At 41.7% G+C, this 135,969-nt stretch overlaps 10 protein-coding genes across 19 annotated transcripts; 5 read left to right on the top strand and 5 right to left on the bottom strand.

Moving 5' to 3' along the window:
* The first annotated feature begins 9,191 nt into the window (after nt 1-9,191).
* On the top strand, nt 9,192-15,556 carry naglu (N-acetylglucosaminidase, alpha). Its single transcript, XM_010901226.4, has 6 exons — nt 9,192-9,677; nt 11,953-12,100; nt 12,303-12,449; nt 12,539-12,624; nt 12,753-13,009; nt 13,275-15,556. The coding sequence occupies exons 1-6, from the start codon at nt 9,268-9,270 to the stop codon at nt 14,492-14,494; spliced, it is 2,268 nt and encodes a 755-aa protein (XP_010899528.2). The 5' UTR covers nt 9,192-9,267; the 3' UTR covers nt 14,495-15,556.
* Nucleotides 15,557-22,096: 6,540 nt separating this feature from the next.
* On the bottom strand, nt 22,097-25,001 carry LOC105028462. Its single transcript, XM_010901225.4, has 3 exons — nt 24,980-25,001; nt 23,941-24,713; nt 22,097-23,514 (listed from the first exon to the last, which is right to left on the bottom strand). The coding sequence occupies exons 2-3, from the start codon at nt 24,657-24,659 to the stop codon at nt 23,166-23,168; spliced, it is 1,068 nt and encodes a 355-aa protein (XP_010899527.3). The 5' UTR covers nt 24,660-24,713; nt 24,980-25,001; the 3' UTR covers nt 22,097-23,165.
* A 13,754-nt stretch (nt 25,002-38,755) lies between these two features.
* On the top strand, nt 38,756-47,302 carry coasy (CoA synthase). Of its 3 annotated transcripts, XM_010901222.3 has the most exons (11): nt 38,756-38,799; nt 40,556-40,627; nt 41,178-41,917; nt 42,317-42,531; nt 42,947-43,078; nt 44,210-44,399; nt 44,492-44,556; nt 44,959-45,043; nt 45,156-45,253; nt 45,729-45,875; nt 46,489-47,302. In XM_010901222.3, exons 3-11 carry the CDS (start codon nt 41,224-41,226, stop codon nt 46,558-46,560), a joined length of 1,698 nt encoding a protein of 565 aa, XP_010899524.1. In that variant the 5' UTR covers nt 38,756-38,799; nt 40,556-40,627; nt 41,178-41,223; the 3' UTR covers nt 46,561-47,302. The 3 variants fall into 3 exon arrangements, with proteins under 3 accessions (XP_010899524.1, XP_034147998.1, XP_010899525.1); XM_034292107.1 differs by lacking the exon at nt 38,756-38,799 and having other exon boundaries at nt 40,336-40,627; XM_010901223.3 differs by lacking the exons at nt 38,756-38,799; nt 40,556-40,627 and adding an exon at nt 40,642-40,754.
* A 4,652-nt stretch (nt 47,303-51,954) lies between these two features.
* On the bottom strand, nt 51,955-66,318 carry LOC105028459 (myosin light chain kinase, smooth muscle). Of its 3 annotated transcripts, none has more exons than XM_020046300.3 (18): nt 66,140-66,318; nt 63,197-63,244; nt 62,660-62,835; nt 61,534-61,680; nt 60,821-60,934; nt 60,251-60,381; nt 59,880-59,984; nt 59,676-59,760; nt 59,193-59,504; nt 56,944-57,040; nt 56,600-56,803; nt 56,082-56,299; nt 54,385-54,508; nt 53,826-53,978; nt 53,485-53,611; nt 53,101-53,179; nt 52,818-52,958; nt 51,955-52,447 (listed from the first exon to the last, which is right to left on the bottom strand). In XM_020046300.3, the coding sequence occupies exons 1-18, from the start codon at nt 66,310-66,312 to the stop codon at nt 52,242-52,244; spliced, it is 2,640 nt and encodes an 879-aa protein (XP_019901859.1). In that variant the 5' UTR covers nt 66,313-66,318; the 3' UTR covers nt 51,955-52,241. The 3 variants fall into 3 exon arrangements, with proteins under 3 accessions (XP_019901859.1, XP_019901860.1, XP_010899520.1); XM_020046301.3 differs by having other exon boundaries at nt 63,197-63,249; nt 66,140-66,279; XM_010901218.5 differs by lacking the exon at nt 59,676-59,760 and having other exon boundaries at nt 59,828-59,984.
* Nucleotides 66,319-68,296: 1,978 nt separating this feature from the next.
* On the bottom strand, nt 68,297-75,121 carry LOC105028470 (EF-hand calcium-binding domain-containing protein 3). Of its 3 annotated transcripts, XM_010901242.3 has the most exons (10): nt 75,037-75,121; nt 74,693-74,778; nt 74,287-74,357; nt 73,249-73,392; nt 72,174-72,248; nt 71,862-71,982; nt 71,530-71,678; nt 69,946-70,097; nt 68,873-68,998; nt 68,297-68,557 (listed from the first exon to the last, which is right to left on the bottom strand). In XM_010901242.3, the coding sequence occupies exons 2-10, from the start codon at nt 74,740-74,742 to the stop codon at nt 68,321-68,323; spliced, it is 1,125 nt and encodes a 374-aa protein (XP_010899544.3). In that variant the 5' UTR covers nt 74,743-74,778; nt 75,037-75,121; the 3' UTR covers nt 68,297-68,320. The 3 variants fall into 3 exon arrangements, with proteins under 3 accessions (XP_010899544.3, XP_034148046.1, XP_034148048.1); XM_034292155.1 differs by lacking the exon at nt 71,862-71,982 and having other exon boundaries at nt 71,530-71,637; XM_034292157.1 differs by lacking the exons at nt 71,862-71,982; nt 72,174-72,248 and having other exon boundaries at nt 71,530-71,637.
* Nucleotides 75,122-75,928: 807 nt separating this feature from the next.
* pus3 (pseudouridylate synthase 3) lies at nt 75,929-84,083 on the top strand. 2 transcript variants are annotated; one of them, XM_020046193.3, is made up of 7 exons: nt 75,929-75,950; nt 80,104-80,582; nt 80,853-81,130; nt 81,355-81,541; nt 81,721-81,830; nt 82,148-82,320; nt 83,676-84,083. In XM_020046193.3, the coding sequence occupies exons 2-7, from the start codon at nt 80,178-80,180 to the stop codon at nt 83,918-83,920; spliced, it is 1,398 nt and encodes a 465-aa protein (XP_019901752.2). In that variant the 5' UTR covers nt 75,929-75,950; nt 80,104-80,177; the 3' UTR covers nt 83,921-84,083. The 2 variants fall into 2 exon arrangements, with proteins under 2 accessions (XP_019901752.2, XP_010899519.2); XM_010901217.5 differs by lacking the exon at nt 75,929-75,950 and adding an exon at nt 79,678-79,829.
* A 237-nt stretch (nt 84,084-84,320) lies between these two features.
* dcakd (dephospho-CoA kinase domain containing) lies at nt 84,321-90,258 on the top strand. The gene is made up of 5 exons (XM_010901215.5): nt 84,321-84,613; nt 86,013-86,125; nt 86,590-86,793; nt 87,727-87,814; nt 88,930-90,258. The coding sequence occupies exons 2-5, from the start codon at nt 86,014-86,016 to the stop codon at nt 89,213-89,215; spliced, it is 690 nt and encodes a 229-aa protein (XP_010899517.1). The 5' UTR covers nt 84,321-84,613; nt 86,013; the 3' UTR covers nt 89,216-90,258.
* A 7,700-nt stretch (nt 90,259-97,958) lies between these two features.
* On the bottom strand, nt 97,959-105,786 carry LOC105028455 (C1q-related factor-like). The gene is made up of 2 exons (XM_029119665.2): nt 105,016-105,786; nt 97,959-98,822 (listed from the first exon to the last, which is right to left on the bottom strand). Exons 1-2 carry the CDS (start codon nt 105,634-105,636, stop codon nt 98,643-98,645), a joined length of 801 nt encoding a protein of 266 aa, XP_028975498.1. The 5' UTR covers nt 105,637-105,786; the 3' UTR covers nt 97,959-98,642.
* A 14,849-nt stretch (nt 105,787-120,635) lies between these two features.
* Nucleotides 120,636-125,298, bottom strand: LOC105028454 (endonuclease domain-containing 1 protein). The gene is made up of 2 exons (XM_010901213.5): nt 124,776-125,298; nt 120,636-121,916 (listed from the first exon to the last, which is right to left on the bottom strand). Exons 1-2 carry the CDS (start codon nt 125,055-125,057, stop codon nt 121,290-121,292), a joined length of 909 nt encoding a protein of 302 aa, XP_010899515.1. The 5' UTR covers nt 125,058-125,298; the 3' UTR covers nt 120,636-121,289.
* Nucleotides 123,785-135,682, top strand: LOC105028452 (UDP-glucuronosyltransferase 2A1-like). 3 transcript variants are annotated; one of them, XM_034292142.1, is made up of 3 exons: nt 130,055-130,846; nt 130,976-133,240; nt 133,818-135,682. In XM_034292142.1, exon 3 carries the CDS (start codon nt 133,828-133,830, stop codon nt 135,439-135,441), a length of 1,614 nt encoding a protein of 537 aa, XP_034148033.1. In that variant the 5' UTR covers nt 130,055-130,846; nt 130,976-133,240; nt 133,818-133,827; the 3' UTR covers nt 135,442-135,682. The 3 variants fall into 3 exon arrangements, with proteins under 3 accessions (XP_034148035.1, XP_034148033.1, XP_034148034.1); XM_034292144.1 differs by lacking the exons at nt 130,055-130,846; nt 130,976-133,240 and adding an exon at nt 123,785-124,068; XM_034292143.1 differs by lacking the exon at nt 130,976-133,240.
* The last annotated feature ends 287 nt before the right edge of the window (nt 135,683-135,969 follow it).

Here is a 135,969-nt window from a genome sequence, read left to right as displayed (position 1 = left end):
TTTTTACTTTCAAACTTTTTTTCTGTAGAAAACTAGACATTCAATCCACTTGTTTTATTTATTTTTATTTAGACTTTTTTGTTGATTTTGTTGACTTTTTGGTTGATTTTAACAACCAAAACTTCTCTTCTGGTCCGGGTCAAATTTACCCTTTCAATTCAAACCACACACAATCATTAGTTTAAAACTACATTTCATTTTTTAAACAGGAAATCTGAAAAAGTAAGACAATTGCGTCTGTGTTTCTATGAAGCACATGAGTGTCAGGATGCCACTACATGTTTTGTACAAATGAACAGTTTTGCCTGTGATGCTAGTCTTGCTGTCAGACTTGGCACCTCTTCCTATTTTGCCCTCAGCATTAACCTAGAAAGATGACAATGATGATTACTTGGTTTGAACAGTACAGACGTTTACGCGCATCTTGATCCGCTGACTCACACACATGCACGCACACACACAACCTCGGGCACTAGTGGGGAAGGTGCGTCCCCCTCCTGAAGGCTCCTCACCATGGCTACAGTGGCTGGGGTTCTTGGCATGTACTGGCTTCGCTCAATGTGGGCTGTCACAAGTGTCAGAAATTGCGGAAAGATGTGTAGTTGGGGTCCAGGAACAAATTCTCTCTGTCAGTCTGGGGGAGGGGGGGGTGTTTGTGGTTTGGGGGGGATTAGGCATTATTTGTGTAACATTATGTGTGTAATATAAACATGGGGGGGGGGGGGGTTGTTCATTAAGCCCAGCAGAAAAAGTGAAAAAAATGATTTAAGATATTTTTCCTGTTTATTTTTTTACTTTGTATCAGGTCAATTTGACCTGCAACAAAACAGGAGGGTTAATGTAGGGAAGGGCTTCATCTTTAGAGGGGCTTTGTCCCCACCTTTCATTGACATTACAGCTTATACCTTTTATTAGCATTGTGAAACTAATTTCCTTTATATTTTCATTTGAAATTCAAAGCAACATGAAAGAGCCAATTCAAACAAAAAGAAACAGTGAGCAAATGTGATCTTGGTGATACAGCTAGTCCTCAATGTCTAGACCTAATGCCCACTGAGATATTTTGGCAGGAATAGAATTATAAAAAGTTTTGAGAAATATGGTTGGATCTGGGTGGATTTCTGTACGCTTCAAAACTCATCCTACTGCTGTCGTCAGCAGTTACAACAGCAATAGAGAGCCAGCTCCAATAGAACCAATGTTATATTAGGGTCATGAAATGTAATTAAAGTAAGCTTAATAATGCATAAGAGTACTAACTGAAACCTACAAAGGCTAAATAGAGACAATGACAAAGACTAGCTTATCTTTAAATTAGGCGGTTACACAGAGGAGGCAATCTGATACCAATCATGTTATTGGACACAGTGGAAACCTCTCAGTGGGGTGTGAGGACGTTCTGTGGTCAGGGTCTAAGGACATCTGGCAGGCATGACCAATCTCTTAAGTGCTTCCCCTGGATTCTAGCACAGAAGTTTGTATTCAACTATGTTCTCACTGAGAACACTAACAACTAAGGAAATTAACATCTTTAATGCTAATACTTCCTCCCCTGATTTTTGGGTTATGATTTTGTTTACAAATCAAAGTGGATAATATGTAACAAATACATTCCCAAAACATAACACCAATGCCACATTATTTTACAGATACATTGGTATGCCAGTTCATTTTTTTCTCTCTACACTTTCCACTTGGATACGTACTGTCTTCAGGGGATGAACCCCCCCCCCCCCCCCCCCCCCCCCCCCCCTTACTTTGTGGTCAAACATGCCTTTATAGTGCTGAGCTTCAATCAGGACCTAAAATTTACTTCACCAGCTGCAGTTGGAGGTAGATTAAAGAGCCAGGTGGGGTCAAACTGTGGCTATGAGAAATCTGCCTACAACACTATTTCATCTAAATCAGTGAATCAACAGTTATTATTCAGCATTCTTGAATATTTTATGTTCTACTTGCAGCTGTGCAACTGTGCCTAAAAAATAAAAACAAGCAACAAAATTCTACTTCGGATTCGTAGAACCAGGAGCCGGAAGACCGTCAAAAAACACGAGAGATACAATCGCTTGATTTAAAGGAACACTTAAATCACACACCGGGTCTCGATGAATGCTCGTGATGAGTCGGCGTATTGTCTCCATCCAGACCTGGATCAGGGCATCTGTGAGCTTCTGGACAGTCTGTGGCGCTACTTGGCGGCGTTGGATGCACCAATACAGAATGTCTCAGAGGTTCTCAATTTAATTCAGGTCTGGGGAACGTGAGGGCCATTCAATGGCATCAATGCCTTCGTCATCCAGGAACTGCCTACACACTCTGGCCACATGAGGCCAGGCATTGTCCTAGATAAGGAGAGAAATTGTCTGTGGCCACCAGCTGCAAAACCATTCCCTTTTTTCGGGTTGTCTTGCTGTTGCCTCTCCAGTGTACCAGTTGACACTTATTTGCACCAAAACAGGTGACACTGATTCATAATCGCTCATGCTTCCTAACAGGACAGATTGAAATCACTGAAGTTTAATTGACTTGGTGTTATATTGTGATGATTACGTGTTCCCTTTTTTGAGCAGTGTATTTTGCACAAGATCCAAATGTTGTAAAAGCAGCCAGGGTAACCTATATTTTAGGTAACGTGTGTGTTATATGTTAGAAATGACTGAGCTAATGTCTCATGATATCTATGACATTACATTATATGCAAGGACAGCTACATGCCACAGAAGTAAAATGTTTTGTGTCAAGATATTACACCTGGATTAACTTGCTTTGATTATACCTGACATGTAAAACATTTACTTTGACAACCACAAAACAGTTTTTGAGGTAAAAATAAATAAATACACTTTTCCCAAGTGCCTTTCTTCCTCACTGCAAGTTGGACATTATGGATTCTCCCTGAATATATGATCACTAGAGATCTGTGTGGGGGAGGGTGTCGATAGGCTACAGTGTAGTATCGCAATATTATTTTGGATGATTCTAAAAATAATTTATTTTTGGTTTGAATTTTCAAGCAGTTAAAAACGCTATATTAGTTTTAATTGGGGTAAAATAAATCAAATCAAATATAGGACCCGGTTGTAGGTTCCTGGATTATCAATTTGTAGCAGAAGGTGCAGGCCCATGTTTACTTCATCCTTCCCCAATGACAACACGTGAATCTATTTCATGACACGGCTAAAATGTGGGAGATCGCCAATATGGCACAGAGTTATAAAGTCATGGTAATTACACAAAACATATGTCTACGGGCTATTCTAGACTTGGCCCATAAATAGCTCCTCTTCAAGCCCCCTCTCTCACTCACCACAGTCACTTCTACCCATGTGCTGGCTAAGCTAGGCTTGCCAATATATATATTTTTTCTTCTTGTTTCTTCTTCATTGGTGTTTTAGGGAGGTTGGCATCCAATGTTAATCGTGCATTACTGCCACCTACCGTACTGGAGTGTGGTTCAGAGACAGGACACACCTATATCCAACCAAGCAACCCAATAGCCCTCAAGTAAATAAACAATATGCTAAAACTAACATCTACCGCTATACCCCTAAGCAAGTTGTTCACACTATTCTCCTGAATCCCATTCTCTCTTTAACTGTCCCTCATACTCATAGTGTCCGCAATTCACCAACACGTTTCACAGTCTCCTCAACGTCACAATAGTCACACCGCCCTGTTGGATGTTTCCCTATCCTGTACAATGAACCATTTCATCTACAGTGCCCTATTCTACGCCTAGAGAACATCCGACCCCCAACACACAGAGTTTGATTAACCATCCCTCCTTCAACATCATGTCATACAGCTTTTCCACATCAAAAACGACAGCTACCACTGCTTCCTTATTCGCCTGAGCCTCTCACCTCTGACTCTAGACAACCACTGGGTCCATCGCACCCCCTACCCTTTCTAAACCCACTCTGATGAGGTGACATCAACCCCATACATTACAATAAATACATAAGCCTGTCTACAATCGTACATTCCATAACCTTACAAATATGCAACATTAAAGCCACAGACCTATAGCTGGTCAGTTTGGATGGATCTTGCCCTGGTTTTGGGATCAGTATTACCACTCCTTCTTTCCAAGTACGTGGCGGCTTCCCCTCCTCCCAAACTCTGTTATACAGAGCCAGAACTCTCTCAAGAGCATTATACGTCAAATGCCTCAACATTACATAAGACACGTCATTCTGACCAGGTGACATCATTCCAGCCTTATTTATCACCTTCCTCATTTCCCCAGGTAAAGGGTGTGCACATTGTATCATTAACATCTTCCCTTCTATCTTGCATCCAGTGGTGCTGCTCTATCTTCTATCGGCACTGCTTTCCTCCTCCTTCTCCCCATGCATGCAGGAATAGTCTTTATAACAGCCCCAACTAAGGCAGTCCTCACTAATGTATTCAGATGATCCACATCCCTACTCACCTCTTACCCCCCGGTCAACACCTGCTCACTCACCAACTGGATAACGCCCCCAGTCCGCCTTACTGAAAACCCACCTACCGATCCCCTCCACGGACCCCTCCATCTCCCCCTGGCCCACTACACACACTAAAGGGTAATGATCACCACCCAATGTTGTGTGAACCCTTACCTCCCACTCCGCTCCGCTAACTACCTGGACAGCAAAGTCAAGTCTAACACAGATTCCCTGCACGTATATCTATTATTGACCCCTCCCATCGCTCAGACACACCCACTGTCTCCCATCCATGAGATCCTCAACCATTAGTACATTTCTATCCGCCCGCTCCCCTCCCCAAAGAGTGCTATGCGCAAAATCATCCCCACACTACATTTCCTTATCTCCTCCATGATCTTCTACCTTCTCCATCGCCTCTATAATCAACCTTTCACAAATGTTATAATTTAAGAACATGACCCCCGTCACCCAGAGCCCTACCACAACATATTCTAGACCGGGCCCCTGCCAAGAGCCCTGTACGGTATAAAGGTGGCACATCCACCCCAATACCTCCATCTCAATCCTTTCGTACTCCAACTTAACCCTGTATAACCTACTCCAAGGATGGCTTGAGCCACAACAATGACCATAACTAAGATCCAGAAGGACATGGCTCTGGCCTCGGCTGATTAAGAACCTGTTGGATCCCTTCCCGTGTCAGCCCTGTCACACCAAGATGTCTTCCAGCCAATTTAACCACAACCTGAATTCTTACAGTTTATTTAACACCTCTGTTATAAACATCACCAACTTCCTTTTGCCAACATGAATTTTATCACCATATACCTTCTCTATCACCTTCTCTGCTTTGCTGCTGCACAGCTAGGGTGACCAGACGTCCTGTTTGTCCCGGGACAGTCCCGTATTTTCGTCCATTTTCAGGTGTCTCGACTTACACTGATCAGCCATTATGACCACTGACAGGTGAAGTGAATAACACTGATACACCGATCAGCCATAACATTATGACCACTGACAGGTGAAGTGAATAACACTGATACACCGATCAGCCATTACATTATGACCACTGACAGGTGAAGTGAATAACACTGATACACCAGTCAGCCATTACATTATTACCACTGACAGGTGAAGTGAATAACACTGATACACCGATCAGCCTTAACATTATGACCACTGACAGGTGAAGTGAATAACACTGATACACAGATCAGCCATAACATTATGACCACTGATAGGTGAAGTGAATAACACTGATACACCGATCAGCCATAACATTATGACCACTGACAGGTGAAGTGAATAACACTGATACACCGATCAGCCATAACATTATGACCACTGACAGGTCAAGTGAATAACACTGACACACCGATCAGCCATAACATTATGACCACTGACAGGTCAAGTGAATAACACTGATAATCTCGTTATCATGGGACCTGTCAGTGGGGTGTTCCCGGTCTGCAGTGGTCAGTACCTATCAAAAGGGGCCTAAGGAAGAAAAAGCGGTGAACCTGTGACAGGGTCATGGACGGCCAAGGCTCATTGATGCACGTGGGGAGCGAAGGCTGGCCTGTGTGGTCCGATCCAACAGACAAGCTGCTGTAGCTCAAATAGGTGAAAAAGTAAATACTTGTACTGATAGAAAGGTGTCAGAACACACAGTGCATCGCAGTTTGTTGCGTATGGGGATGCGTAGCCACAGACCAGTCAGGTCTTCTTCCCATAGTGCATCCTGGTGCCATGTATTCTCCTGGTAAGCAACGCACACATGCCCGGCCATCCACGTGATGGAAGAAGGTGGCCTGGTCTGATGAATCATGTTTCCTTTTACATCACGTGGATGGCCAGGTATGTGTGCGTTGCTTACCAGGAGAACACATGGCACCAGGATGCACTATGGGAAGAAAGCAAGCTGGCGATGCTTTGGGCAATGTTCTGCTGGGAAACTTTGGGTCCTGCCATTCATGTGGATGTTACTTTGACACGTACCACCTACCTAAGCATTGTTGCAGACCATGTACACCCTTTCATGGCAAAAGTATTCCCTGATGGCATTGGCCTCTTTCAGCAGAATAATGTGCCCTGCCACAAAGCAAAAAAGGTTCAGGAATGGTTTGAGGAACACAACGAGTTCATAGTGTTGACTTGGCCTCCAAATTCCCCAGATCTCGATCCAATCGAGCACGTGTGGGATGTGCTAGACAAACATGTCCGATCCATGGAGGCTCCACCTCGCAACTTACAGGACTTCAAGGAACTGTTGCTAACATCTTGGTGCCAGATACCACAGCACACCTTCAGAGGTCTAGTGGAGTCCATGCCTCGACGGGTCAGGGCTGTTTTGGCGGCAAAGGGGGGCCTACACAATATTGGGAAGGTGGTCATAATGTTATGGCTGATCTGTGTATTTAAAAAAATCATGTTTGTCCCGTATTTTCACTTGGTCCTGTCTATCGATTGGTCTGACCAGCTGCCCATTTGAATGTGACAGGTTTTCATGATTTGCCACACCTGTCAGTCTTAAAGTTCCTTATTTTATAGTCTAACTATGATCCAATCACATTTTAGTCCTCACAAGCTGCAAAGCCCAAGCACCTGTAGGCACTAAATCCCAACTCACTGTAACAACCATGAAGCCAATGTTAGGCTATTTTTTCAAGTAACTTTTGGATTAAAGTGCACAGTTTTCTAGGACAAACTTGTCAAAGACAAGCAGACTCTGAGAAAGATTGCCTCATGCGAAAAATACAACAGGTCAGCGGATTCCACACCCCACAAATCAAATTAGCAAAAGTTAGTAGGTATAATTCTGTGACGTTATTACAGCTGTCGCTGTGTACACCTAAAACACAGGCTTTGTTCATTTTTCAGAGCGTAATGTGTTCATGTTATCCTGAGTCCAAACAGTATTTTGTTGTTGTTTCAATACAATTAATTTGTCACATTTGCAATACTTTTTTTTACAGTATCGCTTCTACAGTGGAAACTGTTCAACTTTGCCTTCTTCAGAGAAACGCATAGTGTTGTTCTGGGTGAAACGCTCTTTTGTTGCTTCAGTCTAAATCATTGTCTAGATATTGTATCCAATGACTGTACACTCACACACTATTGTATTTATGCATTTGATAATAAAATGTTATGTACAGTAAAAGTTGGCCCTACTCTGTTATTCGTTGTGTGTAGGTGTGTGTACATTTCTGTGTGTGGGGCAGGGGTCATGGTCTGACTGTTCCACATTTCACCCTATTGAATCTGGTCACCCTAACACAACCATAACAGCCTCTGCATGACACCCCTCTCCCCACTCACTTCCTGCACCTTCACAGCCTCTCGTGACCTCACATCCACCAAATGCCACACTTTGAGCACCCACACAACTAAAGCACTTTGGCGGCACACCCTCCCCACATTTTCCATACTCACTGTCCCCTCCACACCTGGCACACCTCCTCTTTCAACTGCATGTCCCTGCCACATGCCCAAACCTCTGACATATGCCCAAACCTGGCCTGGGCCAAGCACCAGAGTGGTTTGGCCCAGGCCAGGTGCCACAGTGGTGCAAAAGGGGGCACTGCCATCCTTCGATGTCTGCAGCCTTATTGCATTCACTAGCGCCCCCGTAATATTATCTATCATTTCCTTAACCGTCACACCCTTTTCTCCCACTGTTCCCCAACCACTGTTCCGACTCCACTCTAAACGTCCCCATCTGCTTCACTCGAAGTGCCTTTTCCCTCTGGAACCTATCCCTATGAACACCCATTCTCAGAACACTTTAGCAATGCCCACTTCACCAATCACCTCTTTAATCAAAACTGTCAATCTAATCAGATTCATGCTCCCTACTCCTCCGTCTTCCTCACCATTAACAAACTTCAGCACAACTTTAAATTCTTCCCCGGCTCGAACCCCATCTACCCGCGGCATACCTCTCCTCTCCCCACCACTATCAGCCTCGAGCAGCTGCTACTACCCCCATGTTTTACCACCTCTGTGCTCCATGCTATCTTCGCTAACCCCACCACTGTCCTCTTCCATTTCTGCCCCAGTCACAGCACAGCCATGCCGAAAGCTTAAACTTCTTCCAATTATATTCCAGCAACGTCAAACAGCAAGATATTTATCGTATTCTCTCGCAATTTGCTGTTTGTTTTCTCGCTTGATTTCGTTTTTCGCTCGCAAAACCACCCAACTCTCCTATGATTCGAATCTTCCCGCTGTGTACCCAGAAACCCCAATCAACCGGCGTCGTGAAGAAGATCCGTCACGCCGGCCGCTATCTTATTTTCTTTCTTGTTTTCTTTCTTTGACTAAAAATCACGCTATAATTGACCACTAGCACAAATTGATTACGTCCTGCAAGTAGACCAAACCAGAGATACCTTTGAGGAGATGGAAACCCCATTGTATCAGGATTAACTCCCATTTGTTATGTGATCCGTATTTTGCGCCGAGTGGTGTGTTGTGGGTAATTCCATTAATAGAAGTGCTAGGTGTAAACTGTGTTTTAGGATGAAAAATACATTAGCATGAATTAAAATAGTTTTTATTATAGAATTACTTTCTTCTGAAGAAAATGTGGCTACTTGACTAAAATCCAGATTTTTAATCAAGGCTTTCGTAACGATTAACCTAGCAACAGGGCAACACAGCATGACAACGTGAACGCAATTGGTCGATTGTACGCTGGGCGGGAGCCTAATACGTTCCTCTACTTATTGTCCAATGAGATTTATGTTTCCTCTTTTGTATAATATCTCTGACCAAACTCGTATTTTATTACACGGAAGCTTGCAATATTTTCAGATTGAGTTGACTGGTCAAAATGAGATTTACATGCATTTATAGTCTTACTTTGCTCGTTGTAGTCTTTAATGTATTAGTACATTGCGAGTTTCAGACTCTGGCGCATTTAAAACCGCAAGCCAACGACAAGACTCAGGGAAGAGCTGTAGTGGAACTTTTGAAGCGTCTACTTGGAAATAGGTCTCGTGAGTTCATTGTGTCAGTCAACAGAACTTTATCCAATGACAGTTTGGAAGCATGTGAGCTACGGTCGGCGAAAAACAATAAAATCATAGCTACAGGCAGTACCGGGGTAGCTGTCGCCTCTGGGATTTATAATTACTTAAAATACTTCTGCAATTGTCATATATCGTGGTCAGGCAATCAACTCAACATTCCACGTCCTTTGCCACAACTGACAGGCGTCCTCCGCATCAGCACCCAACACAGGTAGGTTTTTGCAAGGATGCGTTAAGGATGTACTGTACCTCAGTTTCTAGACCCAGAACTTCACCGTACTGGCATAATGGAATCACGGTCTTTTTTTAAATATATATATAAGTATTTAACCATAGTCCATGTAACGACACATTCTTTTTATTTAGTAGTCATATGTGAAAAATCGATAGCTACACATTGACATTTCGGTTCACCATATCTATTCAAGTCGGTTTTAAATTTAGCACAATAATCTTGCACTACAACTATAACTGTAGTATTTTTTTCTTCAAGGTTGTCTAGCTTCTGTTTCTAAATTAATCCTTTAAATTGGTACAATACATATTGATATGACATCATGAGGTCCCTGGCAAGTCTCTGCTCTATTTTACAAGCACCTTGGCGGTGGTGGATCGTTTACTAAATACGTAGGCGTTCAGGTGACATGTGCATCGTTTTGCCCAGCGGATTTGTTTTACCACCTCCAAATAAGCTTTTTTATGTTGTATCAAAACCTGTTTCACGTTTGTGTAGGTAATTAGCAATGGTAAAGCACGCTTCTACGGACTGGAAATAGAGCGGAATGTAGTTGCAAACCTTTTTTTTTTTTTTTTGATTTGGTGATTTTCTTTGGCACCATCAGCACTGTCTACCGATTAAGGACAGAGTATACACGGGTTAATCTTGCAAGGATATTGAGCCAATGTTATTATTGGAGCATCAAGACAATTTGCAAACACTCCGGCCAACCTGGCTTGGGGACCCAGAAGGATCACTGCATTGTAGTCATTTGCCACACCTGGGATATGGCTCCTACCTGGCAGTCAGAGAGGTGTAGACATTTATGGCACTTGGTGTAGTAAAGCGTGAGATGCTCTTCTGGAAAGGTTAGGAGAATGTAAATGACCCCCCCCCCCCCCCCACACATTGGCTCATTGTGGTCTACGTTCATTCATTTGATCAAGAGACAACAGGGGTGAATGTGTTGATGAGGGAGAAAAGTTGACATTCCGTTTGGCCCTGTGAAGTATACCCACCCCCTCTCTTCTCTGTGTCAGCGTTAGCGTATGATGGCTACTTTTTCAGGTTTGTCTTCAACTGTTTTACAGCGCAAAAATAAATAAATCAGATGGGCAGAAAGAACTGGACCATTCTTACCGTCAAGTTTTTTTGTTTATTGCCAACCGTGGACACTTGTGCTATGGTCGGGCCCTTTAAAGCGGGCCCTTCAATTATCCATAGGGCATTAGCCACGCCTGAGCTAACCTCAGCTATGCCAGCACATGCTGGATGGTAAAGTGCATGGGGTGTTTTTTCCCATGACTCAATATCGTCAGTGAAGTAAGTACTATGTAGGTTAATTATGATATGGTTGAGATCAATATTTCTCTTTTCTGTACCATGCAATAAGGCTGCAAGCTATGTGCAAAAAAATCAAAGTGCCATATTGTAAAAAAATTGTGATATAGATTGAAATGAATGGGTGTACTGTTGGAAGCCTAGTAATGGAATGGTTATTGAAAAGCAAAGTAGCATTGTTCTTTTTTGGAAGATTGATGTATTTGGCCTAAAGGAACAGCATACAAACGTATAGCCTAGTGACTCTAAAAACTGCATTGCAACGGGGACTGGTGACGCCTGGTGAGCGGGAAGCAACCGCCAGATAAAAAAAAACGCAATGTGAACTATAGATGAATATAGATAAACAGATAATACATGCAGCTGACATTTTAACATATTGCATATTTTTATAGTATGAATATTACTTGTCAATATTGGTGTTTCAATGTGAATAAAAAGAATGTGGGCAGCCCTACCATGCATGCCCTGCTATTGTGTGTGATGTTGTTGGAAGGGTAGTAGTATATGAAAGAACATCACAGAGGTGGGTGGATGGCGCTAGGAGTTATGTTTTTGTCATATTTTGAATGAGAGGTTTGACAATTGCTTTCTGGCAGTGTTTCTCAATGTGTTTTTATCTTACGTCTGCCTCAGCCCTCATTATGATTAAACTGGTAAGGACTTTTTTTATGTGTTTAGCTATTTGCCTAAACAGCTCCAGTAGCTAACACTTGCTTTTTTCTCCTTATTTAATTTTAGGCAGTTGGAAACATAAATTCCTCTTTGAACTTGGCATCGGCAATATGAATGGAAAGTAACTTATTGAGTGATTTGTGGTTAACAAGGTTGGCCAATTTCGGCCGGGTCATTGGCTGCTTTCTGTTTAAGAATTTAACATGCGGCTTACACCCAAGAACATTGGCTAATGTTTTTGTCCTGGTTACAGATTTAGGTACTACCAGAACGTATGCACTCAAAGTTACTCAACAGTGTGGTGGGACTGGCCACGATGGCAGAGAGAGATCGACTGGATGGCTCTGAATGGCATCAACCTGCCTTTGGCGTTTACTGGACAAGAAGCATTATGGCAAGAGGTGAGGTGATCCCATGTCATGGACTGTGTTTGTGTATTTTGTTTGTATGTGTTCAGATCCAGCCCTGCCCACTTAATATTGCTGGTAAAATGATCGATTCTTTTAAATTGATCATTCTCACCATCTAAAATAGTTTTGCTTTATAGAGCAGACTTGTTTAAATAAAATTGAAAACTTACATCCAACTATTTTGATGGATTAGGTGTACCTCTCACTGGGACTGAACCAGACTGAAATCGACCAGTTCTTCACTGGCCCTGCATTTCTGGCCTGGAACCGTATGGGCAACCTGTTCCAGTGGGGGGGCCCTCTACCACAGTCCTGGCACGTGAAGCAGCTCTACCTCCAAGTACTACCATCTTAATTCATTGCAAAAAAGCTTTATCATCTACACTTAGAATAATAATAATTGATGTTGTATTTTCCTTTGCCCTCCAGTTCAAGATTTTGGACCAAATGAGATCCTTCGGCATGCTGCCTGTTCTTCCAGCTTTCTCTGGGATTGTGCCTCAGGGCATTGCCAGGTATGACTCCTGATTCAAACAGTTTCATCACTACTTAGCTATTGGTTTTTAACATTGCCATTTTTGTGTGTTTGAGTCAGTTATTTCATGATTGTTCAGTCCATTTTTTAAATGTTAAATATTTCCAGGCTCTTTCCAAAAGCCAACATGACCAAACTTGCGCCATGGAGCCATTTCAACTGCAGCTACTCCTGTGCCTACACACTAGACCCCCGTGAACCCCTCTTCCATCGGATCGGGTCACTGTTCTTATCCCAGCTGGTTAAGCAGTTTGGCACGGACCATGTCTACAACACAGACACCTTCAATGAGATGACGCCGACCTACTCAGACCCCGCCTACTTGTCCGCGGTCAGCCGTGCAGTCTTTGACACCATGACAGCAGGTGAGAAAAGCACGCCTAAAAATGGCGGTGTCTGTTAATTAGCTGGCTAATGTGTTTAGTAGTTTTTCTTCCTGGAATGCTGGCTACAACAGTGAGCAGGGCTGTTAAATGTCAGTTATAATTACTGTAATTGTCTCTGGGCTGACCTGCCGTACTGCCACCCGTAGGAATTGTACGCAACCCCTTGACCCTTGCCCAAACCTCCAGACATATCAAGAGCTCTGGCTTTCTTCTCCTTCACCCCAAATACTTTTTTTGTCTCCAGTGGATCCCCAGGCCATTTGGCTGATGCAGGGCTGGCTCTTTGTGCATGACACTGCATTCTGGAAGCCTGCCCAGATTCAGGCCCTTCTGCATGGTGTGCCCATTGGCCGGATGATCGTGTTGGACCTGTTTGCAGAATCTACGCCGGCTTTCTCCTTCACCAAGTCCTTCTACGGCCAGCCGTTTATATGGTGTATGCTCCACAACTTTGGCGGCAACACTGGCCTCTTTGGCACAGTGGAGAGCATAAACTCTGGGCCATTTGAGGCTCTCACCTTCCCCAACTCCACTCTGGTTGGACTCGGGCTGGCGCCGGAGGGAATCGAACAGAACCCTGTGGTGTACGAGCTGATGGGTGAGTTGGCATGGCGCAAAGAGCCAGTCAATCTGGCCAAGTGGGTGTCTCTGTATGCGGTTCGCCGCTACGGCAGCACCCATGAAAACCTGGCGGCCGCCTGGAGGCTGCTTTTTCGCAGTGTCTACAACTGCACTGTGCCGAACTACAAGAACCACAACCACAGTCCTTTGGTCCACCGACCCTCGCTACGCATGAATACCGAAGTGTGGTACCAGAAGGTGGACCTGTACGAGGCCTGGAGGCTGTTGTACGAGGTGGCCCAACCGCATATGGTCCGGGAGACATTCCGCTACGACCTGGTGGACATCACTCGGCAGGCCATGCAGCTTATCACCACAGACTACTACTGCGAGATCCGGGATGCCTTCCAGGCCCAGACGCTTCCAGAGCTCCTGACGTCAGGTGGCGTGTTGGTATACGATCTCCTCCCCGAGCTGGAGCGCCTGCTGTCCAGCGACGGCCACTTCCTGCTGGGGACGTGGCTTGAGCGAGCGCGGTCCCTGGCTCTGGATGAGGCGGAGGCGCGACTGTACGACATGAATGCCCGGAACCAGATCACCCTGTGGGGGCCCGATGGCAACATTCTGGACTATGCTAACAAGGAGTGGGGCGGTCTAATGGAAGACTATTACTCCCAGCGCTGGAGTCTGTTCATCAACACGTTGGTCGAGTGCCTGGACAGGGGCAGACCCTTCAGGCAAGACACCTTTAACCAGGCTGTCTTTCAGGTGGAGAAGGGCTTTGTTTTTAACAACTGGAAGTACCCCTCCAAACCGCAGGGGGACACTTATGACATTGTCAGCCGAATCTTCCTCAAATATTATCCACAGGCTGTGAAGAGACTAAAGTCATCCACACGGTAATCTCCTGAAAGACTTACACATACAGTACATTAAACCTTTTTAAGGTGTATGGAATGATTACAGTAACCTAGGATGGGATTAATAAGAGAGGCTGGTTCAGCAAAATCACATTATTGTCAAAGGACAAGGAGTGAAAGGTTATGTTTGATTTCCAGAGCAAAAACTATCTACATGTCATTTAGCATGTTTTAAATTAAATTCCCAAATGACCTCTTGAATACCCTATGCAGTATTTGTAAATATCAGTGTTAAATTTTCACTGTATTTCTAATAAATCACTGTTTAAGTTAACAGTAAATATACATTTTAATTACGTGTTTCTCTTAGTTATGAAAATCACGAACAACACTGGCCTTTACGTAGATTGTGCAGCTCAATTATTTGTAATATCATTTTTTTTAGAATATCTGTGGGTGAAATTAGACAGTTTTAAGGTAAGGCTGTAATCAAGTCTTTTTCACAACAAAATTAGTAAATGGCTTCATTATTTCACAAAAAATTCTAAAATAAAGAAATTCCATTATTACACAATTTCTCAGGCAAGCATTTTACTAGGACTGTTGTGAATGAAGCAGCAAAGCGCACAAGAGCAGTCCATTTATTTAATTAGTCTCAGCAAAATCATGATGTTTTTTTCTGCTCGCTACCTTCATATCAATCTGATTCTAAATTAATGTTTAACAATCCTCACTGTTTCCTCAGTGAGAAATGTATTTGAACCTAGCACTGAACTCTAACATAAGAGGTCAAATTATCAATTACATTCCGGATACGGATATATTTCAAACAATATATCAGAACTGGAACCAAGCTTCTCTGACTAGTATTTGCTAAAAGTCCCCCCTATGCTGAAAGATTCTAACACAATTAGAAATTGTAATATCTCCAAAGCACCAACAGTAATGCTGTTTGTTGTTTCAAGCATCATGTAGTTTCATGACGATCCACAAAAGATTAGTGGGAAATGTCCGGTCTGTAATTACTGTGTAGTTTTTAACAAGCATTTACAGTGGGGAGAACAAGTATTTGATAAACTGCCGATTTTGTAGGTTTTCCTACTTACAAAGCATGTAGAGATCTGTAAAACAAAAATCCAGAAAATCGCTTTGTATGATTTTTAAATAATTAATTTGCTTTTTATTGCATGACATAAGTATTTGATCACCTACCAACCAGTAAGAATTCCATCTCTCACAGACCTGTTAGTTTTTCTTTAAGAAGCCCTCCTGTTCTCCACTCATTACCCATATTGACTGCACCTGTTTGAACTCGTTACCTGTATAAAAGACACCTGTCCACAAAATCGAACAGACTCCAACCTCTCCACAATGGCCAAGACCAGAGAGCTGTGTAAGGACATCAGGGATAGAATTGTAGACCTGCACAAGGCTGTGATATAGGCAACAGGAGAATAGGCAAGCAGCTTGGTGAGAAGGCAACAACTGTTGGCGCAATTATTAGAAAATGGAAGAAGTTCAAGATGATGGTCAATCTCCCTCGGTCTGGGGCTCCATGCAAGATCTCACCTCGTGGGGCATCAATTATCATGAGGAAGGTGAGGGATCAGCCCAGAACTACACATGTGGCCCTGGTCAATGACCTGAAGAGAGCTAGGACCACAGTCTAAAAAAAAAAAACATTAGTAACACACTATGCCGTCATGGATTAAAATCCTGCAGCGCACGCAAGGTCCCCCTGCTCAAGCCAGCGCATGTCCAGGCCTGTTTGAAGTTAGCCAATGACCATCTGGAAGATCAAGAGGAGGAATGGTAGAAGGTCATGTGGTCTGATGAGACAAAAATAGAGCTTTTTGATCTTGCCGTGTTTGGAGGAAGAAGGATGAGTACAACCCCAAGAACACCATCCCAACCGTGAAGCATGAAGGTGGAAACATAGTTCTTTGGGGATGCTTTTCTGCAAAGGGGACAGGACAACTGCACCGTATTGAGGGGAGGATGGATGGGGCCATGTATCGCGAGATCTTGGCCAAACACACAGCCAGGGCAACTAAGGAGAGGCTCCGTAAGAAGCATCTCAAGGTCCTGGAGTGGCCTAGCCAGTCTCCAGACCTGAACCCGATAGAAATCTTTGGAGGGAGCTGAAAGTCTGTATGGCCCAGCGAAACCCCCGAAACCTGAAGAAGCAAATTCATTTCTTAAAAATCATAAAATGTGATTTTCTGGATTTTTGTTTTAGATTATGTCACTCACAGTTGAAGAGTACCTATGATAAAATTACAGACTTCTACATGTTTTGTAAGTGGGAAAACCTGCAAAATCGGCAGTGTATCAAATACTTGTTCTCCCCACTTTACATGAGGCTTATATACACTATTGTAGACTTTATTTTTGTTTGTGTTTCTATCTGTGAACAAAAATATAAATACAACTGTCAAATATTTTGCTGCCTAGTAAAGTTGATTAATTTATGAAGAGCCATGAATGGTGAGCATTTGCCCACTGAAGTCAGTTATGCCGAACTGCAATCAGGTCAAGATCCTGCTAAGGAAGACAAGCATGCAGATCAATAGTCCTCAGACATTTTGGGAAGGTTTGGGCCACAATTCTTCAGTAGTGCAAACTCACATTTCGATCATCTCTCCAGGTAGCTGGTTTCAGATATGAAGAAACCGGATGATGTCCTGGGCTTGAGTGATCACACCTGGTCTGCTGGTGTGAGGCAGCTTTGACAAAAAAATTTAATACTGGATCTGGTGTTCAAAATATGTGAGACAAAGACGCTGGAACACTGCCAAATCCTCTAAATGGATGATGGAGACTGCTCACAAAAAGCAATGAACATTATATCCTCTGGCAACAGCTCTGATGGACATTTTCTGCAGTAAGCATTCAAAATACATTCCCTAAAAATACTTCAGAAGTCAGTAGCAGTGTTGTGATGTAATGACATGTTTGAGTGGCCTTTTATTGTCCCTAGCACAAGATGCCCCTGTGTAATGATTGTGGTTTAATACATTTTTTGAGAAACCAGATCTGCAGGATGGATTATCTTGGTAAAGGACAAATGCTCACTAACAGGGATGTAAACCAATTTGTGCATAAAGTTTAGAAAAAAATAAGCTTGTGTGTCAGTTTCTGGGATCTTTAATTTTAGATCCTGAAACCTGGGACCAACACTGTACATGTGGTGTTTTATTGTGGTTTAGTGTACCATAACTCCTTACCTTCTAACTGTTCTTGTGAGCATCATAAAGCTGAACTGATGCATGTAGGCTGGGTCTTTTTAACAAAAGCGTGTGTCCTAGGTTTTCCAGTGGCCTTTGCTGCTGCCTCTGATACACTGCTGTGGCATGGATTTGAAACTTGCCCACTGCTATAGTAGATAAAATAAATGCCTTTCTTGAAAAAATCGACAGAGTCAGAATTGTTCCGAATAAGTGTTGCTTCATGAAGCTTTAAAGCCACATGAATAGTTGCAGAATACGAAATAATATATTAATATTCTGTTTTACCCAACTAATACAAATGATGTCTTTAGAGTTTTTTAAGGTAATGTTCTAATGTGAACTAATGTTCATTTAGGCCTTTGGTTTTATTCCAAGTGTTGTTATACTTATATACACTGCTGTCACGCATTGTGGATGAGATGCACATACGTCACTCTACAGTCACATCATGCATTGACATGGTAGTTTTGTGCCAAAACCCTATGTTCCTAGACTGTAAATTTGGGTTAGGACATTGGAGACGAATCAACTGCTTCTCTTGAGTTCTTTTATTATTGTTTACTCTTTGCAATTTAAAATCACTTAACTTAATAAATATGTAGTATTTTTGTTCTTATTGAATGAGCACATGTAGCAAATGTAATTTTAGTGTGTTAAAGGGGAAGAAACATACTGTATATAACATTTAAATGACAAATGCTATTTTTGTATTTTGATAAATAAAACCATTCTTGTAATATTGAAGTCAGTCTGTCAAAAGGTCTAATTTTTTATAAAGATTACTTTGACATAAGCTGCATCTATAACCCTGTTGGGATGCTGTGTAAAATGTAAATAAAATGCAACAATGTGCAAATAATTTCAACCCTATATTCAATAGAAAATATTACAAAGACAACATATGAAATGTGGAAACTGAGACCTATGTTATTTGAAAAATACACTGCTCAAAAAAGCTACAACAACACGTAATCATCAAAATATAACACCAAGATATTTAAACTTTAGGGATATCAATCTGTCTAGTTAGGAAGCATAAGCAATTGTGAATCAATGGCACCAGAGGGGTATATGTCATGGAGAATACTTCAGATCTCAAGCCCAAAAAGATGCAAAAACTCAGGAACTTGTGAATCCCGAATAGACTTTAACAAAGATTCCAATAAGCCAAGTGGGTCTGCAGAACTACTGCCTTCCCAACGTCGGATGCCAACTTCGGATGCCATCCCATTATGCTAATCCCTTGGGCGGATCTTCTTTGATCCGCCACCATTATTTCTTATCTTTCTGGAATTTACCATCACCATAAAATATTGGAGGGGCAGGTCTTGGAAACCCCATAAAATAACAGGGCCATCAAGCCCTTGAGTTTGATGCATTCAATGGTACTTTGATTACTTCCAAGTTAGGACACACATTGTATATTGGCAAAAGGTGCTGGCACTATTGACAATGAAGCATGAATAGGACCAGTGCGACAGACACCGTTCCGCTCTGAGGTAATCCGGTTGAAAATATAGGGAGCGATAATTGTTTCCACAACACTGGCTTGCAATACTCATTATGTTTGGAAAGGGTGTAGCAAATAGATAGTTACCCCAAACAAAGTCTTTCTGTACCGAGGCCTTTTGGGTGTTGATAGGACTCAAGCATTCAGTGTGAAAATTCCAGTTTGACTTTAAGAAAGTAGTGATTTCTGAACATGCAATAGTGCTAACGAGCACTGGTAAATTATATTGTGTTTTTGCATGGTGGGTCTTTTCAGCTAGAAAGTAATTTCAGATAGATAATGTAACCAGAGTACATCTTTTAAAATGACTAATACTACAATGATGTTGGGAACATCTCAGTCAGGCATGTTAGTCCAGCTTTAAGTTTTTCAATCTGCTACTATACACAGCCTTGAATTAATACTTAGAAAAAAAATATATATACTATATTTTCTGTTGGTTTGTGGCCTCTCTCCCATGCTCTGCCTACCTTTCTGACCAGTGTTATTGTAATGACAGCCTATCTTCTGCGTATAGTAAACACTTACAGTACAATCCTAAATTCAGCTGCTGTCCTTTTATCAGAGATCCTATTCAATGACTGATTGATTTACATGATTACAGATCAACAGTCTATCTTGATGTAGCAATCTTGATGTAGTCTCTCTTGATCTTATCAATGATTTACCTATTGGTTTGTGCCTGTTTGTTCTGTCAGTCAATGTCTATCACTTCCCTGTCATGATCATACATAGCATAAACCAAATTCTTTAAATATTGAACACACTTTAGCTATACCTAGATGATTCAAAACATCTAAACTGAAGAAAAAAAATTGCCATCTGTTGGGTGGAGATTGTTACCAAGAACCTTTGCTACTTACACTCCATTCTTGACTCAGTGTTATCTAGCAAGGAAGCTAATAGTACTGTAACGTTTGTTTGATTAAACTTGAAAATAAAAATAGCTAGCAAACTATATCTTTTTTTTTAAATGCCTGAACAAAAGCTTATATTTTATCACGTTGGTTCGTTCTATTGCTATAAACTGACGTTATATACATTGTACCTACTATGAAAATCAAATGTACAGTTACAGTAATCCACTTAGCTTGCCTTCACATGAAAGAATGAATGAGAATGTTGGATTCGGTCACGTTCCAAAGCGTATTTTTTTTTATAAATAAAAGTATTACTCAGAACAACATTATTGGGAGGGACACTTTAACCCGTTTCTAATATTGAGCGGGACATGTCTCCCCCGGCTCCTACGCCCTTGCCTGTTCCCAAGATACATTTAGTGTAGAAGTGTTCCTGGTTTGACGGGTGAGCTACATCAAAAATACAACGCATACACAGAGACCTGCAACTACTTTGGCTTTCTTACTGGGCTCAAAAACATATCCACGGAGATCCGCAGGGCCTGTTGTAATCTCGTGTACAAATACAGCGAATACAAGATTACTTTGAACATGAAATTTGTCAGCTTTTGTCATGTTTTGTAGCTCCTTAACTAATGACCTGACACCTGAATCTAATATTAAGCTGAGAGAAGGACAGCTACAGTACGAAGTGCTTTCCCCAACGTTGACATTGCACTCGGGCTCTCTCTTTCCCTCCCTGTCCCAAATATAACTGAACATAAATCATTTTCGAAGTTGGGACTAATCAACTAAACTGAAATGAATGAAAACAGACTGAACTGTTTGACTGTTATGTCAGTTAAATACGATCTCATGCGCAAGGTTGAATTCAACGACCTCGTGCATGACTTCGTCTTAAAAAAAATCAGAAAAAGGGCCTTTTGAACATGACTGTGAGTAACATTAAGATAACATTTAAATCTCATCTCGACTGCTGTGTCTGTAAACGGATTACACTCCACATTTAATCGTTGTCTTTCCGTATGCGTGCGCCATCACGCATTTGTAGGCCTACGTATTATGCTATTTCTTTGTAATTATTAATATCTGATCATTATTTGAACAGCTTTAACATGTTGGTTACAGGCAAGTCCATAAAGTGCTTAATGTGCGTTTTATTAGGCTACCCGCGTAATGGCTCGTCTGGTTAACAGGGCAAAGGGTGGAGCATATGTCACCGGAATGTGCGTTAGCCCCGGGCCCCGGGGAGGCTTAACTCGACCCTCGGAACAAAAAGATATTTCAAAGCTAATGGATATGTCGATAAGGGTTCTACAAGGGCTGCTTGGAAAAGAACCAGCAGCCTAAACGTCACAAAGTAACATTGCCTGCACGCCTATAAAATACTGTTTTGGTATTATAGAAACAGTTTCGATACTTCCCAATAATGTATTTTACTAATACTGTTGGGAATTTAGCTAAAAGCATAAAAGGCTCCTGGTGCGCAATCATTACGACCTATTTGAAAGTTGTGAAGTGCGATCGCGGTATAATTTAACATCTGTTTGTTTATAATTTTACGAGGTGAGCGGTTTTATAATAAAATTAGTTACAGTTGACTGGCCATCCGCGATCTTGTAGCTCCTTAACTAATGACCTGTCACCTGGGAATATACTATTAAGCTGAGAGAATAACAGCTACAGTACATTAAAGTGTATAATCCAATTTGCAGTTGACTGGCCATCCGCGACCTTATAATGCATAATAATGCAAGCAATTTAGGCCTAGATGTTAATCCTCCTCGGGTAAAATATGTTAAATTCGAACAAATAGGTGCATTTCGTTCCACAGACTGTGATAAGCCTAAATCATAATAAAACCACGTAATTATGATCGTCTGATATCCATGCATTTATATGTTAAATGTTTAATATATTAACGATTGAGAAATCCCATAAACGATGCACAAATCAAACCGTTTTACTTTAGCATGTTCTAATGAGCTCCATAGCTCCATAACATAATTGACGTGCAAGTACAAATGTTTTAAGACATCCAGTGGCCTAAGCAGATAAAACATCAACATGACCTAATCAATAAGTTAATGGACAAACTTTGCAAGTTTTATTATGAAATTATTTAGACAACTCAATGACTGTTTAGTCATTTAGTCACAAGCTGAGCAGCACACAAGTATCCAACAAATGCATGCACGACCACGTGATCAGAGTGTTACAGTACTCAGAACAGTACTCCCACCGACATCACTCTGCCTATACAATGGTGTGGCTAGCTAGTTCATTCAAGTAGCTAGCCTATGCAGCAGCTAGTCACAGTAATTTCAACCACAATTCCTACTACTTGAACTTTTAGTTCAAGGCATTTAGTTTGTGAGTTATGAATCTTTCTTCAGGTATGCAGCATTATACTTTGTTTATGAACCTCACACATGATGAATAGTGACTTAAGTGTGTCTGTAAAGGCAAATATTTAAATAGTTACATAGCATTCAACAGGTTAATGTTTCTTTGATGCACTGATACTTACAATAATTAGTTATTGATACAGCATAGTCAGGTTGTATTAATGATTAATTCATTAATTCGACTAGACATGAAAAGGTGCCCATAATGCTATGAGGGCCAGACTGTAAGTTTAGCCAGGATACATGGCTATCTAAAGCATTAAAACATCTAAAGCATTTAGAATTCTCAGATTTTTGTAGTTGAAGCAGAATATTAAATGTTAAATAAAAACAAAAGATAGACAGTAAATAGTGATGAATAAGTGTATTTTGAATGATGCAATTCAATGGGGTCCTCATTGTGTGTGTGTGTGTGTGTGTGTGTTTGTCTGTATGTACTTGTTCCATATGTGGGATCAGTTCCTTTCCAATTCAGTCAATTCAACTGAACTTTATTTAAAACTGATGATCCCCAAGGCCTCCATTGAGATTATTTTGTCAGTAAATTTAAATTTCAGTTAACATCCTGAATTGCTAGAAATGAAATAGACTTCACCCCAAATATGAGTGATGAGGATTATTACATGAATGTCAGGAAATATCAGCAGTGTTTCCTCTGTTCTGGATTAGAGTCTCCTGAGGAAGCATTTGGGAGACTTGAGTCTCATCACCAGTTCTCATTGTTCTGGAGCCATTTGCTGTCCATCAGTATATGGCCTTGCTGGGTGGAGAACTGCCAGTGGGCTTTGTAGCGCTGGTCTCCTGCATCCTCCCCTAAGTCCCAGAGCTGCAATGACAGCTTCTCATCCGGCATGTTTAGGAACTTCATAAGGTCAGATGTTAACCCCATTCGCTGGATGTCAATGGCCCTTGGTGTGATGGTGGAGGCTAGGTACTTAGCCAAAGGGGCACTGAGGCGTCTGGCTGGTGAAGTTGTCTGAGGTTGACATTGCCGAGAGTGGCCCCAAACGCTAATTCTGTTCTTCATAGCCTCCAGAGGACGAGATGCTCCAGCTCTGTCAGTCAGGATACACACACAGACACACACGCATGTAAAACCTTGTTCATCACCTGGTCCATACCGTAATGTGCTGAGACAAACTCATGTATCATGACACAATATGGGAACACACTCCCTTTTTGCTACTGTACAAAATTACATCTTAAATCACGCAGAAAATCATTTCCACACAAAATGTGAATTTTCAATATAAGTCGCCATCACCATTTGAACACATAAAAAAACTGCCTATCATGAGAAACAATTTATTTGTAAATTGTATAAATAAAATTAATAGAATACTAATTAAATGTAGTAATTTGATATTACACAATATAGTAATTTGATATTACAATACTCCATATAAAATGTAATAATTTATAGGTAACATATACAAAATCATACAAGTGCTATACTACAGTATAGTTGCAATAATCTTTACCTATTGTTTGTATTTGTCGTATTTCCAGTGGATGGATCAGTCTTCAGCAGGGTCACATCAGAGATGTTCTTTTCCTTGGCTCTTTTGCATTTACTGACCCCAGATGCCTCATCCAGCTCCCCTGTGGGACTCTTTCTTTTACCCTGCTGCTTCTGTGGGATTAACCTGGGGTCATTGGAAGCCCAGATCCTGGAAACCGCTTTGGATGTCTTGGGCTGATTCACCTTCTCTGCAAGAAAACGGTCCTTCAGCTGCAGCCAGGGAAGATAGGACACCTGACCACCTTTTGCACTGTCCTCTACATGAAGAACAGCACTCTGGGACAGTTGAGTCAGGTTTGGACTCCTCACAGCCTTCTGAACTGAGCTCTGACCATTACTGAACTCATTGCTGCCAGACGTATTCACTGACATCCCAGCTAGCCTCTTTCTCTCTAAATGCTGTTTATAGGTCTTGGTTTGTCTCACCATCTGTTCGGCTGGAAAACGTATCTTCAGCAGCCGCCATGGGAGATAGGATGTGACCTGACCAGCATTTGCACTGTCCTCTCCATGCTGAACAGCATTCTGGGACAGTTGAGTCGGGTTTGGACTCCTCACAGCCTTCTGAACAGAGCTCTGACCATTACTGAACTCATTGCTGCCAGACATCTTTTCTGACATCCCAGCCAGGTTCTTTCTCTCTAAATGCTGTTTGTAGGTCTTGGTTTGTCTCACCATCTGTTCGGCTGGAAAACATATCTTCAACAGCCGCCAAGGGAGATAGGATGTGACCTGAAATGTGTGGAGAGTCCGTTGATTTAAGGACTCAATGCTTAATGGCAAAGCTGACATTTATGTTTAGGTCTTATGTTACCAAATATACCATGTTTAAACCATGTTTTGCAGTGTTTGCTTACATTTACACCTTAAAATAAAACTAAACATTCTTGTAATGAATGGGCCATGCAGATTAACTACATTCATGAGACAAGTTGTATTATTTCCAGAATGAAAATCTATTTGAAGAACTTCAAAAGAAGAGGAATACAATTACTCACATTCTCATATTTTTGCGTCTCTTCGTCAAAATTTGGATTCATATTTCGGTTTGCGGTTGAATGGAGGTTAGCAGTTTAATATGGTGTACTGAAGTTTAAAGATTCTATCAATGTGTTTTCATTGTAGGGTATTGTGACGTCATTCTGGAATTACACATCATAATCAGGTCCGTCATAATCACATCCATCAACCAATAAAAACATGGTTGAATAAATGGTTTAACTTTTACACGACAGATTTTATGTTGCTTTAACGCGGATTGTATAATAATAAACAATGTATAATAATAAACACTTAGTGTGAATTACCTAAAACATATTTTTCAACATAAAGACATAAATCTATAAACCAATGTTGACTGACAGGGTTTTAGACATATCGACTGCTAAAACGCGCTGCATCTGCGCAGATTTGAATTGGAGAAGTATTATACAATTTGTGATATTAGATTTGATGACACACCAGATATCATGTAATATCAGATTGATCAGTCTTTTTTTTACTTTACCGGAAAACAAGAAAGGTAGCTAAAACTTTCTAGTGGACACTTCAGAGAAGACTATGATATTTCATTTGCAACACAAATAAAAACATAAATATAATGTAACAGAACCAAATAGTTAAGGTGGCCGAGTGGGGACGTGGCCGATTATAGATGGTCGTATTTTTTGCTATTAAGAAACTAGCTGAAAATATTAATATATTCACACATTTCTAAAATTATAATTAATGACACCTACAGTAGCTACCATTTTACGCAGCTAATAATCACAAAACATTGAAGAAGAAATTATTACTCGGTACAAGCAGGGCCGTGCTAACCCAAAGGCTACAAGTGCTGCAGCCCCTGGCAAGACCACTAGAGCAATGAGAGTGAGCGGCTAAATCGAAATGTTCAGTGGGATTTTAAGTAGCTAGCTATGGCTATCACATCTCGCAGGATTTGTGTCAGTTCACTCTATGTCAATTCAAATGAAAAAACTTGATACATGTCTCATGATGCCCTAATAAATATGATAGTGGAACGAATAAGAAAAAACAACAGCAACTGAAAAGGTCTAGAAATTAACAAGTGCTTAGAAAAATACCAAATCTTACCACTTTCTTCAAAAATTATTCCAAACACTCCAAAGAAGCTGGTAGAAATGCTGCTAGCATAGCAACAAACTCTCAGACGAAGGTAATAGTACCGCAAGGTTCCCGGAGGCTAGCGCGTCTACCTCAGCCACAGTTGAAACCTCCGGCCTTTACCAGCGCCAGAAAAACTTTTGCCATTATAATCGCCATCGAATCAAGTGTTTCAACGGTCACAGGTGAATCTTTACCTGTGGAAGAGGAATAATTTGTCAATGTATCCACTGACGTAGCCTGTTGCGGTCCTATCTCTGAGGAACCCCGTTGTTACTGGGTTCAGAGTAAGACTGAACGCCACTGTTGTGTCTAAGTAGAGATGCGCTAATATTAGCATTAGAGCGAGTCTACAAAAAACAGATGAGAACATTTAGCAAAACCTTTTTGACGCGTTCAAAACGTAATGGAGAGAAAGTTCCAAGGGGGTGGCTTGTTTACTCTCCTTTCACTGGAAATTTCCCAGGATCCCCTAGAAGATGGAAAGCTATGTATGGACTTAAGCCAAACAACAGCACTGAAAGATATTGGAAGGACTGTCGGACACACTACGGGCAGCTCACTAATACTAAAGCCATTAGCACAAATAATTACCAAACGATACAAGATGTCTTGTTTAATCCGTCAGTAGATGATTGAGCCAGAATGCTACCACCCGTGATGATGCACAACCTCTTGTCAATAAAATCATCAACCAAATTGAGACTGCATTCCTATGCATATTTTGGAACAAGATCCCGCAGAGCTTAAAGAGCACAAGCTCTATCCTTCAGAGAACATATTTGGATCTGGTGACAGCTGTAGAAATGCTTCAGTCACTCTCAGGTTTTGTGGAAGATTGACGTGGCCAGTTTGAGGAGTTGGATATAACAGCGAAACAAATCTCGACTACACAAGATTACCGATCTGCCACCACTTGGGAAGTATAGAAAACCAAGAGCCATGATACTTGATCCAATTTTGGGAGTTTCAATACCTGGATTTACTGTCTTGATATTCTTCCAATATACAACAAACTTTCAAAAGTTCTAATTTACAGTGCTCAATATAGGAGCTATAGAAAACGGTATGTTATTCTTAGAGGCATAGGCGCCGATTTATGTTTTCCTCCGTGGGTGCTCATAGGCGCACGCCATTTATATATATATATATATATATATATATATATATATATATATATATATATATATATATATATATATATACACACACCTATATATACCTATATATACATATATAAACGCACTACGCACACCTATTCATTTACTTATTATTAAAGTAAAGTAAAGTAGATCTTTCAAAATTTACCACTTATCACAAATACAGGATTGGAGATGAAAAGTTTATCTGACACGTAGGCCTAACCTCGATCAGTTCGTGGGAAATTAATGTTTTGCACTATTATCTAAATATCGATTAAAAAAAACGACACATAGTTTCTGGGAGTTTCTCCCTAATTTCTGCTACGAGTTTTTGATAGTGGCATTTTTTCATCTGAGAAACGCTGTGATTGGTGGATAGGGAGCACCCGGAGCAGGCGACTGGTTATGTCGCTGTCACTAATATCGACATAACCAATCACAGTGTGACAGACGCTTTACATATCACCAACGGCAAGTTTAATTTTAAATGAATGTAGCCTACTGGCGGTCTGGCACACGTGAGTGCTCGTGCTCGCTATTTTCCGTGGGTGCTCGCTATTTTCCGTGGGTGCTCGCTATTTTCCGTGGGTGCTCTCTATTTTCCCCGGAGCACTCACGGTATCGGCGCCTATGCTTAGAGGAATTACAGAATTTGAATGTTTATGTAGCCCAACCTTCAATCTGTGTAGATAACAAGTGCAGTATGCAATGAAAAACCAAAAGTTGTAATCTACTAAAGCCAAAGAAATTCACTCACGGCGACGGAAAGCATAAGTGATTCACTCACGGCGACGTACAGCATAAGACATTCACTCACGGCGACGTTTAATGGGAGCAAGTTGACGGTAGGTCGCTAATCTAGATCTCCCCCCAAAATGGAGCGGTATTGCTCCCATTATACCGATATTACTCTGCCTATACGATGGTGCGGCTAGCAAGTTCATTCAAGTAGCTATAGCCTATGCCGCAGCTAGTCACAGTAATTTCAACCACTATTCCTACTACTTGAACTTGTTCTCAAAAGCATTTCGTTTGTGAGTTATGAATCTTTCTTCAGGTATGCAGCATTATACTTTTGAACCTTACACATGATGAATAGTAACTTAAGTATGTCCGTAAAGGCAAATATTTAAATTGTTACATAGCATGCAACAGGTTAATGTTTCTTTGATGCACTGATACTTACATTAATTAGTTTTTGATACAGCACGTGTTTTACAGATGATGTGGTATGCTTCGGAACATGAGCCGTTCCAAGCCTTCTCCATATTTTTTTCTTCCCATCATTCTGGTACAGGTTGATCTTAGTTTCATCTATCCAAAGAATGCTGTTCCAGAACTGGGCTGGCTTTTTTAGATGTTTTTTTAGTCTAATCTGGCCTTTCTGTTGATGAGGCTTATAAATGGTTTGCACCTTGTGGTGAATCCTCTGTGTTTGCTCTCATTAAATCTTCTCTTCATGCTAGACTTGGATAATGATATGCCTACCTCCTGGAGAGTGTTCTTCACTTGGCTGGATGTTGTCAAGGGGTTTTTCTTTACCATGGAAAGGATCCCTCCTTGAACCGCCACCTTAACGTGGTGGAGGGGTTTGAGTACCCAAGTGACCCTAGGAGCTATGTTGTCTGGGGCTATATGCCCCTGGTAGGGTCTCCCAAGGCAAACAGGTCCTAGGCGACGGGTCAGACTAAGAGCTGTTCAAAACACCCCTTAATGATGAAATTTTTTTTGAGTTCCGTGACGTCGACCGGTATGGCGCAGCCGGGGCCCCACCCTGGAGCCAGGCCCGGGGTTGGGGCTCGTACGCGAGCGCCTGGTGGCCGGGCTTTTCCCCATGGGGCCCGGCCGGGCTTAGCCCGAACGAGCGACGTGGGGCCGCCTTCCCGTGGGGTCACCACCCACAGGAAGGACCATAAGGGGTCGGTGCAGAGAGGATCGGGCATTAGTCGAAGGTGGGGGCCTAGACAACCCGATCCCTGGACACGGAAACTAGCTCTAGGGACGTGGAACGTCACCTCGCTGGCGGGGAAGGAGCCTGAGATCGTGCGTGAGGTTGAGAGGTTCCGACTAGAGGTAGTCGGGATCACCTCTACGCACGGCTTGGGCTCTGGAACCACACTCCTTGAGAGAGGATGGACTCTTCACCATTCTGGAGTTGCCCATGGTGAGAGGCGGCGGGCTGGTGTGGGTTTGCTTATAGCTCCCCAGCTCTGCCGCCATGTGTTGGAGTTTACCCCGGTGAACGAGAGGGTCGTTTCCCTGCGCCTACGGGTCGGGGATAGGTCTCTCACTGTTGTTTGTGCCTACGGGCCAAACGGCAGTGCAGAGTACCCAACCTTCTTGGAGTCTCTGGGAGGGGTGCTGGAAAGTGCTCCGACTGGGGACTCTACCGTTCTACAGGGGGACTTCAACGCCCACGTGGGCAACAACAGTGACACCTGGAGGGGCGTGATTGGGAGGAACGGCCCCCCTGATCTGAACCTGAGCGGTGTTCTGTTAGTGGACTTCTGTGCTAGTCACAGTTTGTCCATAACAAACACCATGTTCAAGTATAAGGGTGTCTATCAGTGCACATGGTACCAGGACACCCTAGGCCGCAGGTTGATGATCGACTTTGTTGTCATTTCATCTGACCTGCAGCCGTATGTCTTAGACACTCGGGTGAAGAGAGGGGCGGAGCTGTCAACTGATCACCACCTGGTGGTGAGTTGGATCCAATGGAGAGGGAGGAAGCTGGACAGACTCGGCAGGCCCAAGCGTACTGTAAGGGTCTGCTGGGAACGTCTAGCCGAGTCTCCTGTCAGAGAGATCTTTAACTCCCACCTCCTGCAGAGCTTCGACTGGATCCCGAGGGAGGCTGGAGATATTGAGTCCGAGTGGACCATGTTCTCCACCGCCATTGTCGAAGCGGCCGCTCAGAGCTGTGGCTGTAAGGTCTCCGGTGCCTGTCGAGGCGGCAATCCCTGAACCCGGTGGTGGACACCGGAAGTAAGGGATGCCGTCAAGCTGAAGAAGGAGTCCTATCAGGCCTGGTTGGCTTGTGGGACTCCTGAGGCGGCTGACGGGTACCGACAGGCTAAGCGGACTGCAGCCCGGGTGGTTGTGGAGGCAAAAACTCGGGCCTTTGAGGAGTTCGGTGAGGCCATGGAGAAGGACTATCGGCAGGCCTCGAAGAGATTCTGGCAAACCTTCCGGCGCCTCATGAGAGGGAAACCGTGCCCTACCAACGCTGTTTACAGTAGAGGTGGGCAGCTGTTGACCTCAACTTTGGATGTCGTCGGGCGGTGGAAGGAGTCCTTCGAGGATCCCCTCAATCCCGCTGTCACGTCTTCCATTGAGGAAGCAAAGGATGAGGGCTCAGAGGTGGACTCGTCCATCACCCGGGCTGAAGTCACTGAGGTGGTCAAGAAACTCCTCGGTGGCAAGGCACCGGGGGTGGATGAGATTTGCCCTGAGTACCTCAAGTCTCTGGATGTTGTGGGGCTGTCTTGGTTGACACGCCTGTGCAACATTGCGTGGCGGTCGGGGACAGTGCCTTTGGGATGGCAGACCGGGGTGGTGGTCCCTCTTTTTAAGAAGGGGGACTGGAGGGTGTGTTCCAACTATAGGGGGATCACACTTCTCAGCCTCCCCGGGAAAGTCTATGCCAGGGTTCTGGAGAGGAGAATACGGCCGATAGTAGAACCTCGGATTCAGGAGGAACAGTGTGGTTTTCGTCCGGGCCGTGGAACACTGGACCAGCTCTATACCCTCTACAGGGTGTTGGAGGGTTCATGGGAGTTTGCCCAACCAATCCACATGTGTTTTGTGGATTTGGAGAAGGCATTCGACTGTGTCCCTCGCGGCATCCTCTGGAGGGTGCTTGGGGAATATGGGGTCCTGGGTCCTTTGCTAAGGGCTGTCAGGTCTCTGTACGACCGAAGCAGGAGCTTGGTCCGCATTGCTGGCAGTAAGTCAGACTGGTTCCCAGTGCATGTTGGACTCCGGCAGGGCTGCCCTTTGTCGCCGGTTCTGTTCATAATTTTTATGGACAGAATTTCTAGGCGCAGCCAGGGGCCGGAGGGTGTCCGGTTTGGGGACCACACGATTTCGATGTTGTCGTGTTGGCCCCTTTAAACCAGGACCTTCAGCATGCGTTGGGACGGTTTGCAGCCGAGTGTGAAGCGGTGGGGATGAGAATCAGTACCTCCAAATCCGAGGCCATGGTCCTCAGTCGGAAAAGGGTGGCTTGCCCACTTCAGGTTGGTGGAGAGTGCCTGCCTCAAGTAGAGGAGTTTAAGTATCTAGGGGTCTTGTTCACGAGTGAGGGAAGGATGGAACGGGAGATTGACAGACGGATAGGTGCAGCTTCTGCAGTAATGCGGTCGATGTATCGTTCTGTCGTGGTGAAGAAAGAGCTGAGCCGCAAGGCGAAGTTCTCGATCTACGTTCCTACTCTCACCTATGGTCATGAGCTTTGGGTCATGACCGAAAGGACAAGATCCTGGATACAGGCGGCCGAAATGAGCTTTCTCCGCAGGGTGGCTGGGCGATCCCTTAGAGATAGGGTGAGAAGCTCGGTCACGCGGGAGGAGCTCAGAGTAGAGCCGCTGCTCCTCCACATCGAGAGGGGTCAGCTGAGGTGGCTTGGTTCATCTGTTTCGGATGCCTCCGGAAAGCCTTCCTGGGAAGGTATTCCGGTCCCGTCCCACCGGGAGGAGATCCCGGGGAAGACCTAGGACACGCTGGAGGGACTATGTCTCCCGGCTGACCTGGGAACGCCTCGGTGTCCCCCCAGAAGAGCTGGAGGAAGTGTCTGGGGAGATGGAAGTCTGGGCATCTCTGTTTAGACTGCTGCCCCCGCGACCCGGCCCCGGATGAAGCGGAAGAAGATGGATGGATGGATGGATGGAAAGGATCCTACGATCATTACCACTTTTTGTGTTGCAGAGCTCAGCAGTTTGGTCCTTTTTTTCCAGAATGTACCAAACAGTTTATTGGGCCAGTCTTAATGTTCCTGCAATCTCTCTGATGGATTTTTTATTTTGCAGCCTAAGGATGGCCTGTTTCACTTGCATTGAGAGCTCCTTTGACCATGTGTTGTGGGTTCACAGCAATAGCTTCCAAATGTGAATGCCAAACCTGGAATCACCTCCAGACCTTTTACCTGTTTAATTGATGAAGAAATAACAAAGGAATAGCCCACACCTTTATAATTTTAAAATATATTTAAAATGACAAAATAGCCAAAATAACAAAACTTGTGGCAGTGTCCAATTATTTCTGGACCTGACTGTATATTGTTGCTTTATTTTATTTGTATTTTTTTGTCTGGCTATATTTTTGCTTACATATTCTTCTTAACTCTCACTACGTAGTTGTCGATGCCGTGTCACAATAATTTAATTGTGCAGGATGTCACTGTGTTATTTGACAAATTTACCTTGAAACTTGAGAATCAAGTGATTTGCAGCCCATGGAATTGTGGTTAACCGCCGAAGACTGGGCCACAATAACATACTCAACCTTATGTCATTATAATTTGGGTTGAATTGTTAACAAACCATCTTGCAACACTGCATTAGAACTACAAGCTGATCTGAAAAACGGTTTAAGCATGCACTATCTACTGAAGACAACAAAGAAATTTGAAATAGTATGAATCCAAGTTATTGCTGAAAGAGAGACAAGAAAAAGCCTGATTGAATTTCCAAAAACACAATGTAAACAAGCCTGCAGAATATCCTTATGGGAAAATGTCCTGTGCACCAAAGGTTCGGTTATCTTAACGTTACAACATTAGCTGTACTGTTAAGATAAATAGGTTGGACAAAAACAGCTCAGATGCAGTACTGTGGATATTCCTCTCCCAATTTAGTTGCCCTCAAAGCAAAGTCGGTGCTAAGTGAAAAATAGAACAATAAAAATTGCAAGCATTGCTTTTAAAAAAGCAGTACTGGGGGTTGGTGGGGAGGGCTGTAGATCATTTTATTCTATAGAAGTTAAGGTTTCAAATGTTTTTGGAAAATGGGCTATGCTGTCCTGAGATCATGGAGAAGCTGGTCCCATCATTAGGATGGGAGAGAGAATCGTTAACTGGGCATCCCACTCCTCGTATACCTCCACATTCTATGTCTCATAATTTCCCTCCTATTTTTCTTTATTTCCTGTATTTCCTCTAAGCCTAACGCAGAATGAAATAACATCTCCCCCAAGTGAAAATGTCAAATATCTAACTGTTTAACAATATTAAAACTGTAATTGCAAAATTACAGATTTCAGGAATTTCTACTTAATCCTAAGTAGAATTTTTATTGAAAACAAAGATTGTTAAAGTATGGCAGGAATTTATAGAATACATTCAGACGTTGTTTGATGTGTATATATAAATCAATGAATATGTCATTGATTTTCAAAGCTGTAAATGGCTATTGTCGAATGTCTGTTGAATGTTTCATTGATTTTCATTGATTTTCAAAGCTGTAAATGGCTATTGGCGAATGTTTGTTGAAGGTTGAATGTGCAAATATAGAACCAATTTTACCTCTGTATTTTTTTCCTAAGACAAAACTGGAAAAAAAAATTATATAGAAAGTAAACATTCAAACCTCTATTGTATAAATGGCGATCACATCTGGGTAACCTAGAAGTATTAAAAAATCACATCTTCTGAATATTTCTAGTCTAGCGTTTGATTACAAGGATTGGCACGGCTAAATCATATTTTATTAAAAAGTGGAGATTGATAAAAATGGTGCCCCACTTATAGAAATTTCAAAATACACATTTTGAGATTTTCACCTGAATAGACCAGCATGTCTCTCCATTGGAAACCAATAGGCAAAGCTTAGAGTTCCAAGGGTAAATGTTTTTTTTGTCAGCTGGATTACAGTGAATGGCACAGCCCAAACATATTAAGTTATGAGATTTTCCTGATTTAAATGGTATGTGATATATATATATATACACACACACACAGTGGGGAGAACAAGTATTTGATAACCTGCCGATTTTGCAGGTTTTCCTATTTACAAAGCATGTAGAGGTCTGTAATTTTATCATAGGTACACTTCAACTGTGAGAGACGGAATCTAAAACAAAAATCCAGAAAATCACATTGTATGATTTGTAAGTAATTTGCATTTTATTGCATGACATAAGTATTTGATACATCAGAAAAGCAAACTTAATATTTGATACAGAAACCTTTGTTTGCAATTACAGAGATCATACGTTTCCTGTAGTTCTTGACCAGGTTTGCATACACTGCAGCAGGGATTTTGGCCTACTCCTCCATACAGACCTCAAGATCCTTCAGGTTTCGGGGCTGTCGCTGGGCAATACAGACTTTCAGCTCCCTCCAAAGATGTTCTATTGGGTTCAGGTCTGGAGACTGGCTAGGCCACTCCAGGACCTTGAGATGCTTCTTATGGAGCCACTCCTTGGTTGCCCTGGCTGTGTGTTTCGGGTCGTTGTCATGCTGGAAGACCCAGCCATGACCCATCTTCAATGCTCTTACTGAGGGAAGGAGGTTGTTGCCCAAGATCTTGCGATACATGGCCCCATCCATCCTCTCCTCAATACGGAGCAATCGTCCTGTCCCCTTTGCAGAAAAGCATCCCCAAAGAATGATGTTTCCACCTCCATGCTTCACGGTTGGGATGGTGTTCTTGGTGTTGTACTCATCCTACTTCCTCCAAACACAGCGAGTGGAGTTTAGACCAAAAAGCTCTATTTTTGTCTCATCAGACCACATGACCTTCTACCATTCCTCCTCTGGATCATCCAGATGGTCATTGGGAAACTTCAGACAGGGCTAGACATGCACTGGCTTGAGCAGGGGGACCTTGGTGCGCTGCAGGATTTTAATCCATGATGCCGTAGTGTGTTACTAATGGTTTTCTTTGAGACTGTGGTCCCAGCTCTCTTCAGGTCATTGACCAGGTCCTGCCGTGTAGTTCTGGGCTGATCCCTCACCTTCCTCATGATCATTGATGCCCCAGGAGGTGAGATCTTGCATGGAGCCCCAGACCGAGGAAGATTGAACTAATTCCATTTTCTAATAATTGTGCCAACAGTTGTTGCCCTCTCATCAAGCTGCTTGCCTATTCTCCTGTAGCCCGTCCCAGGTCTACAATTTTATCCCCGATGTCCTTACACAGCTCTCTGGTCTTGGCCGTTGTGGAGAGGTTGGAGTCTGTTTGAGTGAATGTGTGGACAGGTGTCTTTTATACAGGTAACGAGTTCAAACAGGTGCAGTTAATACAGGTAATGAGTGGAGAACAGGAGGGCTTCTTAAAAAGAAACAGGTCTGTGAGAGCCGGTATTCTTACTGGTTGGTAGGTGATCAAATACTTATGTCATGCAATAAAATGCAAATTATTATTTAAAAATCATACAATGTGGTTCAAAGGTCCTTCACACCAAACAGCATGCAAATCCGTTCAGCAGTTTCCGAGGAGATGTCGTTAATGGGTTTTCACAAAAGTAAAATGAAAAATCACCCAGAAGAACTGTTGCAAAATTTTTCATCTGTCCAGCCAGCAGTTAAAAAAATTAATTCTATTAAAGGTTAATTTCCCACACCTGTGTCTTTTTAAATTGCAATTAGTGTCGGTATATGAATAATCAATGATTTTGTTAGCTCTCACGTGGATGTACTGAGCTATGGGAAGCAGAATAAAACTGTCAAAAAACCTGCGTAACAGGGTCATGGAACTTTATAAAGATGGAAAAGGATATAAAAAGATATCCAAAGCCTTGCAAATGCTTTTCAGTACTGTTCAATCACATATTAAGAACTGGAAAATTCAGGTCTCTCTTGGTACCATGCCAAGGTCAGGTTGAACAAGAAAGATTTCAGCCAAAACTGCCAGAAGAATTGTTCAGGATACAAAGAAAAACCCACAAGAAACCTCAGGACATGACAACACCTTGACACACTTCACAGCTTCTGGCACACTATAATATGGAGTGATGAGACCAAAATAGTGCTTTAGGGTCACAACCTTAAGTGCTACGTTTGGAGAGGGTCAACAAGGCCTATAGTGAACAGAATACCATCCCCACTGTGAGGCATGATGGTGGCTCACTGATGTTTTGGGGGTGTGTGAGCTCTGAAGGCATTGAAAATCTTTTGAAAATTGATGGCAAGATGAATGCAGCATTCATTATGGCAGACAATTTGCATTCTTCTGCACGAAAACTGCGCATGGGATGCTCTTGGACTTTCCAGCATGACAATGACTCTAAGCACAAGGCCAAGTTGACCCTCCAGTGGTTACAGCAGAAAAATTTGAAGGTTCTAGAGTGGCCATCACAGTGTTCTGACCGTAATATCTTTGAGCCACTCTGGGGAGATCACAAATGTGCGGCTCATGCAAGACGACCAAAGACTTAGCATGACCTGGAGGCATTTTGCCAAGACGAATGGGCAGTTATACCACCTGCAAGAATTTGGGGCCTCATAGACAACTATTACAAAAGACTGCACGCTGTCATTGATGCTATAGGGGTCAATTCACAGTATTAAGAACTAAGGGTATGTAGACTATTGAACAGGGGTCAGTTCATTTTTTGTTTTATGATTGTGCCATTCTGTTATGACCTAGAGTTGAATATGAATCCCATAAGAAATAAAAGACATGTGTTTTGCCTGCTCACTCATGTTTTCTTTACAAATGGTACATATATTACCATACCAAGGGTAAGCATAGGATAAAAAGCATTAAGAAACCGGTGCACACTAACTGTTGATCACCCTGTAGCTGGTCTACAGGCACTGTTGGAGGTGCGACAGGCAATAATGTCCAGCAGAGCAGGGAGTGATTACATTAATACTAGTGAGAATGATAAGCATGGCATACTGACATTCTGTCTACAGAAGTTCTCTGTATCCCATTGCTGGCCTGTCTCTCGAGCTTAGCAGGGTAAGTCCCTATTTGGGAGATCTGACGTTGCTCTAAGTGTCCTGAACACTGTGCTGACTTTTGAATGGGATGTTAAATGGGGTTCCTGACTGGTCAATACAGATCCCATGGCACTGATGGTATGAGTATGGGCAATAGACCATGTCATGGCAAAATATCAACATTGGTCCCTAATCATCCCCAGTCTCCAATTGGCTCATTCATTTCCTCTCCTCCCATTGTGACTATTCTCCCAGGTTATTGTTGTAAATGAGAATGTTCTCAGTCACCTTACCTGGTAAAATAACAGGTTAAATAACAATCTACTTGGCTAATGAGAAAATATTTTATTCATGTGTATTAATTAGTATCTCTCTACTGTTCCTGTCCATCCCGTCAGTGGCCATATCTGTCATATATGTTTATTCTGAGATCAGATGCTGCAGACTATGTATATTTACAGACACACACACACACTGATGACTGAAAGTTGCATAATTTAAAATACACTTTTTCATCAGTACATGCTGGCTGTCTCGTGTATATACTTATTAACTATTTTAAATTCTGCTTTAACTACAGATTTTGATAATTATATAATGATGGGATGTAAAACAAGCTACATTTCCAGTATGGTTCTCAGCATCATTGCCACATGATCATGTCTAGTTTTCAATTAGCTAATTTAAGTATATGATATGTTCTGGAAAGTGACAACTGAATTACTAAAATGTGTTAGTATTAACTGATATGTAATGTTAGTTAACCAGTTTCTGTGGTTTTATTAAATCTGGTCACACACCATGAGCTTCTTGGTTAGAATAGTTTTGTTGCCCTTTGAAACCAGTAACTGACAGTAAAACATTATATTTCTCAGGACAAAAGTAAATGTTTTTATTAATTGCTGAGATAAATGTATCTATGCTAATTATTCTACATTTTACTATGTGGTCATGTCTAAGTTTGACATTCATTTAGAATTTATTATAGATGCTAGATTTAATTTAGGGTTTCAGTTAATTCAGACGATGGTTTATTTTCCTGTGCTTGCATACGCCTGTCTATCTAATCTAATGGGAATGTTTTGGAGGGAATTTAAGATCTGTAGCAAGGGGAAATTTCGTAAATGGATTCATGGTGTGTATATTTGAAAGCTGGAAATTGGCTTGGAAATTATTTAGTTTTGATCAGTGGAACCTTACACCGCTTGAAGAAACCTCAGTAAGTGTGTAATTTCTTCCTTGATTACAAATTTGAGATTTCTGGTTCCAACTGCCATGTATTATTGAGTCGCACAGTGGGTTAACGGAGGATCTCCATATGTGTGGTTCTCAACGCAAAGCATGGAAGAGGAGGTGTGATGGTGTGGGGGTGTTTTGCTGGTGACAGTCTGTGATTTATTTAGAATTCAGTGCACACTCAACCAGCATGGCTACCACAGCATTATGCAGCATTAACACATCCTGTCTGGTTTACGCTTAGTGGGACAATCATTTCTTTTTCAACAGGACAATGACGCAAAACACACCTCCAGGGCTATTTGACCAAGAAGGAAAGTGATGGTGCTGCATCAGATGGCCTGGCCTCCACAATCACCCGCCAACCCAATTGAGATGGTTTTGGATGAGTCGGAATGCAGAGTGAAGGAAAAGTAACCAACAGGTACTTAGCATATGTGTGGGAATGCCTTCAAGACAGTTGAAAAAGCATTCCAGGTGACTACCTCATGAAGTTGGCTTAGAGAATGCAAAGACTGTGCAAAGCTCTAATCAAGGCAATGGGTGTCTACTTTGAACAATTTAAAATATCAATATATATGGGTGTGTTTAATACTTTTTTGGTTACTACATGATTACATGATATACCCACTTCTTTGCACTCTTCACTGGCTTCCAGTTGAAGCTCAAATCCACCTCTTGCCTTTGGGGCAACACAAGGAGCTTCTCCTCCCTACCTTCAGGCAATGCGCAAACCCTCCATTCAGCCACTTCTAGGTGCTTCGCTGTGCCTCCGTTTTGGGGCAGTTCCCGATTCACACAGTAAAAGGACTTCTCTGTTCTCGAACCTCAATGGTGGGACCAGCTTCTCTTGGTGGCTATGGTAGCAGATTCTCTGCCTATCTACAAAAAACACCTGAAAACACATCTTTTCACAGAGTACTTAAAATAGGTCACTGCCACCACCCCTGTTTTACTAAATGCAGTTTCACAGTTACAATAATAACTGGTATGGCAACCAGGGAGGGTCTTCTTTTCCAACTTTTACAGCATTGCTCAGGGGCTTTTTTGCATGTTCAGGGGCTTTCATGCATGCACTGCCTGCTTCAAGTCCCTCCTGAGCATGATATCTGGGCTTTTACTCTGCCATTACATTTCCCTCTATTTCTTATTTTTGAGAAATTATTTTGTAGCTTAGCTTTGTGTGTTTTAGATAATTGTCCTGTTGCAAGATCCGGATCAGCTTCAGCTTTTTGACAGTGGCCTAAAATTCTCAAGAATTCTCTGGCACAATAAAGAATTCCGGGTTGACTAAATTATAACAAGTTGGCTAGGTATTGAGGTATCAAAGCAGCCCCAAACCATAATGCCACAGTCTCCATGCTTTATGATTGGTATGAGGTTATTTTGTTCAAAGGCATTGTTTCAATTTCCATCTGGCATTGCAGCCAAACAATTCTACCTTTGACTCATCTGTCCAGAGCGTTTTGGGATATATTCCGACTGCAAATAGTTTTTACATACAAAGTATGAAAATGTAGGCCCTCAATATTATATATAATTCTATAAGATAAAAACATATTGACAGTAAATGTAGTGCTGATTTAGGATCATGTGATGAATTAATAAGGAATAATTGATCCTAGATCTCACATTTCAACATTTGAATGCTTTGTGCACAAATGTATGCATGCATCAATTTGAAGTTACCATCTCCCTGAGACACCCTCAGAAAGGTCAGAGCTAGTGGAGTTTATAAACAACCTGGGGATAATTTTGGCAAACCTATGGTTAAAACAAAAACTGGCATAATTTAAGTTATAAATATGAATTAAAGGTTTACATAATAACTGAAATGGAAATGTAGTCCTCCCACTTTTTATATTTCCCAAATTTCAGCAACTAATGAATACAGCGACCTCTGTTGGCTCAATGAGGGATACTGAATTTACTACCATACTACATTACCCAGGTGTCCCAAAAATCAAAGTACCAACCTAGCCATACTCATTTGCAAAACGTTCTCTCCAGATAGAATAGAAATTCCATGAATAGAGAGACTCCTTGTTAGGAACCTCTGAGATACGTTTCTGAACAGTATATTTATCTGAACCTTCCAAAAATGTTGCGTACGCGATCTGTCAGTTGTTGAAAGTTGTCGTTGGCCATATGTAATATAATGTTAATAATGTCATGTACAGTATTGAACAGGGAAACTGAAAGACGAGATTTCCACTTCAACTTACGTTGCCTCGCGGCTGTACTTGAATAAGGTAATGTCACTTCATGGTTGTTGTTGTTGTTAGCAAGCTATTCTATGCACAAGCGTTAGTGTGTTTCGGCGCTAGGTACTGTAACTGGCTAATTTCTAGAATGCAGTCCAGCTAGTTAGCTACATTGGTTAGTGGTCGTTTTTATCTCAATAGCTGTGCTTTTGTAGCTTTACAGGAATTATTGTAATCATTTCAATATGTAAGCTGTTGACAATAATCCTGGTTGTTGCAAATGTCATCACATACTGTAGCTAGTTTGCAGACGTTAGCTAGCTTGGTAGTTGCTATCCAGCTAGTAGAGTGCTGTTGTTAGCTGCAATTAGCTAAGTTCGCTAACTAACCGTTGCTAGAAACTTAATACGGTACATTTAATTGTCTTGAGTTATTTTTTCTAATGAATGTTTCGAACTAAATTATATAGTCAATGTGAAACCAAACTGCGTCTTCTTTTTAGTTGTTATTGATTCACCTTAACATTAGTTATAGTCAAAATAGTTATAAGGTAATTTGTGTTTTTAATTATGTAACCCTGCATTTCCCTGTCACCCAGACACTGCCACACGCGTGTCTCTGCTCCTGTGACAAATCTGGTCAACATGTCCATGTTCAGCACGGGCATTCTGGTTCTCACATCTCCCCTCCACACCCTCCCCCTGCGCATTGCCCCGGTGCTCAGCTCAGCAGCCCAGGTGGTGGAGCGCACCCTCTACGTCCATTTCCACCCAGGTCTGAACTTAGGCACCAGCGTGGGTCAGCCCAGGCCTGTCTTCATCCCGCCAGTGGTGGACCTATCCAGCCTTATCACTGGGCTCTACAGCAATGCTGCTAATGTGTGCGCCCACCTGGATGTACGGGTGCTCCTCACCAACGTACGCGCCCAGCCCAACAACACCACAAGTCCAGGGACAGGTGTGTCCGGGGGAGCGGGTAACCCCTTCCCCTCTCCACAGCCCCTCTCCCACTCCCCTGAGGTTGTTCTGACAGACTTCGCCCTGCAAGACCCGGGGCAGTCTCCGCTGGTAGCCCAGTGTCTGCAGAAATATGCTGGCAAATGTTATGTCTGCAAGCCTGGCTTGGTCTCCGTGCTGCTACACCCACAGCTGGAGAAGGTGGACAAGGTGGAGGAAGTCAGGGGCAGTGAATTAGAGCCCATGAAGACTTATAGTGAGGTGGTGGTAGGGGGAACGTTTGACCGTCTCCACGGAGCACACAAGACGCTGCTAAATATATCTTGCCTCTTGGCGAACAAGCGGTTCCTTATCGGTGTGTGTGACCAAGACCTGCTGAAAAGTAAGTGACATTCCTAGTAATAACAGTGGGTACGTGTCTTTGGGCATTATTTCAGTATACATCTACATATTTGGCATTCAGCAGACACTCCAAAGAGACTTACAGTTGTATCCAGTCTAATCAGGAATAAGTGCCTCGCTTAAGTGCAAAAGAATAGTGCAGAGACTCCTTGTTAGTGCAGAGATTTGACTTTCAGGTTACTCACTCAACTCTATAAGAACTAGGTTGCCCAATACACATAAATGGCCCTATGGATACACAACAAGTTATTCTTTACCTCATTTCGGCATCATCTTTATTATCAGATATTATTTTAGATGACTCTACTGTAACTCAAAGTATAATGTAACAGATTTTCACAAACCTTTACTTGGCCTTCTTCCCCCCGCCTGTCTCCAGAGAAGGTGCTGAAGGAGCTGATCGAGCCCTATGCCCTACGGGTGCAGCACCTCAGAGAGTTCCTGCAGGACGTCAAGCCTTCGCTGCAGTATGAGATTGTGCCCCTGTCGGACCCCTTTGGACCCTCCATCATCGACGCTCAGCTGGAGTGCATTGTGGTCAGTGAGGAGACCCGCAAAGGGGGCGAGGCTGTGAACAAGAAGCGCCTAGAAAACGTAAGTGCGCCTTTGGTCTTACCAGCTTTACTCTTTGCTGAGTCTGGGTATGTCGTTGTTTTATATCTGGCTGCCTGTTTGTGTTTACACTTGATTATGCATTGTTCACGTCCGGTTTTGTATAGTTTATGTTGACACCTGGTTACGAATTGTTTGTGTCTGGCTGTTTGTTTTTTGTGTTTGCACCTGATTACGCATTGTTTACATCTGGCTTTGTGTTGTTTGTGTTGACACTTGGTTACGAATTGTTTACAGCTGGCTATTTGTTGTTTACGTCTGGCTATTTGTTGTTTGTGTTTACACCTGGTTATTCATTGTTTATATCTGGCTGTGAATTGTGTTGTCAGGCCAAATGGCCCATGTTCCCTTTATGTCTGGCTTGGTGTCTAATGTCTTCAACTGTCTATGCTATTAGGGTCTGCCAGGGCTGGTGCTACATGAAATCCAGTTACTGAAGGATGCCCACCACACTGAGATAGAGGAGGAGAAGATCAGCTCCTCCAGCCTCCGCTCGCGCCTCCTTGGCACCCTCCTCGCAGAACCAAAAGTACATCCCCTTCTAGCCTCTTCTGGGGAGTCATGCACACATTTCTATTTGGTATTTCTAGGTGGAGATCTTTTTTTTTTTTTGTCACTGACCGTAGTTTTGTGTGCCCTCACTGAGCCTCTGAGGGAATTCTCAACAATGCACAAATGTAAAACACTGATTTTGTATGTTTTTCTGCGTTTCTCTGGGACTTGAGTTGTGTGAAAATGTACAGATTTAGACCTGTTTACTTTGAAACTTCATTTATGTGAAAACTGCATTGCATTCTATGACACAGGCAAAACATAAGGCTACTTTTAGCAATTTCAAAGGTGGGGTCTGTGTCCAGGTTGGCACCAGTACTCCCTGTAAAGTGCACTACATTTGACTGGGCACCTTGTCCAAAGTAGTCCAGCGTACAGGGGATAAGGATCCATTCAGGATGCGACCCGGGCTATTGGAGTAGAACTATTTGTTACCACTGCGAGGTTACTAGGGTAGAGAACAAACATGCTGAATCTATCCAGCTGAATTCAGCAGGATAGATAACCATTCACTTTAATTGGCAGGACATTGTTGGAATGCATTATTTATCACAAGGTATTTTTGCTGGACCTTGTAAGCAGAGCTGGCCAAGAAGAATGAATGTCTCTTACTGAGTGAGTGAGTGAGTGAGTGAGTGAGTGAGTGAGTGAGTGAGTGACTGACTACCCATTGTTAAATAGTGTAGTGGTTAGAGACCCGGACTGCCACATAGGCGACCGTGTTCGATCCTCGTCACAGACAAAACAAATTACGCTGGCTACAAGCTTTAGTGGCTACATTATAGTAAGCCTAAAGTAAAACTGTTCATGGTTATTTTGCGATAGATGAACTGCACCAACAATGAACATATTGCTACAGATTTCAATTTACATAGCATAGTTCACATAGCATAGTGAACGGTCATTGTTTTCATTATAGGTACTGTATAGCTATTAACTAGCCATCTACAGTAATCTTTTTCAAATTTAACATGTTGAATGTAGTGTAGTGACTATGTTATACCTGTTGTTGGTTTGAATGTCAGCTAATAATGTAAGGAACTAGATTTGCTTGTTTATTCCCTGCCCCTTCACCCCTGCTGCCTATCCCCTGTCTCCTCTGATGCAGGACATGCCCCATCTCCCCCTGGTACCCTATATAATTGGCCTGACTGGAGGGAGTGGCAGCGGGAAGAGCTCCATTGCCCGGCAGCTGGAGGCTCTAGGCGCAGCCCGCATCGACAGCGACCAGCTGGGACATGAGACGTACCGGCCAGGGGAGGTAGTCTACAACAGGGTGTTGGAGGAGTTCGGACAAGGTGTGGGTGGCCCCATTCTGTATGAGAGAGAATGGATTCTACGGTTAAACAGTCATGTTTTGACCCAAAGCATCTCTTAACTCCTCCTCCAGATCTCATAAATGAGGACACAACTATCAACAGACGTGCACTGGGCCTGAAAGTCTTTGGAAACAAGGTGTTTGTGTATGGCATGTCTGTCAAACAGTACTCATATTACTACATTAATACTAACATGTCTGTCAAACAGTACTCATATTACTACATTAATACTAACATGTGTGTCAAACAGTACTCATATTACTACATTAATACTAACATGTCTGTCAAACAGTACTCATATTACTACATTAATACTAATATTTTATGCAGAGATGCTCTATGACTTAAAAATAATTATTGAAAGTTAATGTATATGTATTTAGCATTTTAATTTCTACTGTCAATAACATGGACAATGTTGGTACATATATTTGTGATCAGTGTGTTTTTGTTTTTCAAATTTACTCTGTAATGTGAGATCATGGCATCAAATCTGTAAATAATTTAGTTTACTGATATTCTATTGCTGTTGTTGCAGGAGCGGTTAAAAGCCCTCACCGACATTGTGTGGCCGGAGATAGCTTTACGGCTCAAGCAGAGGATCCAACAGGCACGAGAGGAAGGTATGTTGCTGTGTGTGTGTGGCACACATCAGCCTTTGTATGTTTGCGTAAGTCTATGCGCAGTTCCTCCCAGGGTTAAGGGTCAAGACAGTCTGAACTTTGACCCCACCAGGTAAACAGGTGTGTGTAGTGGACGCGGCTGTGCTACTGGAGGCCGGCTGGACGGACATCGTGCACGAGGTGTGGGTCGCTGTCATTCCAGAGGAAGAGGTGAGCAATCCATTCCTGAACTGTGAACATCCAAGTAAAATCCATGCCCGTCAAAGTAACAGACATTTTAGATTTTTTCTGTACTCTCTACCTCATTTTTGGAACCGTGGGACACCTTGATGAGGAAACAAATTCTGCCGCACACCTGTGATCTATTTTTATTTATTTAGATCAAATAAACCCAAGTTGATGTAAATAAATGAAAAATATTTTTATAGTGTACATTACTCCTTTTGGTGATGTGTTTGTGTGTACCACTATAGAGATATTTCCAGTTCTGGGCTCTTAACAAATACGCACCTGGAACTTAATTGAGCATTTGACAAATTACAAGACTTAAGTTCTCGGTTAATCATAATAATTTATTAAGCAGATGTGCTTCTCAGTCAAAAAGTTCAACCAAGTTTACAGGATTAGGGGTGCCCCGGTATCACAGTCCCTCTAACTATGCATTTGTTTTGGTACGCACCCCCAGGCAGTGTCTCGGATTATGGCAAGGGACGGCATTAGCCAGGAGGACGCTGTGCGGCGGCTGCAGAGCCAGTGGTGCAACGCACGGCAAGTGGAGCAGGCCAACGTGGTGCTCTGCACTCTGTGGGAGCCAGAGATCACCCAGAGACAAGTGAGAAGTCAGAGGAACCGTAATCAACACACCTCAATTTCTCCAATTATTATTATTATAATGCCTGGATCGTCACACCCCTATATTCCAACATGGAAAGTGGGAACATGGGAAGTGCACTCTTTGGGAAAATATTCGGCAGCCATCTCACACACTGTTTCACAGCCAAGTATTTCCATCAAAAGGCTTTCAGAGAGGATTATATATCAGCTAGTTTTTACTCAACTTTTTTCCGCTTTTTTCCCTGTTTTGACCTTTGCTAAATAAGCATCAGTTGATGATAAAATTGACTGGCACCAGCATTAGCATTGAGCCATTTAAAATTGCTTAATGTAATTGTCAGAGGAGCATTTTGTTACAAGAACATCACATGCTCTGCATATTACATGGTCATTTGGCAATTGTAGTTTGTATCTTTTTCTTTTTTTTCTTTTCTTTTTTTTTTCTTGAAAAAAGAAACATTGTTAAAGGACCACTCTGCATAAATAAGATCAAGAATTCACTGGACATTTCACAAATCTGTCGTTTTCATTAGAAATGTCACAATGTTAGAATTGTTTTTACATTATATAAATCAACCCTCACAAAGTCTTCTTTTATATTTCAATTCAAGGTATGGAAGGCATGGGAACTCCTTCAGAAAAGGATCCAACAGAGACTGGAAAGAGCCAAGCCCTCATCCTGAGCCAGAACTGGACACATACACTACCACCCATTTGTGGTTTCACACCACCTGAACAGTACAGACAGACTATAACCCCAAGGGACAAGGGTAGCTCTGAAATGCCCAGTGAAGTAGTCATGTAAAGGACTTCTGCGATAACAAACGTGATGTCATCATTGATTTTTCACACACTTGTTTTTAATAACCGTTCATTCACAATGCTGTTGACGAGTGGGCATTTAGCAAGAGATGAAACAAGGCCAGACAATGACAGCTGGATTGTATCCTGACCGCAAAATTGCTGTGGTAATTTCCAATTAAGTTCATTCCTTCCGATCATTCTGAGAGGAAATGCTGTATTCTTCGTATTCTCTTAAAAAACGGATTTAATCGAGTCCTTAATGTTAAAACATAGCGATTAAGTGCTCTGTCAGTTAAAGATTTGGTGTTTAGATTTTAACTTTTGGTTTTTAATTAATGACGTGTTAAAGCTTAAATCAGACCATCCTTGTTGTCTAATTGAATGATGTAGTATAAATTCAAAGCTGTACTGTAAATGCTCATATTTCAGACAATTGCTTAGATGGGTCTGTATTTCTTTTCAAAGGCTTTGGGGCCATCAAGTATTTGTTAATATAGCTTTAAGTGTTGGGAGAAGAATGTATAGAAAAATAATATTTTGGATGTTTATAAGGAATTGTGGGATAACATTTTGTCATTTCTAGAATGAAAGCAAAATAAAACTTACTATCAGAAGATTTAACAAAATGACTATTGCCAATGACTGAGAAGGATGCTGTTCAAACAGATGTAGGAGCCGTTTGGGAGTTGGGCAAAGCTTTTTGGTGTTACGTGTGATGGTAATTCCATGTATCGACACTCGGAGTAAGGAACACAGAGACAAAGTGCTCTTGGCACATTATTTAATTAATTATTATGCACAGAGACTATTATGAGAGACGCGTCAACCGCTTACACACACATAATCATCCGAGGAGTCTCTTACTCAATATAGCTCATTCAACCGTATATATCACATAGGAAAAAGGGGTGTGGTAAGATGCTGCCATCTGTCTCATGTCAATCAAACACCTTTCCCTTTGTTCTATCACACAAGTCAAATGCTATCTTCCCCCACCTTATCCTTCCTGCCATAATGTTTACTGTAGTGTTTACCCAAAGGGGCCAACTGGCCTTACTGCCCCCTGTTGTATCTTCTCCTAAGAATACATTGTATAAAGAAATTTCCACAACATACGCTACCCAAGCCAAAGACTGAAGACAGTGAGATGTGCCACTCCATTTCAGGGTGGGTGCTCTGTTTTGCTTATTAGCCAGCCTGAGGTCAGGATATCCCATAGGCATTGGGCACATTCCTCTGGATGCATGGATTGTTATAGGAAACTGTCAGTCTTTGGCATAGTCTGATGTGACATGAAAACTTTTAGGCAGGGGAACATGACAAAGACAGACATCTCATGAGAAACACAACAGCCACTTATACAAGAACCAAGTTTGATAGTAAATAGCCTGCATGAAAGCTTGTTTTCTTAAGTCTTTATATAGAAAAGGTTAGAGGATGCATTCCTAAAGATGACCTGTTATGGTGTTATTGAACAAATGCATCATCAAGAAGGATTAGTCCATGTCCCGTTTAGTTGACTAGGTAATCCACGTGACTGCATTAAAAATGTGAATGCCTTCAATGCTAAAATGACTTATTGGCCACTAAAGCCCTCTAACCTGCCCTATGTCTCTGTAAAATAGGGCCTTGCTAGAGTAATATTGATCTGTATTTTGTGAGCTGTATATACAGGTGCTGGTCATAAAATTAGAATATCATCAAAAAGTTGATTTATTTCAGTAATTCCATTCAAAAGGTGAAACTTGTATAATGTATACATTCATTCCACACAGACTGATATATTTCGAGTGTTTATTTCTTTTAATTGTGATGATTATAACTGACAACTAATGAAAATCCCAAATTCAGTATCTCCGAAAATTTGAATATTACTTAAGACCAATACAAAAAAAAAATTTTTTGAAATATTGTCCAACTGAAAAATATGAACATGAAAAGTATGAGCATGTACAGCACTCAATACTTAGTTGGGCTGAATTACTGCAGCAATGCGGCGTGGCATGGAGTCGATCAGTCTGTGGCACTGCTCAGGTGTTATGAGAGCCCAGGTTGCTCTTATAGTGGCCTTCAGGTCTTCTGCATTGTTGGGTCTGGGATATCGCATCTTCCTCTTCACAATACCCCATAGCTTTTCTATATGGTTAAGGTCAGGCGTGTTTGCTGGCCAATTAAGAACAGGGATACCATGGTCCTTAAACCAGGTATTGGTAGCTTTGGCACTGTGTGCATGTGCCAAGTCCTGTTGGAAAATGAAATCTGCATCTCCATAAAGTTGGTCAGCAGCAGGAAGCATGAAGTGCTCTAAAACTTCCTGGTAGACGGCTGCGTTGACCTTGGACCTCAGAAAACACAGTGGGCCAACACCAGCAGATGACATGGCACCTCAAACTATCACTGACTATGGAAACTTTACACTGGATTTCAAGCAACATGGATTCTGTGCCTCTCCTCTCTTCCTCCAGACTCTGGGACCTTGATTTCCAAAGGAAATGCAAAATGTATTTTCATCAGAGAACATAACTCAGCAGCAGTCCAGTCCTTTTTGTCTTTAGCCCAGATGAGACGCTTTTTTCTACCACATCTTTTCCTTCCCTTCGCCTATCTATTAATGTGCTTGGACACAGAGCTCTATGAACAGCCAGCTTCTTTAGCAATGACCTTTTGTGTCTTGCCCTCCTTGTGCAAGGTGTCAATGGTCGTCTTTTGGACAGCTGTCAAGTCAGCAGTCTTCCCCATGATTGTGTAGCCTACAGAACTAGACTGAGAGACCATTTAAAGGCCTTTGCAGGTGTTTTGAGTTAATTAGCTCATTAGAGTGTGGCACCAGGTGTCTTCAAGAATTTTCTGAGATACTGAATTTGGGGTTTTCATTAGTTGTCAGTTATAATCATCAAAATGAAAAGAAATAAACACTTGAAATATATCAGTCTATGTGAAATGAATATATACATTATACAAATTTCACTTTTTGAATGGAATAACGTAAATAAATTAACTTTTTGATGATATTCAAATTTTATGACCAGCACCTGGAAATGAATGTAAAAAGACTGAAGACGGTGAGAGTTGAGTTTCATGATGGGGTATTCCAATGACTACTTCACACTGAAATGTTTGATTACATGGAACAAGGTGGAAAGTACTAAGCACTTTTTTCTATAGACATAAGGGTATACAATTAAGAAATAATCAAAAAACAATTAACTTCATTGGCTGAATCCCAAAGCTAACCGGGTCATCAGGAGATCAGACAACTGCACCAAAACATAGCTGAAACAAGCTGAGATTGCAGAGAAGACCTCTTACAATCTCTATGAGCGGAAAAAATAGGCCACCACAGAGAACAATAACATCAAACTAGCCAAATTATCCCATAGCTGCTTGCATCCAGATGGGAACAATGCAGAGGGTGAACATTCAGATAAACATTGTATAGTGAAAAGATTATACATCACATTTATAAACAAGATCAAATTTATCTTATCAGCAAGCATGTCTCCGGTAGTATAAAATGTAATTCGTGTTGTATTTCTATCACATTATTGTATTGAAAGAGACCCAAAAAGACCCTGCACTTACAATAGGTTTGGAATGTGGCTGCCCCCCTATCAAATGACAAGACCCTAGCTCACGCTCGCACATGCGCACACAGCCTTATGGTGCTTGATCATGAAAGAATGTTATAATGGACTTACCTGGTCAAATAAAGCTAGCAAGCGCCACTTCCCACTCCTGTTGAGCTCCAGAATAAAAATACAAAATGTTGGACCTGTGTAATCCAACGTTTGGATTAAAAGGCAGTTGCCTTACCCACTGCCCCACACTAGATATGGAGATTTAGGATGAGTAACAGCTATAGCAAGGTCGCTAGAATATGTTATAAAAGCATCTTATAGTCAACATTATGTTGACGTTAGGGATCAAAGCAATGGGGTTAGGGTTAACCCTCTGCTCCACAGGTTCCTCAGTGGAGCAGTGGGTAGCACGCCTGTGTAAGATGCAGAAGTTCATTTGTTCAAGCCACGGTTACTGCTTTTTCTTTCATTCCGACATTATTTTACTGCACGTAATATATCTTACAAAATCCCCTGCCTAAAATGTACGTAAAATAGTCTACGTCATCATTCTGAGACCAGGTTGCAACCACTGTACTCCTGAACTAGACCTTAAGATGGACCGTCGTGTTCTTTAAGCAGAGGTCTCGGATTTGAGTAAAGTATGCGCCGAATTGGACGCAATACACGCCAAGCAAGTCTGACACCCATTACACATGATCCTCATTGTCTTTGTGATCGCCAAAAAAAAAACATAATATTAAAATCAAATGGAAGAGAAAAACAGAACCAGCTTCTCAGCATGTGCCAAAATGTGAATAGACCACAAATATTCATCAGACAGGAGCAATACTATTGGAACACCGTTGCAATAAAATCATAGTGTTGAATCGTAATCTATACTGAGCATTTAGAATTGCAATACATATTGTAATGGCACATGTGTTGTGATCAGGCATTGAGGTCCCTGGGAATTCGATCCTAGCCCAAATAACTGAAATTAAAGGCAGGTGTATGGGGTTGCAAGTTAAGTGTTATTGAATATAAAAATAAACCAAAATCCCAGACATAGGGATGCAGTCTTTATTTTGCAATTTAAATAGATACTTACTGTAAATGTAATTTCCTAAAATCACTTGCAATACATTTTCATAGTCTAAAAATGTGCATAAAAAACACTTTCAGAATAGGATAAAAAGCTAACAGTATTCACAGCCATTAAATGTACCAAGTTTGCCAGGGTTAGGAATTGATTTGAGGCTTACCACTGGAGCAGACATTGGTGGCATTAAAACAAAAATCTAAAATGTTTTTTTTAATAAAAAATGCAAATTCAACATTCTTCCCAACAGCTCTGTCCCAACAACTCAGTCTGAAAATAGTGCATTAGGACTGTGTTTTTACCAAAGAAAAGTGAACATTGACTAAAAAACAAAACATTTAAGTGCATAGACACATTGCTGGTGGTAATCATGTAATCAAATTTTGTAAATCAGTGGTTTGAACTTGCTAAATCCGCCTATCTGCAAGCTCCTCTTTGTGCTTCCTGCCATGAGAAACACCAGTGAGTAACAGTTTATAATATAAAAAAAACAAAAAAAACATAAGATCATGCCATAGTGAATATACCCATTGCTGTGTGCTTACCCTTGATTGCATTTGTTTATTTTATCCACTGTTTAATCCATTTAAGTCTCCCACAAAATCCATTGACAGTTTAACATTTAAATTAAGTTTAATTAAGAAGCTCTCACCTTTCCTACATCATACGCCAATCCAAAAACGTAAAGGTGAAAGCAACATGACAGACAGTGGACACAGTTAAAAGACTTTAAAAAAAATTCTGTTGCAAAGGCTCTGAGGGGTGTTCGAAAGAACACTACAATACTCTAGAAACAGACTTGACCAGTCCAGTTGTTCCAATTGATAACACTAAAAACTTTCATAGACATGGCCTGCGTTGTAGTCTGCATCAAGAGTCTCATTATGGAAATTCCTGGAGTTCAAAGTCCTACATTAAGTTTGGCAGAGCACATGGCCTCACCCAGGCTGTTGGTGGCTCTGCACTTGTAAATGCCAGAGTCGGAGGGTCCCAGGTCATTCAGGACCAGTGTGCACATGCCGTCATCCTCGTATTCGATGGTGACCTTCAACGATTCCTTAACAGGCTCCTCATCCAGAAGCCACAACACCTTAGCCTCCGGGTAAGCTGTTACAGGGAAAATGCCAAGTGAAAGAGGCACAGAAGGGATAAAGTGACAAGGAACAGGGAAACTAAAATGAAAACAGCAAGGGACAATGATACCAGAGTACCTCTGAGCAAGCTGTTGTGAAGACTACTTAGAAGTCAACACAGAGTATAGTCATTGGTTGTGCTGGTACCAAATAGGTTTGAGCTGCATTTAAGTCAAATTGAAGTCACTCAGTTCAGGGACTCATTTAAATTAAATGGAAATAACTAAATACATCCCCCCCCCCCATACATTGAGGGAAACCACTGGAAATATTCAATGTCAGTGCATTTCCTGAATAATGGCCCCTAAACTGCTGATCTTGACAGGGTTTACAACCAACCGTACCCTGGACATGGCAGGTCAGGCGGGCAGATGATCCCCGGGGAAGTCTAGTGTCGCTCAAGACTTGCTTGAAGCTGGGTTCCCCCCGTAGCTCCTTCTCCAGGGATTTGATAGCCCGCTCCGCCTCGGGTTTCCAGTTAGCTTCTGGGTTGGGGGTGAAATAACATGGTCAACATCCAACAAAGATGCATCTTAAGAGGTATGAACCGGAATCCATGGCGGAAAGCGTGCGTCCATTTTCAAACCATTGTTTTGGAAAGTTGACGTATGCATGCGCAAGTCTTACCATCTCCAGAGCTGCCAGGACAAAGTCTGTTGGTGAGGTTCGCAATTCTCTGTAACGCCAGGATAGCCTGGCCTGTTTTCTATGGTTAGAAAAATTGGAACATCAAATCCGAGAATGAGGCATTAATTTGAATCAATAATGCGAAACCATCTCCCTGGATGGTCCATTCACAGATGAATATCAACAACATACAACGTTTGAAAACTTGGCTTTAAGGCACTGCCGTATTGGCCAGGGACCTAGTATGAAATGTTTTAAATAAATTGCAACAGATTTCTTTTTTAAATGAGTTTCTAACACTTGGTGCCAAATGAACGTGGCCAAGGCTAATAGAATCGGATCTGTGAGTCATTGTAGGATAATTGCAATGTAACATGGACATACCATCCATTTGTGCTTGGCCAAGTAGCGCCTCATCTTGTCCTTCTTGAGGGACTTGGCCTGGTGGACTAAACTGGTAAAGGAGACCATCCATGGGTGGGCAAGGGCTCCATCACACAACAGCCTGCACCTGAAGGGAAAACAGCACAGTTATACCCTTTCATTGGAGGAAGAGACACTCACTAAGCAGGGTGACATCCATTCCAAATGCTGTAACTCTAAGCAACGTCCAATAACTTAAGGCACACAGACCCATTTGTAATCCTGTCCCAAGAGCATCAGCCAACACCAACACCAGCTCGGTGTCCTCCATGCAATCAACATCCTGACACCATGAGACAAACCTCATGTCCTTCTTGAGCAGGGCGCTGATGAAGTCTTTGGCCAGATCCGAGATGTCCTCAAAGCTCTCCTCGTCAAACTTGTAGCTTGCGGCCGTCACCGAGCCCAGGGTTTCAGCGACAGTGTTCCCTTGGAAAGGCGATTCGCCACTCAGCCTTGAAGGCAGCGGAGAAACATGGTCACACACAGTGGATAACACTGCTACGCACGTTCTCTGAACCACTCCACACTTTCTATGGGCCACCATTTGCAACATCCTATATATAGTTACGCCATAATACTAAACCTACAGTCTCCACCTTATTGAACATTTAGACCAAGGCTACAAGTCTCAATTGTTAACATGAACATATGCCTTTAGATGGCAGCAAAGGGCAGATTCAAATAGCATTGACATTGAAACACATGGGGGGGGGGGGGGTTAATATTCATTGTCCATCCACAATGTTCAGCATGTTGCGCGGCCCTGAACTAAAACGGCATCGGTTTTTAGTATGGCCTACAGACAACAGATTGCTGTACTTGAATGGTAGCAAGCTGCTGGTTCTTTTCACAACTTACAAGATGAAGCAGATTACTCCGACGCTCCACATATCCGTGGCAAGCCCTACCGGCTCATAGCTAATCACCTCCGGGGAAACAAACTCAGGCGTCCCATGCATCACTCTGTGTGTAACACCTGGCTCTGTGTTGGATGAGAAAACATGTTGGTCAAGAACATTGCATTGACACCAGGTCAGTTCCAGGTTCTCTTTATTGTAGCCTCAGGAGACTGCAATCATGTTTGTCTGAGATATTTAAGTGTTATGAGACAATTCCTTCTATTCACTCATTCTGGATCGGAGTAGCTGCAAAATTTGTAGAATGATTTCAACTTTATAACTGGCCACAAAAACTGATGGGTTCAGGCTTGATTGGTCCCAGTTGCCAATGGTTTTGGGCAGAGCCAGACCACATTAACACTACAGTTCAAAAGTTTGAAATCACTTAGAAATGTCCTTTTTTTTAAAAGCAGATTTGTAGACAAAAATAACATCACATTCATCAAAATACACTGTAGACATTGTTAATGTTGTAAATGACAATTGTATCTGAAAACTGCAGATTGTTAACAGATTATCTACATAGGCGTACAGCGGCCCATTATTAGCAACCATAAATCCTGTGTTCAAATGACACGTTGTGTCTGCTAATCCAAGTTTAGCATTTTAAAAGGCTTGCTCATCATTAGAAAACCCTGTTGCAATTATGTTAGTGCCACTGAACTGTTGTGCTGATAAAAGCAGCAATAAAACTGTCTTTTAGACTAGTTCAGTATCTTCAGCATCAGCATTTCTGCGTTAGATTACTAGCTCAAAATGGCCAGAAACAAAGAACTTTATTCAGTCTATTCTTGTTCTGAGAAATGAAATCTATACCAATCTAGAAATGTCCAAGAAACTGAAGATCTCATAGAATGATTTGTAGTACTCTCTTCACATAACAGCACAAACCTGCTACAATAGAATAGAAGGACAGAGGCCCCAGTACACAATTGAGCAATAGGACAAATACTTTAGTGTCTAGTTTGAGAAACGGGGGCTTCACAGGTCCTCAACTGGCAACTTCATTAAACAGTACCCGCAAAACACCAGTCTCAACGTCAAGTGAAAAGGCGACTCCCTGATGCTGGCCTTCTAGGCGGAGTTCTTCCTCTGTCCAGGGTCTGTGTTCATTTGCCCATCCCTGGAGAAGGCCAGCATCCCAGAGTCACCTCTTTACTGTTCACATTGAGATTGTTGTTTTGCAGGTACTATTTAATGAAGCTGCCAGTAGTCAGACGTTGAGGGAAGCCGTGTAAATGCCATGTCGACTCAGCACAGACATTGCCAACAGAACATTAGGTTTGAGTAGATTTAGGCTACCCTGGTCTCTTCATGTAAAGCTGCCGCTGGGATTACATGGGTACAAAACCCTCAACCTGTCCCAATTAATATTAAAAAGAATGTTTTAATATGTTCACCTTGTTTCTTCACTTGATTTCTATTCAATGCATTTTAATGTAATCGATAGTATGCGGTCTTAAAACTTTTCTATTAACCCAGGTCTTTGAAGGGCAATGCTCTCACCCAATGAGCTACACGTGTCCCTTATGCCCTAAGGACACCATAAAGAGCTGAGCCAAGTCCTACAGTGCAAAATAAATATCCGAGCCAACAAAGTAGTGACGAACAAACATGATTGCAGGTTGCTACAGTGGTATGAAAATGGCTACTCACCCAGTTTGGCTGCCAGGCCGAAGTCAATGATCTTTATGCGGGTGCCAATGCTGTCCACACAAACAATATTCTCTGGCTTGAGGTCTAGATGGACGATGTTCTGCTGATGTACGAATTGCAAGCCTTCCAGGAGCTGCTGGATGTAGCGTGCGCTGTTTGGCTCCGTGTGCTCGAAGTTGTCGTCCACAATGCGGGTGAACAGTTCCCCGCCAGCGATGCTACAAATATACAGGAAGTATTAGCCACATTTGCCTGTGCCTACACAGCAGCTGTTCTACCTCAGCTCTGATCAAATTTTAAAAGATACAGCACATTATTTTGTATTGGTCAGGTATCAATCTATGACAGCAATTAAAACATGACACACCACAATGTGTTTTATTAGATGGGTAACTCAATCGAACAGGAGTTGTGTCAGGGTTTGGTCGGTTGCATGATCTACCCTACAGATTGGTTTCAACGATGCATGTTTGATTAACCTAGGTTACAGGCCAAAGTATTTTTGTTGCTGCACTCACTACTCCATCAGCATAACGATCTCGGAACGGTTGTCATAGGCACCCAGGCACTCCACCAGCTTGGGGTGTCGGAGGCATTTCATCAGCTTGATCTCCTGGCGTGCCACAGCCTTCTCCCCGGAGCTGCGGGCGCGGTAGAATTTACCGGCACACACCTGGCCGCTCTCCTTGTGACTCAGCCTGAACACACTGCCGAACTTTCCCCTGTTGTGGATCCATAAGTGAAATGACAGAGGGTTGTCATCATTCAGTTCAAAGCAGCTGAACACAAATGCTTTACCATTTTTTTAAATTATTTTTTTACACAGGAGCAGTGATGAATATCGTGTGAACATAAAACTTACACTCCCAGCTTCTCATGCACATTGTAATGGTCCTTGATTTGGTTTGTGGTGTTAATGGTGACAGGTAAATACAATTTGGGCTCCTCTTCTGGCTCTCCTTCAAAGGCACACAGTAAAGAATAATCAGTCTGCAATAACTACTGTTGAATCCAACAGAATGTAGACAATTTTACAACACCTGTTTGTAGAAATGTTCTTTCCTCCCACTGTTGACCCCACTAATAAATAAATATATATCACACACACACACACACGTTTGGACACCTTCTCATTCAATGCATTTCCTTTATTTTCATGACTATTTACATTGTAGATTCTCACTGAAGGCATCAAAACTATGAATGAACACATGGAATTATGTACTTAACAAAAATGTGTGAAATAACTGAAAACATGTTTTATATTCTAGTTTCTTCAAAGTAGCCACCCTTTGCTCTGATTACTGCTTTGCACACTCTTGGCATTCTCTTGATGAGCTTCAAGAGGTAGTCACCTGAAATGGTTTTCCAACAGTCTTGAAGAAGTTCCCAGAGATGCTTAGCACTTGTTGGCCCTTTTGCCTTCACTCTGCGGTCCAGCTCACCCCAAACCATCTCGATTGGGTTCAGGCCGGGTGACTGTGGAGGCCAGGTCATCTGGCGCAGCACTCCATCACTCTCCTTCTTGGTCAAATAGCCCTTACACAGCCTGGAGGTGTGTTTGGGGTCATTGTCCTGTTGAAAAAGAAATGGTCCAACTAAACGCAAACCGGATGGGATGGCATGTCGCTGCAGGATGCTGTGGTAGCCATGCTGGTTCAGTATGCCTTCAATTTTGAATAAATCCCCAACAGTGTCACCAGCAAAGCACCATCACACCTCCTCCTCCATGCTTCACAGTGGGAACCAGGCATGTAGAATCCATCCGTACACCTTTTCTGCGTCACACAAAGACACGGTGGTTGGAACCAAAGATCTCAAATTTGGACTCATCAGACCAAAGCACAGATTTCCACTGGTCTAATGTCCATTCCTTGTGTTTCTTGGCCCAAACAAATCTCTTCTGCTTGTTGCCTCTCCTTAGCAGTGGTTTCCTAGCAGCTACTTGACCATGAAGGGCTGATTCACGCAGTCTCCTCTTAACAGTCGTTCTAGAGATGGGTCTGCTGCTAGAACTCTGTGGCATTCAGCTGGTCTCTAATCTGAGCTGCTGTTAACCTGAGATTTCTGAGGCTGGTGACTCAGATGAACTTATCCTCAGCAGCAGAGGTGACTCTTGGTCTTCCTTTCCTGGGGCGGTCCTCATGTGAGACAGTTTCGTTGTAGCGCTTCATGGTTTTTGCGACAGCACTTGGGGACACATTCAAGTTTTCGCAATTTTCCGGACTGACTGACCTTCAGATGAACGATGGCCACTCCTTTCTCTTTACTTAGCTGATTGGTTCTTGCCATATGAATTCTAACAGTTGTCCAATAGGGCTGTCGGCTGTGTATCAACCTGACTTCTACACAAGACAACTGATGGTCCCAACCCCTTGAATAAGGGCAAAAATTCCACTAATTAACCCTGACAAGGCACACTTGTGAAGTGAAAACCATTTCAGGTGACTACCTCATGAAGCTCATTGAGAGAACACCAAGGGTTTGCAGCGCTATCAAAAAAGCAAAGGGTGGCTACTTAGAGGAATCTAAAATACAAGACATGTTTTCAGTTATTTCACACTTTTTTGTTAAGTACATAATTCCATGTGTTCATTCATAGTTTTGATGCCTTCAGTGAGAATCTACAATGTGAATAGTCATGTAAATAAAGAAAACACATTGAATGAGAAGGTGTCCAAACTTTTGGCCTGTACTGTGTGTGTGTGATACAGATATATATAAAAAAATATAAGAATTCCAGAAATGTTTACTATATGACCTGCAAACCGACATTTCATTTCTGTATTTGTCCATAAACAGGTTAAGGTCAGGGTCTGGTTAAAGCAAGACTCAGCTGTAGATTTTGGTTACTTTTTTACTGGTTTTACATGTCAGAAGTGTCCAACAACCAAGAATAAGCAGACACCAAAGGGTTACACGAGCATCAATATGCCACAAACCAAGGATTCTAACACCTGGCCCCAACAAGTAATCCAGAAAACCCAGGCACACTCAAATCACCTTTTTTAATTACCTAATATAAAATAAAACGAGGCACATAAGTAGTGAATATAAACTGCTGGTAATATTTGGTAGTACAAATCACTCTTTTTCGAGGCACAGACCTACCTATTGGGTCCAATTTGACAGAGTCAGATGGTGCACTTGGCTCACTGACACCCACAGAGTTGTAGGCCCGGACACGGAAGTGGTACACCCCGTGGGGATCCAGGCCAGAGCTGACCCGATATGAGGTGTTCTTGCAGCGGGTCACCACTGCTCGCCAGTCCCCAGGCTTTCCTGGGCCTTGTTCTCTCATCTCCACCACGTACCCTGTGACCGCGCTGCCTCCGTCATAGCTGGATCCCGACCAGGCCAGCACCAGGGATTGGGAGGAGAGCTTGGAGACCACAGGGCAGGATGCCGGAGGGTGGGGCCGGTCTAAGGTGAGGGGGAGACAAAGGAAGTGTCAGGATACATCAAAAATGTATTCCTCAGATGTCCCTCTGGCGACCACTGGTCAGACATGATTGGGGTTTCCCAGGGTGGAAGGCCATTTAGGAATTTACCACATCTCTACCCAATTTTGCTTTGTCAATTTGCGATTATCACCTTGATTCTTCTGAGAGTTCAGATAGACTGTCAGTTTCAATAAATGTTGCATCTCTCCTTTCTTGGGGCTTGGTAAGTACAACTGCTGTATGGGTTTAATGAATGTAATGGTTAAAAGTTCAATAATCAGAAACAGGCACCGGGATACTCACCAATGACACGGAGGTTGATGGTGTGATGAGCAGAGCCCCTGGGATTCCTCACTATTAATGTGTAAGCTCCTGCGTCTTCTGGAGAAACCTGCGAGATCTCCACACTGCTGGCCGTGTCATTTCTCTTAACACGAGTCCCCGGCCTGTCCACAACCACCTGTGTAGAGGAAGGTTTATTCAACCGATTGGTTTAACTTGAATGTACACATATCAAATACATAACATGACACTTGTGAAACTATGGGGGATGGTTTCCATGATTCCTTTAAACTGGTCTATAATTATAACCAATCTGGGATGTTTTTTTGTTTTTTTTACCAAAGCCTTTAACATCATCTGTGAAAAGTTGTACATGTGTAAGTGTCAATGATGTAAATTAGTCATACAGCCTTATTTCTAACCCCAAGACAATTCGATTTGCACCTGTTCTCTGTTATAGATCCAACATGATGCCACAGGAAAACTGCAACTCCTAAAGGAACATTCGAGTGTGGCCTGCGTTCCAACCTGCACCTCCAAGTGGTCCTGGGCGTCCAAAAACTCCACTAGTGTACCTGAAAGAGACAGTCGCAACCAGTGATAAACATAACTAAACGCCATTCTCTTCTGAAAGCTGGCTTGCAGCTGCTCATGTACCACTCTGGGGCTTTTAGAAATGTATATCATATCCTGTTTTTCTCCCATCACAATCATTTGTGATGGCCAATTCGAAATAATGGCCTTGCCTCACTGCAACAACTCCTCAGCAGGTTCAGGGGAGTTTGGACTGATATCTGATTGCACTTGTCCCTAGTCCGTTTCTGCATCTAACCACACTGCTCGCTTTACCAGCACATTTCATGCCGGCATATGCTAGAGCCCTGTTCCCCCCCCATTGCATTTGTTTCACAGATTTAATTGGTCAAAAGAAAAATTACAGATGGATATAAAAATCAGAATAGGGTCAACTGTGTAAACACTGCCAAAGTTAAAGGGAAATTAAGTGAATCGTACCTTCACTCTTCTCCTTGTTGGGGCGTGAATGTCGAGGAGTGGAGAAGGCTTCTGTGCTTCTACACTTCACCTCAAAGGGTTGCCTGAAGAACTTCTTGTCACTGGTTTCTTTCTCTGTTCCATGCACATTTTGTAAAAATAATAGAGGTAGACAAATGCTTTATCCAACAGTCATATACTTTCATTGAAGAAGGCAACTCTAGACGTAAAAAAAAAAGTTTACCAATCATTCACCCAAAGTGTACGTAAGAAGAACTCCTGAATTTGCAATCAGTTAAGTCAATACACCGTCCAAAGTTTTGAATTCAAATGCACACTTCAGGAAATATGCATGAGAATTTCCTGTTTATAACCTGCACCGTGTATAAACTGCACCAATCATTTTATAGCTTTGTGTGTATACAAAGTATTCAGAGTATTAACCAAACCCATATATAAACCACCCAGAGAAAGACGACTTGTACATACACTGTACATTAATATTAGGGCGCTACCAAAAATAATTTGTTGAAGAATAAAATATGTTTTTGAAAACCCTCTAATGCCAATGTATCATATTTTCTACATGAGTTTGAGACCATGTCGTCAAGCAATCATCTGTGAAAATGTTGGCCGGTGGAAACATTTTCAAAATCTGTGCATAAGTTTATAAACACTAAATAACGGTAATATCAGAAAAAAGAAAGAAATGTCACCAGGAACTTTCCCCTCACCTTTTTGTAACAGGGAAATTCGGAGAGGCTGACTTCCTGTTACACCACCTTGAAGTAAGATGGCATTCCTTTCCTCCAATGTGCAGTGCTGCAGAGGCTCTGTGACACGAGTGTCATCCCGTAGACAACTGAGGTTCAGAGAATTTTCTGGAACACAAGCCCAGCAACAGACTAAGTAATTGTACAGTGCCATAGAAAAGCACGAGTCTCCTTTTTGATTCTCTATTTTTGTCTCCGAATGTTCTGCTCATCAGCAGAATCCTGTTATTAAAGAGCCTTAGTGAACAAATAAACCAAGTTTTGCATACTTACAGTATGTTTACACCGGAATTAGTGAACAAGATTACGCAACACCCAATGCCCTGAGGTGAAAAACATGATTTTCCCGTTACACCTAATCACTGGTTGTGCACCATGACTACTGTACAACCAAATGCTTCCTGTAGTTCACTCATGTTGCTTTGGAATGATTTTTACCCACTTTTCCTGCAGTGTTGTTTTTACTCAGCCATTTGAATGTTTTTAAACTCCTGATTTTAGTTCCTGCCACAACATCAGTTAGGTTTTGGTCTTGCCATTGACTATGCCTTCCCAAAACTGTACATGTTTTTTGAAAGGACATTATACAGTATGTTGGAAATCTTTGCTTCATAATGCTAGGCAGATGCTGTGATTGTGTCCATGAGTTTGGGCTTGTTTACATTACAAGAGAGAATAAGAGCTTGTTTAAAACTACTCTTTATTTTCCAGGACATATTGAAGACTTGAGATGCTATATGATGCCAAAGAAATAATTATGCAAACCAAGATGAGTATGTAGTTTTATTCTCTCTTTTGTAATGAAAACAAGCCAAATTATGCTTACCTTCAGTTTGCATAATCACATCCATGGTGTTTCAATTTACACTGGCATCTTTGAGGTAATACAAAGAATTGTGGCTGTCATTCATGGTGAAATACAGCGATATGTGCACACACCCCACAGATCTGAAATTCACTACAACGCTGACATAACTGCAAAATGATTACTACCAGTACTTCAAATGGTTTTGGTCCCATTATTCACAAGATCTGATTAAAACTGTAACCCTAAATTCCATTAATAAAACGAAAACTGAGTCCTTACCTGTTGAAGTTTCTTGCTTTCTGGTACCCCGCCAAGCAGGGCCCCTGTGATCCAGTCCATCGTCAATACCCTTCCCCACTAGCTTCGGGGTGGCATGCTTAAAATCCATCTGAAAAGTGGACACAAAAGTCTTCTGAGGTGCTGCCCTGCCCTTATCCATTTTCTTCATGGAAGATCTGCCAAATCAGAAAAGGAAATTATACAACATAAAGCCCCCATTACAAGCTTCCCAATTAACCTTGTCAGCCGTACACCCCTCAAGACACAAACACACACTACAAACCACTTCATGAAACTTATGAAAACCCTATGATAGTTGACGTTCACATTTCACAAGTACAAATCAACTGGCTGCTCTAGGCATTGCTTTCACATCATTGGCTAGCCCAAAACCACATCCAAGGAAATCACTAGGTTAATCTGATCCAATTATATAGCCCGCCTCCCCGTCTCAGAATACAGCAAGAGAGTGTGAAAGACATACGTAAACAGAGACCGACAGAAATAGAGAGTTGGGAGAGAACAGAGTGCACCTACTTTGTTATGTCCACCGTGCCGGTAACAGAATGCCTCTGCCAGGCACACCTAGACTGTCACAATAAAACAAAATGACTTACAAACACAATGCACCACAGAAACCAAATCCGACCTCATCATGCTCTCCTGTGATTTGCCAATCTTTTAGCCACTAACGACATCACTGTAATCTAGGAGAGCAAGTAGAACAGCTTTTCAGTGTGTCTACCTGGTGTTTCAAAACACACTGCAGATAAGTACTAAATCCCTCTAGCTGATAGCTTTGTACAATCAGGGTTTTCCTAAAAGAGAAAAATGTTGGGCTACAATGACAGAAGGTGGGTTGCTACAGTAGTTGGATTTGTAGGAGCCGAGGGGTATCCTTAGTTGTAGTTAGGGGGACAAGGAATTTTAGTTACATGTATGATATAACTCAATTTCTTGGGGCTTGGCATTCCGTATTTAGGCATACCTATATCTGTTCCTCCGTTTCCACGGAGAAAGATAAGGTGCAAAACTGACCATCCTGGGGCGTTACTTTTTAACACTACCTACCCCAAGGTCAACTGTTCAATGGTGGGAATCAGCAGAGAGAATCACTGGCAAGAGCTGTGACTGTAACATCTGGAGACGTACTAAGCCTGCTGAATAAACATCAAAGAAGCCTCTAGCCCTAATTCATTTGTTCACAGATACACATCTGCATGAACAACTATTAGAACTACTTGTTTTTAACCGTTAGGCAAACAGGTTCAAGGTCTAGTTCCTGACATTGTGTTCAATTAGTGGTTTTAGAGCAGTGTTTCCAAATTAGCAAGTTTGCAAGTTTCTCAAACAACTGTGCAAGTTTGAGTTTATGGAATTTTGCTGTAAGAAATTCTGGAGCCATTGCTTGTGATTGCATAAGTATTAGCGCCACCACATATTTTAAAGTGAGACTGGAATTGCACATTTATATATAGTATTTAGTAATTTCAAAGTGAACAATAAAAAAATGTATACTTTCAAAAAATAAAAATAAAATTTAAAAAAAAAAGAGTATTCAACCCCTTTGAGTCAACGTTAGAATAATATCTTGAAATGATTAAATCTTCTTGGGTAAGACAAAACACTTTGCAACTTGGGTAGTGCAATATATTTTACCATTATTCTTTCCAAAACATATTTAACCTCTGTCAAGGTGTTGACTGAAGTTTAAAAACAATATATAAAACATGTGCAACTCAACTACTTGGATACACAGTAACAGTCAGAAGTTCTGACACCACATGAAACTGGTTGAAAGAATGCAAAGAGTATGTAGAGCTGTCATTTAGGAGTGGCTACTACCACTAATCGAAAATTAGTGTCACCCCTCTGAGCCTGGGTCCTCTCTAGGTTTCTTCCTAAAATTCGACCTTCTTAGGGAGTTTTTCCTAGCCACTGAAATTCAACACTACTGTTGTTTGCTCCTTGGGGTTTAAGGCCGGGTGTCTCTGTAAAGCACTTTGTGACAACTGCTGTTGTAAAAGGGGCTTTATAAATACATTTGATTGATTGATAGGAAATATGAAAATAATTTTGATCTGTTCAACACTTAATCGGTTCCTACATGATTCCATAGACGTTGGTCAGAAACTAGCATCAATTTATGTTTGTGTGTATGGTTATTGCTCTGCTGAAATGTGAAATCATCTTCCAGTGTCTGACTGAAGGAGGTTTTCCCTCTTTTACTTGTCCTAATCGGTCTCCTGTTTCTTTTATCTGAAACAGTTGAGACTGTGACGATGTCAAGCGTTAACGATAACACGATGCAGTCCCCATCAAGATATAAAGTAAGGAGCGAGTTAATCAGTGAATGTTTTGATTGAGAGACTTCGCTCTTCCTGTACTGCATACGCACAATTCAGAAATATATTTTTCAAAAGCACCATTATTAACGAAGAAATATGTCAAACCTATTCTCCAAGTGTAGGCTGGGTGAGATAATTAGGAACAAGTTTGTATTCAAACCAGCTCGCTTCACTAACACCAATTTCCCACACAATCATTAGCGGTTAACATCTTCGAACATATATAAAAATAAGGAAATGGGATATTTCAGAGTTCAGTCATTATGATAGCACAACGATAGTTTTTTTTAACATGAAGAAATTAAGATTTTGGGATTGCGCTTGCCCCATTCTGCCAGTTCATACGATGTGGTAAAAGCAATATCCACGCCTCAGCTGACACCAATGGAAAACTGTGCGCTTTTCCAATTGACTTCTACAAAAGCGGTTCCAAACAAGCTTCGATTATAACTAAAGGACGATATCAGCTATTCTTTACTTTTGGAACTCTACATAGACGTACAGAAAAGTGAATTAAATCTAAAATCATTAAGGCTCGTCAACAAACTTTCGATTAAGTTGGTAAAAAAAAATCTGTTTTCCCCGTTAGTGCGAAAAAATAAACATCCATCTTTTTATGAATATACAATTGTTGGATGTAATTTTCACGTCCGAATATAGTGTTGCTCAATGACAAGAAATAATTAAATCAGTGTTAATCGCAACGTGTGATCAGCAACATGTCCAGTCTAATGGATCCACGGTCCCAGTACATATGCAACCTACTGCATTCAAGCAGACAAAGGATAGTCCAACTCGTCACCTACACGTATTCTTTATTCTGAATTTAATGATTGCATGCGTGGTGAGATTATGTCAGTATTTATTTCATATTATCGTATGTTATCCTTTTCTAATTGTCCAGCAATATTTTGTGTAGCTTACTTAGCTTGAATTTTATGTTTGTCGGGGAAATGTTTGGTCGTGCCACATTTAGCACTTTTTAGTTTATTATATGCCAAAGTAGTACTAGGATAATTTACCCGTAGGCTATATGTATCAATTTGGCTACACGCACGGCGAGGTGCACATAAGCGCCAGTTGCATTGAAGTAAAATAATCTTGTTTTCTTTATATAATACCGTAATTTTACCTGTATTGCGTACGTCTCCATTTAGTGCTTGTTTCAGGGGTAACAAATATCGAGTTGCCACGTGGATGCGAAAGGTTTAAGTCAACTTTCAAGACTTTTGCCCATGATACAAGCCTCAAATTGACGCAAGACGCCTCGGCCACTTGATTCCCCTTAAATGCCATTTGCCTCATTCAATTCTTCCGGTACAAATGATCACTGGCCGAATGTTCGGTTGTGTTTTAAGTCTTGAACGTAGCACGTTCATATTAGATTTGATTGGATTCAACGTTATTGTCATTGAACAGTACAAGTACAGTACAACGAAATGCTGTTAGCATCTAACCAGAAGTGCAAATATAGGGCAGAAAATGAACAAGTAGTAAATGTATTACAATGTACAAGATGGGCAAATGCAGTGCAAATGGCAATACTAAATGTGCAATTAAGGCAAATAAAGGAGGGCAGAAAGTTTACAAGTATTAGGTATAGTGTATGGGATAATAGTTATTCGGGTTCAAATGGTAATTTCTAAATAGCTTTCTAGATGTGCAACGAGCCAGATAAAGGAGTAATGTCGTAGGGTAGCATGAGCAACCGGGATGCAGAGATAACACAAAGGTCCCCGAGGTAGACGTGTGAAACAACTGTAAAAAAAAGAATACAAATGCAAGCACCGTGGCAGTTCTAAACGTGCAAAGAGGCAAATTGAACGTACAAGCTGCATGTGAACGGAAGGTTAATAAAAAGATGATTTATAGCTATCCAATGGAACAATGCATTTTCATATAGGAGCAGGTGCGGTTTGAAATACATAGGCAACGTCCTTCACATAGCACCTGCCCCCTCAGATCCGTCCTGTTCATTTATGCTTTTGGGAAACCTGGCATTCTTATGATGTGGTATTACAACATTTAGGATCTAGAATCTTTATAGCTGGATTACTCAAAGTGTCATTTAATCTCGTTATGCACTTGGTGTACAACCACGAGCTAGCAATTAGTGATCGCAATACGAGGTTTCGTTACCGTTCTTCTAGCAGCAGGATATTATGGTAGCAGCGTTAACTTTGGTTTTATTTTTCAAAGTAAAAGCCTCCATTGAAATATATAAGCAATATAGTTAGCAATCTAGTCTCTATATTTTATGTTTAATGTCCGTTCTAATATTGTTCGTGTCGGTTCTTTTGTACACACTATATTGTTAACTATATTGCCATATACATTTCAATTATGGATTTTATTGTGATAATGAAAATCTGAGTGCTGCCAGCATAATATCCTGCTGCTAAAATAAGGCTAACGAAGCTTTGTTTGGTCATCATATTAGCAATACTGCAGCCAGACAGTTCCCTGAGGCTATGTAGCCCAAATATGCCGTTTTGTTTACCATTTTGCTTTCAACTAATCTGTTCAGCTTGAAGATCTGATGTGAAAAGATTGATGTGATTACACAGCCGGCCTTAACCTTTTTGGGGGCCCTAGGCCACACTTGGTTGCCGTGGTCAAGTTCAGAAGCATTCGATGTGGTCAACATGGCTGTTTACACAGGCAGACATTCTGCTCAGGTTATAACATGTTAAGTCAGAGTTCACACTTCACAGACATTTTAAGAATTATCTAAAAAGTATACAATCAGCATTCATGGCACAACCCCTTTCCAGTTCAACACAGAAATTATTTGAAACAAAAGCAAATCGCTCAGTTTGGACTGATTCCAAGGAATGTTAAACAGGAAGTTTACCAAGAAGAGAGGACAATGTTTTTCTCTGTCTGATTCGGTATTTACAAACAAGTTAATGGTTGTGAATTCTGTTCCCATGTCATGAAAAGTAAGACTGAAACCGTAAAAATATTTAAAACATTTAAGGGACTTTCCGAAATCAGGCAGGTTTTGGAAGGTCAAACATCAAGATGTGTCCTTAGAAGCAATGACTTTAACACTAATGGGATCAGAATATATTAGTGTTTTAGTTTTCAATAATTAAATTACATGTTAAAAGTGTTATTCCATTTTGACACCAGAATACTATAATCCAAATAAAATGTTTTTTTTAACAATAAAATGCAAGATAAAAGCAAGGTGTTGAAAATATGTAAAAGGCACTTTATTAAGAATACAATGAAGTAAAAAGTTGTCATATTTCCAGTTTTTAATCGGAAAAGCCCTAATGGATGACTGACTGACAATCTTACAAACAACCTACTCCATGATATTAGTGGGACAGGAGGGTCGGGTTGCGTCTCTACTTTCGTAGGTTGAGGGGTGCAGCAAGTTGCGGCATGCACTCCAGCTCCAAGTATAAGTGGAGAAGGTGTCAGCCATGGCACTGCATTCCAGCGGGCTGTGGTAGCACTGCAGCAAGCCCCAAGACACCCAGGCATCCCGCTGCTTATACAGGCTCAGCATCTCCAGGTAGGAGCTCAGGCCCTCTTTAGACTTGAAGATTAGAATGGGGTTAAAAGAGTCATTAATTTGAATCAAGTTGTGCTCACGTTTTCACATATCAAAGAGCACATTGTTAAACAAATGTCAAGGGAACATAGGAAGTTCTTATAACTTTTACATTGTATAATTCATTTATAGTATTTTATTTACCTCAACTGGTATTTCTGGGAAAAACTAACGTTAAGTAAGTGTTTGTTCGTCAACAACTGTTTTTAACAAAGCATTTCACGGATACAGGGTTATCAGGGTTGGATGGAATAGAGGAAGACAGGGAGAAGGGTAGCATGACAGCTTCAGTTGGAGCACCTTGCGGCGTATCTGGTTGATCGTGTCATAGGTGAGACGCTCCATGTCCTTCACTTGCAGGTCCACATTGACCTTGACCGGAGTGATCATGTCCTTGGTCTCCTTTCCTGGATACTTGATTGACAGCTGTGGGAAGGAAGGATGGAGAGGAAAAGAGAAGGAGGATATGTAGGAGAGTGAGAAAAAGTGAAAGAAGAGAGAGATGAGCACTATATCTCTCAATCGTACTAAATGTCCCTCTTATTTTTCTAAGTATCGTCAGTTACAGTAGTTATTCTGCATTCTGAAAATGTTGTTACCTCCTCATCAACTCATGCTGTTCAACTGAATATTCAACAATATACATTATTCAAGATACTATAACAATTACTCAATAAAGAATCACTAGTTCTGTGTAACTTTTTGGTCAGTTTAAGATGACAAGGCAACAGTTTTATGCTGCTATTTTATTGTGCTGGGGGAGTAGGGTCAGTTCTTCTCCACTATAAATCCATGCAGATCTAAGGAATGCATTTTATAAATTTTTGTCTCCTGCCACATGAGGTCTTGGCCCACACCTGAGGAGTACCATGCTTGAAAGACCCGTTGCTGTCCCTGTCCAAAGTCCTCCTGGTTGTGTTGCAGATCAAGACGATACCTGACGATTTCAGCTGACACTGTGCTGACACCTCCCCCCTCCCCTGTGTTCTCCCTGTCCTTGTCCATCTGGTCATGCTTCCGACCTGGACTAAATTTAAATAGACTCTGGGCTCAGCCCACATGCATTTATTAATTATTACAATTTGTACTCTTAATATGTTCACCCGGCACAGCCATAAGGGGACTGGCCACCTCTCTGAGCCTTGGTCCTCTCTAGGTTTCTTCCTAAATTTCGGCCTTCTAAGGGAGTTTTTCCTAGCCACTGAAATTCAACACTACTGTTATTTGCCTCTTGGGGTTTAAGGCCGGGTGTTTTTGTAAAAGCACTTTGTGACAACTGCTGATGTAAAAAGGGCTTTATAAATACATTTGATTGATTGATTGAACAGTGAGGAAGAGGTAGTCGCTATGCGGTTCTTCTCATTTGCTCCTACCTGTCTTATTTGCTGCTCAGTCTCCACGGTCTTCCAGCTCTTCGCCAAATCCTTGCTAGTCAAGGGAGGCCGCTTGGTGACACACCTGCCTAGTTTGATCTTTGATTGAATGCTCAAGCTGGGACGCTTGGAGTATGGACTGACACTGGGAGCTAAGGGAAACACACACACACACACAGACAATGAAGTGTCACATTTAAGTTCACTTAATAACCTTACAGTTCATCTTGAGAATTCCAATGTTCATCAGCAAATGTTTGACAAATAGTCATACATCCAATAACCAATCAGCTCGCTCTCTGTGGAACAGCAACCTCTACCTTAGTGTAGTATTCCTGGTGTGTGTTTTGTAACAGTTGGTCTTATCTACATAAGTTAAGAGCAAAAGGACCTCTGTGTTTAGATTCTCTCTTTTTAAGTCACACTCTGCCAACCTCAGGAATGTGCCATGTTTATATTGTCCAGTTAGCTTGGGGGGGTAGAATGTGGGAGAGTGGCTTGTGGGCCATAGAATTTAAATGCATCGTTCTAGGTAGACAAGCCAACCATTTATATTTTGGTGAGAATGACCATTTGATTGCGAGATGATACTGGAACACAACTTGGACAATATTGCTGCAATTTTTTATAAATAATTGAACTTATTGCTCCCTTGATTTGATCGGGTACGCTGTTATTATTTGAACCACTGCACGAAACAGCTACGTTCTTACATGAGGATATGGTTGTAGATAGGTTTACGGTGGGGTAAGGATAAAGGTTATGTCAGTGGTTACTAGACAGCAGTAATGTTCATGACAGTTGGGTAAGGATAAAGGTTATGTCAGTGGTTACTAGACAGCAGTAATGTTCATGACAGTTGGGTAAGGATAAAGGTCATGTTAATGGTTACTAGACAGCAGTAATGTTCATGACAGTTGGGTAAGGATAAAGGTTATGTCAGTGGTTACTAGACAGCAGTAATGTTCATGACAGTTGGGTAAGGATAAAGGTCATGTTAATGGTTACTAGACAGCAGTAATGTTCATGACATTTGGGTAAGGATAAAGGTCATGTTAATTGTTACTAGACAGCAGTAATGTTCATGACAGTCTAAAGAATGTTTGGGGCCAGGTGCAGTGGGTTAGTTTGAATACAGAGAATACCCTGATTATTAAACCAAACAAATGTTTTTCTTTATGAGGTACTCAATGCAAGTAAGTCACCATTTTGTCCATTTCAAACCTTTTATGATTGATCAAGACAGGTTGGTGTCCACCAATGTTAACTAAAAAATGCACATACCTTTATTTACTTAAATCTCATTCAGGTTTTATTTTTGTTCAAGTTGAGGGTGGGTCGTAATTTGTATTAGGTCTTTTTTGGGCGGCACTTAAAATGCTTAGGGTGTTCAAGGGAATAATTAAAAATGGTAACAGGAGCAGGAGGTGTAGCTAAATTAGGGATATCTCCCCTTTACCAATGTATAGCACCTACATGAATGCTTTACATCCAGTGTTAAAATCTACACTAGGTAAACAAGTGATGCACACAAAATAAATCCATTTTCAAATGCTTTTCAGAGGTTTACCAGATGTTGCTTACCACAAGATTCAATGTACTTCATCAGCTGCTTGGGCTGGAGACCAACAAGGTGAGCCCCTTTGGCGTAATAGGTGATCACATGACCCCCGCTCCTATCTTGCTGTGGCACTGTGCGGAAGACGTGACACAGTGACTTCTTCTGGTAATAGCTAAATGGACAGAGAGGGACTTTCATTGTTGACCTTTTTCCGGCATGTTGGACTGCCCAGATAATTCATGCAAAAATCCCCTCACCTAACATTTAATCTCACAGCAAACCTTACAGTTCTTGCTCATATTGAGCTTATAGCTTGATTGGAATTGACATTAGAGAAGGATTGTTTGTATTTTACAGAACTATCTCCTCAGCGGCACTGCTGGAAATTAGACCGTCATCCAGTATCTGAACAAAGGCCTTGTAGAAGACAGAGTCTGAGTCATCCATGCACTGTGATTGGTCAGGTGACTCTGCTACTTGTGAAGCAAGGCAGAGTGAAAAGAAAGAATGGAGAGAGAAAAGAAGGGATTGGAGGAGAGAAAACGAGAAGGGGACGGAGGATTAAAATAAGCTAATAATTATGATATTTTTGTTCTTTTGAGCATGTGTAAGCTATCTTTCCCTTAAACAGAAAAATAGCTTCTTTTTTTCTTTTTCTTTTTTTTACCTGTGATACACCTGGCAAACTTCTGACAGTCAGTTAGCACACACAGAAAGTCTTGAAAACCCACCTCACCATCTCCTGAAAACAATAGTTCCTCACATTTCAGTTATCCTCCTTTGTACTAATGTTACAGTAATCATTCCATTAGGGACAGACATTAAAAGCAATGTCTGTTTTTGAGTATTGTCATGTAAAGGCACTCCATGATGAATTTGAATGTCCCGCATTTGACTCCTGTAGCAGTCAACACACATGATGCCTGAGGTTCAGGACAGACAAAAACTTTGCTGGCTACAACTTTACGTAGCTATGTAATAGGAAGCCTAAAATGAAACAGTTCTGGTGGATATTAGGATTTGTTCAGGATAGAGAAACACTTCACTGGCTTCACGATTCTCTTGTCTTTTCACTTGACGAAAGAGTCAGTTATCGTCACCTATATTGATACAGTACTTATGGTATCAATGTCATTCACGAATGGCTAATTAGCTGTTAAAACGGCCAGTGGCAAAAGCCTTAAAGTTCACAGATGCTATTTGTGGAGGAGATAAACTTAATAGGAAACACTAAAACACAATATAATGGCTTCTAGCAACATATTACTTGCCAATAAGCTTTTAAAACAGCCAGTGGCAAAAGTCATACAGTTCATGGATACTATTTGTGCTGGAGGTAAACTTAATAAGAAATGTTAATGCTAGTTAATGGTGTCTAACAAAATATTGAAACTTGATGTGATGTAAATGAGTGAAAATAATATAATGTCAAGATGCTATACTAAAGCTCAGCATGAGTCCAGTTCAGTGGCAAAGTGGTTAACAACAATGCCTTTCACATGGGGGACCTGGGTTCAAATCTTGAGAGGGCAGCAACGATTTACACACTTTATTGCGGGCCGGCTGAACTAGGCTTGCCTGGTTTCTTGTTTTATCCAATACATCATATCAAGTAATTACACAATACAAAAATATGTAAGAAGAGCTAATTGATTTTTATGTCATTATGAGTGACATTTCCGAGAGTGTAATTTCTTCCTCCAGGACACATTGTGGGTCTATGTCCTTGTGAATTATCTCACCGTTACAGTCGGCACTCTGCAGGGCAGCCTCCATCTGCTCAGGGCTCAGGCTCATGTTCACTGTGTCCAGTAGGGAGGAGAGACCCACAGCATCAATGCAACTCGGGTTGTAGCTGGCAAACATCTCAAAGACATCCTGGAACGCTATTGGATTGTTCCGAATAGGAAAGGGTTAACTTCCCTGTCTCCGAGGAGTAAACTAAAAGTTAAAAACTGCTTTTGGAAGAGGGAAAAATATATATATTGGTTTAATTTGGTTGGTTTGTACTTTCTAGTGAAGGTCCTGTATCAAAACTTAAGCCTGAGATATATGCAATGTTTTTATTGATTGAATTTGGTTGGTTTGTACTTTCTAGTGAAGGTCCTGTATCAAAACACAAGTCTGAGATCTAATCAATGTTTTTATTGGTTTAATTTGGTTGGTTTGTACTTTCTAGTGAAGGTCCTGTATCAAAACACAAGTCTGAGATCTATACAATGTTTTTATTGGTTTAATTTGGTTGGTTTGTACTTTCTAGTGAAGGTCCTGTATCAAAACACAAGCCTGTGGAGAATGCAGGAACACCAATGTAATGTCTTGATGTTCCCAAATGTTATAATTTCCCTCTATGTGTTACAAGAATAAATTATAGAATAGTATCGTCCTGCCTTTAATGTTTACAAGTCAGAATTTTATAAAAAATTACACAGCTTGTTTCCTTTTACTTCACTGAATGAGACTAGAATAATATTTGCTAGTCCACACTGAAAAGTAGAGGATTTGAGGGGATAGTACGGCTAGCATCTAAGTCAACTATGAGGAAACTACAAGTCAATGCAAACTGATAGATTGACTGGCTAAAACATTTCAGTGGGGAATATCTAAGGCACTTGGAATGATTTTGACTAAAACATATTTGAAACAATAAAATTTAATAATTCCCAGTCAGTGTCTTCTGGTCATTGATGCAATTAGTCCAGTACACATTTTACAGACGGACCCATAAACCTTCTTTTGATTGTATATGTGTCAACTGTAACAAAGTAATGCCATTTCACCTTTAACTTGTGCATCAGACAGTGGGTCCTCTGCTCCCATGGTGGTCAGGTCTTCCAACGGATCAATACACCTGTTGGTTGGTGTCCGTGGTAAGACCGTTAAAAGGAATAGCCATCAAACAGGCGCATTTCAGCATTTCTAAAAACCTTTTTCTCATATGGGGGAGGACCTTGGACCTTTTTCTCCAATAGCCATGTCCTCCAATATGATTGACAAGGAACCGTTTAAATTAGATGTGAGTTATCACAGAAAAGATAAACTGAGATAAGAGATGGCTAGTTTCAAAATCTTGGAATGATGAAATATATTATGTAGGCTACAGTTGTGTACCAGGCAGTACCAAGGCCTGATGATTCACTCATTTATTTTATTTACAATGTCTGGATATGTAAAAAGTATACTCACAGAGAATCCAGAACCTTTTCCAAGTCAGATGTTGTTCTGTTAGGGTCCATGTCTCAGCTTCCCTGACACACTGGGTCCCGAGTGCCCTAAAAACACAAAAAAGGAAGAATGGAACATTTTGAGATTAATGGTGAAGTGATGGGATTATTTTTAGGCTTTTTAGGCATCTTGATCCATTCAGTATACATTGTATTGAATAGATCAAGCATACAGAGACCTCCTTTTTACATTTAATTTCCAATACCATCTTACAATGCTGATTTCAAATAATTAAAAGTCGCAGATTTTCCGTACGTTTAGAATTGGTTTTAATAATTAAAACACTGAAATAAATGTCTACTAACCATCAAAATTCGTTATTTTGTGTTCTCACAGTATGTGGCAGTAATCTTCTCGTCTTAAGTTTCCACAGCGCTGTCTCTAAAGCTTAATTTAGGCTATCATGCGTAATGTAGTAGCATAACTATGACGTGCCCAGGTGACGTATAACATTTAATTTACATTGTTACCGAAATGTCTTCCAAAAAACATTTTGCAGGGTACTACGTAAAAAAAACATGGTCTGGCACATCAATGCATGAATTAAATAATGATGATTGTATTGTAATATCAATTGATGCAAATGTCCGACACAATATTCAGATAACACTTTGCAAGAACATTTAGTTTAGCCACACGTTGAAGCCATAACCGAAAATTATATAACTCAATATATCTTGATCTGTGGTACTCTGTTGTTACATTTGGCACACGTTTAGGAAATAATTACATCTAGAGATTTTTTGAAGATAGTCTTTAGTCAGGTTTTCAGAAAATGGGCAGAAGAGTTTTGACAGGGCTTGAACAACCATAGACCTGAGACACTGCAGACAACGGAGTATTTTGCAAGGTGTCTTTTAGGCTCTACATCACGAATATCAGAGGCAGGTTGACTCATAGGCAGAGCTAGATTTACTCTAATTGATTGTTGACGGAAGTGGAACGTTTCGGCGGGAGATTTTTGAAAGCAAGTTGTCAGGCACTGTGTGTTGGTGGGAAGAATCTGATTGAGACGTGATAGCTTTACTGCAACAGCGGAAGCGGGAACAGCTGTACCGTGAATGAGGCCGGCATGGCGGGGAGTTCAGACGGGAGAGGAGTGGGCATCGCTGATGTGGATGGGAGACAGGAGGTATGGTCTTATACCGGGGGTGCCAGGAAAAAGATTATGAAGCGAGTTCGGGGGAAGGAGGATGGGGAATCCAACTCAGGTGGGGAGGTAAGTAAGGATGTGAGAGGGGAGGGAGGGGGATGTGTGGAGGGGGGTATAACGTGGTGGTTACAGCATCCATATTAGGAACATTATCATTCGTCCCCAGAAACTCCGTTCTTCCTCCTACTCAGTCATCACCCCTCCATCGGTCAAACGTGACCCCTCCCTTGGTCAAGTATCCGCTGTCGCCTTATCAAACATCACCCCGATTAAGCTTTTATCCTCCCCTTGTCAATCGTCAGTCCTCCCCTTGTCAATCGTCAGTCCTCCCCTTGTCAATCGTCAGTGCTCCCCTTGTCAATCGTCAGTGCTCCCCTTGTCAATCGTCAGTCCTCCCCTTGTCAATCGTCAGCCCTATTCCAGTCAAACATCAGCGATCCCCTTAGTAAAGTATTAGTCAAAAGTGTACGATTTTACCCAGCCAATAAAACGAGCAAAAACACGGAACTATTATCAAATGGACTCAATACAGAAGAGGTGCTAGCTGGTGTAAGGTATGATCAATTCGAAAATTATGTTTTTGCACTTTCATAATCGCAAAATTATTGAAATACTTTTATATATTTGCTTAGCTAGATTCATTTAAGATAATATTATTTAGCAGAACGGCTAAACTGAAAATAATGAATCTAGCTAAGCAAATATATAAAAGTATTTCAATAATCTTGCGATTATGAAAGTAACTTTGACCAAAGCGATTAAGGCGGAGGTTGGGCGGGTGATAGATGAAAGGTGTTTACGTTTTGGTAAGGTTCTTATTGTTGTGGCTGACGAAGCGCAAAGGGATGGATTGTTGAGTATGGATGTGTTAAATGGTGGACGAGTGAAGTGCAGGTGCCGGGAAGTACAGGGAAAAAGAGAGGGGTGATTACGGGAGTGCCTGAAGAACTGACATTGAGCTTCAGAGTGTGATATCAGGAGGTATAGTGGTGGACGCGAGGCGGATGAAGAGAAGAGATGGGGGGGGAGCGAGCAGGTTTGCCCGACGGTGTTGTTGGAATTTGCAGGTGGGGTTCATAAGTTACTATGTAAGGGAATATGTACCCCCGCCGCTGCTGTGTTTCAAGTGTCAGTGTATGGGACATGTAGCAGCTGTGTGTAGAAGGGTTGTAAGGGGTTCAGAATCGGGTCTGGATCTGACGCTGGGGTCCGCAGTTCTGGTGGGAGGTGCATCGGGAGACTACAGTAGGTAGTGATCATTATCCAGTTGTTTGTAAATTAGGGTTTGGGGTATGTATACAAGGTAGAGTGGTGACTCAAAGATGGTGTTTTAGGAAGGCAGATTGGAAAGAGTATAAGCGTGTGTGTGGAGGATTGGGGGACGTTGTGGTAGGGGAGGAGTCTGTGGATGTGTGTGCAGAGAGGGTGACTGCTAGGAAATTGGCTGCATTGCTGGTGATACTGGTGTCCTAAAGTGGTGGTCAAAGGAGGGTGGTGCTGAGGTGGACGGATGAATGCACAGAAGGACTGGTGGAGAGGGATGTTACATTGAGAGTCCTGAAGAAGGGTCTGACTGAAGTTAAGTTAAGGGATTATCAAAGGAAACGAACGGTGAGGTTGTGGAGGATGTTTACGAAGGTGGTGGGGAAGGACATGGGGGGATTCCAGTGTTGGGGGAAGGTGGTGTTCCTGCAGTCACAAATCTGGATAAAGCCAATGTTCTAGGTGGGGCGTTTGAGGGTGTGCATCGGTGTGATCATATCACGGAGGAGGGTATGAGAAGGCAAGCGGATGTACTCAGGGAACATGGGGATGTAATGGTGAGGAAAGAGGAGACCGGTGAGGGGATGGATGTAGAGTTCTCAATGTATGAATTGGAGAAAGCCTTGGAGGGGTGTAGGAAGACGGCCCCGGGAGAAGAACGGATATGTAATGTGATGGTTGAAAAAGCGTTGGATTGTGTGAGACGAGCAGTGTTGGAGCTGTGTAATAAGGTGTGGAGGTCTGGGACTGTTCCGGCTGGGTGGAAAAGAGCAGTGGTGTTACCGCTTTTGAAACCAGGTAAGGACCCTACGAAGGCGGCGAGTAATAGGCCTATAGCATTACCCAACCTGGGTAAACTGATGGAGAAGATGGTGGTGGCTAGGCTGGGTCTTTTTCTGGAGAATAGTTTTTTTTTTGAGTGATGCACAGAGTGGGTTCAGGAGGGGTAGGTCCACTGCAGATGCATTGGTCACGGTTAGCACTGAGATAGCAAAAGCACTGACGTTGAAGGAAGTAATATGTGTGGTGTATATGTGGAGAAGACATATGACACCATGTGGAGAGAGGGGCGGTTGATGTAGGTTGGGTGTAGTATGTAGGCTGTATAACTGGATTTTGAGTTTTTTGTTTGGAAGGTTTGAGGTTGCTAATGGTACGCCGCAGGGGAGTGTGGTCAGCCCAGTGTTGTTTGTGGTGATGATCGATGTCATGTTTGGGGCAGTGTGTCCAGGGATGGGGGTGGCTTTGTATGCAGATGATGGGGCAATGTGGAAAAGAGGAAGGAAGGTGGACTGGGTAATGAAGAAAATACAGGACACAGTTATGGGGTGGAGGTGTGGTCATTGACTTGGGGGTGCAGAATGTCAGTGGCCAAGTCGTGTGTTATGTTGTATTCTTGGAGAAAGGTTGAAGGGATGAGATTGTGTCTATATGGGCAGGAATTGGTGCGGGTGTCAGAATTGAAGTACCTTGGCATATGGTTTGATGAGAAGATGACTTGGAGGACCACGTGCAGTATATTGCTGTGAGATGTTGAAGGGCTATGAACCTTATGCTGGCAGTGGTAGGGTATGGTGTGTATGTATCAGACGCTGATTAGGTCCATTTTAGACTATGGGTGTTTTGTGTATGGGTATGCAGCTAAATCGTATATACGGATGGGTCAAAGGATCGAAGGGTTGGTGTGGGGGTGTATGTGCCGGAATTTAGTGTAGAGACGGCTCAGAGACTGACAGACCAGGTGTCTGTCTTTACGGCAGAGATGGTGGCGATGATTCTTGGGGTTGAGGTGGGTGGAGGAGGTGAGACCCTTGAGAGTGGTGGTGTGTTCCGACTCAGCGGCGGTGTTAGGCAGCTTACAGACTGGAAGATCAGACCTGTTGGTGGAGATGATGGTGTTGTTGTTGGGACTGGAGAGGATGGGTGTGGTGGTTCGGTTCTGCTGGGTGCCGGCTCATGTTGGTGTGGAGGGTAACGAACGGGCTGATAGATTGGCTAGGAAGGCGTGTAGGAAGGAGAGAGTGTGTGTACAGGTACCATTAGGACGGGGGGAAATTAATAAAGGGGGTAGGTGTTGACTGTTGGCAGAGGAAGTGGAATGATAGCAAGAAGGGGAGATGGTATTATGGGGTGCAGTGGACAGTGGGGGTCAAGGTGAGGAATATGGGGTGTAGGAGAGAAAAAGTGATGTGGTGTCGACTACGGTTAGGACATACAGGACTGAACGCGTCATTGAAGGTCATAGGTAAGCATGAAACAGGGCTATGTGCTGGTGTTGAGTGGAGGATACGGTTGAACGTGTTGATGTAATGTGAACAGTATGATGTTGAGAGGGAAAGGTTGTATGAGAAGGTTAGAGGGGAGGGTAGGAAGTGGGATGTAGAGGGGTTGCTGGGGGGCGGGATGGTAACTGAGGCTGTATGTCGATTTCTCTGGGCTACAGGTCTGAGCGGGAGGATGTAGGAAAGGCAGGCAGTGAGCGGCCTCACACTCCGGTACGGTAGGTGGCGGTATATGCACCTTCCATGGATACGATCAGCCATTAAGTTAAGAGAAGAAAAGTCCGTCTAAAATGTTTGTCCGACCCTGGTTGAAGCATGGAAACGTGAATATCATTTTTTGCGAAAGTTATTTACGTTCACCCCAAAAATCTCACTTTTTGAAGCTACATGTCAAAGAAAGGTAAAATAATATTGTTGAGTCATTTAATCAGATCCAGGTAAAAACTATTAGATGTGTTGCCTCGTTGCCCAGTTCTTAACATTGATTCTAGCTTGAAGCTAACTTCATGTAGCTAGTTGTATTAGACAATCTTTCAAGAGATACAGCACCGTACTGTACCGTTTCCAGATTTTAATCGCTGAGTACAAACAATTTAACCTAGCTAATTCTGTTTTTAATATAAAGTCGTGTAGTCAGGTGACTAACATCATTTTTATATTCCAACACAATTCAGGGGTTTGCCATTCGAAAAGACTTCCCAACCATCAACAGTTGTTCTTACACCTGTCTTGCCGTTTGAAAAGCAGCATGTCTGAGGAATTACTACAGAGAGTGAGAGACCTGGAAGGAGAGGTGGACAGACTAAAAGCACAGCTTCAGGATAAGGTCAAGGAAGGTGCTGAGGACGTGAATATTGACATTGATGACATGAAGGGTAACAGCCAGACTAATGCTGGTGTCAAGAAAAAGGGAAAACGAGGTAGTCAGGAACGACCGTTTGATTTCTCGGCCCATCCTCGGCGCCATGTTGCACTCCGCTTGGCTTACCTTGGCTGGGCCTACCAGGGTTTTGCTGTCCAGGAGAACACGGAAAACACTGTGGAAGCCAGACTGTTTGAGGCACTTCTGAAGACTCGACTGATTCAGGATCGCCAGAGTTCAAACTATCACCGCTGTGGACGGACCGACAAAGGAGTCAGTGCCTTTTCCCAGGTAATACAACTTCGTATACTGCACCTCAAACAATAACATGCTAATCATACGAAAATGGTTCAATAGCTGGCAAATTCTCCAAGCCTAACTCAATGACATTAGATAATATGGGAATGGAGATGTCTATTAGGCTTTGTTGGATTTATGGTTTTTACCTGTCCATTTATGACCGTAATCTTGTTGATTGTGAAATCCCAACTCTTATGTCTTTTGTTGTTGTTTTTTTTTTTTTTACCTCTTAACCTTCAGTTTTTCATTTTCCTGACATAGGTCATATCTATAGACTTGCGCTCCACTCAGTTTTGTGGAGGCGTAGGAGTGACACTCCCGGCTAACGTTGATGTCGATGTCAAGAACAAAGTCGACTCGGCGGAGCTCCCTTATGTGAAGATGCTGAACAGAGTCCTGCCCCAGGACATTAGGATTCTCGAATGGTCCCCTGCAGTGGATGGCTTCAGTGCACGCTTCGACTGTCAGTCTAGAACCTACCGCTACTACTTCCCACGCGGGGCTCTTGATGTGGCGTTAATGAAGGAGGCCGCCAAACGGTGGGTGGTGTCAAATTATTTATTACTTTGGAAATAAGTCAAGGATTGTGTATATATATGCAGTGACCCTTACCAAAGTTGCAATACATTCTCCTTTTAAACAACATTGTGGCTATTGATAAAAACAAAATCAGAAGATATTGACCGAAGATGAATGATCAAGCAGCAGAGCTTAAAGCCTTATGATAGGCCCCATATGTTCTCCCATTCTCATTGGTCTTCAGCTATGAGGGCACTCATGACTTCCGCAATCTCTGCAAGATGGACGTGGGCAACGGAGTTCTGCAGTTCCAGAGGACCATCCTGTCTGCCACAGTCCAGCCTGTCCATCAAAATCACCTGCCTACCGATACTGACCCATATGACCTCTTTATGTTTGAGATAAAAGGACTGGCCTTCCTCTATCACCAGGTATGGGATGGTCCTTGACTCCAAGACAGTCAACACACACACACACGCTTTACTTTTGTGTAAGATGGATGAGTTGGTACCTGCCCTTTGCATTTTTTGAAAGGCATGTTGAGAACTAATTGAATACATTTTGCCCTAGTTTTACCTCCATGCTGAGCTCTGTCATTCCCTCCCACAAGGTGCGGTGCATGATGGCTGTGCTACTGCTGATTGGCCAAAAGCTGGAGGCTCCTGAGATAATAGACACACTTCTGGATGTGGAGAAGAATCCCAGAAAACCTCAATATAGGTAAGTTAATCCAGGCATTGCTATCCTGAGACGCTGCCAACCACTCATTTGCAGGGGAAAAAAACTCATCAGTCTGTTTGACAAGACATTTAAAAACGTGTGGGGAGAAACATTTAACAGTAAAACAGTTAGGTTGTATCTGTCGCTTTGTAAACCTGTTGCCTTAGTGACACAGTCTAGTGGGTTAAACTGTCAGTCCAGTAACCAAAACGTTGTTCGATCGAATTCCTGTGCTAACGTGTGAAATAAGACAAATATAAGCACCCACCTAATTATTGTTTGTTGTTTTTATTATTACTGCACAATTTTTCATTCAGCATGGCGGTGGACTTTCCCCTGGTGCTGTTCGACTGCCATTTTGAGGGGTTGAGCTGGCGTAGTGAGACTGAGGAGTCGAACCATGCCCTGGCCACGTTTCAGCAGCACTGGACCCAAGCGGCTGTTAAGACCCAGGTCCTCCATGGCATGATCAGAGGCCTGAAGAACACAGGTCAGTCAAACCTTCATTTTAAATCTTGACTAATCTCACACACAATCTTAACCTTGCCAGCTCTGGGATTTGATCTGGCAACCTTGCCGATGCTCTAACCCAGTGTTTCTCAATGGGGACAGTACCGCCCCCAGGGGGTGTTCAGAGGATGACAGGAGGTGCTGGAAGCAATATTTTGGAAAATGGGGTGTTGAAGTGTCCTTGGGGGGTGTTTGTTTTAAGGCGAGTTTACCCAAAAGATTCCCTACAGTACGAGTTTAAAATGTCAACAACTTGCAAAAAACTCTGGTCTGCAACGTTTATGCTACTGCGACTGGACGAGACGGTATATCGTAACTCTTCTTCTCTTCATTGATTCGGTCAGATTCTTGTGGCGCATCTCCGTGCTGCCTTCACGGGAACAGGATGTCAAAGTATCATCTATAAAATGTCACCCACATGCCGTTTACTGTGTAAACTCTCGGTATTAGCCATGAAATGTCTTTCTCTTAAAAGCGTTAATTTCTCTGGGTGATATACTGTGAACGCCTCGTTATCGCAGTGGTTACACGTTTACAAGAGGGATATTCCACTGTCGGACTTCCCAAGAAAGTACCAGACGCACATTAAAACACTATTCAGTACAAGTGGCTTTGTTGACATGACTGCAATAACTGACTGCATCACAAACTTTGTGCCAGCTTGTTTTCTGTTGGAACAATTCATAAGAATTATTGTTTGGTATTTCTGATTGGTTGTTGTTAAGATTTCAATGTTAAATTGCTAGCTGTTTCTGATTGGCTGCTGTTTGTTTCCCTGGGAAACTAATACATCTGTTGTCATTCAATTATAGTATTTTTTTGATGATATTTGATAACAATAGTAACAACAATAATAATCATAACAATCAGTAATAATAATAATTATTATTCAGGGCAATTAGCCTACATCTTATTTGATGGGGGGCAGTAAGGGACCTGGATAATGGATAGGGATCGCTGGCCTGAAGAAGGTTGACAACCACTGCAAACCACTTTCCCAATCTGTCACACTATGATTAAAGGTTAATGCAGCTCTGGAAAAATTAGAGACCACTGCACCTTTTTCTTTCCTTTCCAAAAAAAGTTGAAAAGGAAGGTTTTGAGTGAGGAACAAAAGGGCTAAAATTGAGACCACTGCAAATTGAACGCTTCTGTTCCTCACTCAACTTTCCTTTTCAACTTTTTTGGAAAGGAAAGAAAAAGTGCAGTGGTCTCTTTAATCTTTTCCTGAGCTGTATATATACTCAGTTGCTTTATGTGGGTGTGTAACAGAAAAACAAAAGCTAAGGTTTTGGGGATATTTACCACCGCCAAGTATCTTTTCTCTATTGACAGGTGGGACCTCCTCTCCCGATTGCTGCCTGATGGAAGGGACCAGACAACGCACCTATCGACCATTGCTGGAACGTCCATGCTGTGAAAGCCTGGAGTCCAGGATAGAACATTTTGTTAAAAGGGGCCGGCTTGAGCGAGAGGAAGGGGAAAATGGTGGTGAAACCGTACACAAGGGCAAAAGGTCAAAGCAGTCTCACAACGCCTCCAGCCTTTCCGTTCTCCCCGATGTGTCAACACCTGTTTGACCCCAGCTGCAATAATGAACCGCAAGATGGAAGCCTGCCAAAGGCATTGGACTAGTTGTATAATTTTGACTGTTTTCGGAATCCAGTTACTTTTTGTCTTAAGGAATGGACAATGAATTGTAGGCTTATTTGTTTCTGGAATAAATAAATTGTGGAGAATTGTCTAGAAGAGTTGAATTTTACTCAAGACAGAAACAAGTTTGGTTATAGACCAATAATAGGATTGCTTTAGTAAGACATTTCTCTAAAGGCATGTCCACTTTGATGGCAGAAACACCAGTAGTTTATTTTTGTCAAGTTACGTCTTAAGTGTTCTATCAAGTAAGCTCGAGTCGAGACAGATCGGGGGGAACCATTTAGAGAATTCTAGTGAATGCCGGAAAGTAATAATAGATGCACTTAGCTAAAGTTAGCGAGCGTTTCTTACCTAGCCAGCAACCAGTCACTGTCAACTTTCATCAAACTAGGCTTATATTGTTGACAACTTTATTCGTAATGACATCGGTGACCAGTGGCTGGGCATACTTATTTGAACGCTTGCCTATGGTGAAAAAGTTCCATCAGACAAGGCTTGTAGCTAAGCACGCTAGCTAACTGCTGACAGCTCTGGTGCAATCTCGTTTCATTTTGACCGAATTGACCTAATCCCGGATCCCGGTTTTTTATTAAGATAAGATAATTCACAGATCAAAAGTAAGTTCACATATGAGATTACTGAAATATTGCAATTTCTTAACTGGACCGCATGAACGGTCATCCGATCAAATTCACTGTGATCAGACAGCAACTAGTCTGACGTTAACTACAGTAGTTCGCTACTACAGTAGTCAGCGTCAAGTAATGCCATTGCCTAGTAATGCTAGTAATTGACAGGTTTTCAACTACACGCATGCAATAAACCACAAACTATTAAGGCATGTACTGATAACATTTTGATTTGTATGTACCGAATTTAACTGTAGATTTAATATTTGTACGGGTTCCTGGTTTTGTTTCAGTAAGCTGCTTCATGTTTCTTATTTGAATGTGTTAACAGTAGGGGGCGTTTTGACCTTTGTTTTGATGCAGGCAAGCAAAGTACTTCAGCAACTTTAAACTCAACTCGCCTGTTTCATGCAGAGACATTAGGTTATGGGAAGAGATACAGCCCATTTAAATCCACGTCATTTTATGAGATTTAAATAATGAGCATGTTACATTTCTAGCACTGAGGCACTTTTGGCGGTGAAGGGGAGATGTATCCCAATAGGTCCCCTCCCCCCCGGCCCTTTTGGGATACCCTATTTGCATTAGAGTCCCGAAATTGAATGAGTCGAAATGATTTAAGGTGTAGGTGCTGATTATAGACCTCATGGCCCCTTCCAGTGTCTGCAGCCGTGCAGACTTCTTGAGCGAAGTGGAACCCAGTAAAGGTGCCATGTTGTTTTTGAGTTTGCGCATTAGGACTCATGCTCTTCCTCCTCAATGGATTTAAAGTAGATTTACACCAGATAATTTAATTACTGTTACAGAATTACCTAATGGCTTTCTGAACTACACAAGTGAATAATTATGCTTATGAATTTCCTTCCTGGGACAACTTGACATTTGCAGTATCCTCTTGCACTGTATAATTCCACCCTGAGGTTATATTTAAATAATGATGAATGTGATTGGTCTGGATCAAATCATAACCAGTTATGGACTTTTGAACCAGTTGTTGAAATCTGATATCTGGACCTTATATAGTCATTTATGCTTAACGAGTTTGGACGTCTGTGTAAAGCGTAGTAGACTACAGCACATTAGGTAGTACAGCTAAGATCAGTAATGTATAGTAGGGTAGATTTACATACATTAAACTGTACTCAAATGTAATATGCTCTGCTGTACTCTATTTAACTGTATTTTTGAACTAAGCTAATAAGAATGTGAGATTGCTGTCTCCTTTGGACATGGAGAGAACAGGTCTTTTAGATTTTTAGGATGTAAAATTAGTGGGCAATTATATAGGCAAAACATTACTTTTAGCTTTGAACTTGCCTGTTTGTACTCGCGGGTACTTTGACGTGGAAGTGCCCAGCTGCTCTGATCCATCCTCATGTTTTGCTAGGATGTTCTTGGTAGGGTTGACTGGAGGAATTGCCTCAGGGAAGAGCACTGTGTCTTCTCTGCTTCGAGAGCTCGGCTGCCCCATCATCGACGCTGATGTGGTGGCTAGACAAGGTAAAGTCTATGGGATGTAAACGGGGACCTCTCTGTCACTGCTTTTCTCACACAGTTTGGGCCATTTTGACATTTCCATCTTGTTGTCCCATTCATTTTAGAACTTTTATACAGTTAACAACGTCCAAACTTTCTTTGAGCCACAACGATTTGTTTTGATAACTGTCGTGCCATCTTGAATCAGTATTCAAGCCAGGGTCATTTTAAAATAATGACCCTTGCTGATGTATTTTGAAGGGGTTCTGTAAGTTTTACTTGTATAATAAATGGCTGTGAGAAAGACACCATGGTCTTATTCATTCTGCACCAATTGGACGACAACACTGCTACAGGGACGGACTAACAGGAGCACATGTCCAATTATATTTTTTTCAAAATGTGTGCACATTCCGTCGCATGACTTAATGCACGGGTCCCATGCCTTTAATCAGTCTCAACTAACCGTGTCCTTTTGTCTTTGCCAGTGGTGGAGCCCCACAGTCCAGCCTACTTCCGGATCGTGAAGCACTTTGGCCCCGAGATCTTGCTGGAGAACGGGGAGATCGACCGGCAGAAGCTGGGTGGGCTCATCTTCGCCAACGGAGAAAAGCGCCGCCTGCTCAACTCAATCACACATCCCGAGATCCACAAGGCCATGCTCAAACAGATCCTCTTTTACTTCATCCGAGGTTAGCTAACTAAAGCCCGTCCCCATCTCATCTGTTGATGCTCTTGTTTCTGAAGGGTCAGAAGAGGTAACTACTAGGTCGTTATGGAGCCCTATAGTTGTCATACTGCATTGAACACAACATAAGATAAGGAGAGAGATATGGCTAGTGGATGTGGTGGCGGAGTTTGGAGATTGGGCTGGTGGTGGTGGAGGTTGGAGATTGGGCTGGTGGTGGTGGAGGTTGGAGATTGGGCTGGTGGTGGTGGAGGTTGGAGATTGGGCTGGTGGTGGTGGAGGTTGGAGATTGGGCTGGTGGTGGTGGAGGTTGGAGATTGGGCTGGTGGTGGTGGAGGTTGGAGATTGGGCTGGTGGTGGTGGAGGTTGGAGATTGGGCTGGTGGTGGTGGAGGTTGGAGATTGGGCTGGTGGAGGTGGTGGTGGAGGTGGGTTTAAAATAATGGTGGGGGGAATAATGGGTTTATGAGTTAGATATTCTTAGCTAATCGTCTATTCCCGTTTGATGAGTTATCACCAAAGTCTGTGCTAGTAGGTGCACAGCATGTTGTGAAGACACTGAGGCATGTCATGATGATCATATTGAATATTCATTTCTCTCTATATTTTTATGTAATGTATCACTGTGATACTAACTGGACTGTCATGTAAGTCTGTCACCTTAGTCTTAGCATTTTTGTTCTGTCAAATCATGAATATTAAGGCGACTTCTGACTTACATCAGCCTTATTGAACTAAAAGTAGCCCAGTGTTTATAACATTAAAAATGGCTGCCAAAATGAACACTAGTCAGAGAGAATAATTAATGGAATCTGTACATTACATGAAACGTTCCATAGTGTGGACTGGTAGGAGTTAGCCTACAGAGTACAGCAGAGAGCGGTCCGTGGCTCCGCTGGGACTGCTCTATTTTAGTGCTGCTCTGTTTCTCCCTTCAGGTTATCGCTACGTGGTGCTAGACGTGCCCCTGCTCTTCGAGACGCGGCGCCTCACTCGTTTCCTCCACCACACCGTTGTAGTCTACTGGTAAGAGCGCCTCAGGCTCTGTTGTTTTCTTAAGGTTTGAACCCACTGCATCCTCAAATATGATTGGCTCTAGCCCGGCGGTTCTCAAACCTCTCCTGGGGAGAGTAGTCGCTCAACATGTTCTGTAGATTCTAGAGTTGGCACAACCGGATCAACTTGTCTACTGAGTATACATAACTACTTTATTCCAGTGAGCTAGTTCAGGTCTGCAACCAAACTGTGAGACATCTAGGGATCCCCAGGAGAGGTTTGAGAACCACGGCTCTAAATAGGAAAACACACATTTGCGGCTACTTGTGAAAATGTTTGCATACTTTTCAACTAAGTTTTTTCCTCAATACATTTTATCTGCCTTATGTTTATGTTTGGTGTGGGATTGGTACCTTTCACTTAAAGAATGTTCTCCTACAGCCCTCTATGCATTTTTCAATAAAATACCAATAGATGTGTCCCATATCCTGCTCTCATTTCTTGCTATTATTAGGCCCATTGAAACTATATTGCCCTCTTACAAAGATGCTTGTTTTTTCTTAAGTTGTTGTCTTAAGTGTGTCAAAGCTACATCTGTTTTGCTGAATAATTTATATTTTAACCGAGCCATATAGCCCACAATAACAACGCAGTTTGGACTTTTGGCAGGTGAAATGTGAAAACGCTTCCATCACTTTTGACAGTGACGTTGTCTTATGCTTTGATGCCTAACTTGCTGTTTGTGGGTATTACAACATAATTAGTTAATAATGTGTGGGCGTAGGCAGATGTTGCATAAATGACAGGCCTATTCAATGGGCTGCATCTGTCTGACGACAACTCAGTAATTGACAAAATTATTACATGAAAACAATTTAAATATTGTGCTCCCGCAACTAGATTGTTGCACTATACCCCTAGGAATCACAAAGAACTAAGTAGCATGCCGTTTTTGATAGCTTAACTTACTACAGATACTACAGATATTGAGTATCAGATGATATTTCTTGCATTATTTGTAATACGTAAAATAGAAATGATATTGAAACTACACCACCGTGCATATTTTTATACTTTCTCCTGTACAAAATATCATCCCGGAGGCAAATTGACTCAATTGAATATATTTCCATTTCCTGCTCCAGCGATCCCGCCACCCAGCTGTCGCGTCTCATGCTCCGGGACGGGCTGACCCAGGAACAGGCGGAGCAGCGCATCGCAGCCCAGATGCCCCTTAACGAGAAGCGGGGCCTCGCCAGCCACGTGGTGGAGAACTCGGGCAGCCGCGAGGACACCCAGCGCCAGGTGCTGAGGCTGCACACCAAGCTGGAGGACTCTGTAGAGTTCCTGCTGGTTAGGGCCATTGCTGTAGCGGCCGCAGCAGGCCTCGGCGGACTACTCCTGTATGCTGCCAAGCTTCTGGTGTCTTAGCAAATGGAGCGAAAGAGCCGAAATACGTCTCACTACGCCAGCCCGCAGTTGAATTGAAATTGATACCCAGGCACTTTCACCGTCGGCCTGGCTCGCGCAGCTAGAGGTTCAACGGTCAGAAATGCGTCACGGTTTAAATGTCTGCAGACAGCTTGAACTAAGAAAGTGCAAACTTTTAATGCAAATTGATTTTCTACATTAACAATGTAATGTGAGATCTGAAGTAGTTTGACATTGCCTGAGAAACAGTATTGTTGAGGTATGAATGTTTTATGCTGATTTCACCTTTGTTTTTACATTTTAAAGAGAGATCACTGATGTCCGATTAACCCTTTAGTTAGTCTATGTGGCAAGGATTCAGCAAACCAAGATTTAGATTTTAGCTTCTTATTGGGGCTGTTTGGAGAAAAGCGGTGGGAGTGATAAGGAATTGAATGACTGAGTTGATCTGTGCCTGCGTTGATCATGTTACGTTATTAGCTCCTTTGCATGCAACAATGCTACGATAATCTGTGAAAAGTTAGATCTCACTAGTGATGGCAATTCGAGTCTTCATGACCGTTTCTTCTAGCAGCAGGATATTATGCTAGCAGCGAAGCCTCGTTTGGCCATCACTGGATCTCAGGTTTTGTTTATCAAATAGGCTAAACGTTTTAAATGAGCTATTAAGGTGTAATATCTTTTTAAGAACGGGAAAACCAATATGGGTTAATTAACCCTTTCTAAGAACGTTTCAAACTGATTTTATGGACTATATGTGAGGTCATTAGAATGAATACATGTTATATATTCGACGGTCCACTTGACACATGAACATGTACACTACAGAGTTCTACGAACGGAATGAAGATAACACAAATGATTCCACTGTCTATTTCTAACACATGAAGCTGTCCTTTATGCAATATCTTTTTTTTAAACATAAGGTAAAAAACTGAGTTTATCTGTTAGCCAAGCAGGTATTTATTTTTGTCATAAAAGAATGGGAATTGTGTTTCTAACTGTAAACCTGTTATTAAAATAAATAGCTTACCTCAACCCCCTTCCTTTTGTATTTGTAAACTTTTGTCATGCATTATTTTATAAAAATTATCATTGTTTTTATGAATTTATTGTATATCTGGCTATACTAATACAATGATCTTATGTTTCAGCAATACAATTAGGAGACAGATATGGTTATGCTTATGTGGCTTAACCACATATTGATGAAAAAGGAAAGATCTCATACTACTCTGCTATGAATTTATATTTTCCCCTTTCAGATTTGTGACATTTTTACAGGCTTTTTATACTTTTTTGGTAATTAAACCAATGCAAATAAATAATTTGGGGAATGAACAGAAACACACAATTTCAATACTAATTTATTTAGTTAAAAAAGGTTGTGCGACACCAATTGGACCCTCAGTCAGAAATGTTATTGCAGTTATTGCAAAAGACCAGTTAATGAGTGTAAGGATGTCCCATTTTCACTTGCAGGGTAAATGGGAGTTGCCTAACTTAGTTATTTTAATAAATAAGTATACAAATGCAGTTTTATTTTTTAATTATTCTATTCCCCTTTAAATCATATGTTGATTTTCTGAAGGTATTCTGGACAAAAATAAGCACAAATATAGAAACCAGAAAAAAATATATATCTTAATATGCTTTTATTGTTTTTGTAATCCAACTTCAGGTTGTAAACCAGTCCTCGGAAGTCACTTCCTGACCAATGTTCGGATTGTATAGGCCATAATTGTTCCATTTGTGACGCAACAAACATGACTAACACGTCCTAGCCGATGTTTATTGTTGACAGTCCTGAGAGCGGGGGTGCCCTCCATATGCATGATATTTCTGCCTGGCTGGGTCTGTTTGTGTGGGAGTGTGTTGGAAGCAGTCACCCTGGCAGTAGAAGCGAATGACATCACCACCCTTTGTATGTGTGTGTGTCTATACACACGCCAATTGTGTGTATGTGTGCGTGTGTGTGTATGTGTCACTCTGGCACTGTGCTGGGTCTCCCATCGGCCTTCGGGGGACCGAGGGTGGCTTGAGTGTGCTGGCTACTTGGCTCTGTCGGGAAGTTGCTGCTGGTCGATGGTCCTCTTTTCTCAAGAAACATCAGATTAATGTGGAGTGAAGGGGTTAGAGGGCAGGGAGAGCGCCGCGGAGACCCACACACAGACGATCAGGAAACACATCAGAGCCGTCTGGTCCGTCAGCTACAGTCGGGGGGAGGCTCTATTCGTAGGACTCTTCTGCTTGTACAGAAGCCACGTTACATACTGGTGTGGTCATTCAGCTGTTCAGCAGAAGTGTCCCTTTGTCAGTTTTCTTGAGTGCCGGAAAGAGACCTGATGAGTTTGTGTGTATATGGAGCGAAGGTGGCCAGCAGGTAACCAAGCGGTCAGAGCATCCGACCGGCAAATTAAAGGTTGCTAGATTGAATCCTAGAGCTGGATAAGGGGAAAACAATTTGTCCTTCTGTCCCTGAGCGAGGCAGTAAACGTTAACTATTCCCCGGGTGCTCATCTTGACTGCTTCCGGCACCTCTCAAGTTGGAGGAGTCAGGGTTAAATGCAGGTGCCAAAGCTCGGTTTGACCTTGTGTGCAAACTAACAAATATCTCCTTTCCCAAAATGTCTATTGCCAGGGAGATCATGATGGAATTGAGCTCTCACATATTGTACACATTCAGTGAGACTTTACCACTAAGTTGATTTGCCTTCAGAAACTTTGAATGGTGCAAACAGCACCTACACACAATGTGGTCACACACACACACACACACACACACACACACACACACACACACCCACTGGCCTTTCTGTGACAACCATATAGGCTATTCGGGAAGATACAGGATGATTGTGTCTTGGCAGGGGGTAGAGAGTTTATTATCACATTTTCTTTTTGTTTCATTTTGAGATTTGCCTCAGGCTCTGCCTCAGCGTGTCAACATTTTGAAATTTCTTGTCTGAGTGATTTCCTATCACTCTCTGCCACCCACTATTGTCTGTTGAAGTAAGATTGACAAACATGCACGTTGAAAGCAGTATGAGTTTTTCTACAACACACTTTTGGAACTTTGCTTTTTAATTTGCTACAAATGCTACTTGTGGTCTCAAACAGAGATTTAACACTCAAAGAAGAAAAAGTTCTTGGAGGATCCTTTAGGTGTTCTTTACATTTCTAATGATTTTACACTATACACCGCTCCAAAAAATTAAGGGTTACACACTTAAGTCACACAAAGTCACATATCGGGTCTTGATGAACAAAATATATTAAAGGTCGAAATCTTTTCTGTACAATGTGTAATTTGTTGAGAACATAGTGATATAACAACGGTCAGTGGAAACCAAAATCACCATCCAATTGAGGGATTGATTCAAACTCACACCTACATGCTCTGGCCACATGAGGCCGGGCATTGTTCTGCACCAGGAGGAACCCAGGGACCACTGCATCAGCGTCAGGTCTGATGATGGGTCTGCGGATTTCATCCCGGTACCTAACAGCAGTCACGGTACCGTTGGCTGGTACGTGGAGGTCTGTGCGACCCTCCAAGGATATGCTTCCCCAGACCATCACTGACCCACCGCCAAACGTTCATGCTGGATGATGTTGCAGGGACCATAACGGTCATCACGGCATCTCCAGATTCACGTCTGTCACGTGCTCAGTGCGAACCTGCTCTCATCTCTGAAGAGGACTGGGGCACCAGTGGCAGACCTGCCAATTCTGTTCTCTGGCGAATGCCAATCAAGCTGCACGGTACTGGGCTGTGTGCACAGGTCTCACTAGAAGACATCAGAACCTCATGCCACCCTCATGGAGTCTGTTTCTGACAGTTTGGTCAGAAACATGCACACCAGTAGCCCGCTGGAGGTCATTTTGTAGGGCTCTGGCAGTGCTCTTCCTGTTCCTCCTCTCACAAAGGAGCAGATACCGGTCCTACTGCTGGTTTGATGCCTTTCTACAGCTCGGTCCAGCTCTCCTCGTGTGAAGGCCCGTCTCCTGGGATCTCCTCCATGATCTCCTCCACAACTTATGCTTCCTGGACACATTGATATCCTTGAAGTTTAAATGAGTTGGTGTTATACTGTGATGATTACATGTTTTGTGCAGTTGTATTTCTGGGCATGTTATGCCTTATTGACAGAGAGAAAGATAGAGGCGAGGGTGTGCTGAAACAGCAGTAGCCCGGGATGAAACCTATATACAGTGGTAGATACAATGGAGGCAGAGGCTTAAACTGCTGAATCACCCTAGGCCACATTAATGAAACATTATTATTTACCCCTGTTCACCTCAAACCTCTTTTGAAATTCACAGAGATTTCCATTCCCAACGCACGGTCCTGTGTTTTTATCTTAATCCATAATTCTAAAAGAGCTTCTCTTCAACCCAGATATAGTTGGGGGGTATTTCACTGTTCTTACAGTAAATTCACCATGGTAACAAACAAAAGCCCATGCCCGAGGGTGGTGGGTTTGCAGGGGAGAAGGAATATTTCTCAGAAGCCTTTTGTCAGCCTATATACACAACAAATGACGGTTGCGGGGGTGAGGAAACAATCAACATGGCAGCCTGTCCCACCCGATGACTCAACCTGTCCTTGCTCATTAGCCCAGGATGGGACAGGACTGCGGGGAATAGCTTGTTAGGTTTGAATCAGTGACACACCGACGGTCCCTGGACAGATCATGCACGTCGGAGGTATGTCACATTCACCTACTTGAAGACAACGGTAGCGCGTTGATCAGGTGGAAAGTAAGCTCGGGAGGGAGAGGAGAAAAAAAAGAGAGAGAAAGATGAACAGAGTGAGAGAAAGAGGGATGTGTGTGTTTCTGGTTTTTGGGTTTGGGCACGTGTGTGTGTTGCGAGTCTGCACGCTTCTGTCCATGCAAATATGCATGAGCCTAATAGAGGGAAAGTTTGTGATTTAAGAGGAAGAGACAGTCAGAATGTGACTGTTATCTTACTCTCTCGCTCTCCTGTCAGGAATGACAAATGCTTAATGCTGAAGATAACATAAATTAGCCATTAACATTGTGTTGGACCTTTCAGGAGAACAGTACTCACTAAGCCCATACTGGGGAAACGGAGCTCCACACCTCCCGCACACTGTGCTATCCTGATAAGACCAAAGCCTCACCAGTCGGTCCCTGCAAATGTCAGCCATACGCACTTCAATGCACAGGCAACACGATTGAGGGTGCGAAATACGATTTCCATTCGTTTGCATACAATGGGGACTGTTGAGACTTAATCCCTTGAAAATTGACAGAAATAGGTAGACGTTCGGCTAAATGACAAAGGACACTTTCCTTTAGACGCGGTTTTGTGTTGAAAAAGCAGCTTACACCACCTTGCCGACACTTAACCAATCTTTACACAGTGGACCGTGATGATGAAAACACGAATGTTAAATGGGGGTTAAAAGTTCATGGAGCGTTGACAGTTTTTCTGTTGCTTAATCACAAATTGGGCTTAGGTCATTACTGCTGGATAGCTTTAGTTACTGTCAAAATAAAACCTAGCCAAAAGAAAACTGTTTCCCTCTTTGTGAACTCAAATATAATTGAGAGACTTTGGGATGAGAGATTCTCTCTTTTACGAGAGGAGGCGAAGACGCTGCCCGCCAAGGGAAAGTTGTCTGCATTGTCTTGATATGCCTAAAGGAAGAACACTAGATCAGATTTGGAAAGCGGTATCTGTGTTCATGCGTTTCGTGGTAGCGAGTAGCTAGTAGCTTTCTTTTCTAATGCAAACTAGGGCTGGCCGCAACATTACTAATGTAACTGCTGTCTGTCAAATAATGACCCATGGTATGTTCTTTGCGGCAATAATGTCATCCTCATAGCTGCCTCCTTGTCAGCCAAGGTAATGAGTATTTCAAGGCAGGCAGTTCTCTGTTAACAATAACAATTAAACTATGTTTGCTTAAGTAACATCTGCACAACATCACTACATTGAACAAACTTTGATCCACAGGCATTTGTAAGTCAAAAAGAAAACACCTTCTCTTTAGATTTTGACAGTGTTACTTACTAAGCTTAGTCAAATGATGCGGACATCCCACTTCTTTCTAACCACAGCCCGCAGTTCATCGCAATGGAAGTTGTGAAAGCCCCAGGGTGAGTTTAAAAAGTACAGATGTTGCCACTTGCCACTGATGTTCAGTTCAGCTTGTTTGTAGAACAGAAGCTAGTACTCTCAGAAGACAGAGGGGATTTTGCCTTTGACATTGTGACATGGAGTCACTAATTTGACGATGTGCTCATATGCCCCGTGAGCTAAGAATGTACTGTCTATGTAGCTTTTTTTGCTCTCCCTTGCCCGCGGGATAAGTGACCTCTGCCTCGGAAAAGGACTCTCAGTTCTAATTGTGTCCAGAGGATTTCTGCTGTCTCTGAGACTCTTAAGAATAGCTGAAGCTTTGATCCTCGAGGCCTCTTAGCTGAGTGCAAGTAAGTTAGATAGACACCAAGAGAGTTATAGCACCAGTGTAGTATGCTAGTAGTCTACCCACTTTCTAAGAAATAATGTCAAATCTGAATGTATTTCACGACAAACCTTGAATTTATTCAGGACCTTGCAACAGTGGCATTTTTAAACAAATGTGCACAGTCACTTTTTGTGTCTTGTTTAAATACTTGCACTGCCTTTGGTTGAGAAAACTGCAGGCCAAAGCTTCTTGGCCATCAACAAGTTTGCTGCACCTGCTGGCAATTGGCCCTCTCTGCAGCAGCAAACAGCTCTTCCTCTTCAAGTGTTTGAGGGGTTCCCTTGACCAACTGCTGTTTTCAGATCGTGCTATACATTATTTTAGATCTGGATTCTTCCCATGGCAATTCCAGAACAGTCCGGTGTTTCTTCTTTTGCTGCCTCATATTTTTGTCCTGCTGGACGACCCACAACATTTAACAGAGACACCATTTCTCATCACAGCATCGAACGTTACACTCCTGCAGATGTTCATGATGTCTTGTACACGGTCAAGGCCCACAGTACCAGAAGCTACCAAGCAGCACCATAGCTTTATCAGAAATGCTCATGTTTGACTCTAGGGATTGGTGTTCTTTACTTTGAATGGTTTATTTTGGAATCATGAATTGTTTTAGTAACGGAAAAATTTGCCAACCTATTTGTAACAGCTGTATGTTACATAGAATTGTCTTCAAATAAGCCACATCTTATCTCTTGGTTTTGTTACTGCAGAACCTAATGTAATTTACCATTCCAGATATAACACCACCAGGTCTGATCTGAGCCTCACTGGAATGTTCAAACAATATCCGTCCCTCCCTCCTCTTTCTCACTGGCCCTCCCGGCAACTCAGCATATATCCTCCTCATCCATTAGGAAAGGAAAGATGTGTTCCCTTTGATTGGGAGAGGCAATTATATCTTTAGTCGTTTGGCATTTAACACAGCTGTGAGCTCCCTTCATTCTGTCCCTCTTTATCTCCCTTTTGATCAGGTGCTCTCGCTGTGCTGTTTTGATATGACTCAATCTCATCCTTCACCCTCTAGAGTGTGAGAATGTCAACATCCGAGGTCTGCATGGGTCTTTGGAAGTGGGAAGCTTATCGGATGGGACAATTTCTGATAGATAGATGGCAGGATAGCACGAATAAAAGCGCTGACATTAATGGAGGGACGTGGAGAGCAGACAATTTATTACCAAAAAGTCATGAACGATTAAAGCACAAAATAGAAAAGAACGCACACGAATGTCAAAATCCCTTCCACTCCACTCCTGTCAATTTCTATGTCATCGGCAGACATTGTTAGCTCACTTTTGTACCTTGAAAACAAGTAACATTGGTTAGAAAACCAAATACACATGCATTATCAGAAATCAAGGGCTTTTGGTAAATGGATCTGGTGAACATCAAAATACAAAGTACCACTCACTCATGACATTACATTTAATGTCCTAAATGGATATGTCATCTATTAGCCTAGCAATCAGTCGTGTCATCATGCCACCCTTTGTCATGACAAGGAGATTCAAATGGAAAGCGGATTATAGGCCTCTCAGCTTTTAAAGGCAATGTTTGCAGGGATCCCACAGTAAACAGTGCATGGCGAATCAATCAGAAATTGCCTGCATATGCCATTATGCTTTTAACCTTCTTTTAATCTCTAGGCCAAGGCATTGACATGATACCATGAACTGATCTTGGACAAGGCCAGTCATGTAATTATATATAGATTTGACATGTATAATTTATCATTTGATTTATTTACACAGAGGGTTAACGATGCAGAACAGGCACTGTTCTTGTCGGAGTCAATTTGAATTGAAGGCAGTCAATCCAGGAAGTGATTTGAATTTAAAGGAAATGTTACACTTCTTTATAAGGAGATTCTACTTTTTGGTTTATTGAGAAACCAATGAACAATGTATGGACCTAAATTGAATGGGAATTCCAGTTTACTTTCTGAATTGATTGCCTTCAATTCAAATGACCTCAACACCCACTCCAATGGTGTTTGCACATATTTATTTACATAGAAATTCACTGGGTAATTTAACAAGATCTCCTTTTCATCAGACAATATTGGGTTGATAACTCGGTTTCTTTTAATGTTGTGTCTTTCTTCCAAGATCAAAAAAGACACAATTGGACTCTATTTTAACAAAGAGACAAAGACGAAAAGATGTCAAAAGAAGGTTTTGTTGTACCAATCCTTGTCAGTTAGCAGCATTATTAATGGAATAATTGACCCACAATATTAAATGTTTCCTTACCCTGTTAAACATTGTTTATTTGGTTGATTTAGGAAGAAATCGTAAAACAATTGTTAAAAGAAAATGTTAAACATGGTAATTCGGATATTGTTACTTACGAGGTAAACAAAACCAAAGCATACTTTCTTTACTTGTCCAAGATGACTTACAGGGAAGATGAACACTTGTAGTTTTGTTATTTGGATGAATGTACCCTTTAATGTGGGTTTACAATGTAAAAGTAATACAGCAGGATTTAAATAGTATGATTGAGCCGACCTTTTGTACCAATAGCATGTTTAGAATGATTCCATTGTTTCCGCTGCACTACGCCAAGGGAGCTAAGTCAAGCACAGCTAATGAAAAAAAAGTAAAACATTACTGTTTCATGGCCAGTTTAAACGGTACAGATTGTTTATACACTATACAGTCACCTTTTCATTTCAGACTTACATTTGAAATTATGCAGCTCTAGGTAGGCAACAGCGCTGCTTTTCTGCACTGTCAAAATGTCACCAGCATGTCAGCGTCACGACTGACAGACCGACCACTAGTGTATAACTGTCGTTGACAGACATTCCTGCATCTTCACAATGATAAGAGGCACCCCATTTAAAAAATGGAGGCATGTATGGAGAATGAATGGGAGTGAGGTGTGAAAGACAGGAAGTGAATCCCCTGTGACCCCCCCCCATCAGTCAGCGTAGAGGATGAACCCTGAGAAGGTGCTGTATTTGTTGCTGTTACCCCCGTGGGCTTTACCCCCGTCCAGTTTGATGAAGACCTCATCCCCGGCGTCCAAATGAAGGATGACACTGTTGCTGGCGTAATCATAACTCTGATCCTGGTCTTGGGCTATGGCACTGGCCCTGACCTGGCAAAACAGACATCACGGGAGAGAAGGAGGAAGGGAGGGAGAGACAGATAGAATTAAAGAGAGAAGGAAAGAGTGGGAGACAGAGGGAAATAGAGGGTTGAAAAGATGAGGAGAAAACAGAAGACAGAGAGCAAGCATTTTTAATAATGACTAAACATTACATTCAGTTGCACAAAACGAGTTCTTTTATTTTCCAGGAGTGAAAAAAGCGATCTACTGCCAAAAACAAATGACATTCTTATAATTGAAACAAAACATAAACTAAAAGCTGCAAAAGAAATATGAGATTGGTTTTCCCGTGGTGAACATCCAACAAGTCAGCATTTCTCCTCATCCACACCTATTTGCAATTAATGTCCTTACCACAAACTACTAAACAGGGAGAGGCGGACTGAATAAGATCTCAAGTCATTAATATATGTATAAAACTGTCCCCTGTGGCACATCCCTAGTATTTATCTACTGTGAATAAGACCTATGACTCAACTGGAAGAATGCTAGCTGGAGTCAGGCAGCTCAGCAGATGGGAAGCAGTGCCCTCTTTCCTCAACTAATCCCTTACACTTAGAGTCAGACCTCCCACATTTCAAGGTTGAACACAGAAAATGTGTCCAACACGCGAGCAAGAGTGTCAACAGGAGCTTGATTAGTTAAATCACAACTCTGCTAAATCGGGAGGGAAGCGCCTTAGCCGCTTTCACACATCTGGAGTCAACGTCATACAAATTGACACTGTGTGACTTCAAGGCCCTTTTCCAACACCAAAGGACATACAAATAGCTTATTTTTTTTAAGCCAGTCTTTGCTAATAGCAAAGTTGGTGTTGCCAGGTTTAAAACGCTCCAAGATCAACCAGGCTGTAGCTTTGGCTAGCAATCTTTCTGTACTGTTTTGCACTGTCAAATCCAATCAACCCTCCGGGGCGGAGTGTCCTGCTGCCTGTTTCAGAGCAAGGACCAAAGCGAAAGCATGGAGTTGTAATTAGTGCCGGCTGAACGAGGAAGTAAAAAAGCTAAATGTCACGAGCCCCGGAGGCTCCTGGGAGACGGTTTGGTCAAAGCGACAGGATGACGATGATTGATGTCAGTGCCTGGATGATAGGTGACACGACATGGCTGTGTAGCCTTCCCTCCCTTGTCTAGTCAGTAGCCCCTGATGACCCCCCCGCCACACACACTCTGATGATGACTAAGGGCGCTATAGCTGGACATGGCCGAGCGGAGGCAAAGTTGTGACAGAATTTCTTTGCCCCACACATTTGTCATCAAGAACATAAATAGCGCTCACACTGCTTTCCGAGATCCTGGTTTAGGGAGTAGAATGGCTGTCCACCCATTTACCCAGACAACTGGTTCTAAATGTTGAAATATAAAAATAAATATGAAACAAAACAAATATGATAACCTTACTTTTTCCCCGTTTATCAAACTGTTTAATGTGAAAGAACAACAACCTGCAACGGTCTTGAAATATCTATGGGATATATGAGTGTCTGTTTCCTTTCATGACCCATTGAGAGGGTGGAACATGTGAGCCCAATACATTGCACAAAGATCTACTGCAGTACAATACATATGGCATTGGGGCAGTGGTGTATGAGTTTACTTGTGGATTGGGCGGTTCAGGTTTGAGACCTGTGTAGCATTACACTGTTATGTACACTTCGTAGGGAATACTTTGTGTTTCCTATGAAGTATTTGTGTTTTTCACAGTAATCAATGATCATAAGGACACTGGTATAGCAGAAACACATCATTACACAGTAAATTATACATTGTACGTGTATTCAATTTTAATAAATCCTTTAAAGTATATACTGAACTGCATCGTTAAAATTTCCCTTTGTCACATACATTCAGATAATTCCATATTTCATGTCTTTTTTCGAGAAAGGTCTCATAAAGCTTATTTTCCACAGAGGTACACCAGTGTTAGTTATGAGATAATTAAATGTATATTTCAAATACAATGAAACTTATATTTCACCCTGGGACCCTGCGGAGAGTAATTTTTTGTTTCATTTCACAAAGCCACAAAACCCCGCCATCACTGCAAATGCTCAAATTTCTTAGTTTTTTTTTAATCACCGGCAGATAGCTAGGTAGCAAGCTAACTAAATTTATCCTGCACAATAGCTTCTCATCATCAACACTGTTGTTGCTTGCTCTTTGGGGTTTCAGGTTTGGTGTTTGTACGAGCACATTGTGAGAATTGCTAATGTACAAAAGACTTTATAAAATAAATTGTATCGATTGATTGATTGAATACAGACCAAGGTGAAGTGTCTGAAGTTTGCATGTTCTACAGTCATGTTACTATAGTGGGGGATGACTAAAACAGTCAAAGCAACTTCCATAATGTTTCTTTGATGAGTTTTGGTGGGGTGTGGAACAATAAATCTTGTAACCTTCTTTGTAACAACAACTTCAATCAAGGTGTTAAATGGTCTTATTGTCAAGATCGTTTTTTAGCATGACTATATCTGTTATTTAAGTTTTAATATTTCATTTTTAAAAGGGCACTGTGTAGAATCCTGCCTCTTAACAATAACATGACTTGTATACTCCTCGTCAATCCCTTACTGAACAAGACCGCTATAGAAAGTCCAGGGTGGTTTAGGTGGGGACGGTATTACTGCAAATCTATAAAGCAAGTATAAGGAGTTAACAAGTCAATGCAAGTATAAGGAGTTAACAAGTCAATGCAAGTATAAGGAGTTAACAAGTCAATGCAAGTATAAGGAGTTAACAAGTCAATGCAAGTATAAGGAGTTAACAAGTCAAATTCAAGCTGATAGTTTAAATGGAGAATATGTCAATAGCTCAGATTAATTTTGTAGAAACATATTATTTGAAATATTATCTTAAAACATGAACTGCAGATAAGTGGATTATAATACTAAAATACCTTGAATTTGTTTCTAAATATAACTGGTAAGGTTAATTTTGTATATATCTAAACCGAAGAGCAAACAAACATTTTGGAGTGTGGTGACATTTCCCTCTCAATAACATCTGAACTGATTCAGCTAAAAAAGAATTACCATCCATCCTTCAGACTACATCATGACTGACAATTTTAAGATGTTTTTGTATAGTTATGGATCTAAGTTTGTAGGTTTATTTGTTATTGTGCAGGGTACTTCATGCAACTTTAAGTTACTATGCCATCTGCTGATTTTGAAACCCTTCTTTGATCACATGTTCAGTTTCTCTAACCAGACTGTCCATGTACGTCACACACATAGCACTTCTTATTTTAGTTATTACTTGAACATGCCAATATAGTATAAACAAACACATAAAAGAAAGTGATTATATTTTTAATTGTTCCATTCCATGACATATTTTGTAGATTTTTTAATAACTTGTGATTTTGTGTGCAACTGTAACATACAGTTAATGCTTGAATAAAACAGCATGGGTATATTGCGCAATAAAAATAGAATGGAAAAGCATCAAACATCCAGAACTGAATATTCAACATGTAGTAGACTAAACAACAAACAAGTTCATATTCAACACAACAGTTACACATGTGTAACACAACACTTATTATAATCTGTTTTATTATAAACTCGACTATGTCCAGGGGCTGCATTTGTGTTTGTTTGTGTTTTGCTGAGATATCTCTATCCTGTTGACATTCAGGTCCCAGAAAACATAATTTGATGTGGATCATCTTCCTAAAGCTCCGGGGGGTAGTGTTTCTCATGGAAATGTAAAACTGCCCCTAGGACAGGTGTATGAAGCATATGGCCCACAGGCAGGATTTAGTATCTAGGACAGGTGTATGAAGCATATGGCCCACAGGCAGGATTTAGTATCTAGGACAGGTGTATGAAGCATATGGCCCACAGGCAGGATTTAGTATCTAGGACAGGTGTATAAAGCATATGGCCCACAGGCAGGATTTAGTATCTAGGACAGGTGTATGAAGCATATGGCCCACAGGCAGGATTTAGTATCTAGGACAGGTGTATGAAGCATATGGCCCACAGGCAGGATTTAGTATCTAGGACAGGTGTATGAAGCATATGGCCCACAGGCAGGATTTAGTATCTAGGACAGGTGTATGAAGCATATGGCCCACAGGCAGGATTTAGGCCGCAGGAGGGTCCCTGCTCACGGGTGGTTTGAGTAAACAAAAGAAAACATGAACAACTCAATATGTACTTACATTCATTCAGTCCATTGACAGTGTTTACCTTGTTTATTATCAACATCTGGGTAGAGGACTACTTTAGCACATCTTTACAGCAATACAGTTTTAATATCTTGTTGAAGGACAAATTGGCCCCTGGGTAAGAATTTGTTTGACACCCATGAAGGCAGTTTCACTCTATTCCATTCCTATATTCTATTCCTATATGAAGATACACGTGTCTTTCTTGAATTGCAGTGGTATTTGGCCATGACACACTTTTATTGATTTATTTAATATGGATTTAGCAACTGGTTCTTATTAGTTCATTCTAAATGAACTAATATAGCAGCATAATGACCATTACTATTACCATTAATATAACATTTTACACAGATTTTCTATATAGGAGGCTGGAAATACTGAAGTAAAAAGTTATCATTCCTTTTATGATTAATCGTATACAACCCCGTTTCCAAAAAAGTTGGGACGCTGTGTAAAATGTAAATAAAAATGGAATGCAATGATGTGCAAATCATTCAAACCCTATTATCAACAGAAAATAGTACAAAGAAAACGTATCAGATGTTGAAACTTTTTGTTGTTTCATTGTTTCTTGAAAAATACAGCTCCGGAAGAAATTAAGAGACCACTGCACCTTTTTCTTTCCTTTCCAAAAAAGTTGAAAAGGAGGTTTTTGAGTGTGGTCTCTTAATTTTTTCCGGAGCTGTATATACCCACTCTGAATTTGATGCCAGCAACATATTTCAAAAAAGTTGGGACAGAGGCAACAAAAGACTGAAAAATTGTGTAATGCTAAGATTAAATCTGGTGGAATATCACACAACTAATTAGGTCAATTGGCAACAGGTCAGTAATGTGATTGGGTATTAAATGATCATTCCAGAGAGGATGGGTCTGTCAGAAGTCAGGATTGGGAGGGATTCACCACTCTGAAAGACTGCGCAGGCAAATAGTGCGACAATCTAGGAATAACGTTTCTCAACATAAAATTGGAAAGACTTTGGGGATCTCATCATCTGTGGTACATAATATAATTAATAGTTTCAGAGGATCCAGAGAAATCTCTGTATGTAAGGGACAAGGTCAAAAAACCAATATTGGATGCCCGTGATCTTCAGGCCCTCAGGTGGCACTGCATTAAAAACAGACATGATCGTGTGGTTCAAATCACTCCATGGGCTCAGGAAAACTTCTGAAAACCATTGTCTGTGAACACAGTGCATGGCTTGGAAACATTTTGGAAACATTATGAAAGAAAAACTAGTTCCCAAATGCTTACAGAGTATTATTAAAAGAAGAGGTGATGCCAAACAGTGGTGAACATGCCTGTCCCAACATTTTTTAAACATGTTGCTAGCATCAAATTTATGTTATTGGCATCCACATTTTTTGCTGGCGTCTTTGTACTATTTTCAATTAAATATAGGGATAAATGATTTGCACACCATTGGATTCTGTTTTTATTTGCCTTTCACGCAGCGTCCCAACATTTTTGGAAACGAGGTTGTAGCTCACAATGTTCTTTCCCTTAATTTGACACCAGATGATTGACGGAATCTTGAAATTCATGATGTGATTCAAGTTGACAATAATTATATCTAAAATATACTTAATATAGACCCCTTGATTATACAGTAGGAAAAATTCAATGGAACCAGCCGCTTCCAGCATATGATCGCGACAAGCTTAATTCATTACAGTGGGCACAGAATGGGAGCACTTATGACTATATTTCATGTGCTTGTCCACATGCATAAATAACCATTTTAATGGTACTCTATATGGTGCCTACTGTAATCAGTCCCTCAGAGAACAGCAAATATCTGACAGCCTCACACAAGAATCTTCGTATGTTAAGAATATGTTGAAAGTCATTTGTTCTCTAATTAAATTTCAGTGGTAGAAATACTTAAAATATATTCCCCATCATGTTTATTAAGTATCAATTTAACATGGGTGCCCTTTTTATCTTTCACAGATGCCCTGAATGAACTAGTGAAATTACTAATAAAATGTCACTCACCAGGCCGTTCTTTAACAGGTCTGCCCACATACTGGTGCCATCCCCTCCCCTCATCAGCACATTGTAGATGAAGAAGTAGGTGCCAGGGATCTTGCACGTGAACTTGCCAAGCGAACCGTCATAGTTATCCCCCAGGTTGGTGACCACGTCGTCGAACTTAAGCACCTCGTAGCCCTCCTGTGGGTTCCGGAGGCCCGCGTAGAAAGCTACCCGCGGCATTGTGCTGTAGGTAGCCGTGGTGATGGCTCCTTGGCCCCCGAGACCCAGTATCCCAGTTTTCAGAGTGTCTCCTCTGTCCCCCGGGGGTCCCTTGGGCCCTGGAGGACCAGGCTCTCCGGGTGGTCCCGGTGGTCCCGGTTTTCCCGGACGCCCGGGCTTTCCCAGCGGACCATCGCCGCCATAGGTTGGCAAAGGAGGGCCGATGCTGTGGTCGCTCAGCGCCTCTGCCTCCACTTCTGCTTGGAGCCCTGTGGCGGTTGTTGCTGTGCCTGTACCCCCCGAGTCCAGATAAGGGTCGCACACCATTCGGCAGGTTCCTAGCATCTCAAAGTGGCTGGTGTCGTCTGTGCCCACCGTGCTGACCAGCACAGGGATGAGGACCACCAACACCAGGACTAGCATGACCCCCACGGCGGCGGCTACCAGGGTCTTCCTCCCAATGCTGAGCCGTGGAAGGGGCTGCGCTGCCAGCGTGGAGCTCTCTGGGGCGGGAATGGTGGCTGCTGGGTAGTGGGCCGCCGTCCACCTGTGAGACCAAGGAGACCCTTACGATTCCTGAGAGAGACGCAAGAGAGCATGTGAGTGAGTGTGTCCGGAGAGGGAAGAGAGGACGGGCGGAAAGAAAGAAGGAAGGGGAGGATGGAGATGCAAATGAGAGAGGGAGGTTAGAGAAAAAGGAGAGAGGAGAAAAGGATGGATAAAAGGAGACAGCGGGAGACAGCGGTGATAAGAAGAGAAAATCCGAGGAGGAGAAGAGAAACATGCGCTCACACTCACCGCTCACTCAGACACATACAGACTTGAGGGGAAAGAAGAGGTGGAAGCCCATGCCTAGATGACAGAGAGAGAGAGAGAGAGAGAGAGAGAGAGAAAGAATCCTCTTCACCGAGCAGCTCTGGGGGCTTCCCTGAGGTGAGAGGAAGGAAAAATAAAAATACTTATTTCTCAGCCAATTAGAAGGGAGACATTCGTCAGTGCATATCTTGGGGGTCACTGTGATTCTTTGTAATATAGAAGATGATATCACTAAGACGTATGTCATCTCAGGGGCATGTAGCCAACAGTATAAAGTGTATCTATGTAAATACTGAATATTTGCACTTACATAATCATCCAGACCATATGAAGCTAACAGGGACACACTTCTGTACAGTCACCAACAAATTCATTGGCATTCTTGGTGAAAGTGAGCCAAAATATTGTTGAAAATCAACAATGAAGATATTAAGATACAATATGTGTGCCAAAAAAAATCTGACATGTAATTATGTTGTTCTTCTGAATTACTAGAGGAAAAGAAAATCCATATTTTTACGTATTTTATTTGGTCAAAAATATGTACAAATTATTTGCAGTCCTTTCCTCAATATTCCATCACCTTCCCCTTGTGTGGATAAAGACAGTGAACATTTTCTATAATGTTTTGAAATCAGAGAATACATAATGAATAGTTTTTTAGCATTACTCCACACATACAGACCTGTGCTATACTTTGTCTACACTATATTGCCCTCTTAAATTCAAACCATGTATTTGGAATTAAATAACTGGAATGACATGGCTATTGCAAAATGTCGATTTTGGTTACATTAATTAATTTAACTTATGTTGTGGATAGTGATGCTTAATGTGCTCATGGTTACTGTCTAGCTGTATGATTTACTTGCTGAAGTTTCAACTTCCTAGCAGGGGCAACCAGAATTTGGTTGTTTTAACATTTGTTTATGTTAATGATGTTATACCAGCCTTCTTCAAACCTTTTTGTGCCAGTAAATTGAGCTTCTTCATCATCCACCAGGCAGTTTTGTGATTGAAAACGAAATGTTTTGCCTTTAGGGTACTCCCATAATTTTCATAAAAACTAAATATGTAAAAAGGTTTAGATCAATTATTTGTAGTGACTGCCATACATCAGAATGTTATTCAATAAAATGTTCATCACCACTTGTCCTGTTTTTTCAAACTTGGCTGAATAAAGCACTGGCAATAAGATTGGGTCTAAGGCATCACATCTCAGCCCAGCTGCACCATGGCGACCCACGTTCAAAGTCCTGCAAAGGGGGCTGCAAATGTGCTGTGCACTGTGGGTAGGAAGGTTGGATAGGGATGCCTTGCCTCAGCGTGTTCTAGTGCTACACATGGCAGAGCTAATTGTTGTCGTTATCAAGAGAAATGCTGCGTTGTTTTCTTACTTCCTTGTAGGGCAGTGTGAAAACAAGCAGAACTCCACAGGGGGATGGATGTGCTTCAGAGGAACAATGTCGCAATCTTCAATTGCAGGGCATGCTGGGAGCAGCTGCGAGGCCTTAATTACAAATTGGGTATCACAAAATTGTGTATTTACACTTCTTTGAATGTGTAGAATAAAAGGCAACAAAAGGCAACAGCCGGAGTGTTTGCGATGTGGGTCAGAGCAAAGCCAGTGGAAGGTGACTCAGTAGAGTTTTCATAGCCCCTGACAGCAAATGCACCGAGGATTCCTCTTTCCTCTATTGCAATATGAACATTTGAAATGGCTGTAATTTCTTGTATGTGGCAGACTCATCACAGGTAGGTGTGAAATGCTGCAAACGCTTTGCCAAATCGTCCTCCTCACTGTAATACAGAGGGTTACACAAGAGAAAGTACTTCCATTACATGAGTAACTTCTTCAAATGGCCAAAAGAAATGCACTGACTATTAGCTAAGTAAATTGCTATAGAAAGCCTAATTTGCCTAATCAAAGAGACAAGTTGCTTACATTAAAGCAACATTAATTAATTTGCAAGCACACAGAGGAGCAGAGTACAGGGATATCAGTTCTATTGATTTTGTGCCAGAAGTTGCATTTGGACACAGAAGGTATGCCCACAGAAACAGGTACCCCTCAGACTATTAGGGTTCCCATTGTTATTCTTAGATGACAATGTTTCTGAGTCTCGGTCTCCAGGCTTTGCTCTGACTCACATCTCAAACACCTTCCGGCCGCTGACAGTCCTCCAAGAGAATGTTTCTCTTCTTAACATTGGAGGCTGAGTGAGAGACGATACTTTTCCTAGCAGAGCTCCCAGTGTAATGGAAAGGGATCACCAATGGGGATGGCTGAAGAGGACATCTACAAGGCCAACAGTTGTTGTAAAGAGAGGGTCATGGCTTGGAGCCTGACTGATCTCAACAGTGATGTTTTGTATTGCTTCAAAATTGAATTAGCGTGTGCTGTAAATAAGTAAGCAAGTCATGCCAAAGAAATGGCAGATCCATTTGAGGTCAAATAAACTAAAGCACAGATTTGTAACTTTTTCTAATTTGGCACACAGAAATTATAGTCCATATGTAAATTGTTAAAAAATAATCGCACTAATTGTCCTTCAGATGGCACTGTTATAAGCAGTGGTACATAAATAAATATTGCTACCTTTTAACCTAAAGACTTGAAAATGTGAATGTGTGTCTTTCTACATGCCTCAACTTTGCCTCAAGGACCTATGTAGTCTGTCAGGGTAGTTTTTCCTCCGTATTGGACATTTTGGTAAACGTTTGAAAGAGGGGTTCATTCCAATTAACCCCATATGTGGTGCATAGGCCTTTAAAACACCTTTTAGTTAACAAGAAGAAGAGCCAGACAAACCTAGTTCAACCAGCTCATGACTAGAAGGGATGAATATTGTTGCCCTCACTGGATTCAAACCCGGGACTCCCATACGAGAGGCTGTGTCTTGAATAACAGTGGGGAGAACAAGGTTTGCCTACTTACAAAGGATATAAAAGTCTGTAATTTGTATCATAGGTACACTTCTGTATTTTCCAGTACCATTTCATTGTATTTTCTTTTAGGATTAATTGTAACTGAAGTATTTTAATTTGAAGACTGAAGTGCCTTCAAATTAAATGTTTTAAATGTTTTGGTTACAGTCAAGAATGAGACACTAGTGATTCAGAAAGCTGTTATAATACAGACACATGCACAATCATACTCACTATGCCTGCCATGGTCAGTTTTTCTTTAAGTAGCCATTGCTTGGTTATATGTGATACAGTAGAAGTCCATCATTAAGAGGTTGATGGTTGAGAATGCTGCTTATTGCAGTTACAATATTGCTGATATGAGCTCTAAATGTTACCAAGTGAAACAGGCCTCCCCTTTGCACAAGTTTATACAGGATTATAATTTATGTATTTTCCATAGATTCAACATACTACACAAATGAGGTACATTGTGCAGTGGACCTGTGAGCAACAACTTCAGTGTCAGCTAAACTGTTCTGAAGGTCCTTTGCCAAGACCTGTGGGTTCTGCTGTGTAGATCTGACCAGTTTTCATACAAATCATTGCAATGGTTTCTCCTTCCTTTCACTTGCACTGTTCAATTTAACAAAATTGAAAGTTGTAACTGGTAACTGGAAATGTTGAATTTTCTATAGCCTGATGCAGAAAGGCATCATGTAGAGGTCAAGTCAGAGGGGTTGTGGTTGGTGGGTGTCCCTTTGGTTGATGCCTGGCAATGTGGGTGGATTGATTTCCTGCCTGTTGGGCCCTGTCCAGGGCCTCCCCCGGGTAGGGCCACAGCATCGCCGGACCCCCCCCCCGTCTCAGTTCCAAGGTGTTACGCTGCATTTGCTCCTTGGGGTTTAAGGCTGGGTGTCTCTGTAAAGCACTTTGTAACAACTGCTGTTGTAAAAAGGGCTTTATAAATACATTTGATTGATTGATTGAAGTCAAAATCTGTTTACAGATTATAATTTTTTTACGGGAGTGCCTGGAACCAGCACATTTTTTATTCTAGAGTAACAACTTGGTTATGAACTTAAAACATTGTTGGGAGGAATATAAGTGCTACATGTCTTGGAATTGATTATCTGAGGTCTAATTTAACCCTTACCCTAAAAGTAGATTCAATAGCATAAACTACAAGTAGAACAGGTCCAAAAGAGCACAACAGACATAAATTAAAGTCAATTAATGTAGCACAAAAGCAAGAAGTTATGGATTAAACTAAAAATACCAAATTACATGATATGCCAGTTAGACAATTAAACATTTAATCACCCGATCAGATATTCAAAACATTATATTCTAACACTGACAAAACGTAACAGTTTTTTTATGTACTGTGTATTCAGCTTTGCCCAGATTCTGCAGGCTTTGGTTTCATCCTATCATGTTCTATGGCCAGGTGAACACTTCCAAAACACTGTACAGTTTACTCTTGCTAAATAACTGATGTTTCTTGTCTCTTTGTCTCATCAAACTATATTGTGCTTTCTGGATCTTGTCATTTGGTTGTGTGGAAACCAGCATTAGCTGATGGTTTAAATATAGCTAATAGGTATCCTCAACAACAAAAATTATTAACAGAGAAGTTCAAAATGATCACTAAGTCCTTTTTTGTCTATTTCATCCATGAATGTTTCAGTGTCTTCAAAATTATTAAACGAAAACATGAATGGGAGAGAGCTTCTTGTTCTTCCTCTAGAGTTGAGGTCTCTCTGAGCATCTGCACAGCACCCTGTATTTCTTATCATTCAGGGGTGAGGACTTGTACCCAGTCTCAGAAGAGGCCCATGTTGGCATTTACCCAGGCATCAGCATCCCCCAGCTCAACAATGCATCTTGGCAACTAAAATGAAAGATCACAACAATCACATAGAAGTAGAGGTGTACAAAGGCCAAAGTAAAAGTACTCAACTGGGTTCGGCTTTGTTCACCACTTTAGGGAAGTATCTAATTAAGATCTAAGTGACCAGGTAAAAGGAGTTCAAAACTAACCAGTGATCAATAAAATAAAAAGGAAGATTGTAAATGATCAATTAAGGTAATTGGTTAGTTATTAACTATGTTTAGGTAATTTAGCTCATCCTTAGCAACAATTCCTAAAACTGGTGAATACAGCCAAATACTTTTACTTTTTACACTACTGCATAGAAGTTGGCCATGACAAATTATTATTTTGTTCACATTTCTAAATGATGACAACATAGTGTATATGAAGCCAAAAAATAAATGGATCTTGCCTGTTTGCATATAGTGAAAGGTGCATCATCTTCAGCTAGTTATAACGTACCCTAATGGACTGGAGCTGGTTAACAAGTAGCCTAACTCGTCGCTTAGCTAGCAATCTTTAAACGTAGCTATAAGAGTTGTCGTGTTTTCTGTGTTCTGTCACTGGCAAGCTATTCGAATCTCATATTCAAATAATTTAGCGATCTCAGTGAACACGTTAATTATCCATAAATATATAGCTAGAGGTTGTCATATGGAAGCACTTAACGAAATATTCGTCATTGACCCTGTAATTCTTCCTTCATAAACGCATGCACTAAATCAAAAACACCACACCAATAGAAACCGTCAATGGGCGTAACTTAATATTAAGGAACCCCCATATTAACTTATGCCCCCGACTTGCGGTCTGCAAGGAACCAGGTGCAGGCAGGGGTAGTCGGTGTAGAACCTTTAATTTAAGAAACAAACAAACAAACAGCATAACAAAACACCACGAAAGAAAAGGGCTGACTAAAGCAGCAAAACAACAGTACACAAAGCTCTAAAGAAACTTACGTTTAACAACAACACATACAAAAACATCAACTGACGACAACAATGATCCACACTGTGGGGAGTAGAGGGGAAACATTTAAACACATACAAATGAGTAGATAGGGACCTGCTGTGCATGATGATTAACACATGTGACAAAACAAGTCCGAGATGTGTTCGTATGTGTTGGGAACTGAGGTTGTATGGAACGGTGGCGCTGCTGCTCACTTTACCATGACACCGGAATTCTTACTGGTTGGTAGGTGATCAAATACTTATGTCATTGAATAAAATGCTATGCAATGTGATTTTCTGGATTTTTGTTTTAGATCCTGTCTCTCACAGTTGAAGTGTACCTATGATAAAAATTACAGACCTCTATATGCTTTGTAAGTAGGAAAATCAGCAAAATTGGCAGTGTATCAAATACTTGTTCTCCCCACTGTACCATTTAATTGTACATAATTGGTACAAGCAGCACAACAAAGCACATCAGACTAGAGCGATTTTTCAACATGTAGTCAAAGCAAATACACTTTTGTTTTCTATATCAATGTTTGAACCGCTTGAACCCAGTGTTATATCTTGACAAAAGATATTGAATGAAATCACATGGATAAAGTTGTAACATTAGTTAACTCTTCTTCCTCCATTAGCTCACTCAACGCAATGACGTCATACCCATACATAACACCTAGCGTCGAACTGTGTGTCAAACCAGAATGTCCCCAAACTGACCAATGGCGAACAACAGTGGGCATAACTTAATATTCAGGAACCACCATATTAAGTAACGCCCCCGGCTTGCGGTCTGTAGATATACCTTATTGGAGTACCCAGCTGGAGAAGACAAGTGCCTGGGCACCTATGTATACTCATGTACCTTTAGTTCTAAGAGGAAAGCGTCAATGCGATCAGTGGAATGTTTTCATAGGGGAAATGCCACAAACCGCCAGCAAGGACCAGCACCAATCTACAGACCTGGGTTTGTAGAACATGAACCTGTTTTTGTGTCTAATGACAGGAGGTTTTCCAGGCTCAAGCCAAAGTTTTTGGTACTCCGTGATGGAGTTCTCAACCTTGATGGAGCGAGATTTCAGTGGACAGGCCTTCCCCCAGAGGATGAGCAGCTCTGTATTGTTAAGGTTGAGCTTGAAGTGGTAGACTTGTCAGCAGAGATATCTGCTGGACCAACAAGAATATTTTGCCACCTAGGTTTCAGGAAATGTAGAGAAGGAAATTAGTAGTTCAATGTCATTTGCAAAGCAATGATAGTCTAAATCTAGGGAGGACTTTAAAAAGCCAAGTGACTGTTTATAGACAGAAGAGGTTTTAGAACCAAGCCCCGGGGTCCACCATTAGTGAGAACATTTGGAGCAGACAGAGACCTTCTCCAAGGCACCTGGAAGGATACGATCAGTCTGAATGTTTCCTCTGCCAAGAGAGAGACATTGACAAACAGTTTCTGGTTGGGGTTGGAGAGGAGGGGTGAGGAAAGGGAATCGAAGATTCACCTCCATAAATTTTTTAATCTGATGACAGCTCAAAACTTGCCCACAACCCTAAAAAGATGTTTGCCGCAGAAAAGAATTTGACACATTTATAATGACTTGTCATGATGTGCTACGCATGCTGGCTGTTGACCTATGACAGAACAGTGCTGGCGTTATTCTGACTTCACTCTCACTCAGCTGCCTGCTGCGCAAGCACTGCTGCTCCCGACTGCAGCTCTCTCAGAAAACACTTCTCTGACCCTTTCACCCCTTCCTGCAGTTGACTTAGTCCCTCAGAAACATTCTGCATCACTGCCTGATAGTCAGCATCAGTATTTCACAGTGAAATTAATATATCAATATTTTTCACCATGCTGGCCACGATACAATTTAGAATTAGCCCAAAGAACATCCACTCTTAGCCAATATATTTTCATCCACAATGTCATTCTTAAAGTAGCCAATTTCAGCAAAACAAAAATTGTTGTTCACCTGTGTCTGTCTTTATAAAAAATATGCGTCTGTGAGAAGGAATCCTGCTGACTTTGCTGCAGGTTTGGTTGTCCCCAGTTAGAGGCAGCTGTCCAGCATTGCCTCTAATTGGATACCCTATTTAAGTTGCCTTTGTTTGACTTCATTTGTGGATAATTTTTTGCACCAGTTGTGTTTGTGGCCGTTTGTGGTTGGTAATTTGTGTAATTATTTTGTAATTGTTTCAGGTAAGTGATATCAGTAATAATGGAATGTTTCAATTTCGCTCTGCTCCATACTTCCTGCCTCTACAACACTGTGACACATACTTCAGTTAGCCATGAAGTTCCTAGTGTAATAGGTGTTGGTTTTGATGCCATGGAGCACAAATTAGCACATACATTATATGAGATCTTTGATATTTATTTTTTGGCCATCAACAGCCAGAAACACATATGTTTTAAAAGAACCACCAAACACTTATATATAGACAGCGGTATACTTGAATTTGTATAAAACCACCAGATTGCAGAAAGACTTACAAATGGAGCTACCCTTCTAGATGTTGAAGGTCAAAAAATAAATAAATGGCTTTAGTTTGACTTTCAGATGCCTAAGACATGTTTACAGTACTGTATACCTTTATATAATTTCTTTGTTTGAAAGAATAGGAGCCGAAGCAGGGAAACAGAGTAGGTGGAGCAGAAATGCGTATGCCTCATTAGGGGATCAAATTGGATTGGAGCATTTGTTTCAGTTTTAACCGACCCAATATTTAATGTAAATGATTCCTATAGTAGTGTGGGAAAGGATGTTTAGCGATGACTTTCCAAACACCCGTCTGCCTGTTCTGTAAGGTTGAATGTAAATTTGAAATGTATTCATAAAGCAATACTTCAAACACTACCAATTGTAAATTATGTACTTATGATTTGAAATTAAAGTTTTGAAGTTTTTTTTTTTTTTTTTACTCTGGCCTTGGCCAACAAAATGTATGATTCAATTGAAAGAGTAATTAAATAAAAATACAAAGTTTAGATGAAACTGATTGTTTTATGTTTTAAATATGCAATAGAATTAAATTAAAAAGGTGTACAGTTATTTGATAACAGTTCTTCCAGTAATGACCATATTTGATTCCTGCACCAACGACGTAATGACATTTATTACTGGGCACTTGAGCCATGCACTTAACCCGCTCTTGCTATATCACCAACGGTATCAGGGCATTTTTCTTCTGTTGACAGTCTTGCCTTCAGTTATACTGTGGGTAAAGGTTTTGTAGCTGTATCTCATACGAGCATGCTGGGGACATAGATATATTTTCTGTGGCTTAAGGAGCGTTGTGTAATCAACCGGAGGGTGTGGAGACAACAGATCAGGAGACAGCAAAAGCCAAGGGATGGTGAATAATAAAGCGGTCATGGCGTCTCGTCAGTAGGCTATAGCTTAAGGAAGAGGAGGAAATAGAACGGAGGATTCCTCTTTGCCACTGGCAAAGAACAACATGGTCCCTTAGCTAAGGACATTCCCTTATAAGATCTGGTAGCTTAAGATGATGAGCATAAAGTGTATCTTTGTCTATGGGACAGATTTAATTAGATGTTTAATGTTTATTTCCTCTCTTCAAAAGAATTGTAACCGCTGGCTTTTTCTAAGGCGCCGCTAGTTACACATTTATATTTCATCTAAGGATATATAATCATGCAAATACGATGTGTAACCATGTAATCGTGCCTAAGGGTGTGGACTCATTCGGTTTATGAAATAACACACACAAAATATCTTGTCAATCAATGTCAAGTACATATTTCAGCCAATAGTCCTTTTGTAGATAGATCCCACAATGTGATGCCAGTAGAGGTCATTTCAATGTTATTGTATGTGTAATGTGTATATCATATTTCTCAGGCCCATGAAGTTGGCTTTCTATTTCTACATATGGCGGCCCTAAGCCACTGAACCTTCTCCATGGAGGCATAGTCCTAGTACCCAAATACACTTCCCTCAACTTGATAATGATAAAGATTTTGAAAAATATTGTTGTTGTTTATCAGCTTGATCTTACAATCAAAATTCCTCTAATTGAGGAATAATTATTCAAAGGAAAAACAAATTTGTAATAAAGAAAAAAAAAATTCTCACAGATTACTGGCACTTCCATAAATTGTTTTATGTCAAATCTAATGCATATATACTTTATCTAAGACGTCCTGTTTTACAGGGGTGTAAACACGATACGACACAAATGCCAAACTCCTTTATTAATCGATCAAGCAAGATCTGAGCAAGGTCAGACAACACATTAATTAAATGACCTTCACAAATTAAGCAATGGTTATAAAAATTGCTTCATGGCATAAAATAATTATCTTCACTATTAGAGCAATAATTAGTAAGTGAAAATCATCTGAAGCCACTTGAGTCAGCACCTAGACTTTACTAAACCCTTTTCAATATCAATAGTTTGATATTGAATCCAAGACCATGATTGTTTCTACATTCTACAAAAATTGCAGGCGGTCTGGGTTAGAGATTATTTTCCAAACCATTCAAGATGCTTGTCTTTCTGGCAAGTTCTCCCATATCTGCAGAGAAACTCTGAAGCTTGGTTGAAGCGGCCATTGGGTTGTTGACAACCTCCATGACCATGGCCCTTCTTGTCCGGATTCTTTGTTTGATTGTACAGCTAGCTCAAGGAAGAGTCTTTGTGGTTTCAAACTTTTTACATTGCGCAATGATTGAGACCACTGTTCAACTGGACACTTTCAATGATTTAGCCATTTTTATTACCTTCCCCAGATCTGAGACACAAATCTCAAAGGCCGACAGGGAGTTCCTAGGACTTTGTGGCTTGGTTTTTGCTCTGGCATCCACTGTGAAGTGTGGGATCATGTGTGTCTTTTTAAAACATTTTCAATTAATTGGTTGACTCCAGTCCAGTTGAGTCCAAAACAGTTTTAGAGATGTCTCAAGGATTGTCAAAGGACAGTGGATACATCTGAGCTCATTTTGGAATAACAAAGGCTCTAAATTCAAGTTATATGGGTTATCACTTTGTCGTTATGGGGTAATTAATTTAAGTCAAAAATGTAACCAATGATAAATTACATCTGTGAAACAATTGTGGAGAATATATACCTAAACACGACAGGAGATGAACTGACCCCATCACATGCTTAGCTAGTGTATCAAACTATTCACTTATATCTGAAATATATCCTCTTTGTACTCTTCATCCCATCAGTGTTTTCAAGTGTGTCTTGTCGAAAACCTGTTTATTCAGTGTGATGTCTTTCAGTTACAGGTAGGTCACTGTGCTGTATTCTTTAGTCATTTTTATATATCTTATGGTAACTGTTACCTTATATAACCACACATTGGAGTCTGAAAGACGCAGTGGATGAGCAGTGTTTTCATGCTGTGACTGTCTTGTCAAAAAGCCTGTGTAATCATTGTGATATTTTTCTGCTACAGCGACACTAAATCAGTCAACCTCAAATCTTGTTTCCCTAGTGATTTTGGGATACTGTAGGAAATGTGAAAATTCATGAAGTCATAAATAGTATCCCTAAATAATTCTCTAATGTTACAGGATTACAAATTTCTCCAGTTTGATATTTTATATTGAAACACTGACACTCAAAATCAATTATTGTGAGGTGACATTTGTTTTATGTTGGAAAATATTACTAAGAAAATAAAACTAAAATATGTTCACATTAAATACACGTTGATGGTATAAAAATAATTGCTGTTTCTACTATCAGTGGTACAATTGTTATGCAAAAAAAGGAAAATATCAACGCTCCCATATCAGGTGGTTTGGATGAAAAATGTATCCACAGAGAGTAAACTTGGTAAATAAATGTCTTCCTAATGCCATGCCACCAAATTGTAATTTAAGAACAACCCATTTGGCAAACTGAATTGCAGTATAGCATGCATATGGATGGGACCAGTGTGAATTAAACCCACAATTCCTAGCTTTTTAAGCAGCAGGCTCTTCCAGCTGAGCAATAGAGTATGACAATAAAAAAATAAAAAATAAACAAGTTGTCTCAGCAGGGCTCAATCACGAAGCAGCAGAATAGGAGAGACAACGTCAAGATCCACATTATCATTTCTCAATGAGTCATCCTTAAGCTGCTTAGCCTGTCTGTGTTCATGAGTGTAAGACCAGAAAACTGTCATTTTACATATTTATATAAAAAGTGGTTGCCTACAATGTCTGATATTTTGCACGATAGGAGTATGGCATATTGTACACTAATGGTGTACATAATGATTGAAAGAGAGATTTAATGTAAGTAAAACGTTTTGTATTCAGACCATTAGGAATGAAGAGACAGAGACAGGAGCACTAAAGAAACACTCAGACACCTAGAGTCACTCCAAAATGATTATGATAAAAAAGGTAAACATGTTCAAATCTCTGTGAAATGAAAATTCAGAACAACGAGAACAGATATGAAAAATAATAATACATACAGTTACTTAAATCAATTGAGTTACTTAAAATGAATTTGGTGAAAAGTCCACTCAATTTGTAAATCTTTTGTTCACTTACAGTTGAAAATATGTAATTCTTTGCAAGGCCTACCTTTTCATTTCCTTTAGGTTAATATACACTTAAAACATTGTTCATGTATATACATATTGTATATATATAAAAATATATATTTCCATGAACCTCCTTTTGCCCTTGAAATGTTCATTCCGATCGTGCGGGTGTAACATACTCAGACTTTATTGGCTGATAGGATGGTCTAGAATCCAGTCTTTCTTACTTAGATGACTTGTCTTTGGACTATTAAAAATCCTCATTCAGAATTATTTGACAAGGCTTCCCCCTAGTGGTTCAAAAGTATGCATAAGTGGTTGCAGTAACTGAGATTTGGATTTGAGATGTTTTTTCATGTGTGGTTCTTAGTTGGATTACAATCCTAAACTATCTGAGGCACTTCAGGGACAAGGTTGTATATCCCTTTCATACTTTCTCTTAAAACCTTGCCTTGAAAAATAGAGCTTCCATTTTGTTTCAGTAAAAGATGTGTTTTTAACAATTGTAATAGCAATTGTATATAAAAAGTATGTTTCTGAATACTTCAACATTAATGTAGATGCTTACCATGGCAATAGATAATACTGAATTAATTGTCAATATTGATGAGTGGGAAAGTTACGCAGGAATAAATATTACACCATCCTAAAATGCTCCCACTGTTATTGATGTTAAGTGGTTAACATGTAGTTTTGTTGTTGATTCTATAACTTTCTACCTCATTATTCATGCTCAATGTATGTTATTTATGGCATTATCAGGATTCATTTGAAGAAAAACACATTACTGAGGCGTCCAACCTGTTTGCATTAGTGCTCGGAACACGCATCCAAGGAAAATGTTGACTAATACAATATAAATGGAGTTTTGTTAAATGGTGGTGTAATTATTATTTATGATGTACTTGGTGTATAAAATACCCTAAAAGAAGAGAAGGCATTTTGTACTGACTACTTCATTATATCAACTGGTCACCACCAAGAGTTCAGTGTGCACCACACAATGAGTTTGTGTGAGTTTGTGTAAATGTATATGCATGGCAGTTACATCTGTGTGTCACCTTGGCTTACAGGATGGTGGACTGTGACATCTTGTGTCATACTCTATACTCTTCAACAACATAATTATGGTCTGAAGCCCCTTCTTGTCAGGAAGGAGGTTTGAGATGTAGTAAACCAGTGTAGCAGAGGCTAGGACTCACATTTTACCTGTCAAAAGGACACACCTACTCATTCAAGGTCATTTCCTCATTGTAGAATAACATTGAAGACATCAAAGGTATGAAATAATACATATGGAATCATGTAGTAACCAAAAAGATGTTTAACAAATCCAAAAACATTAGCATTCTCTCAACCAGCTTCATGAGCTTGTCAGCTGGAATGCTTTCCCAACAGTCTTGAAGGAGTTCCAGCATAAGCCGAGCACTTGTTGGTTGTGTCCCAACACATACCAAACCATCTCAATTGGTTTGAGGTTGGTTGATTGTGGAGGCCAGTTCATCTGATGTAGTATTCCATCATGCACCTTCTTGTTCAAATGCCCTTCACACAGCCTGGAGGTGGGTTTTGGGTCATTGTCCTTGAAAAACAAATAATAGTCCCACTTAGTGCAAACCAGATAGGATGGTGTATTGCAGCAGAATGATGTGATAGCCATCCTGGTGGAATGTGCCTTGATTTCCAACAGTGGTTGGAACCAAAAATCTAATATTTAGACTCATCAGACCAAAGGACAGATTCCCACCAGTCTAATGTCCATTTCTTGTGTTTCTTGGCCCAAGCTATTCCCTTATTATTGGTGTCCTTCAGTACTGGTTTCTTTGCAGCAATTCCACTATGAAGGCCTGATTCACATGGTCTCCAGTAGATGTTGACGTGTTTCTTGAACTCTGTGAAGCATGTATTAACTTATTTGGGCTGCAATCTGAGGTTCAGGTAATTGTCAGTGTATGAGGTTGGTAACTCTAATGAACTTATCCTCTGAAGCAGAGGTCACTCTGGGTCGACCTTACCTGTGGTGGTCCTCATGCACTTGATGTTTTTTGCGATTGCTCTTAAAGAAACTTTCATGAAATGTATTTTGATATGTTATGAAACATTTTAGATTATTCCATGTATGTTATTTCATAGTTCTGATGTCTTCATTATTAGTCTGCAGTATGGAAAATAATCAAAATAAGGAAATACCCTTGAATGAGTAGGTCTGTCCAAACTGTATAACATACATATAGGACTCCTTTTATACTACAGTGAATGTATATTCATAAAAGGTACACATTTCTGTATATATAGAAAACTGTATATTAACACTACTTAAACTTCAATTATAATGTTTGGCCACAAACATCAACTTGATTACACATGACTAAAGTATTTTATTCATCAAATGCACCAAATAACATAGCATCATTCTGGTCAATGAAATTCTTATGACATGGCACACGACTAAGAAGGAATGTAAAAACTGTTATGTCAACATATGCAATAACACCTGATATAATTTTTTAACATCACATAGTAATGGGCCTCTGCACGCCTAGGTAGATATTCCATTGATAATACGCCGTTTCCAGCTACAATAGTCATTTACAACATCAACAATGTCTACACTGTGTTTCTGATCAATTTGATGTTAAATTAATGGACAAAAAAAGGATTTTATTTTGAAAACAAGGACATATTTGAGTGATCCCAAACTTTTGAATGGTAGTGTAGCTAGCAAAACTAAAAGGGTTTGCATAACCCTCTACTCTAAATAACTCAAGCCAAAACAAAAACAAATGTTTAGGTTGTTGGCTAAATGAAATAATCCCAGCAAACACAATGCTCACATGAACATCATTTCTCTTATTGCATCCCAAACAGTGTCAAAAGCAGATTTTTTGAATATACTTGTAAAATTAGTGCTAAATTATAATTGAAAATACACTAAATCTGTATGTACACAGATGATCCTTACCAATACACCCTGTTAAAATACATTATTAGACATGGATATTGTATGTAGGATCATCGTAAACCAGAGCAGTTTTCATAGAAGACATTGATGACAGTGCCAAATCGCTGCTTCAGGTACATCTCTAATGTATCCAGTGGCATGCGCCTCACATCGTATCCCCAGAACTTTTTCTGACTACTCTTGTCAATGGGCACAATCTCCTCTGTGCTGTTACGATCATTTCGTCCAATAGCAGCGTAAGTGGGAAAAAACTCACTGAGATTAAACTTGTTAAGAAGACTTTCATTGTACTTAGGGCAGCAGTAGGCTGACCACAGATACTCAGGCACGGCCACGCGATGACCCTTGATCCAGTGCTTGTCGTCCTGATAGGGGATAACCCCTGTCACCACGTAGGCCTCGCCGAGGCAGTAGGATCCTAGAGAGTGGTTGACCATGTCTTCCAGTATCTCCCAGGGCCCGTTGTTGGAACCGAACTTCTGAGGAACCACATTGGTCAGGGTGAATGTTGACACGCGGTCCTCGTGGGTTCGATGGTGAAGGCTGGGGTTGAGGTGCCCACGCGTGTACGAGGAGTTGATATAGTCCAGCTGGACGGCCTGGCTGTTCACAATGTTCGGATTCAGAACCCCTGGCGGGAAGGGAGCCATGTTGCCGTCTTCTGTGGCATTGGCTAACTGGAAAGAGGAACCATTGTGGGTCAAGGAAGGTTTATGTGGGAGTTTTATAAAAAGCCCTTGTGTTGAAAGTAGGGGCTTTCTGAACAAGAAAACCCACAGGGACACAATCCTCTGCAGATGTTGAGGGTTTATGCAAACCACAAAATGTGTCTCTTTGTAAATTATTTCAATCCTTTAATAATACAGAACACTCTAGTCACAGCTGTACTTGCAAAGAGCATAACATCCTATTTTTTATGACTAAGGTGCAGTCCACTGTAAGTAACGCCTGCAGGTTCTCCTTGTGCATGCTACTGGCTAACAAAAGGAGCTATTAACTGTTTGCATTAAATATGGCGCCAGTTTTCATTTTCATTAATTCCAATTGGCTGTGCGAAGTGTTTTACTCTTAAAGCAACATAAGCAGACTAGGCTATCTGTTGTAACCTGTTATGACTATACAGGGCCGGCTCTAGGCATAAGCAACATAAGCGGTCACTTCATAAGCGGTCGCTTAGGGCCCCTGAACATTAGTGGGCCTATGACTGCTAGGGAGCCCCCTAACGATAGGGGAGAATTTTTGCTTAGGGCCCCCAAAAGGCTTGAGTCGGCACTGTGACTATGTGAAAGTTACTCTCTAAGCTGGTGACCCCACTGCAGTTCCCTCACTTTGGGACACTTGTGCAAATGGTTGTGGCTTATGAACGCACAAAATGAGGGCCAAGGGTGAAGGAGAATGGGTCCATTTGGCATTCACCAAAGGACTATGGGTTTAAAGTACAAACTATCGACAAGTCTCCACCAAAATCACTTTCAAAATTTTCACATTTTGTTGTCTTTCATTTATACACAGTACCCACAACAAAATCTGAAAAAATTTAAACGATAAAGGATAACCAAACCACCTTCCAGATCACTAATCAAGGTAACTGGCTTCCATCTGTGATTAATTATAGTGACTTTGATTAGTTCGGATTAAAAGCAGTTGGTCATAGAAGACTCAACTGCTTAGTAGTGCAATTCAAAGCAAAGAATCCTCTATAAGCAGAAATGTACTGCCACCCTAAGAACCTACAGTAAAGCACAGGATGGCAGCATCCTGTTGTGGGGGTGTTTCTCTTTAGCAGGGACTGGAGCACTTGTCAGAATACAAGGGAAAATACCAAGCGATTCCTGAGGAGAACCTGCAGCCCTCTGCCAGGAAGGTGAAAATGGGAAGATGGTTCACGTTCCAACGTGACAATGAACCAAAGCACAACACCAAAACAACCATTCAGTGGCTGAAGGACAAGGTGAATGTCCTTGACTGGCCTAGTCAGAGCCCCGACCTAAATCCCTTTGAAAATCTGTAGAATTACTTAATGAGTGCAATCCATCTGCAGTCACCATGACATTTGACTGAGCTTGATCAATTCTGCAAGGAAGAATGGGGAAATATTGCACAGTCCAGGTGTGCAAAGTTAGTAAAGACGTATTCAAAGGGCCTCATGGCGGAAATTCAAGCAAATGTGTTTTTCTGTTTTTATTTACTCCCAGTAACCCGCAATATCCAAGTGAATTTATTTAACATGTAAGGAGACACAGCTGTCATTACAGTTTTCCCAGCGAGAGCTACATACTCAGAGTCACTAGATTCTCTTTTAAGGGCTTTAGTCACAAAAAAGCACACTGGGATGGCTGCAAACTAAAGAATTGAACCATTATGGATACAGTGGATTACAGAAAGAAATAAGATATTTTTTTGGCTACAATCTAAGGCTGTCCTCTCACAATTTACTAGAGTTTTACTATAGTTTTATTTATTAAAATAACATTAACATAAAATCTAAATGCATTTTTGATTCACACTATCAAAGACAAACTGTCGCTGTACTGTAAGGCAAAACACATTCGCACACACCTGGAAGGCATAGAAACTCAATGACCATCTTGTTTACCTGGTAACTTACATGATGCTCTCCATCGAACAAGTCCTGTGACTGGTGACAGTAGAATTATTTCGGTGAGTTGTTTTTAGTCACTTCCCTAAAAAAGATTTTTTCGGATTCTGTTTATACGTAGCAGGACCACACGTCATCACTCCGCTTCAATAGTCCCTGAGCGAGCCACTGTGTTTAGGCCTCTTTACCCATGGGGGTATTTATCAGGAAAGTGTACCACATGATGTTGTGTAAGTACCGTGCGACAAATATGATTTTCACCTGTTTGTAAAGAACCCTGTCTTATTCCTGTCCAGGTTTTCCATGTGTTTGCCCCTGTCTGTTCACCTTTCCCCCAGTACACTTTGTGTTTATATGCTGCTCTTAGACAGTGTTTGTGCTATTTGTTCTATCTGCCTGCTGGTTCTCCTTTGTCCTGCCCGCCTGCACGTTCACCTCACCCTGCCTATCAGTACTTCTCCCTGCCTGCCAGAGTTTGGGGATCTTTACTCTCTAGTTTCCTTAATTTAGTTCTTGGTATTTTGTGTGTTTTGTGTTTTTGGACGTTTGTTTGCCAAACTTTTGTTTTATATTGATTGGCTTCCTTGTTTGTGTGCTGCCTGCCTGTTTGCAAAAATATAAGAGAAAAGGAAAATGCTCTGCGTATGGGTCTGCGTATGGGTCTCATTACTGCCGTACTGGTGAATCATGTTTACACCATAAAAAAATCTCAGATGTACTTCTGGCCAAAATGATGTTCATCTAGATAAAATTATGGTAGTGTAATAATGCTCTAATTAGACATTGTTAAGTTTGTATTTTACACATAGTCCAATTTCACTGTAATTTCAAATTTGCCAAAAGATTGTTAAGTAGGTATTTTACAATTTTATAGTCCCTTTTCACTGAAATTTTAAATAATAAATTGACTTTACACTATCTTTACGTTATTTCTTACCTGTGGTTCAAACTTCCATTGTGATGAGGGTCTCTTTCCTTCAGGCTGGCTATATATGTAGGCAGAGAATATCGGCGAGCGTCTCTGGCGTCTGTACAGCGAGGCAAAACGGTATTGGTTCTCATAGCGTTGACAGATAGGTGTCCCTGACAGACCTTTGGGGGGCCATGACCTGTAGAAAAAATTCAGACATGGGAAGAAGTCCCCGACATCGGCCTCAGACAGAGACAACAAGCCTGCCAGAGCAAGGAGGACCAAACCCCCGGCACAAAGATAGGACATTCTGACAAAGAGGCTGGAGAATCTCTTGAAGTTTTCCAGGAATGTAAAAGCAAAATGCCCCAAAAACTAGATAGATTCTTTACATTTCATGTTGTCCCTTATTCAAGGCTGGCGCATTTCAATACAAAATTCTTTCTTACTGCTTTAGAGATAAATGGTCAGGAAAGCTACAGAAAAACAACTTGTGAGCAGCTACTCTCCTTATCAGCTAAAATTCACATTGTTAAAACAGGAAGAATGTCTGGGCTTTTCTGCACTTTCACTTCTCTGTGCCTTACCAGAAGATAAAAAAGCTGAACCAGCAGAGTAAAATGCTTTCTCACACATTAAACTTGCCACAGTAATATCACATGGCCTTTATAAACAGTATCAATCAATCTCATTGAGCTCAACATACAATGGATTGAATAAGTAATCTCCCCTCAAAGGATTTTTAGGATGGTAGTGTTGAAATCTGATTTTAAAATACATTTCATGCAAATTCATTCATTGGGATACACAACAATGTAAAAGTGCAAATATTGTTTTAATGTGAAACAAAAGGAAATAAGACATAAACTACTGACTTGTCTTTGGTTGGAAAAGTATTCATTTGACTCAACCGCCATCACACATTTGAATGATCTTCTCAGGGAAATGAAATGTGAACAAGTCCTTTCCTCATGCAATCTTGATCCAAAATCAAAGTCAACCTGGTTGTCATACATGCCACATAGCATGATGTTAATCGTAAAATTACTTCATGCAGTACACGTCTGTAGGCGCTTTGCACTGCCCAAACTGACTTTCTCTCCCCTGTTCTCATCCTTCTAGATTCCACACTAATAAATCCTCTCATGTCATTCACATGGTGTGTAATGCTGAGCGCTCAGTTAGCTCTCTTGGCTGTTAGTAAAGCCATGGGTGGGGTGTTTGTTAAGCTTGCTGCTAAGTTTGGATTTTAATAAGCAATGCGCATTAACCCATTCTTCTCAGTTATAAATCTCTCCTTTTCTTTCTCCAAACGGTGTATGTTAGATAGTCATGGGCGTTCTGAGTTGGCTCTTGCGGCTTGATTTACCTGCTCATCTCACTCGCAAACGGTTCTTTGTTTAAAATGCTTAAAAATAAATCCAGACAATAAAAAGTGCAAAAATGAACTGTAAACTAAAAAAAGATGACTATAAGTATATTAGAGTGTGAAATGCATGCTCAAATTGGTTACTTCTTATCTGTCCTAGATATTAAATTAGGAATGCAGTTTAATTGACTTTACGCTACTGAAAAAATGTACATGTAACATGCATTCTCCCCACTGTAACATGCATTCTCCCCACTGTAACATGCACTCTTTATTTTTTCTGCAGTGCAGAAAATTATGTTATCCGCAAGTAATTGTTCCTTTCACTTGGCTCCTTTCAACAATGCAGTTCAGTTTCCAACATTCAGTTTCCAACATTGCAAAAAGAGCCAACTGTGGGGCCCAAGCTTACGGCTGGGCAGACGGAGGGGAAGATCCCTGGTGGACAGCCATATCTGGTCTCCTGGGAGGTACTCTGGGGCATTACTCCGTTGCCTGTCTGCCTGCACCTTATGATGTCGGACTGCCTCCTGCAGTTGGACGTGGGCGGCGGAACAGACCTCATCTGACTTCCTGAACCACCCCCCCACAGCCTGGATGTCACTGGAACCCCCCCACCCAGGGGCACAGAGGAGGCTGGAACCTGAGCACCACCTGGAAGGTGGTCAGACCTGTGGAGGAATGGCGCAAGGAGTTTTGAGCATATTCCGCCCAGGGGAGAAAGAGTGTCCACTCACCTGGACGGTCCATGCAATAGGACCGGAGGAACCTTCCTAGTTCTTGATTAATGCGCTCAGCCTGCCGTTGGTCTGTGGGTGATACCTGGATGTGAGGCTGACCGCTACCCCCAGCCTTGACATGAAGGCTTTCCAGACACGGGATGTAAACTGGGGGCCACGGCCCATCACGATGTCCTCCGAAAGTCCATACAGCCAGAGCGCCTTCTGAAACAGCATCTCAGCCACATGTAGAGCAGAGGGGAGACCAGGTAATGGGATGAACCTAAACATCTTTGAGAACCTGTCCACTACCACAGCAATGGTGTTCTTCCCCTCTGCAGGTGACAGGTCCTTAACAAAGTCCACTGAGAGATGTGACCAAGGCCTCCCTATTCCAGACCACCATTGTTTCGCCCTGAGCACCTCCAGGGTCCAATTGATGCCCGAATGCCCTGTAGCTGGTGTGATGTGCACCCAGTTCACCAACCGGCCCCTCACTCTGCGAGTCACGTAAGTCTTTTCCAGGAGGCAGGTTGCTGGTGTGGGTTCCCGTCTCCCTGCCCACTGAATGTCTTCGTCAATGTACCAGGAGACAGGACACACAACAGACAAGTGTGGTAGAATACGGATGTCCTTTGAGAGCTCTGAACACAGTCGTGCACGTGGGAGAGTGCGTCCACCCTGACGTTCTTCGTAACGTGGTAGTACGTCAGGGTGAACTGGAAGTGCTAGAAAAAAAGCATCCATGGAGCCTGGCGGGGGTTAAGGCGCAGTGCTGCCCTGATGTATTCGAGGTTCCGGTGGTCTGTCAGGACTGTAATGGCTCTTGGGTGCCCTCGAGCCAGTGTCTCCACTCCTCCATTGCCAACTTTACTGCCAGTAGCTCCCGGTCACCCACACCGTAGTTGCTCTCAGCAGCAGACAGCTTGAATAGTAGGCACAGGGGTGGAGCCGAGGTGGATTACCGTGCTGATGGGAGAGGACCGCCCCCATCCCGACCTCGAATGCGTCAACCTCAACTGTGAAGGGCTTGAGGGGGTCTGGATGTTTAAGGAGAGGGGATGTGTTGAACCTGCCCATCAGGTCAAGGAAGGCCTTCACCGTGTCTGGGATCCAGTGGAGGTGCTGATGATGGCCTTTCAACAACGACGTGAGCAGCGATGTGATGGTGCTGAAACCTTTGATAATTGCCGGTAAAAATTGGCAAATCCGATGAAGCTCTGTAGCTCCTTGATGGTTTTCAGGACTGACCATGACCACACTGCGTCCACCTTCATCTCCTCCATCTTCACACCCTCTGGAGCGATGTGGTATCCTAGGAAGATGAGGGGTGGAGGTGTGAAATGCTCATTGTTCCCCCTTTGCAAACAGGTGGTGCTGTTGTAAGCACTTTAGAACAGCATGGACGTGGGCTTCATGTTCCGGGTATGTTGTGAAGTAGACAGTGGCGTTTTTATATATAAAAAATTACATACCAGTAAACCTCCAAACTCCCTCTTGCTACTGATGTGTTTATTTAACACATCAACAAACAGCGTGGCCCCACAAAACACTTTTAACGACAGAGCGGCTTGCTTCTACCAGGTGTTGTAGAACACATACTGGAGAGAGAGAAAGAGAGAGAGAGACCTTCTTGTGTAATTGCACTCCTCTCTCACACACATGTTAAATTATCACTGGGTTTTTACCCTCTTCAAGATGGAAAGGTTCCTCTCTGACTAGGATGTTGTCATAGGTGTTGTTATGATAATTTTCAGCAGAGTGACGGTCTCAGTAAAAGCCTCCTCTAGGTTGTTCTCATGGATGGATCTTAACAGAGACAGGGCCGTCTTACCAGTGTGAAGCTCAGTGTGGCGTTACAGAGAAGTCAGCTCAGACTTCAACTTTTCCTTGTTTTCTGGAGGCCATAGTTTCACTGCACAGTCAACCTCAGATGCAGGGAATTACAGGACAATTTGTGGGAAGAGCAAGCTGTCAACCAACTTGGCAGTGATCAGGTGGTCACTTCGTGAAAACCTCTGCTCCACCTGGGAGATGACTGTGTCGCATGCCTCCTTCATCACCGGTGCTGTGTTGGTTATTCGTCGGCCTGGCTTGTCTGTTCCATTGTGAATGGCACACAATGGAACAGACAATGCTTCCACATATTCTGGACATTCTCCTTGAAACAGCTAATCCCAGATGCATCAATGCTCCGTTTTTACATCAACTTCTGGCGTAGGGAAGAAAACATTTACAGCAAATTTACAGCAGCTGCAGAAAGTTTTATTGACAGGCTGTATGTCTCACTTATGGTGGCCTCATCCCATCCTGGTTGTGTGTGTATGTCCTCCATACACAGGAGCAGCGCAGCGTGGTTTTCCCAAATGGCATTGACAGTTCTACTTATGAAGTCACATCGTACAGCGGGTGGCCTTGGAATGTGCCTCTGTGTTGTGTTTACCCTTCCAAGTAAGCCTAATTTCACAGCATTGTCCAGATGACTCCCTCTGCTCTCTTGTTTTCCAATCCTCTCAGAAAGATGTTTCTAATCTTTGTAACCCGTCCTCGACCAAGTACCATCTCCACCAAACACCAAAGCAGACATGGAAAACAGAAGACTGTCTTCTTTTGTATGCTAACCGTTAGCCACTTTTCTTCAAAAACCACTCCACGTTAAACCCGCGGTTACTTTTACCAGCAGTTTGAGTGATGACAATACCCTGTGGCTGATGGGCACCAAGTCACTTTACTTCAAGCTTGTCCTCCAAATCAAGGGCTTTAAACCGGTGCTCGACTATGAAATCCACTTTATTCATTTTCTCAAGTTATCTAAGACAATCTACCCTCCTCGCTCTTCTTGCAGACTAATGTTGGCGCCAGACAGACAGCCAATCAGGTCTCAAACACAAAATGATGCTTTAGTGGGGCTACCGGCTGTCAGCCCCACTTGGCATCAAATTCATGTGATCTACATTGATCACACTAACATTCTGAGCATGCATATTATTATTTTCACACATGCAATGTACATTGCATTGTGAGAGAGGGGTTAGCCCCACATTCACGCTTAGCTACTGCAAACTCGAATCGGCAGAACGATGTCTGATGCAGCAAAGCAGGGACCAATGAACATGACATAAAATCCTAACACAAATGATATGCAATTTAGGAAGATGCTATATTCATAGATAAATAATTATAGTAAGTAATCTTTGAGAAATAAAAATAACATAATTTTTTTGCAGTTCTTTCTATTGACAACAGGTGGGGCCCAGTGGCTCCTGAGTCAATCAGGGCGGTAGAGGGGTGAAAGGGAAAACCACCAGACAATACAATGGGAAAACAGAATGAACTGGCGATGTTGCATAAACCCAAGGCACCTACTGTGCCCGACTGCACTGTCTGGGTACTCACCCCTTTCCTGCTTCCTGTCTGGAAATGCCCTTTCTCCCCCAGAACAGGCACAGACAACTCCTGCATTCTCTCTCCTCTGTGGGGAGCCTGGCGGTTGTGGTCCCGGAGCTGCCCATCAATAGTGATCGCCTGGGCGATGAAGGTTTCCAGCAACATGGAACTGCTTACGCACAGCAGCTCCATTTGAAACCCCATCCACAATCCCTTGCGGAAGGCGGTCCTTAGAGCCGGGCTTATTCCACCAGCTGGATGCAGCCACCGACCGTAACGACAGGGCATACTCTGAGGCCGTGCTGCTGCCCTGCCTCAGGCGCAAAAGCCACTTGCCTCCATCCTGACCCTTTCGCAAGATGGTTTAAAAACTGCTGGGAATTGCGCCATGAATCTGGAAAGTCTATCCTCTAGCTCCGGTGCCCGTCCAGGGGGACCGGACTCTCTGTCATGGCTGCCCTGGCTCATCCTGGGACATGTGGTGAAAAACTCAAATGGAAAAGTAAAAAAGGACGTAAAGAAAAAGTACCTTGATGTGGACGGATTATTCTGTGATTGTGCGAGTGAGACAAGCGTGTCAAGTGAGGCAAAAAGGGAAAGGAAAGGAAACAAAACAAACAATGGTAAGTTTGTCTTTTAAGGGTTTTTTAGTAAACGCACCAACACGGTCAATCGACAGACAAATAATTATCTGTGAGGTGCGGTGGGTGAAGAATAGAATATAAACACAACTAAACAGTGATTGGAAACAGGTTCGTCCTCAGGGTGCGCTGCTGCCACACCACTCCTGCCGGAGGAGCGCCGGAGAGGAAGGGGAGCCGAGGTGCCACGTGGAGCAGACGTTGCACAAACATGGAGTTAAAGCCGCTCCCCTCAATTCCCCAGAAATGCATTCATCTTTCTCTCCCGTCTGAACATAATATGATAAAATAATCCGTAGTTGGTCAGCTACACCTTACTTTGCCATAAAATGGATTGGGTACTTGATGTTGGTTAATGGGCAGAAGAAGCGTGTAGTTGTGAGCAGTGCTTGAATTCTACTATTACTCATCCCAAGGAAGTTTTCAACAGATTATTAGAAGATAAAATGACATATGTAAAAGTATATGCCAGTTGTACAAATGTCTCGGTATAGGCCAGGTGTTAGAAGAGAAACATTTGTCCCAATAAAACGGAAACAGCCAAGGATAGGACAAACATCCCAGATAGAGCACATACATCTCGTCGTCAGCCCATAAAAATACATAGACAAGGTGCATAGCAATCATTAGCATAGCCTACGAAAGAACTGTAATATAGATATACTAGAAACAGACAGATCCTCGGATATAAATTCAGTCCGTGAAACAAAATCTTATTTGACCTCTGGCTTAATCGATAGTCAAAAAGTGAGCTTTGCCAGAAATGGTTTTGTTAGATAATAATAATATGGGCTACTTTGTGGTTAAATTACCTACACCATTTCAATACACACTACAGCTGAGCTAATGGTGTATGACATCTAAGTCAGCATCAGGAATTAGCACTAGTTACCAACAACAACCAATCATCTAACTTGTAACTCCATTCTTAAGTCTGATTGTGGACAAAGACAATCATTTCAATATTGTTTAGTAGACTGACCTGATGAGCAGCTCCTTACAAGCTGAAAAGGCATTTGTCTTTAGTACGTCTTGTGACAAACAAATTATATATATCCAAACATTATTTAAAAGGAAAATCCAGTTTTTGACAACACTGTGCCTTTAAATAAGAATTGTCAACTGATTTAACACAAAGATTTATTAATAGAAAATGATAAGTCAAAATACATGAATTGCGCCGCTGCGGGCCTGTAAATAGTTGTTTTAACCCTTAAGTCTCCACATCTATTCGCCCAGATCTATGTCTCTCTATCGGTTTTATTCCTCTAGCCCCAGGGGCGGTTACTTTTCATTCTCGTGAGTAAAAACCATCCTTATTGGCTCTTCGTTGGCATGGTGACATGTTGGACGAATCACGTTCGTTTCTTCGCTGTCCAGTGAGGAAGGACATGCTCTAAACTCTGCCCCCTTGGGGTCATTTTCGGTTACAGATCAACAGATTCTTGCATACAGATGTGAAATCATTTACAAGGTTACAGGAATTAACATTCTATTATCCTAACCTAGTCTAGAACATTAGGGGATTGGAGACAGACGTTTTCTTCCTGCTGTATAGGAGGTGGTTTCTTTTGCATGTTAAGGGTTGGGGTTTAATCCTATCTCTCTCAATAAGACAGGTGAAAAGTCAGAGTGAGTGAGAGTGAGTGTGAGACAAAAGGCTGTCTTGACCTATTCTTCACAGAGACAAGGTGTGAGAATTACAACAACAGTTTTAAACCTTGATAGTTATTGTATTCAATCATATTTTCCTAACCTGGCTGCAGCATACAATTTAATAAAACAGAAACACAGAAATACATGGTTATTAAATCAGCATTATTTGAACTTTATTTATCTCAACACAAAACAGCATGCCCTCCCACATGCAAGCCTGCGCATACAGACCCAAACCACATAGCTTTTGTGAATAAAGTTTCTGAGTATAAGTGTTGGTTCTGATGTGTGTCTCGGAATTACCGTTAGCTATTATTTCTTTACCCAATGTTAGTTTACTGAGAATTCCTCACTCAGCAGTTTCTCTCAGTCACACCAGGCTTTGTTTCTCCAAAACCCTGTGGGGAAAAAAGTATTTGGAAGGATATTGCGGGGGTGGAGTTGGGAATTTTGTGGGAGTGGGGTGCCGAGAGGTTCATCCTTCCCTTCCCCCTACACCAGCTCTTTTCGTCCTTTCCTCTCTCACACATACACACAAATCTGCTGTCCATTGTAAGGAGCTTATGTTTTTTCCCCTCACTATAACCTCTCCCACATTATACAACACTACTGGAGTTATGCAAAAGTACTTCAGTTTGATATCCACTCAACAGTATTTGCCAGCCCCAGTAGGCCAGAGGTGGCTCAGAGTACACTTCTGTTCAGAATTTGAGAATTAAGGTAGGCTGGAATGTTCTTTTTCTTCTGTAATCTATACAACTCAATATTTTTGCATACAATTGTTTAAGAGCCATCAAAACCCTAGGGACATTTTCAATTGTATTTGTTGACTGTCGGGAATGTCTAGAAACAAATTATAATTCTGTTAACTCTGGTATGTTCCTATGGCAAATATATTTTAATAAAACTTTTCTCTAATGTAACAAATGTGCACATTATAATGGTTTACCTGCCAATATTAGTGTTCATTTACCTCTACTACTGCTAAATATTCCCTGGAGATAAGTAGATGTATTTTTGTAGGGGTTTTGCCTTAGTTTACGGATTCCTCTGGACTTTCAACCTTAATGCATCACATATATTTCCATAGCTCATGTGAAGCTTTCCACAGTTCCAATGTTTTACTGAGCTACATAAGCCATTCAAAGTGCCTTAAAAGTTTTCATCAGTGTTCTCTGCCAGTTACCTATTTTTCCTATTGTGTTTTTCCTGTAGTATTTATTGCAATGTAACATTAGCATAAGCAGTTAAATCACTACTTATGCACCATTACTGTGTATAATCTCATTCTCCCCAGGGCGGAAACAATGAGTAGCCTGCATGGGGTAACCTGGTTCGCCCTTTCGGTATCCTTGGCCTTCCTTATAGGCCCTCCAGGGGCTCTCGGGGGCAACATCCTGGTCTTCCCCTTGGACGGCAGCCACTGGGTCAACATGAACCTCCTAATTGAAGGGCTCCATACCAGGGGGCACCAAATCACAGTGGTGCGTTCATCCAGCAGCTGGTACATCAAGGAGTCGGCTCCCCACTACCACTCTATCTCCATCACTGTGCCTGGAGGCATGGACATCGAAAAACAAGACTTCTTTTCCTCCTTACTTGTCAACATGCTGAAGATCCAGAGGGAAGGAGCATCGCCGTTGGCTTTCATGTCCTACTACTTGCACATGCTGTCGGGTTTGTCGGTCATGCACCGGCAAGCCAGCCAGTTTGTGGTGGAAATGTTTGAGAACAAGGCTTTGATGCAGAGCCTGCGGGATAGCCGGTACGACGTGGTGCTCTTGGACCCGGGGCTGCCCATCGGGGTCCTGGTCGCCCATGAGCTTGGGTTGCCAACTGTGTTCAATGTTCGCTGGATCACCAGCGGAGAAGGGCATTTTGTGGTGGCCCCCTCGCCGGTGTCCTATGTTCCCACTTCTGGCTGCATCACCTCAGACCAAATGATCTTCAGCCAGAGAGTTGGGAACATGTTCATGTACCTCCTCAATAGGTTCATGGCCATCGATAGGTTTGTGGTCAGCCCGCACTACGATCGTCTAGTGGATAGGTACTTTGAGCCAGGCATTAAGTTTTACCACCTGCTGCAGGGGGCAGACTTCTGGCTCATGCGAGTGGACTTTGTGTTCGAGTTCCCCCGACCCACCATGCCCAACATCGCTTACATCGGAGGCTTTCAGTGTAAGCCCTCTGAACCCCTACCGACCGACCTTGAGGAGTTTGTCCAGAGCTCAGGGGAACACGGGTTCATCCTGATGTCACTGGGAACTCTGGTGAAAAACTTACCTGTGGAGATCACATCGGCGATCGCCGCCGCCTTTGCCAAACTTCCCCAGAAGGTAATCTGGAAGCACCTCGGCAAGCGACCCAATGGCCTGGGCAACAACACACTGCTGGTCAAGTGGATGCCCCAGAACGACCTCCTGGGCCACGCCAAGGTTAGGGCTTTTGTGGCCCATGGTGGCACCAATGGCCTGTATGAAGCCATGTACCACGGGGTGCCAGTGGTGGGATTACCACTGCTCTTTGACCAGTTTGAGAATTTTTTACGACTGGAGGAGCGTGGGGCAGCCAAGGTGCTAGATGTCACCAAGATCTCCAGCCAGAGCTTCCTGGAGGCCATACAGGAAGTCCTCCATGAGCCCTCTTACAAGAGCAATATGGAGCGTCTCTCCAGGCTCCACCGAGACAAGCCCATGCATCCTCTGGACACTGCGTTTTTCTGGACTGAATTTGTCATGAGGCATAAAGGAGCCGCACACCTGCGAACAGAGTCTTACAGGATGCCCTGGTACTCCTATCATTCCCTAGATGTGATTGGATTCCTATTGACTGTTTTGTTTATGGTCGTAGCCATAACTCTGTGTTCAATACGCTTTCTGTGCCTCAGACTATGCAGGAACTATAAAAACAAACAAGAGTAACATTGGGCTCTTTAATGTGGAAATGTGTACATGTGGCATTATATTCTTTCTTGTGCTAATAGTTGATCTCAAAAAATGTTTTATATTTTATTTTGCTACAGAAAACAATCACTTGCCAATGATTAGAAAGCATTGTTAAAAAAAAGTGTCTAAAAAGCATGTTGAAAAGGTTCCAAACCAAATCATATTACATGATAAACCCAATCTGAATTCTGAATTAAAAGAAATGTGTTGTTGTAAACCGCATTATTTCAAAATGAACTCATAGCACAGTGGGAACGATATGAGGTTCTTTGGTGGATTTTTACCAGATAAGTTGACAGGAAACACATTTGAATTTATATCAACAATCTGAGCCCAGTTAGGGTTAAGTGCTTTGCTCAGGGACATAATTATATATTTTACACCTTGCAGTTCTGGGATTCAATTTAACTACCTTTATATTTATAGTGTTCAGATGCTCTAACTACTACATTTCCAGCTACCAAATACAGGTGCTGGTCATAAAATTTTAATATCATCAAAAAG

Source organism: Esox lucius, chromosome 5 (assembly GCF_011004845.1).
Source record: "Esox lucius isolate fEsoLuc1 chromosome 5, fEsoLuc1.pri, whole genome shotgun sequence".
NCBI lineage: Eukaryota > Metazoa > Chordata > Actinopteri > Esociformes > Esocidae > Esox > Esox lucius.
This window is presented reverse-complemented; position numbering and strand designations above follow the sequence as displayed.

Coding starts and splice junctions, on each gene's coding strand:
- naglu (XM_010901226.4), top strand. CDS start 9,268: ATGAGATTTACATGCATTTATAGTCTTACTTTGCTCGTTGTAGTCTTT. Junction 12,101..12,302: donor AAGAAGCATTATGGCAAGAG/GTGAGGTGATCC, acceptor TTGATGGATTAG/GTGTACCTCTCACTGGGACT. Junction 12,625..12,752: donor GTGCCTCAGGGCATTGCCAG/GTATGACTCCTG, acceptor AAATATTTCCAG/GCTCTTTCCAAAAGCCAACA.
- LOC105028462 (XM_010901225.4), bottom strand. CDS start 24,659: ATGGTGAGACAAACCAAGACCTACAAACAGCATTTAGAGAGAAAGAAC. Junction 23,515..23,940: donor ACGACAAATACAAACAATAG/GTAAAGATTATT, acceptor CCTGACTGACAG/AGCTGGAGCATCTCGTCCTC.
- coasy (XM_010901222.3), top strand. CDS start 41,224: ATGTCCATGTTCAGCACGGGCATTCTGGTTCTCACATCTCCCCTCCAC. Junction 42,532..42,946: donor ACAAGAAGCGCCTAGAAAAC/GTAAGTGCGCCT, acceptor CTATGCTATTAG/GGTCTGCCAGGGCTGGTGCT. Junction 43,079..44,209: donor CCCTCCTCGCAGAACCAAAA/GTACATCCCCTT, acceptor CCTCTGATGCAG/GACATGCCCCATCTCCCCCT.
- LOC105028459 (XM_020046300.3), bottom strand. CDS start 66,312: ATGAGGCAAATGGCATTTAAGGGGAATCAAGTGGCCGAGGCGTCTTGC. Junction 53,612..53,825: donor CTGCTCAAGAAGGACATGAG/GTTTGTCTCATG, acceptor TTTTCCCTTCAG/GTGCAGGCTGTTGTGTGATG. Junction 53,180..53,484: donor TGGCCAAGCACAAATGGATG/GTATGTCCATGT, acceptor TTCTAACCATAG/AAAACAGGCCAGGCTATCCT.
- LOC105028470 (XM_010901242.3), bottom strand. CDS start 74,742: ATGGACCCTAACAGAACAACATCTGACTTGGAAAAGGTTCTGGATTCT. Junction 71,679..71,861: donor GCCGCTGAGGAGATAGTTCT/GTAAAATACAAA, acceptor CTGTCCATTTAG/CTATTACCAGAAGAAGTCAC. Junction 70,098..71,529: donor GAAGTACATTGAATCTTGTG/GTAAGCAACATC, acceptor TGTTTCCCTTAG/CTCCCAGTGTCAGTCCATAC.
- pus3 (XM_010901217.5), top strand. Junction 81,542..81,720: donor TGGCCTTCCTCTATCACCAG/GTATGGGATGGT, acceptor CCCTCCCACAAG/GTGCGGTGCATGATGGCTGT. Junction 82,321..83,675: donor CAGAGGCCTGAAGAACACAG/GTCAGTCAAACC, acceptor CTCTATTGACAG/GTGGGACCTCCTCTCCCGAT.
- dcakd (XM_010901215.5), top strand. CDS start 86,014: ATGTTCTTGGTAGGGTTGACTGGAGGAATTGCCTCAGGGAAGAGCACT. Junction 86,794..87,726: donor CCTCTTTTACTTCATCCGAG/GTTAGCTAACTA, acceptor TTCTCCCTTCAG/GTTATCGCTACGTGGTGCTA. Junction 87,815..88,929: donor CACACCGTTGTAGTCTACTG/GTAAGAGCGCCT, acceptor TTCCTGCTCCAG/CGATCCCGCCACCCAGCTGT.
- LOC105028455 (XM_029119665.2), bottom strand. CDS start 105,636: ATGCTAGTCCTGGTGTTGGTGGTCCTCATCCCTGTGCTGGTCAGCACG. Junction 98,823..105,015: donor ACCTGTTAAAGAACGGCCTG/GTGAGTGACATT, acceptor CTGTTTTGCCAG/GTCAGGGCCAGTGCCATAGC.
- LOC105028454 (XM_010901213.5), bottom strand. CDS start 125,057: ATGTCCTATCTTTGTGCCGGGGGTTTGGTCCTCCTTGCTCTGGCAGGC. Junction 121,917..124,775: donor AATGGAAGTTTGAACCACAG/GTAAGAAATAAC, acceptor TCCTCTTTCCAG/TTAGCCAATGCCACAGAAGA.
- LOC105028452 (XM_034292144.1), top strand. CDS start 133,828: ATGAGTAGCCTGCATGGGGTAACCTGGTTCGCCCTTTCGGTATCCTTG.